We start from the raw sequence: 144,179 nt of genomic DNA on the forward strand, positions 1-144,179 counted from the left end.
AAATATCTACACTGCCATCTGTATAAATGTGCAAATATCTACACAGAAATCTGTATAAACATGGAAATATCTACACTGCTTTCTGTATAAATATGGAAATATCTACACAGCCATCTCTATAAACATGGAAATATCTACACGCCATCTGCATAAACTTCTAAATATTTACACCGCCATCTGTATAAACATGGAAAAATCTACACCGCTATATGTATAAATATGGAAATAACTACACCGCTATCTCTATAAACATGGAAATATCTACACCGATATCTGTATAAACAGGGAAATAACTACACCGCTATATCTATAAACATGGAAATATCTACACTGCCATCTGTATACACATGACAATGTCCACAGAGCCAACAGTATAAACGTGGAATATCTACACCGCTATCTCTATAAACATGGAAAAACCTACACCGCTATCTGTATAAACATGGAAATACCTACACCGCTATCTGTATAAACATGGAAATATCTACACCGCTATTTTTATAAACATGGAAATATCTACACCGCTATCTGTATAAACATGGAAATATTCACAACGCTATCTGTGTAAACATGGAAATAACTACAGAGTTATTTGTGAAAACATGGAAATATCTACACCTGTATCTGTTTAAAGATGGAAATTTCTATACCGCAATCTGTGCAAAGATGGAAATATCTACACCGCCATCTGTGTATACATGGAAATATCTACAATGCTATCTGTATAAACATGGATATATATACACAGTCATCTGTATAAACATGGAAATATCTACACTAACATGTCTATAAACATGGAAACATCTACACTACCATCTGTATACAGATGGAAATATCTACACAGCCATCAGTATAAACGTGGAAAGATCTACACCGCTATCTCTATACACAAGGAAATACCTACACCGCTATCTGTATAAACATGGAAATATCTACACCGCATTCTCTATAAACATGGAAACACCTTCACCACCATCTCTATAAACTTGTTAATACCTACACACTTATCTGTGTAAACATGGAAATGTCTACACCACTATCTATGTAAAGATGGAAATATCTACACTGCAATCTTTGCAAAGATCGAAATATCTACACCGCTATCTCTGTAAACATGGAAATATCTACACCGCTATCTGTATAAACATGGAAATATCTACACCGCTATCTGAACAAACATGGAAATATCTACACCGCGATCTGTATAAACATGGAAATATCTACATCGCCATCTCAATGAACATGGAAATATATACACCGCTATCTGTATGAATATCAAAATATCTACACCGCTATCTCTATAAACATGGAAATATCTACACTGCTATCTGTGTAAACATGGAAATATCTACAACGATATCTCTATAAACATGGAAATATCTACACCGTCATCTGTATAAACATGGAAATATCTATACAGTCATCTGTATAAACATGGAAATATCTACATCACCATCTCTATAAACATGGAAATATCTACAATGCCATCTGTATACACATGGAAATATCTTCACAGCCATCTGTATAAACATGGAAATATCTACATCGCTATCTCTATAAACATGGAAATATCTACACCGCCATCTCTATAAACATGAAAATATCTACACTGCCATCTCCATAAACATGGAAATATCTACACCGACATCGGTATAAACATGGAAATATCTACACGGCTATCCTTATAAACATGGAAATATCTACACTGCCATCTGTATAAAGATGGAAATATCTACAGCACGATCTGAATAAACATGAAAATATCTACAACACTATCTATATAAAAATGGAAATACCAACACCGCTATCTGTATAAACATGGAAATACCAACAACGCTATCTGTATAAACATGGAAATATATACACCGCCATCTGTATAAACATGATAATAAATACACCACCATGTCTATAAACATGGAAATACCTACACTGCCATCTCTATAAACATGGAAATATCTACACCGCTATCTCTATAAACATAGAAATATCTACACCGCCATCTCTATAAATATGGAAATTTCTACAACGCCATCTGCGTAAACATGGAAATATCTACACCGCCATCTTTATAAACATGGAAATATATACATTGCCATCTGTAGAAAGATGGAAATAACTACACCGCGATCTGTATAAACATGGAAATTTCTACAACGCTACCTGTATATACAAGGAAATATCTACACCGCTATCTGTATAAACACGGAAATATCTACACCACGATCTTTAAAAACATGGAAATATCTACACCATTATCTGTATAAACATGGAAATATCTTCACCGCTATCACTATAAACATAGAAATATCTACCCCGCTATCTGTATAAATATGGAAATATCTACACCGCTATCTCTACAAACATGGAAATGTCTACAACGCTATCTGTGTAAACATGGAAATATCTACACAGCTATCTGTGTAAACATGGAAATATCTACACCGCTATCTGTGTAAAGATGGAAATATCTACACCACAATCTGTGCAAAGATGGAAATATCAACACCGCCACTTGTGTAAACATGGAAATATGTACACCGCTATCTGTGTAAACATGGAAATATCTACACTGCCATCTGAATAAAGATGTAAATATCTGCATCGCAAGCTTTATAAACATGGAAATATCTGCACCGTTATCTGTATAAACATGGAAATACCAACACTGCTATCTGTATAAACATGGAAATAACTACAACGCTATCTGTAAAAGCATGGAAATATCTACACCACTATATCCATAAACATGTAAATACCTACACCTCCATCTCCTTAAACATGGAATTATCTACACCGCTATCTCTATAAACATAGAAATATCTACACTGCCATCGCAATAAACATGGAAATATCTACAACGCCATCTGCATAAACATGGAAATATCTACACCGCCATCTGTATAAACATGGAAATATCTACACCGCCATCTGTATAAACATAGAAATATCTACACTGCCATCTGTAAAAAGATGGAAATATCTACACCGCGATCTGTATAAACATGGAAATATCTACACCGCTACCTGTATAATCATGGAAATAACTACACCACGATCTGTATAAACATGGAAATATCTACACCTCTATCTGTATACACATGGAAATATCTACACCACTATCTCTATAAACATGGAAATATCTACACTGCTATCTGTATAAATATGGAAATATCTACCCCATTATCTCTATAAACATGGAAATGTCTACTCTGCTATCTGTATAAACATGGAAATACCTACATGGCTATCTCTATAAACATGGAAATATCTACACCGCCATCTGTATAAACTTGGAAATACCTACAAAGTCATCTGTATAAACATGGAAATATCTACACCACCATCTGTATAAACATGTAAATATCTACACTGCCATCTGTATAAACATGGAAATATCTACACCGATATCTGTGCAAAGATGGAAATATATATACTGCTATCTCTGTAAACATGGAAATATCTACACCGCTATCTGTATAAACATGGAAATAGCTACACTGCCATCTGTATAAATATGGAAATATCTGCACCGCTATCTCTATAAACATGGAAATATCTACACCGCTATCTGTATAAACATGGAAATATCTACAACGCTATCTCTACAAACATGGAAATATCTACATCGCCATCGGTATAACCATGGAAATATCTACACAGCCATCTGTATAAACATGGAAATATCTACACCGCCATCTCTATAAACATGAAAATAACTACACTGCCATCTCCATAAACATGGAACACTCTACACCGCCATCTGTATAAACATGGGAATATCTACACCGCTATCTCTATAAACACGGAAATATCTACACCACCATCTCTATAAATATGCAAACATCTACACTGCCATCTCTACAAACATGAAAATATATACACCGCCATCTCCATAAACATGCAACCATCTACACCGCTTTGTGTAAACACGGAAATATCTACACCGCTATATGTATAAACATGGAGACTTCTACCCTGCCATCTGTATAAAGATGGAAATATCTACATCACGAGCTGTATAAACATGGAAATATCTACACTGCTATCAGTAGAAACATGGAAATACCAACACCGCTATCTGCATAAACATGGAAATTCCTACACAGCTATCTGTAGAAACATGAAAATATCTACACCACTATCTCCATAAACATGGAAATACATACACCGCCATCTCTATAAACATGGAATTATCTACACCGCAATCTCTAAAAACATAGAAATATATACAATGCCATCCCTATAAACATGTCAATATCTACAATGCCATCTGCATAAACATGGAAATATCTACACCACCATCTGTATAAACATTGAAATATCTACACCGCCATCTCTATAAACATAGAAATATGTACACTGGCATCTGTAAAAAGATGGAAATATCTACACCGTGATCTGTATAAACTTGGAAATATGTACACCGCTACCTGTATTAACATGGAAATATCTACATCCTTATCTGTATAAACATGGAAATATCTACACCACAATCTGTATAAACATGGAAATATCTGCACAGATATCTGTATAAACATGGATATATCTACATGGCTATTTCCATAAACATGGAAATATCTACACCGCCATCTGTATAAACTTGGAAATACCTTCACAGTCATCTGTATAAACATGGAAATATCTACAGCACCATCTGTATAAACATGTAAATATCTACACTTCCATCTGTATAAACATGGAAGTATCTACACAGCCATCTCTATAAACATGGAAATATCTACACCGCTATCTGTATAAACATGGAAATAGCCACACCGTTATCTGTATAAACATGGAACTATCTACACCGCCATCTGTAAAAACATGGAAATATCTACATAGACATACGTATAAACATGAAAATATCATCACCTCCATCTGTATAAACATGGAAATATCTACACTGACATCTGCATACACATGGAAATATCTACACAGCCATCTGTATAAACATGGAAATACCTACACCGCTATCTGTATAAACATGGAAATATCTATACCGCTATCTGAATAAACATGGAAATATCTCCACCGCTATCTGTATAAACATGGAAATATCTACACTGATATCTGTGTAAACATGGAAATACCTACACCGCTATCTGTATAAACATGGAAATATCTACACCGCCATATGTATAAACATGGAAATAACTAGAACGCTATCTCTATAAACATGGAAATATCTACACCGCTATCTTTATAAACATAGAAATAACTACACCGCTATCTCTATAAACATAGAAATATCTACACCGCCATCTGTATAAACGTGGAAATATCTACACTGTAATCTGTATAGACATGGAAATATCTACACCGCTTTCTGGATAAATATGGAAATTTATACACAGCTATCTCTATAAACATGGAAATATCTACACCGCATTCTTTATAAACATGGAAATACCTACACGGCCATCTCTATAAACTTGGAAATATCTACACAGCTATCTGTGTAAACATGGAAATATCTACACCGCTATCTGTGTAAAGAGGGAAATATCTACACTGCAATCTTTGCAAAGATCGAAATATCTACACCGCTATCTCTGTAAACATGGAAATATCTTCACCGCTATGTGTATAAACATGGAAATATCTACGTCACCATCTGAATGAACATGGAAAAATCTACACTGCTATGTGTATAAACATGGAAATATCTACACCGCTATCTCTATAAACGTGGAAACATCTACACTGCTGTCTGTATAAACATGGAAATATCTACACCGCTATCTCTATAAACATGGAAATATCTACACCGCCATCTTTATAAACATGGAAATATCTACACAGCCATCTGTATAAACATGGAATTATCTACATCGTTATCTCTATAAACATGGAAGTATCTACAACAGCATCTCTATAAACAAGAAAATATCTACACTGCCATCTCCATAAACATGGAACTATCTACACCGACATCGGTATAAACATGGAAATATCTACACCGCTAACTGTATAAACATGGAAATATGTACACGGCCATCTGTATAAAGATGGAAATATCTACAGCGCGAGCTGTATAAACATGGAAATATATACACCACTATCTATATAAAGATGGAAATACCAACACCGCCATCTGTGTAAACATGGAAATACCAACACCTCTATCTGTATAAACATGGAAATATCTACACCGCCATCTGTATAAACGTGGTAATACCTACACCACCATCTCTATAAACCTGGAAATTCCTACACCGGAATCTCTTTAAACATGGAAATATCTACACCGCTATCTCTATAAACATAGAAATATCTACACCGCCAACTCTATAAACATGGAAATATGTACACCGCCATCTGCATAAACATGGAAATATCTACACCGCCGTCTGTATAAACATGGAAATATCTGCACCGCCATCTGTATAAACATGGAAATATCTACACTGCCATCTGTAGAAAGATGGAAATATCTACAATGCTATCTGTATAAACACGGAAATATCTGCACCGCCATCTCTATAAACATGGAAATATCTACGCCGCCATCTGTATAAACATGGAAATATGTTCACCGCTATCTGTATAAATATGGAAATACCTACACCACTAACTGTATAAACATGGAAATATTTACACCGCTATCTCTATTAACATGGAAATATCTACACCGCCATCTGTATAAACATGGAAATATCTACACAGTCATCTCAATAAACATGGAAATATCTACCCCGCCATCTCTATAAACATGAAAATATCTACACCACCATCTCCATAAACATGGAACTATCTACACCGCCATCTGTATAAACATGGAAAAATCTACACCGCTCTCATTATAAACATGGAGATATCTACACAGTCATCTCTAGAAACATGGAAATATCTACACTGCTACCTCTATAAACATGGAAATAGCCAAACCGCTATCTGTATAAACACGGAAATATCTACACCGCCCTCTGTAAAAACATGGAATTATCTACACAGTCAACTGTGCAACCATGAAATATCTACACTGCCTTCTGTATACACATGGAAATATCTGCACAGCCATGTGACTAAACATGGAAACATGTACACCGCTATCTCTATAAACATGGAAATACCTACACCTCTATCTGTATAAAAATGGAAATATCTACACTGCTATCTGTAGAAACAGGAAAATATCTACACCGGTATCTGTGCAAAGATGGAAATATCTACACCGCTATCTGTATAAACATTTAAATATGTACACGGATATCTGTATAAACATGGAAATAATTTCACTGCTATCTGTGTAAACCTGGAAATATCTACACCGCCATCTCTATAAACATGGAAACATCTACATCGCCATCTGTACAAACATGGAAATATCTACACCGCTATCTGGGTATATATGGAAAAATCTACACCGCTATCTTTATAAATATGAAAATATCTACACCGCTATGTGTATAAACATGGGAATATCTACACCGCTACGTGTATAAACATGGAAATATTAACACCGCCATCTGTATAAACATGGAAATATCTACACAGTCATCTCTGTAAACATGAAAATATCTACACTGCCATCTGTATACACATGGAAATATCTACACAGCCATCTGTATAAACATGGAAATATCTACACCGGTTTCTCTAGAAACGTGTAAGTACCTACACCACTATCTCTATAAACGTGGAAATATCTACACCGCAGTCTCTATAAACATGGAAATATCTACACCGCCATCTCTATAAACATGAAAATATCTACACCGCCATCTCCATAAACATTGACCTATCTACACCGCTATCCGTATAAACATGGAAATACCTACACGGCTATCTGTATTAACATGGAAATACCTACACCGCCATCTGTATGAACATGGAAATATCTATAATGACATCTGTGGAAAGATGGAAATATCTACACTGTGATCTGTATAAACATGGAAATATCTACACCGCTAACTGTATAAACGTGGAAATATCTACACCGCTGTCTCTATAAACAAGGAAATATCTCCACCGCCATCTGTGTAAACATGGAAATACCTACGCAGTCATCTGTATCAACATAGAAATACCTACACCGCCATCTGTATAAACATGGAAATAACTACACAGCCGTCTGTATAAACCTGGAAATATCTACACAGCCATCTTTATAAACATGGAAATATGTACACCACTATCTGTGTAAACATGGAAATATCCACACCGCTATCTGTACAAACATGGAAATATCTACACTGCCATCTGAAAAAACATGGAAAAATCCACACAGTCATCTGTAGAAACATGGAGATATCTAAACTGCCATCTGTACACACATGGAAATATCTACACAGCCATCTGTAAAAACATGGAAATATGTACACAGATATCTCCATAAACATGTAAATACTTACAACGCTATCTGTATAACATGGAAATATCTACAACGCTATCTGTATAAACATGGAAATCTGTACACCGCTATCTGTACAAACATGGAAATATCTATAATACTATCTGTGTATACATGGAAATATCTACACAGCCATCTGTGTAAACATGAAATATGTACACCGCTATCTGTGTAAAGATGGAAATATCTACACCGCAATCAGAGCAAATTTGGAAATAACTACATCGCTATCTCTGTAAACATGGAAATATCTACACTGCTATCTGTGTAAACATGGAAATATCTACACCACTATCTGTATAAACATGGAAATATCTACACCACGATCTGTATAAACATGGAAATATCTACAACGCTATCTGTATAATCATGGAAATATCTACACCGCAATCTGTATAAACTTGGAAATATCTACAACGCTATCTGTATAAACTTGGAAATATCCACACCGCCATCTGTATAAACATGGAAAATCTCCACCGCTATCTGTATAAACATGGAAATATCTCCAACGATATCAGTACAAACATGGAAATATCTACACCGCTATCTGTTTAAACATGGAAATATCTGTACCGCTCTCAGTATAAACATGGAAATATCTACACCGCTATCTGTATAAACATTGAAATATCTGCATCGTTATCTGTATAAACAAGGAAATATGTACATCACTATCTCTATAAACATGGAAATATCTACACCGCTATCTTTATAAACTTGAAAATACCAACACCGTTATCTGAATAAACATGGAAATATCTACAACACTATCTGTGTAAAGATGGAATTATCTACACAGCTATCTGTGTAAACATGGAAATATATAAACCGCTATCTGTGTAAAGATGCAAATATCTACACCGCAATCTGTGCAAATATGGAAATATCTACACCACTATCTCTGTAAACATGGAAATATCTACACCGCTATCTGTATAAGCATGGAAATATCTACACCGCTATCTGTATAAACATGGAAATATCTACAGCACGATCTGCATAACCATGGAAATATCTACACCGCTATCTGTATAAACATGGAAATATCTACACCGCTATCTGTATAAACATGGAAATATCTACACCGCTATCTGAATAAATATGGAAATATCTACACCGCTATCTTTATAAACATGGAAATGTCTACACCCCTATCTGTGTAAACACGGAAATATCTACATGGCTATCTCTATAAACAAGGAAACATCTACACCGTCATCTGTATAAACATGGAAATATCTCCACCGCTATCTGTATAATCATGGAAATATCTCCAACGATATCTGTATAAACATGGAAATATCTACACCGCTATCTGTTTAAACATGGAAATATCTACACCGCTATCTGTATAAACATGGAAATATCTACTCGGCTATCTGTATAAACCTGGATATATCTACATCGTTATCTGTATAAACATGGAAATATCTCCATCACTATCTCTATAAATATGGAAATATCTACACCGCTATCTTTATGAACATGGAAATACCTATACCGCTATCTGTATAAACATGGAAATATCTATAACACTATCTGTGTAAACATGGAAATATCTAGACAGCTATCTGTGTAAACATGAAATATGTACACCGCTATGTGTTTAAAGATGGAAATATCTACACCGCAATCAGAGCAAATATGGAAATATCTACACCGCTATCTCTGTAAACATGGAAATATCTACACAGCTATCTGTATAAACATGGAGATATCTACACCGCTATCTGTAGAAATACGGAAATATCTACACCGCTATCTCTATAAAGCTAGAAATATCTACACCGCTATCTTTATAAACATGGAAATATCTACACCGCTATCTGTAAACATGGAAATATCTACACCGCTATCTGTATAAACTTGAAAATATCTACACCGATATCTGTATAAACCTGGAAATATCTGCTTCGCTATCTGTATGAACATGGAAAAATCTACACCTCCTCTCTGTAATCATGGAAATATCTACACTGCCATCTGTTTTAACATGGAAATATCTCCACCGCTATCTCTATAAACATGGAAATATGTACACCGCTATCTGTATAAGCATGGAAATATCTACACCGCAATCTGTATAAACATGGAATTATCTACACCGCTATCTGTATAAACTTGGAAATATCTACACCGCAATCTGTATAAACATGGAAATATTTCCACCGCTATCTGTATAAACATGGAAAAATCTCCACCACTATCTGTATAAACATGGAAATATGTACACCGCTATCTGTATAAACATGGAAATATCTACTCAGTAATCTGTATAAACATGGAAATATCTCCACCTCCATGTGTATACACATGGAAATATCTACACTGCCATGTGTATACACATGGAAATATATTCACAGCCATCTGTATAAACATGGAATTATCTACACCGCTATCCGTATAAACATGGAAATATCTGCATCGATGTATGTATAAACATGGAAATATCTACACCGCAATCTCTATAAACATGGAAATATCTACACCTCTATCTTTATAAACATGGAAATATCTACACCGCTATCTGTATAAACATGAAAATATCTACAACACTATCTGTGTAATCATGGAAATATCTACACAGCTATCTGTGTAAAAATGGAAATATGTTCACCGCTATCAGTGTAAAGATGGAAATATCTACACCGCAATGACACACACACACACACACAAACACACACACACACACACACACACACTCCTTCATTCTGCGGGTCAGGAAATTAGTAGGGGTCTCTGGGAGCTGCAGTTTTCCTAATCATGTCTGCACCTAAGAGCACTAGGGTCTTGTCTGGCTCTTCTTATGAACGTTCCCCCAGCCCGGACTCCCCAAGATCCATGCTAGCCTCACCCAGCTTCTCCCTGTCCCCTCTCAGAAACTCAGTCTTAAGAGGAAGCTCCTCACCAGGGATCCGGAGCTACCATTCACCGTCCCCTAGGGCTTCACCACACTCACCTCTGTCATCACCAGTATCCCACAATCTCCCATTTCCCTGTCCTCTCCGTGATGGGCAATCAATGAAGCCAATGGGCTCTCCCGTGTCCTCCTCTGAGGATTCTTCAGAGTCACCACGTTCATCAGTAATATACCACACGTTCCTACTGCCATCACCCAGCAGCTCACCCCCAGCTCTCGGGGAGTCTCCTGGGTCTCCCAGCTACTCTCCAAACAACCCCAGATTTCAGCTGGAGTCAGCCCCCCACACCCAGGAATCACCTACAAACTCACGAGCCTCACGGTGCTCCTCCAGTATAAACATATAAACATCTATACTGATATCTGTATAAATATATCAATATTTATAAAGTTATCTTTATAAACATATAAATATTTAGACAGATATCTGTATAAACATGTAAATATTAATTATAGAGATATCTGTATAAACATAAATATTATTTATACAGATATCTGTATGAACGTATCAATATTATTTATACAGATATCTGTATAAACATATAAATATTTATACAGTTATCTGTATAAACATATACATATTTCTACAGATATCTGTTTAATCAAATACATACTTATACAGATATCTGCATGAACATATAAATATTTATACAGATATCTGTATAAACATATAAATATTTATACAGGTATCTGTACAAGCATTTAAAAATATATACATATATCTGTATAAACATACAAATATTATTTGTACAGATATCTGTATAAAAGTATAGATAGTATTTATACAGATACCTGTATAAACATATAAATATTATTGATACAGATATCTGTATAAATATATAAATATTATTTGTACACATATCGGTATAAACATATAAATATTATTTGTACAGATATGTGTATAAACGTATAAATATTTATACAGATATGTGTATAAACATATAAATATTTATACAGATATCTGTATAAACATGTAAATATTTATAAAGTTATCTGTATAAACATATAAATATTTATACAGATATCTGACCCAATATGTAAAAATTGATAGAGATATCATTCAGATATCTGTATACACATGTAAATGTTATTCATACAGATATCTATAAAATTATTTATATGTTTATACAGATATTTGTATAAACATATAAATATTGTTTATGCAGATATCTGTATAAACATATAAATATTGTTTAAGCAGATATATGTATAAACATATATATATTATTTATACAGATATCTGTGTAAACATATAAATATTATTTATGCCGATATCTGTTTAAACTTATAAATATTATATATACACATAACTGTATAAACTTATAAATATTATTCATACAGATATAATACAAATATTGTTTATACAGATATCTGTATAAACACATAACTAATATTTATACAGATATCTGCATAAACATATAAATATTATTTGTACAGATACCGGTACAAACATATAAATATTATTTATACACATATCTTTGTAAACATATAAGTATTATTTATTCAGTTAACTGTATAAACATATAAATATTATTTATACAGATATCTGTATAAACAAATAAATGTTATTTATACTGATATCTGTAAAAACATATAAACATTATTTATAAAGACATGTGTATAAACATATAAATATTTATACAGATATGTGCATAATAATATATATATTTATACAGATATCTGTATAAACATATAAATATTGATACAGATATCAGTATAATCATATAAATATTTACACAGATGTCTGAATAAACATGTAAATATTTACAGAGTTGTCTGTATAAACGAAAATATTTACACAGATGTCTGTATAAACATGTAAATATTTACAAAGATGTCTGTATAAACATGTAAATATTTACGCAGATGTCTGTATAAACATGAAAATATTTACACCGATGTCTGTATAAACATGTACATATTTACACAGATGTCTTAATAAACATGTAAATATTTACACAGATGTCTGAATAAACATGCAAATATTTACACAGATGTCTGTATAAACATGTAAATATTTACACAGATGTCTGTATAAACATCTAAATATTTATACAGATGTCTGTATAAACATGAAAATATAAAGATGTCTGTATAAACATTTAAATATTTATACAGATATCTGTATAAACAAACGTAAATATTTATACAGATATCTGTATAAAGATGTAAATATTGATACAGATATCTGTATAAACACGTAAATATTTATACATATATCTATATAAACACATAAATATTATTTATACTGATATCGGTATAAACATATTAATATTATTTATACGGATATCTGTATAAATCTATAAGTATTATTTACACAGTTATCTGTATGAACATGTAAATTTTATTTATACAGATATCTGTATGAACATATAAATATTTATACAGACATCTCTATAACATATAAATATTATTTATACAGATATTTGTATAAACATATTAATATTATTTATACATATAACTGTATAACCATATTAATATTATTAATACAGATATCTGTACAAACATAGAAATATTACTTATACAGATATCTGTACAATCATATAAATATTATTTATACCGATAACTGTATAAACATATAAATTTTATTTACAGTTATCTGTATAAACATGAAAATATTATTTATACAGATATCGGTATAAACATGTAAATAATGTTTATACAGATATCTGTATAAACATGTAAATATTTATACAGATATCTGTATAAACATGTAAATATATATAAAGTTATCTGTATAAACATGAAAATATTTATACAGATATCTGAATCAATATGTAAATATTGATATAGGTATCCGTATACACAAGTAAATATTATTTATACCGATATCTATATAATTATTTATGTGTTTATACAGATATCTGTATAAACATATAAATATTATTTATGCAGATATCTGTGTAAACATATAAATATTAATTATAAAGATAACTGTATAAACATATAAATATTATTTATACAGATATGTGAATAAACATGTAAATATTTATACAGATATGTGCATAAACATATGTATATTCATACAGATATCTGTATAAACATATAAATATTTATACAGATATCTGTATAAATATATAAGTATTTATACAGATGTCTGCATAAACATATAAATATTTACACAGATGTCTGTATAAACGTAAATATTTACAGAGATGTCTGTGTAAATGAAAATATTTACACAGATGTCTGTAACAACATGTAAATATTTACACAGTTGTCTGTACAAACATGTAAATATTTACACAGTTATCTGTATAAACATGTAAATATTTACACAGATGTCTGTATAAACATGTAAATATTTTCACAGATGTCTGTATAAACATGTAAATATTTATACAGATGTCTGTATAGACATGTAAATCGTTATACATATATCTGTATAAACAATCATGCAAATATTTATAAAGTTATTTGTATTAAGATGTAAATATTTATGGAGATATCTGTATAAACATGTAAATTTTTATGCAGATATCTGTATAAACATGTAAATATTGATACAGATATCTGTATAAACATGTAAATATTATTTATACAGATATCTGTATGAACATGTATTATTTATACAGATATCTGTTTAAACTGATAAATATTATTTATACAGATAACTGTATAAACTTATAATTTATACAGATACCATACAAATATTAATTATGCAGATATCTCTATAAGCATATAACTAATATTTATACAGATATCTGCATAAACATATAAATATTATTTGTACAGATACCTGTATAAACAAACATGCAGTTATTTACACAGATATCTGTATAAGCATGTAAATATTTATCCAGATATGTCTATAATCATGGAAATATTTATAGATATCTGTATAAACATGTAAATATTTACACAGGTATGTGTATAAACATTTAAATATTTATACACGTATCTGTATAAACATGTAAATATTTACAAAGGAGTCTGTATAAACATGTAAATATGTACAAAGATGTCTGTATTAACATGTAAATATTTACACAGATGTCTGTATAATCATGTAAATATTTACACAGATGTCTGTATAAACCTGTAAATATTTCCACAGATGTGTGTATAAACATGTAAATGTTTATACAGATGTCTGTATAAACGTGTAAATATTTATACAGATATCTTTATAAACAAACATGTAAATATTTATACAGATATCTGTGTAAAGATGTAAATATATATACAGATATCTCTGTAAACACATAAATATTTATACAGATATCTGTATAAACACATAAATATTATTTATTCAGATATCTCTATAAACATTTAAATATTATTTATACAGACATCTGGATTAACATATAAATATTATTTATACGGATATTTGCATAAACCTATAAATACTATTTACACAGATATCTGTATGAAATATAAATTTTATTTATACAGATATCGGTATGAACATATAAATATTATTTATACAGACAACTGTATAAACATTTAAATATTATTTACAGATATCTGTATACACATGTAAATAATCTTTATACAGATATCTGTATGAACCTGTAAATATTATTTATACAGATATCTGTATAAACAGGAAAATAATATTTATATAGATATCTGTACAAACATATAAATATTATTTATACACATATCTGTATAAACATATAAATATTATTTACACAGATATCTGTATGAACATATAAATATTATTTATACAGATATCTGTTTAAGCATATAAATATTATTCATACAGATATCTGTATAAATACATAAATATTATGTATACAGATATCTGTATAAACATATAAATATTATGTATACAGATATCTGGATAAACATATAAATATTATGTATACAGATATCTCTATAAATATATAAATATTATGTATACAGATATCTGTATAAACATATAAATATTATTTATACAGATATCTGTATAAACTTAAATATTATATAGGCTGATACCTTTATAAACATAGAAATATTATTTATACATATATCTGTATAAACATATAAATATTTGTGCAGATATCTGTATAAACATATAAATATTTTTTATACAGTTATCTGTATAAACATGTAAATATTCTTTATACAGATATCTTTATAAACCTGTAAATATTATTTATACACATACCTGTATAAACCTATAAATAGTATTTATACAGCTATCTGTATAAACAAATAAATATTATTTATACAGATAGCTGTATAAACACATAAATATTATTTATACAGATATCTGTCTAAACATAAATATTATATATACAGATATCTGTATAAATATAAAAATATTATTTATATATATCTGTATAAACATATAAATATGTATGCAGACATCTGCATAAATATATAAATATTTATACAGATATCTCTATTAATATATAAATATTTTAAGAGATATCTGTATAAACACATAAATATTTATACAGATATCTGTATAAACACATAAATATTATTTATACAGATGTCTGTAGAAACTTATTAATATTATTTATACAGATATCTGCATAAACATATAAATATTAGTAATACAGATATCTGTATAAACACTTAAATATTATTTATACAGATATCTGTATAAACGTATAAATATTATTTATACAGATATCTGCATAAATGTATAAATATTATTTAGACAGATATCTGTATATACATACAAATATTTATAAATATACCTGTATATACAAACATGTAAATATTTACACAGATTTATGTATATACATGTAAATATTGATACAGATATCTGTATAAACGTAAATATTTATACAGATATCAGTATCAACATGTATATATTTATACAGATAATTGTATAAACATGTAAATATTTATAAAATATCTGTATAAACAGGTAAATATTCATACAGATATCTGAATCAATTTGTAAATATTGATAGAGTTATCTCTATCCACATGTAAATATTATTTATACTGATATCTATATAATTATTTATGTGTTTATACAGATAAATTTATAAACATATAAATATTATTTATGCAGATATCTGTATAAACATATCAATATTATTTATACAGATATCTGATTAAACTTATAAATATTATTTATACAGATATCTGTATAAACTTATAAATATTATTTATACAGATACCATGCAAATATTATTTATACAGATATCTGTATAAACATATAACTATTATTTGTAGAGATATCTGTATAAACATATAAATATTATTTATACAGATACCTCTACAAACATATATATATTATCTACACAGACATCATTATAAACACATAAATATTATTTATACAGATAACTGTATACACATATAAATATTATTTACACAGATATCTGTATAAACATTTGAATGTTATTTATACTGATAACTGTAGAAACACATAAATATTATTTATACACATATGTGTAAAAACATAAATATTTATACAGATATGTGCATAAACGTATAAGTATTTATACAGATATCTGTAAACATATAAATATTTATGCTGATATCTGTATAAACATATGAATATTTACACAGATGTCTGTATAAACAAGTAAATATTTACACAGATGTCTGTATAAACGAAAATATTTACACAGATGTCTGTATAAACATGTAAATATTTACAAAGATGTCTGTATAAACCTGTAAATATTTACGCGGACGTCTGTATAAACGTGCAAATATTTACGTAGATGTCTGTATAAACGTGTAAATATTTTCCCAGATGTCTGTATAAACATGTAAATATTTACAATGGTGTCTGTATAATCATGGAAATATCTACGTAGATGTCTGTGTAATCATGTAAATATCTGCACACATGTCTGTATAAACATGTAAATATTTACACAGATGTCTGTATAAACCTGTAAATATCTACACAGATGTGTGTATAAATATGTAAATATTTACAAAGATGTCTGTATAAACATGTAAATATTTACACAGATGTGTGTATAAACATGTAAATATTTACACAGATGTCTGTATAAACATGTAAATATTTACACAATTGTCTGTATAAACATGTAAATATTTACACAATTGTCTGTATAAACATGTAAATATCTATACAGATATCTGTATAAACATGTAAATATTTATAAAGATTTCTGTGTTTATACAGATATCTCTGTAAATAATATTTATAGGTTTATACAGATATCTGTATAAATAATTATATGTTTATACAGATATCTGTATAAATATTTATATGTTTATACAGATATCTGTATAAATATTTATATGTTTATACAGATATCTCTTTAAGTAATATTTATATGTTCGTAAAGATATCTCCATAAATAAAATTTATATGTTTATACAGATATCTGTATAAATAATTATATGTTTATACAGATATCTGTATAAATAATTATATGTTTATACAGATATCTGTATAAATAATTATATATTTATACAGATACCTCTATATTTATATGTTTATAAAGATATCTGTAAAAATATTTATATGTTTACACAGATATCTGTATAAACAATATTTTTATGTTTATACAAATAACTGTAAATAATATTTATAGGTTTATACACATATCTGAATAAATAGTATTTATATGTTTATACAGATATCTGTATATATAATATTTATATGTTTATACAGATATCTGTACAAATAATTATATGTTTATACTGATATCTATATAAATAATTATATGCTTATACAGATATCTGCATAAATATTTATATGTTTATACAGATATCTCTATAAATAATATTTATATGTTTATAAAGATATCTGTATAAATAATATTTGTATGTTCATACACATGGCTGTATACATAATATTTATAAGTTAACACAGATGTCTGTATAAATAATATTTATATGTTTATACAGATATCTGTATAAATAATATTTATATGTTTATACAGTTACCTGTATAAATAATCTTTATATGTTTATACAGATATCTGTATAAATAATATTTATGTGTTTATACAGATATCTGAATAGAGAATATTTATGTGTATATACTGATATCTGTATAAATATTATTTATAGGTTTATATTGATATCTGTATAAATAATATTTATAGGTTTATACTGATATCTGTAAAAATTATATTTACATGTTTATAAAGATATCTGTATAAATAATACGTACCTGTTTATACAGATATCTGTATAAATAATATTTAGATGTTTATACAGATATCTGTATCAATATTAACATTTTTATACAGATATCTGCATAAACATTACACAAATATATATTATATACTGACTTAAAATATCAAAGTACACCAAATATATATTATATACTGTACATAAAATATCAAAGATCTCAAAATGAATATTATATACTGTTCATAATATGTCAAAGTACACCTAATATATAGTATACATTTTACATAAAATATAAAAGTACACCAAATATTTATTATGTACTGTATAGAATCTTTCAAAGTACACCAAATGCATATTTTATACTGTACATAAAATATCAATGTAAATCAAATATATATTATATACTGTACATAAAATATCAACCTACATCAAATATATATTGTATAATGTATGTAAAATATCAAAGTACACCAAATGTATATTATATACTGTATATAAAAAATCAAAGTACCCCAAATATATATTATATACTCTACATAAAATATCAAAGTAAACCAGATATATATTACATACTCCACATAAAATATCAAAGTCCACTAAATATATATTATGTACTGTACATAAAATATCAATATACTCAAAATATATGTTTTCTACTATTCATAAAATATGAAAGTACACAAAATATATATGATATACTGTACATAAAATATCAAAGTACACCATATATATTGTATACCGTACACAAAATATCAAAGTACACCAAATATATATTATATACTGTACATAAAATATCAAAGTACACCAAATATTTATTATATACTATACATAAAATATCAAAGTACACCTACTGAATATTATATACTGTACATAAAATAACAAAGTACACCAAAAATATATTTCATACTCTACATAAAATATCAAAGAATGCCAAATATATATTATATACTGTACATAAAATATCAAAGCACACCATATATATTATATACAGTACATAAAATATCAAACTACACCAAATATATATTATATACTGTACATAAAATATCAAAGTACACCAAAAATATAATATATACTGTACATAAAATATCAAAGTATAGCTAATATATATTATATACTGTACATAAAGTATCAAAGTACACAAAATATATATTATATAATGTACCTAAGATATCAAAGTTCACCAAATATATGTTATATATTGTACATTTAATATCCAAGTACACCAAATATATAATATACTATATATCAAATATCAAAGTACAACAAATATATATTATATACTGTGCATAAAATATCAAAGTACACCAAATATATACTATATACTTTAGATAAATTATCAAAGTACACAAAATATATATTATATACTGTAAATAAAATATCTAAGTATACCTAATATACATTATTTTCTCTACATGAAATATCAAATTACACCAAATATATATTATATACTGCACCTAAAATATCAAAGTACACGAAATATATATTATATACTGTACATAAAATTTCAAAATACACCATATTCATATTATATACTGTACATAACATATCAAAGTACAGCAAATATACGTTGTATACTGTACATAAAATATCAAGGTACATCAAATATATATTATATTCTGTACATAAAATATCAAAGTACACCAAATATATATTATGTACTGTACAAAAAATATAAAAGTACACCACATATTTAATATATACTGTACAAAAAATATCAAAGTACACCAAATATATATTATGAACTTTACAAAAAAATCAAAGTACACCAAATATATATTGTACATTGTACATTAAATACCAAAGTACACCAGATATATAATATATTCTGTACATAAAATATCAAAGTGCACCAAAACTATATTATATACTGTACATAACATATCAAATAACACCAAAAATATGATAAATTCTGTACATGTAGTATCAAATTATACCTAATATATAATATATAGTACATAAAGTATCAAAGTACACCAAATACATATTACATACTGTACCTAAAATATCAAACTACAGCAAATATATATTATATTCTGTACATAAAATGCCAATATACACCAAATGTATACTATCTAATGTAAAAAATATATCAAAGTACAGCAAATATACATTATATACTCTACATAAAACATCAAATACACCAAATATATATTATATATTGTACATAAAATATCAAAATACACCAAAAATACAATATATACTGTACATTAAATATCAAAGACTATATAATATATATTATATACTGTACATAAAGTATCAAAGTACACCAAATGTATATTATATACTGTACCTAAAATATCAAATTACACCAAATATATATTATACACTGTACATAAAATATCAAATTACACCAAATATATATTATATACTTTAATAAATTATCAAAGTAGACAAAATATGTATTATTTGCTGTACATAAAGTATCAATATACACCAAATATATATTATGTACTCTAAATAAAATATCAAAGTACACCAAATATATATTATACACTTTACATAAAATATCAATTACACCAAATATATACTATATACTGTACATATAATATCAAAGTACACCAAATATATATTATATACTGTATATACAATATCAATGTATACCTAATATATATTATTTACTGTACTTAAAATATCAAAGTACAACAAATATTTGTTAGTGTACATAAAGTATCAAATTACACATAATATATATTATATACCTTACATAATATATCAAAGTACAGCAAATATATATTATAGACTGTTGATAAAATATTAAAAAACACCAAATATGTATTTTATACTGTACCTAAAATATCAAACTAAACAAAATCTATGTTATATACTGTATATAAAATATCAAACTACACCATATATATTATATACTGTACATAAAATATTAAAGTACACCAAATATATATTATGTACTGTACATAAAATATCAAAGCACACCAAATATACATTATATACTGTACAAAAAATATCAAAATACACCAAATATATATTATATACTGTACATAATATATTAAAGTACACCAAATATATATTACATACTGTACATAAAATATCAAAGTACACCAAGTATTTATTATATACTGTATATTAAATATCAAAGTACACCAAATATATGTTATATACTAAACATAAAATATCAAAGTACACCAAATATATATTATATAATGTACATAACATATCAAAGTACACCAAATATATATTATATACTGTAAATAAAATATCAAATTACACCAAATATATATTATATACTGTACATAAAATATCAAAGTACACCAAATATATATTATATACTGTACATAAAATATCAAAGCACAAAAAATATATCTTATTTACTTTACAAAAAATCATAGAATACCAAATATATATTATATAGTGTACATAAATAATCAAATTACACATAGTATATATTATATACAGTACATAAAATATTAAACTTCAGCAATATATATTATATAGTGTACAGAAAATATCAAAGTACACCAAATATATATTATATACTCTTCATAAAATATTAAAATACAGGAAATATATATTATATATTGTACATTAAATATCAAAGTGCAAAAAATATATATTATATACTGTATATAAAATATCAAAGTACACCATATATTACATATTGTACATGAAATATCAAGGGACACCAAAAACATATCACATACTGTACATAAAATATCAAAATATACCTAATATATATTATATACTGAATCTAAATTATCAAAGTACCCCAAATATATATTATATACTCTACCTAAAATATCAAATTTCACAAAATATATATTATATACTGTACATAAAATATCAAAATACACCAAATGTGTATTACATACTGTACATAATATACCAAAGTACACCAGATATATATTATATACTGTACATAAAATATCAAATTACACCAAATGTATATTATATACTGTACATAACATATCAAAGTAAACCAAAAATATATACTGTACATAAAATATCAAAGTGTACCTAATATATAATATACAGTACATAAAGTATCAAAGTACCCCAAATATATATTATATAATATACCTAAAATATGAAAGTACACCAAATATATGTTATATACTCTTCATTAAATATCATAGTACACCAAATATATATTATATACTGTATATAAAATATCAAAGTACACCACATATAATACACTGTACATAAAATATCATATTACACCAAATATATATAATGTACTGTAAAAAAAAATCAAAGTACACCAAATATATATTATATACTGTATATAAAATATCAAAGTACCCAAAATATGTATTATATACTGTACATAAAATATCAATGTACACAAAATATATATTATAAAGTGTATATAAAATATCAAACTACAACATATATATTATATACTGTACATAGAATATCAAAGTACAACAAATATACATTATGTACTGTACAAAAAATATCAAAGTACACCAAATATATATTATGTACTGTACAAAAAGTATCAAAGTACACCAAATATATATTATGTACTGTACAAAAAGTATCAAAGTACACCAAATATATATTACATACTTTAGATAAATTTTCAAAGTACACAAAATGTACATTTTATACAGTACATTAAATATCAAAGTACAGCAAATATATATTATACATCATACATAAAATATCAATGTATGCCAAATATATATTATATACTGTACATAACATATCAAAGTACACCATATATATTATGTAAAGTACATAAAATATCAAAGTACACCAATTATATATTATATACTGTACCTAAAATATGAAATACAGCAAATATATGTTATAAACTGTACATAAAATATCAAAGTACAGAAAATATATAATGTATACTGTACATAAAATATCAAAGTACACCAAATATATATTATATAATGTACATAAGATGTCAAAGCACACCACATTTATATTATATACAGTACATAAAATATCAAAGTACACCAAATATATATTACATACTCTACATAAAATATCAAAGTACACCAAATATATATTATATACTGTACATAAAATAACAAAGTATACCTAATATATGTTATTTACTTTTCATAAAATATCAAAGTACACCAAATATATATTATATAGTGTACATATTATCAAATTACACATAATATATTTTATATACTCTACATATCAAAGTACAGCAAATATATATTATGTAGTGTTCAGAAAATATCAAAGTACACCAAATATATAGTATATACTGTTCATAAAATATTAAAATACGCCTATAATATATTATATATTGTACATAAAATATCAAAGTACACAAAATATATATTATATACTGTACAGAAAATATCAAAGTACACCTCATATATTATATATTGTACAAAAAATATCAAAGTACACCAAATATATGTTATGTACTGCACAAAAAATATCAAAATACACCAAATATATATTATATACTGTAGATAAAATATCAAAGTACCGAAAATATATATTATATACTGTATATAAAATATCAAAGTACACAAAATATACATTATATACTGCACATAAAATATGAAAGTACACCAAATGTATATTACATACTGTACATAAAATATCAAAGTACACCAAATATATATTATATACTGTACATAAAATATCAAAGTGCACCAAATATATACTATAGTGTATATAAAGTATAAAAGTACACCAAATATATATTATATACTTTACATAAAGTATAAAAGCACAGCAAATATATATTATATACTGTATATAAAATATCAAATTACACCATATATATTATATACTGTATATAAAATATCAAAGTACAGCAAATATGTATTATAGAGTGTACAGAAAATATCAAAATACACCAAATATATATTATATACTGCTGACAAAATATTATAATACACGAAATATATATTATATACTGTACATAAAATATCAAAGTACAAGTATATATTATATACTGTATATAAAATATCAAAGTACACCATATATATTATATAGTGTACATAAAATATCAAAGTACACCAAATAAATATTATATACTGTACATAAATTATCAAAGTACACCAAATATATATTATATACTGTACATAAAATATCAAACTACACCAAATGTATATTATATACTCTACATAAAATATCAAAGTACACCAAAAATATAATACATACTGAACATAAAATATCAAAGTATACCTAATATATATTATATACAGTACCTAAAGTATCAAATACACCAAATATATATTATGTACCTTACCTAAAATATCAATGTACAACACATATATATTATATAATGTTCCTAAAGTAACAAAATACACCAAATGGATATCATATACTGTACATAAAATATCAAAGTACACAAATGTATAATATATACTGTGCATACAAGGTCAAAGTACACCAAAAGTATATTATACACTGTAGATAAAATATCAATGAACATCTAATATATATTATATACTCTACATAAAATATCAAAGTACAGCAAATATATATTATATAGTGTACAGAAAATATCAAAGTACACCAAATACATATTATGTACTATACAAAAAATATCAAAGCACACCAAATATATATTATGTACTGTACATAAAATGTCAATCTACACCAAATATATATTATATATTCTACATAAAATATGAAACTACACCAAATATATATTATATAGTGTACATAAAAAATTAAGCACACAATATATGTATTATATACTTTACATAAAATGTCAGAGCACACAAAATATATATTATATACTGTACATAAAATATGAAATTACACTAAATATATATTATATACTGTACATAAAATATCAAAGTACACCCAATATATATTATATACTGTAGATAAATTATCAAAGTACACAAAATATATATTATATACTGTACATAAAATATCAAAGTACACTAAATATGTATTATATACTCGTCATAAAATATCAAATACAGCAAATATATATTATATATTGTACATCAAATATCAAAGAACACCAAATATATATTATATACTGTACATAAAATAACAAAGTACAGCAAATATATATTATATAGTGCACATAAAATATGAAAGTATACCTAATATATTATTCACTGCACATAAAATATCAAAGTACAGCAAATACATATTATATAGAGTACATAAAGTATCAAAATATACATAATATATAATATATACTAATCACAAAATATTAAAGTACACGAAATATATATTACATAGCGTACATAAAATACCAAAGTACACCAAATATATATTATATATTGTATATTAAATATCAAAGTCCACCATATATATAATGTACTGTACATAAAATATCAAAGTACCCAAAATATATATTATGTACTGTACAAAAAATATGAAAGTACTCAAACTACATATTACATACTTTAGATAAATTATCAAAGTAAAATATATATATAATATACTGCATATAAAATATCATAGTACACCAAATATATATTATAAACTGTACATAAAATATCAAAGTACACCAAATATATATTATATAATTTAGAAAAATTATCAAAGTAAAAAAATATTTATTGTATACTGTACATAAGATATCAAACTACACCAAATATATATTATATAGTGTACATTAAATATCAAAGCACACCAAATATATATTATGTACTATACATAAAATATCAAAGTACACAAAATATATATTACATACTGTATATAAAATATAAAAGTACACCAAATATATATTATATAATTTAGATAAATTTTCAAAGTACACAAAATGTATATTATATACTGTACATAAAATATCAAAGTACACCAATTATATATTATAAACTGAACATAAAATATCAAAGTACACCAAATATATATTATATAGGGCACATAAAATATCAAACTACAGCAAATATATATTAAATACTGTACATAAAATATCAAAGTACAACCTATATATTATATACAGTACATAAAATATCAAAGTACACCATATATATTATATACTGTACATAAAATACCAAAGTACATGAACTAAATATTATATAGTGTACATAAAATATCAAAATACACCAAATGAATATTATATACTGTACATAAAATATTAAAGTACACCAAATATATATTATATTCTGTACATAAAATATCACTGTACAGCAAATATATTTTATATACAGCACATAAAATATCAAAGTACACCAAATATATATTATACAGTGCACATAAAATATCAAAGTACACCAAATATATATTACATACTGTAAATAAAGTATCAAAGTACAACAAATTTATATTTTATACCGTGTATAAAATATCAAAGTACACCAAATATATATTATATACTGTACATTAAGATATCAAACTACACCAAATATTTATAATATACTTTACATAAAATACAAAAGTACACCAAATATATATTATATACTGCACATAAAATATCAAAGTACACCAAATATATGTTATATGCTGTACATAAAATATCAAATTACACCAAATGTATCTTATATACTGTACATAAAATATCAAATTACACCAAATATATATTATATACTGTACATAAAATGCCAAAGTACACCAAATATATATTACTTACTGTACATAAAGTATCAAAGTACACCAAATATGTATTATATACTCTACATAAAATATCAAACTACACAAAATATATGTTATATACTGTACATAAAATATCAAAGTACACCAAATATATATTACATACTTTACCTAAACTATCAAAGCACACCAAATATATATTACATACTGTACATAAAATAACAAAGTACACCAAATGTATATTATACACTGTATATAGTATATCAAAGTATAGCAAATATGTATTATATACTGTACATAAAATATCAAAGTACACCAAATATATATTATATTCTGTATATGAAATACCAAAGTACACCAAATGTATATTATATACTGTACATAATATATCCAAGTACTCTAAATATATATTATATACTGTACATAAAATATCAAAGTACACCAAACATGTATTATATAGTGTACATAAAATATCAAACTACACAATCTATATATTATATACTGTACATAAAATATTAAAGTACACCAATATATATTATATACTGTACATAATATATCAAAGTACACCAAATGTATATTATATACTGTACATAAAATACCAAAGTACAACAAATATATATTATATGCTGTACATAAAATATCAAAGTACACCATATATATATTATGTACTTTACATAAAATGTCAAAGTACACCAATTGTATATTATATACTGTACGTGAAATATCAATGTGAAATGTCAACTAAATCTGGGAGTGGTGGCAACGTGATTTATAGCCAGTTGCTGAGAAGCACAGGTAAAACAACGTAGGGCCTCCCATTCTTTTTAGTGTGGGAGGCCTCTCTGGCGGGACTCAGCCCTTTGGAATCTAATGCTATATCTCGGTAGATAGCGTCACCATTGAATTAGAAGACACACATATGTTGAGAATAATCTTTCTGGTCATTTGCTGCATGTCTTATTTACAATATGTAATCAAATTCTTTATCCTGACCTTATGGCACCTGGGTTGAGAACCATGTTTTGAACCAAACATTGGTCTGTCACGTTCTGAGTTTGAAACTTTATTTTCCCTTTAGCGTTTTGCTATTGCTTTTTCGTTTTCTTTCGTTTCGTTTCGTTTCTAAGTTCTGGGGTATATGTGCAGGATGTGCAGATTTGTTACTAAGGTAAACGTGTGCCATGGTGGTTTGCTGCACCTGTCAAACCATCACCTAGGTATTCAGGCCAGCACGCAGTAGCTGTTTTTCTTAACGCTCTGCCTCCCGAAAGGCCCCAGTGTGTGTTGTTCCCCTTCCTGTGTCCATGTGATCTCATTTTTCAGCTCCCATTATAAGTGAGAATGTGGCGTTTGGTTTTCTTTCCCTGGATTAGTTTGCTGAGGATAATGACCACACATCACCACTGTTTTTGTTTTTTAGTATAAAGGGTAGTATTTTATTGAATAAGATTTGCTCACAGAAAAATAAGCTTAAATCTACAATGAATGCCAGACTCTACAGCAGAAAGCAATTTTCTCACTTTTCCACACACAATGGTGCCTACTAATTGAAAAATGCCATAAAATTTCATTCACAAATGTACTACTCTGTCTCAAAACATCTCACATAATCATGCACTCGACTAAAGCCATTAGATCAGTTCTTCAGTCAGGTTAAAGAAGTAGCCCTCTAATGACTGACTTTTATAATGCTATCAATATCCACTCCCAATCAGTCTGCCATTGTTAATGGTGTACAGCATTACTGAATAAATTGGAATTGATGCGCCCATATCCACGGAAAAACTGTGACTTATGATGGTTTGATTTATGATTTTTCAACGTTATGACGGGTTTATTGGAATATTAGATGCGTTTCTGAGTTACACTGGGTTTATGAGTATGCGACCCTATACTCCAGAAACAGCTGTATAAGGAAAAACAGGTGTACCTAATAAAAATATGCTTAGTGACTTGGGATAAACCAATAGATGTTCACAACTGATGGAGAGCCGTGAAAGAGAGATAGCGGTAAATAGTTACAATAACACAATTTTCCTGCACCTGTCGAGGATTTCCCCAAAGAAACGCAGAATGGGGGATGCACCTAAGGCATATGAAAGAGAGAGGGCAGAAGGAGTAAGAGAGAAATAGGAGGAAGGAAGGAGGAAGGAAAGAAGGACGAAAGGAAGGAGAAAACACCGGTGTTACTAAAACCCCCCAAAAAAATGGTTTCCCCCTGTGGGTAAGCCTACAATGTGGATGAATCTTGAAAATATTGTGCTACGTGTTATGTCAGTCCTAACAGCTCACCTATTGTGCAATTCCGTTTATAGGAAATGTCCACAATATGGAAATCTATGCATATGGGATTGATCGCACTAGGTAGTTGCTACCTAGGGCTGAGGGTCAGGGAGAGGGTTTGAGACAGAATGAGGAGTGACTGTCTATAGGGTTTTTCTCTGGTCGGGGGTGATAAGACGTTCTACAATGGATTGCGAATTAAAATTGAATATGCACAACCACAGGTATACTAAAAGCCATTCAATTCATGACTTTTAATGGCGGAATCTTATGTGGCGCACTCTCATGGAGACCACGACAGACATAGTGAGAGAGAAAACGGTGAGTAAATATCTGAAACGCAGGCAGAAACAGAGAGAACGAAAAGCCCTGTGAATGGAAGGGAGAGCGAAAAGGGAAAATGGTCCTATTTACAAATGACAGATGTGAAACTGGGGTTCACATCAACAGTGTCACTGCCAGGAAGGAGGGTCATGCTAGCCATGTCACCGGTAGCGTGGCCCGCAGGGACGCCGACCTGCTGGAGCGTCGTGCCAGCATGGGCTCTGGCAGCCACGTGGGCCAGCAGGAGGGTCCCTCTGCACAGCTATGGGGTGAGGATAGACTGGGTGGTGATATCGGCCATTACAGGGGCCTCTTCTGCTGGCAAGAGTGTGACAGTAGCAAGTAGATGGACAGGCCTGCGTGTGAGGACGGAATGCAGGAGGGGCTCTTGTGCGGCTGGGTGTGGGGCCCTCACGGGAACCGTGGAGAAATGGCCAGGTAACTGTGTCATGTTGGCTAGTAGATTGGCCAGGGCTTCGAACTGAAGGACAATAACGGGGAGTAGCTGTCAGGCCCTGGGAGTGTCTGAGTGTAAGTGGAGATGGGTTTGGGGTCACTGAGGGATGCGTGGGAGCCATCGCTGTGTAGGTACAGGTCATAGGGAGATAGTCTCGTGAGGCCTGTGAGTGTCTAGGGTTGTCCTGGGTGCCTGGGGCTGACTGTGGCAGAAATCTGGGGAAGGCTGGAGAGAAGCTGGGAGACACAGGAGAGTCCCTGAAGGCAGGGGGCGAAGAGGTGAAAGAAATGGGGGAGGGTGGCAGTAAGGTCCGTGAGTTTGTAGGTGATTCCTGGGTGCGGGAAGCTGACTCCAGGTGAAATCTGGAGATGGTCGGAGAGTAGCTGAGAGAGACAGAAGAGTCCCTGAGGGCTGGGGGTGAGAACATGAGGGAGACTGGGGAGTAAGTCAGTGAAATTCGTGAGTTCGGTGGTGTGTCGTGGGTGCCTGGAACTGAGTCCAGCTGGAATCTAGAGAAGTTTTGAGAGTAGCTGAAAGAGACACAAGAGTCCCTGTGGGCTGAGGGCAAAGACCTGAGAGAGACCAGGGAGGACCTCAGTGAAGTCTGTGAGTCTGTAGGTGATTCCGGAGTGTGGGAGGCTGACTCCCGCTGAAATCTGGGCGTGGTGGGAGAGTAGCTGGGACAGACAGGAGAGTCCCAGGGGGCTGGGGGTGAAGACATGAGAGAGACTGGGGAGTAACTCAGCGAAACTGCTGAGTTTGGTGGTGATACCTGGGTGCCTGGAACTGACTCCGGCTGAAATCTGGCATGGTTGGAGAGTAGCTGGGACACACAGGAGAGTCCCTGAGGGCTGGGGGTGAAGACAGGAGAGAGACCGGGGCCCACAGCGGGCTCTGGAGAGTCAGGCAGCCTGTTTTTTCTTAGCTCTCTTCCAAGAACCCCCATCCTTGGTGGTCACCAGGACCTAAATCCTGCTCAAGGACTGGGGACTCAGAGGTGGTAAAGGCCACGCTGAGGCCCTAGAGTCAGAGCCCTGCCTGCCAGGCCAGGACTCTTGGGGACCTCCCGGGCGGTCAATGCTCCCCAGACCACCTCCTGCCTCCATCCTTCCCACAGCTCCTCCTGCTCAGTCATGGGGTTTGCAACACCCTGCGATCATACCCAGTGTCACCAGGTTTTACATAGGTTTTCGGAGAGGTGACACTTGCTTCTGGGGTCCTTCGGGGTAAGTGGGACAGAGGAGAAAGGTGTTGAGGGCCCATGCCAGGTGATGAGAGGGGGCACAGTGGTGGGCAGGAGCGGGAGCCGTCTTCGGGGTTGAGGGTGCCCCATTTTGTGCAGGTGGTTCTGCAGCTTGTGCCGCGCATCCTCCAGCTCCTCACAGCGGCGCCCGAAGGCCAGGTTCACGGCGTCACACTGGAGTCCCATGTCCTCGGAGGTGTCGCGAAGGCTGCAGTCCACCAGCACCCACAGGTTGGCCGAGTCCAGGCGCTCGCGCTGGGCGCGGCACAGATTGTCCTGAGTGAACTTGGTCCAGGTCTCCGGGGTGGAAGCGCTGCGGGGTGGGAGACAGCCAGGGGAGGGTCGGGGAGTCTCTGCCAAAGGCTGGGGGCCCTGCCACGCCCCCATTCCCTGTCTGTGCCCCAAGCTCCTGGAGGAACTGCATGGACTCCAATGCACCCCGTGCAGACCCACGAAGCCCAGTCCCCCAAGCTCCCTGCCTCCGAGTGCCCCCCTCCCACAACTCCCCTGAGTCCTCCCACACCCTACCCACCCCGGGCACTTAGTCCCCTCCTGCCCCCGCAACCCCGTTCCCAGCACCACTGCCCCCGAGGCCCCCTCTGCAGCACCTCCGTCCCCCGCAGCCCCCCTTCCCTAGTACCCAGCGCCCGCGTCCGCTTCTCGCACCCAGGAGTTTGCCATGCTCAAGTGGGCGGTGGTCGCGCTCCCTCTGCTGGCCTTGGGTGGAAATGCAATCCTGCCGGCGCCTGGGGCTGACCCCACCCCACCCTGTCCTGTCTACGGGCAACCAGGCTGTGCACGCGCTGGGCACTTGAGGAGGTCTTGCTCGCTTACTCATGCCAGGGGCAGACAGTTGCCCAAGTGCCCTCGGGGGCGAGGGCCTCCGGGCCAGGCTAGGGGAAGCAGCGCCGCTGGGGCCCCCAGGCAGAGGGAGGCGAGACCACAGCCAGGGCAAGCACGGGGGCAGAGCTGGGGCCCCCCTCTCTTGGAAGGTGGTGGAGTGCCAGATGAGCCTGCACCTCGGTGCTCTGGCTGTGGTGGCGCCCGCAGGTCTCGTCGAGGTTGTAGGCCTCCACCTTGTCCGACCAGTCCATCTTGCAGATCTCCGTGTGCTCCCGGTTCAGTCTGGGGCGGGGTGGGGCAGGGCTTTGGTGTGTGGCCAGGGAGGGCCCCGCTGGGGACCCTCCATGCTGCAGGCTAGGCCTTCATGCCCGCTTCAGGAGGGAGCTCTGGGCCGGCTGTCCTCGTGCTCAGCAGTGACCAAGGGCTGCCGCCCATGCTGGGAGGCTGCAGATCAGTTGTGCCACTGGGCTTTGGCCACTCAAACTCAGGCTGGGCCGGAACCTCCCCCACCCAGCCCTGTGCTCCCACTGTGACCTGGGGCATCCCCTGCCGGCTCTGAGCTTCAGGGTTCTGTCGTTCAATGCCTTGCCCCAAGACCAGCTGTGGGTGGGGTCAGGAGTCATCCCTTGGGCAGCCCTCGACCCACCGGATCTGGCTCACTGCTTGCACTATGGCTCTCTTCAGCAGCTGCTGAATGTTCCGGATGAGCTCAGCTTACTGAGGGAGGAGACGCCCTGAGCACCAGAGCCTGTCCTTGGTGAGGATCCCAGGAGGCCCAGCTGCTGCAGGCCTTGGTCAACACCTGAGCAACCAGAAGGAGTTGAATGCCGGGCCTGAGCTCTGACTGTGCAAGTTCTGCTCTCTCACTGGGTTTATCTTGGGCTTTTGGGCATTCTCCTTGGTGCGTTGTAAGTGGGGTGTTTTCCTCCAGGGCCTTCTATGGGCTGCTGGGAAGGTCCCTCAGTGGCAGTTCCCACGCCCCAGGCTTCAAGAGTCATCACTGCTGCTCACTCAGTGCACCCAGGAACGTTGGCCTGCCCCTGGCCTCTGGACAGCCCCTGAGGACCCAAACTCTGGGGGCCCAGATGCCCGCCCAGGCTGCCCCTCAGGGCTCTGTGTTGGGAAAGGCCATCCTCACACCAAGAACAGGAGGAAGACCCTGTGTTTCTTCTTACTGCCTGGCCCGTTTAATTTTCTGTGTGTAGGAACAAGCCTTTTTTCCATGTGATTGGGGTCTTTGCCTCGACCACCAGCTACCTCCTTGTGTGCCAGGGCCCGAGTCCTGCACCCCTCTGTCCCTGGGTTTGCCTCTTCCTGCACTGTCAGTGTCTCCATCACTTGGCAGGCACCCTTGTTGCGGGCAGAGGGTTTGCGAGAGCTGCAGCAGTTCTTGAGGCACTGAGAGGGTGCAGGGGGTTGGGCCTGCAGAAGGGGAAGGGAGGGAGGAGGGAAAGCATGAGGGGAGGGAGGGACTCAAGTTTTCTTGCCTGAGCTTGGGGGTATGGCAGACCAGCTGCTCCCACCCCACATCTTTCACAAATGTCTACAGGCCTGTAGTGGTTCTCACGGAGGTCCCAGGCTCTGAGAGCTCAGGGAATTCTCCAGAGCCAGCATCAGGGCCAGGACTGAGTTACTCTCTCACCCTATGGGGTTGCCCCATAGACAAGCTGGGCTGGATTGGGGAGTTACAGGCGACATGGAAAAGGGGACCTGTGGGTGCAGATCTTCGTGTCCCTGGCTCTGTATAGGATGAATGGGAGCAGTGGCTCCCAGCCCACCCCACCCTACCTGTCCACACCCGCAGTGCTGGCCCAGACCTGGGTTTCCACCTCGGGAGCAACTGTCCCAACCAGGGAGGGTCTCTGGGGAGCCCAGGGTCAGGATGACTGTGCCAGGACTCAAAGGGATTGGAGGAGGAGAGGAGAAACAGCTGCTTAGAAGTCAGGGGCCTTCTGGGGCAAAACTGCCTCCTGTCACTAAGGGGCCAGATTTCGGGACTCAGGGGTCTCACGCACAGAGGGCTGGTCTCCCGTGTGCTTGCAGCAGCCACGTGGCTTGTCCACATGAACTGCCGGGGGCTCCTCCTCTCTGCGCCCACAAGTCCTGGCCACCCAAGTCTGCTGGCACCTTCAGCAGCTCTGTCTCCACATGGTCGCGCATGAGGTTGGCATGCTGGCGGCCCTGGCTGCACTGCAGGTTGTCAGTGGTGATGGAGAAGGGCGCCTCCGTGGCATCCAGGGCGTGCTCCAGGCGTTGCTTCTGGGCCAGCAGCAGATCGGTCTCCGCAGCCAGCGCCTCCACCTCGCGCTGCAGCTCTGACTTCCAGCTGTGCGTGTCCTGCAGTCGCTCGCCCACACTGCGCGTGGAGACTTGCTGCGTCCGCTGCGCCAGCGCCTGGGTCTCCGCGGCCAGCTGCTGGCTCTCGTGCCCCTGCAGCTCCCGCTCCGACTGGTTGCAGTCGGCGAAGGCCTGGCGGTAGCGAGCATAGCAGTTCTGGAACCCCACCTCCAGCTGGCGGTGGCCAGGCCGGAGGACGTGTAGGCGCCCGTTTTGCGGACCACATCGTACTCTTTGCAGGGCAGCTCGCAGGGCGGCACTGTCTGCGGGGCCGGCTCTGGTAGGAGCACATCCGTCTGCACCATGGTGTCTGCCGCCCACCAGGGCCAGGGGAGTGAGGAGTGTGTGTGGTCAGCTTGCTGCGGTCAGCCCAGTGCAGTCAGCGGGGCAGCTCCAAGGGCTCAGTCCCAGAGCAGGACGCGGCTCCCAGTCGCTTGGGTGACACAGTAAACCAAGAGCTTCCTGTTGCCAAGAAACGGGGTCTCTTCTCCAGTGGCTAGGGGAGGGGGCATTCAGGGCGGCGGGCAGAATTGCCCTCTTAAAGGGCCAGGCAGCCCCAGCCCCACCTCAGGGCAATCAACAGTGGCCAAGGGTTCCTGTCACTTAGAGGATCCCAGGGCCAGCCCATCTCCAGCCTCTGTGTCCCACCCTTAGGGTTCAGGGTGTGGGTGGGGACCTCCTGCCCTGGCCCCTTCGTTGATTCATCCATTTGTTCCTGGTTTGCTCTCTGATCCTGTCCTGTGCGGAGCTCCACGCTCAGGGTGAACAAGACAGAGGAGGCTCTGCCCACCTGTCCCCTCAGGGCAGAGGGCTGTGGCTGTTGTGTGGGTGTTGGGTGTGCTGAGTGATAGTGTTACTTGATGCCGTACAGGTGGCTGCTCTCCCTGCCCTCCTGGCCCCAACAGCAGCCTGGTAGCACAGGGAGGGTCCCAGGCCAGGCCCCCTCAGGGGCAGTCTGAGGCAGTTCCTGCAGGGACTCCACTCCATTTTCTCCTGGACCTAGTGTCTGAGAGCCACGCCCTGGCCTCTGGCCTTCTCCTCCCAAGTCCCATCCAGGGTTCCCTCAGGCTGGGCACAGCGGGGAGGGAGGGAGTCTGAGTGTGCTTTTCCCTGGGGAGTTGAATTCAGCCTCTGGGTAAGTGTCCAGAGTCAGATGCCCAAATCTGCCCCACAGGGCGGAGGCAGGTCCTGTGCTGTGGAGGCTGCCCTGAAAGGCACCCAGGGCCATGCTGCCTGGCGGAGGCTGGATGGGCAGTAAGCGCCCCAGGACACATCGGCATCCCCCACACCTGGGGCCAGGGGAGCCCCAGCCTAGGCGCGATTCCCCACGCAGCCAGTGGAGGGCGGCTTTGGTCTGGCGGTGAGAAGCCTGCGGCTCCTGACTCGGCCTCCCCTCCGCCTGCCTGGCGCATGCACTCATGGGGACCCCAGCCCCTCCAGCCTCCTCTTCCCTGAGAACCCCGCACCAGAAAGTCCTCGCTAGGAAGTCCATGCCCTTCCTACAGCACAGGCCACTGGGCCCCTGTTCCTTCCACCTTCACCTCCTCTCCCACCACAGCCCGCGCCCTCACTCCAGCCAAAGGAGCCGGGGCTCCTCCTGGGCCATTCCCACCACCCCGCCCAGGTCTCTCCAGCACCACCATTTGCCGGCCAGTGCCCTCCTCCTGGACCTGACCTCCCCTGGTCCTGACCTCTCCCATGGCCAGAACCCTCAGTCCATGCTGCTGTCACCACGGTGTGCCTGGTCTGACACAGCCTCCTGATGGGGCTTTGAGGACAGCAGCCGGGAGACTTACCCCAACCCAGGCCGAGCCAGAACCTATTGCAGGTGGCCTGGGAACCTCTTCTCACTGTCCGTCAAGATTGGGAGGTCAGGGGACCTTCAGGGACTGGTGTGGTCTGAGAAACATCCTTGAGCCTCGCCATGACTCAGTTTCCCCAGATGGCAGCAGGCTGGAGCCCACGCAGGGCAGGATGCCAGGCTCCACCTTTTGTCTGGAACCTGCATTCACTGGGCACCTCTCTGTAGGCATAGCAGAGCAGAGCTGCCTGTTTCTGTCCCTGATCTGCAGCCCCAGGAGCCCGAGAGACCACCTAAGCCAAGGAGAAGGCCTCTGGGCCAGAGCCCAGCTCTGCGAAGTGGGAGACCTCTCAGCCTCCACTTCCAGGTGCCCTGAAGTCGTTGGCAGGGGGTGCTGCCTACTTGGGGCTCCCAGACTAAGGGAACACATTCACCTGGTGACCGCAATAGGCCCTGCAGGCTGAGGCACAGGATTTGACCAAGGACACATCAGAGTTAGGGGACTGGGCCCTGACTCCTGCCAGCTGCAAACTCCCAAAGCCCCCAGCCCTCTCATGGGGTGAAGACACCCTGAAGGACACTCCAGTGTGCTCCCACCTCTGGGTTCTGCCAGCCAGAGAGTGGGACTCTCAGGCCACATGTGTCTTGCTGGATCTCAGCTTCAGGGACCCAGGGTGCTGGCAGCTCTCTGAGACCTGGGTCGGGGGTGTCCATTAGAGCACCTTGGTCAGGACCCAGAGATGGGGAGGGCAGGGCTAAGAGCACCCCAGGCAGTTGGCATCTCCAGAAAGCAGGAGGTAGGGCATGGCTCTGTGACAGATGTCCCGTGACAGGGAGGATTGGAGGGAGAGAGGGACGTGCTCAGGGGCTGAGGGGCAGAAGAGACCACCAAAGGGCACCTTGGACACTGGATGGCCCCAGGAAGGCCCCTGAACCCCATCCTGATTGATCCAGGGCCAGTGACCTTGGCCCAGACTGCAGGCCTGGGGACTCAGATTCCTTTAATTTCTCAAGAAACTACTATACTCCTTTTTGGCATAGCTGTACGATTTTACATTCCCACCAGTCATGTGTGAAAGCTCCAGTTTTTACTCATGCTTCCCAGCGTTTGATGATTTATTTTTATTTTAGCTATTCTGATATATATGTGTTAGTCATTGTGGTCTTAATTTGCAAATTTGTAATGACTAATGATATTTAACATCTTTTCCTGTTCATAATTAAATACCATCTGTATTCCTTTTCATATATCATTAGCACAAATGTGAAAAATCAGAACAAAATTTTTCACACAACTTCAAAATTTTTAGAACAATACTCAAGGGAAAAAGGTGTTTATTTAGAACAATGAAAACAATGAGACATTAACTTCCAGCTTAAATAAAGTTGATTGTGTGCATAAAAATGGTAAAAATATTGGACTTTCTTGGCAAAAGAAGAAAGGGGAAGACTTTATATTTTCTGACATAATATTCATCATTTGTCTTTGGTTTGTGTATTATGTGTATGATTTTGAAAAACTGCATCAAAGATATAACTTTCTGGTGTTTGGTTTGATATTATCCTTGCAAACAGAAAAGTTGGCACATGTTTCTATATAAAACTGGTCAAAGTTGCCCTAGGAATGATCTTACATTGTACTTTCACTTTACATCATACTGTAAGAGTTTAATAATAGCTAAGGCATCAGCATTGATGTGGATTTATTATCCCTATTCAAGAGGTGGTGTGAGGTTTAGGAGAGTTATGTGCCCTTTATCATAAAACAAATCTATGAAGCATTTATATAAAAACCCAGTATTTCTGGTTTCAAATTCAGTACTGTGCCGTCTGCTTGATAGATTTGTTCGCAGGTTAGAGACATTTTATTGCATAACTTCCATGAAATATCACAGTTGTACTCTTGACTATGTTTGAATCACAAAAAGACTTTAATCTGCACTCAGTTCTTGCAACTAAAATCTTCAGTTTGAATATGAATTTCACTTAAAGAACATCCCTAGAAATTTCAGAGAGAAAAAGACTTTACTTGCAGAATACAATCTGCATTTGCTTTGACAACTAGTTAGTTCACATATGTAAAATAAGTCTACCTGTCTGTATGCATAATTTAGATGTAACAGTAGTGTGGTAATGACTTGTTAAAGCAATTAGAATGGCAGTGGATCATGGCACAATTAACCTTAAAAGCCATGAGCAGAATACATCACAAGCTATGATACAATAAATAGTCATTACGTTTAAAGTAGTATCCACATATAAGAACACAAAGCATATTTTAGCCCTTTAAATGAAAGCTTCATTCAGTCAATATTGGTCTTCCTGTAGATGCATTTATGAAACAAAACCACAAAACATACAGCTTACCCGCTTCTCAAAACTCATTGCACAATAGGTTGAGGGACTTCTCTACACCAGGACCTATTATTAAAACCAGTAAGTCCTCAGTGAAAATCATTTATTTGCCTGGAGTGTCATCTGATGTGTCTGTTGTAGGCAGCTGTGGCAGTGGTGGGTGGTTTAGTGACACGGACCCTGCCCACATCTGTCCATCCATCAGTGGGCTAGTGTCTCTCTGGCTGCACATGAGAAGGGTCTATAGGAGTTAACGGCATTAGCATGGGATTGAAAAGAAATCATCTTGGATTCAAACTTCCATTTCAGTATTCATTTCCAGCTAAGTTTGTGTAGCATGCTTAACGTTTCTGAAGCTCAATTTTAGTAATGGTAAAGTATATCTGCCTAAAAGACAGGGACACATCCCAGTTTTGTGTTTTTTTATTTTTATTTTATTGTATTTTTCTTGAGACGGAGTTTTGCTCTTGTGGCCCAGGCTGGAGTGCAATGGTGCAATCTCGGCTCACCACAACCTCTGCCTCCTGGGTTCAAGGGACTCTCCTGTTTCAGCATTGTGAGTAACTGGAATTAATTACAGGTGCCCACCACCACGCCCAGCTAATTTTTTGTATTTTTAATAGAGACGGGTTTCACCATGTTGGCCAGGCTGGTCTTGAACCCCTGACCTCAGATGATCCACCCACCTCAGATGATAATCCCGCCAAGTGCTGGGATTACAGGTGTGAGCCACCATGACTGGCCTTATCCTCAAAAAAGAACTTATCAAAATTGTATGTGTGTGTGTGTGTGTGTGTTTTAAGTAGAGTAACACTATATTAAAATGCCACTATATATGTTCTAACAAAAAATCTCAATTTAACAAATGTATGTGGGGAGAGGCAGAGAGAGAGGGAGAGAGGGAGGGAGAGAGAAGGAGGGAGGCAGAGAGAGAGAGAAGAGAGAGAGAGAGAGAGATATCTCTGGTGTCTCTTCCTTTTTGGATGATGACCCCAGTCCTAACAGATTAGGGCCTTACCCTTTTGCCCCTATTTAACTTTACCTTCTTAAAAGCTCCTTCTCCAAATACACTCACACTGGGAGATAGGGCTTCAGGTTAGGAGTTCTGGGGGGACATAATTCTCTCCAGAACAGACACTAATATCATGAGTGCTCAGATTGCTAGTGAATATGTTCTTGTTACAATTATTTTTACTTTGCAGTTTTAGATAATGAATACTTGGATAATAAATACCCACTGTATTCTAATTTTTTCAACACTTCTTACTTGCATGGATTCTAAACAGAAGCCCAATGTAATTCTTATGTCTGTTTCTCTGTAGACAATGTGTTTCTTCCTCTGCCTTATTTTAATCTTTTATCTTTGTTACAGGTTTTCTACAGTTTGAATATGATAATCCTAGGTATATTTTTAAAATATTCATCCTGCTTGGTGTTCTCTGAGCTTTTTGGATTTATAATTTGGTGTCTGTCATTAATTTGTGTTTTTTCCTAGTTAAAAAAATGAACTTTATAGATTTTACATTCTCAACTTTCACTTATTTTCAAAATGAGAGACAAGACACCTAAACTCCAAGATTTCAGTCCTGAATGCAATAGTACCAGATTTTCAAGTTGCGTAAGTGAACTGCATAAACACCACTAGTTTCAAGTGTACCCTATAAGAAACACATGGACATACTTGCGTTGTTTAACCACACGGTGTCATATCAATAAACATCAAAGTATCTGACATGTATTTGTCCATTAAAGGTAAACACAACTCTGAGTATCAAATTAAATTAATCATTTGCCTTTTATAATCTAAATCAGAAACTGGAAAACAAGAAGAATGTAGAGGTAAGTGGCTGAAAATGCTCCGCTTACTGCACACAAGCATATCATGACAAAGAATGCTAGAAGTAGCTTTCCTCAGAAGTAATAATTGAACATTTAAAATATTATTTTATCAGAAAAGTTAAAGCTTTTAGTGTAAAAAGCATGGTAAATGACATTTTAACTTAATAGTTAACTATATAGCAAATTATAGATTTCAAGCAATTAGTTACCCACATTTCACCAGAACATTCAGTGAAAGTGTCTACTCTCAACATTGACCAGAACCTTCCTGTTCTGAAGTGTCTACTCTTTAGACTTGCTTCAGCTTTACATATCTGTAAAACCTAAGATTACTCAATGAGAAGTTACAGCTTATTCTGTACTAGATACACATAATATATATAGATTTAGAACAAATGGAGGTTTTTCAACTTCAAAAAAAGTATTTTAATTTACACAATGTTAGACTGTTTTTCACCCATGTGTATACATAACACTGTTTCCCAAATTCACAGGGTCCACTTCCATAATTCTAAAGCAAAAATAGAGGCACATAAATGGATAATAATTCATAGTTTTATGCCTTTTTTAACCTATCTTTAAAGAAATTCAATTGCCATTTAGACAAAGAGGTGATGAACCTGTAACAAATTTCTATGACTTGGAAAATTAAAGGTTTAAAAATCCTAAATGTTGTAGCTCTGGGCAGTTTGCAATCTGTGCATGGGTTCACTCACCCTATGGTCCGTGAACTCCCTTATCCTGCAAGCTGTAGGTACTTTCAGCAAATATGAGACTCAATAAGACTAAGGAAGGGCTTGTTTAAATTAGTTCCCCTCACAGTTGATTCTAATCTTGCAATGAACAGATTTAATGTACTAGTGAGTTAAATTTTAAAGTAATTATAAAGCCATTTACTCTATCATAAATGAATGAAATGTAAGAATCACACTTAAAACAAGTCTTTCATTTTAATGAATGGTATCTTTCATTTATTTACAAAGGAATTCACTTGCCAGCAGCATTTAAATATAGAAATAGTCTCGTCTTTTCTCTAGTGCCTTTTATAAAGCAGTGCCATTTCTAACTAGGTGTATTTGTTTCCCAGCTATTCAGTAAATACACTATAGGTATCTAATAGATTCAAGAAAAGATTGGAAAATTGAGAAGATTTAGCATTTTAAACATTTGAAAAATGTTGCTACAAAGCATAGATTATGAATGCATTAGTAAAATAAATTGACACCTTATGTGAGAATCATTAAGTTGGTTTAATTATATCACAGAAGTATGGGCTCACTAATATTTATACCAATTTATGCTAATTAAACCAGAAAGTTTCTGTAGGTAATTCAGCTCTGAGCAACCATTTAATAGGGTTATGAAAAACAGAACCAATGGTTATATAATACCCAGAATATAAACCTCAGCAAATTCAAACTTTTGGAATGGCAACACAAATGAGAATGAGAGGCAATATTTCATTTCAAAGTACCATAGGCTGCTAAGAGTGTTCTTTTCTTTTAAAAATTTGTGTGGTTGTTAGTAATGTACCTTAACACTGGTCCTCCTTGACAGCGGTGTTAGAGATGGTTAGGTAGAACCTATATTACGGAAGTCAGCGTTGCCCATTTCTTTAGTTCAGTGATTAAAATTGAATCGCTTTTACAAAACAATTGAACTGCTGCTTACAATATAAATAGAATACCAACAGGATTCCTGTTGTATTCACATTATTCTCTAATTAGTATTTTTGCATTTCCACTCTGACCTGACCTTCAGTAGTTCCTTTATTTTTATTTTCAAGCATTTTTGTGAGTATATAATAGGCACATATATTTATGGGGTGCATGAGATGTTTTGATACAGGCATGCAGCATGAACTAATCACATCATGGAGAGTGGGTATCCATCCCTTTAAGCATGTATCCTTTGTGTTACAATCCAATTAGATTCTTTTAGTTATTTTTAAATGTACAATTATTGACTAGAGTTCCCCTGTTGTGCTATCAAATAGTATGTCTTATTCATTCCTTCTCCCTATTTTTGTACCCATTACCCGTGCCCTGTCTCCCCCCACCCAGCCCCCTTGTACTTACTATGTCCATGGGTTCAATTGTTTTGATTTTTAGATCCCACAAATAAGTGAGAACATGCAATGTCTGCCTTTCCATGCTTGGCTTATTTCCCTTAACATAATGATATCCAGTTCCTTCCATGTTGTTGCAAATGACTGAATCTCATTCTTTTTAGGGCTGAATAATACTCCACTGTGTGTATCTACCACATTTTCTTTAATACATTAATCTGTTGATGGACACTTAGGTTGCTTCCAAATCTTAGGTATTGTCAACAGTGGTGCAACCAACATGGGAGTGCAGATAATTTCTTCGATATACTCATTTCTTATTTTGGGGGTATATATCCAACAGTGGGATTGCTGGATCATGTGGCACCTCTATTTTCAGTGTTTAGAGGAACATCCAAACAGTTCTCCACCGTGGCTGTACCAGTAGTACCTTAAAATGCAAATGCAATTGGTAAAAGAATAAGGCAGCATGTAGTACTTGCACTTACAAATACTACCAGTTTTGTAACAATTTGCATTTTTTTGTCCTTGAAAGAGTAACCACTTAATAAAACAGATATTTAAAAACGCAGTATTCCTTCCTTTGCATGGCATGCAGGAATGGTGAAAGCAAAGAAACAGTCATCCCTTCTCTTCCCCCCACTTCTGGTCTCCCGAAATAGGAATGCCAGGTCAGACAGGTGGAGGAGGGAAATGGGGCACAGGTCAAGGTATGATGAATCTCTTAAAAAGAAATCCGGCCAGGTGCAGTGGCTCACGCCTCTAATCCCAGCACTTTGGGAGGCCGAGGTGGGCGGATCACGAGGTCAGGAATCGAGACCATCCTGGAGAACACGGTGAAACCCCGTCTCTACTAAAAATAATACAAAAAAATTAGCCGTATGTGGTGGCGGACGCCTGTAGTCCCAGCTACTGGGAGGCTGGGGCTGGAGAATGGCATAAACCCGTAGGGCGGAGCTTGCAGTGAGCGGAGATGGCGCCACTGCATTCCAGCCTGGGCGACAGAGCGAGACTCCTTCCCCCCACCGCCAAAAAAAAAAAAAAAAAAAAACACTTTCCCCAGAATGCTAGCCCGATGGGAACTCCACCCCATCCATTCCAACCTAGTAAGGATAGTTTAGTTTGTCTTTTCTGGTCTCACTTCTTTACATCTAGTGTTGTTTTTTTGTTTCTGTTATTAAATTTCAGAAGACAAACCTTGGCATTTTCTAAAAGAAATTATTTTTTACCTAAATACATTGGACTTTGGTCTTAATTTGAAGGAATAGGATAAGTGGACTTTAAGAGAGCGTTCCTACTCCTCCTCTTCCAGTGGCTGCTCTGGGTCCCTGAAAGAGGGTGTGATGTGAACCATCTGGGTTGTGAAGTGGATTTTGTTGAGCCTGTGTTTTTTAAGTCCATTAGTCCTGCCTGAGGCTGTACACCCTGGAATCCTTGGCTTCACCTCTGGACCACCTTCAGCCAAGTGGTGATGGTGGAGAGGGTCCCCCCATCTTCCAGGACATGTGACAGTTTGTAGGTGGTGAGATGGAGGGGGCAGCTTTTAAATCTTCCAGTATCCATCCCCGCTGCTGGCGGTGCTCTCCCCATCGTCCTTGTCCAGGACTCCCATCAGGGTCTCAATCTCTTCTGTGATGCTCTGACTCACATGCTGGGAGGCCCTTTTCCCAATGTAGTCCCTGATGTCCACATTGGCGTCCTATGTCCCCACTAGCAGCTTCACCATCTCCAAGGTACATGGCTGCCAAGTGCAGGGCGGTGTAGCTCTGGCCTTGCTGTTCCCAGGCAGCAGAGGCTCGTTGGGGAAGTTGACCAGCATGGCCAGAAGCTCCAGCCTGCAGTGCTAGGTGCCTGCGCAGGCAGGTGAGGCTGTGATGAAGCCCAGAGTGGCCAGCAGGCCGGCTGGCACGGGGACAACCCCCTAAGCTGTCCACTCCCCATCGGAGGCCGAAAGCAGCCAGCCGTCCTCCCTGGTCCAGCTCATCCAGCCCCGCAGCTCTCCTCCTCCGCGGACGGGAAAGCCAGCGCTGCGCCGCCAGAGTCACTCGCCTCTGCGGTGTCCTCGGAGGAGGAGATCCCAGGCTGCTGCCTCTAGGACACAGGTTCCTCTTCAAGGGCGGGGCGCTGCCCCTTCCCAGATCGCTCAAGTTCTGGCGTAACGGCCTCGGGGCGGTAGCCCCCCAGGAGCTGCCCGTGTCCGCCTCCTGGCAGCCATGGGGCGGGGGCTCCAGGCCCTCTCTGGTCCCGGGTCCCGCGTCTGGGGTAGGGGCTGGTGGAGCCGGCGAGCTCTTCCTGCGTCCCCGCCGCTCAGGGCGGCCCGTGCAGGGTCTGGGCTCCCCGTCGCCCAGCTCGGCCCTGCCTGTGGAGCACCTCGGGGACCGCTGTTTCAGGGAGGGGATGGTGAATGCTGCGCTCCGCGTTCACGTGGACGGGGGACAGGTCCCAGGGGCGCGGCCTCAGGCGGAGGACCCGCCAGAACCTCTTCCTGAGACGCCATCAGCGGGGTCCGTGCAGTGGCCACAGCGTTCACCCGGAGATACATTTAAACAGTTTTATTCTCCTGTTTTTTTTTTTTTTTCATTCCAGAAACCATTACTACTATGCAACAAAGTAAAAAATCTAGTTTAAATAATAATTTGATACGGTCAGGTGGGGATGAGTGCACACGTGTGTGTACACACACACGCAGGCTCTAAATGGGATATTTTGGTGGAGCAGAGGGATAAGGCTTTTATTTCGTTGGTGTGTTGAGTTAGAATCGCCCTTCTCACAAATAATTTAAATCAAGAGTTTTGTTAAAGCTAATTTGTACACCTAGGCAACATCTTTTCTCCATATATTTATACACATATACACGTCTCTAATATTTGCATTTATTACTTCATCTAAAAGAGCTTGGAAAAAGGGTCCTAAGTCTTGGCTAGTTAAGGTAAAAATCTATATTTTAAGGTAATAAAAACTTTTGCTATGGACAGAGACATCTGTGGGTGAAGCTGATTGATGTTCCATTGAAGGAAATGATATGGGGTTTTCTAAGGGAAAGCCCAGCATGCTGCAAGGAGAGAGGAGGTCCCGGGAGGGAATTGGAGTCAGCATTAGGATCTAAGTGTCACAGGGGAGTGTGCTCCCAAAAAAGACTGTGACTGTTTCTGTGTCCATCCTGAACTGGTTACCATGAGTGTGTGTGTGTGTGTGTGTGTGTGTGTGTGTGTGTGTGTGTGTGAATTAAAAGAGGAGTTACATGCTGGGGCATTTCTGGTATCTCAACTGGCATCTCAGCTGCTGGTGATGATGGCTATACATTTTCCTCAGTATTCAATGGTGCGTATTTCGAGTTAACAATCCACCCACTGGCTGAGGCAGGTGGATCATCTGAGGTGAAGAGTTCGAGACCAGCCTGGCCAATATGTGAAACTCTGTCTCTACTAAACATACAAAAATTAGCCAGGCATGGTTGCAGCACCTGTAATCCCAACTACTCGGGAGGCCAAGACAGGAGAATTGCTTGAATCCAGGAGACAGAAGTTGCAGTGAGCTGAGAAGGGCCACTGCACTCCAGCTTGGGCAGCAGAGTGAGACTTGGTCTCAAAAAAAAAAAGTTATTGTGACATGCTGTACACATGCTGTGCACATTCACAAATTCAGTGTCTCCCAGAAGTCTGAGATTCTTTTTTTCTTTCTTTCTTTCTTTTTTTTTTTTTGAGACAGAATTTCACTCTTGTTGCCCAGGCTGGAGTGCAATGGTGTGATCTCGGCTAACTACAACCCCCACTTCGTGGGTTCAAGCGATTCTCCTGCCTCAGCCCAAGTAGCTCCTGCCTCCCAAGTAGCAGGGATTACAGGCATGTGCCACAATGTGCAGCTAATTTTTCATTTTTAGTAGAGTTGGGGTTTCTCCACGTTGGTCAGGCTGGTCTCGAACTCCTGACCTCAGGTGATCCACCTGCCTCGGCCTCTCGAAGTGCTGGGATTACAGCCATGAGCCACCATGTCCAGCCAGAAAGTTTTAAGGCTATGATTATTAGACCATCATACAAACAAAAAGTACTTAAAAAGTCTCAGGAATGCAGTCCCTCATTGGCCTGGTATGACTAAGATAAAAAGAAGTTGGTCGTGAAAATTTCTGAATGTGGTTTAGGACAAGGAACCCCAGTAAGATTCAGAGACAACCTAGAAAATTGAAAGACAATTTTACTACCCAAATCACCCTTCTATAAAAAATAATAGAAGATGTAAAATATGAAAATAAAACTGTCCTCTGGGCCCTCAATTTTCTATGTTATTGGGAAGGCAGGCAGCTACTCAGCAGTTATATCCCATAAGAATGGATAACACTAAAACAACTGACAGCATCAAGTGTTGGTTAGAAAGTGGAACTAATTCTCTCAAACATTTTCATTGTAGCTTAAGATGGCACAACCACTTAGGAAAATGTCTCCCCATTTCATACAATGCCAAATATATACTTATTTTATAACCCAGAAAATCCACTCTTACGTACTTAAACTCAAGAAAAGTGAAAATATTATTACAGAAAAACGTGTATATCTGATTTGTTCATAGCAGGTTTATTCATGATAGCCTCAAATCAGAAACTGCTTTTGTGTCTATCGATAGTGGAATGGATTATAAACAAAACAAGCAAAGGCCTCAAACCTGTGGTATAGTCATAAAATTGAGTATTACAAAATAAAATTAATGAATAATCAATAGGAGCAAAATGATGTGTCACAAGCATGTTTAGTGAATGAACATAAAAATTATATAATTTATAGTTTCACTTACGTAAATGGTGAAAACAGACAAAACTATCCTTTTGTGGAAAGAATCAAAACCATGGAAGCCTCTGTGTTCAAATACTGACTGGAAAAGGGCATGAGAAAACGTGTTTCTGCCAGATCTTCTATATGCCTGATGTACATTCACTCGATGTATTTTGCATATACTATTTTTGCAAATAAAACTGAGACGCAAAATAACTCAAGAGAAAATAGCTAGAAATAGGTAGAGTTGGGATAGAAGCCTTGGAAGCTCCCCCCTACCTTGCTCACATGGCACAGGCCAAGGAAGCCCTGGGACAATGCTGTCAGCGATCTGAAGGCCTTCCAGGGGAGCCCGCCAGCCCATGCCGGTGCCCGAGCTGCCCGCCGCCATCTGAATATGTTGCAAAGACAGTGCTGGCCTGGCAACCGGTGACGCTCCATGCCCCACCCCGACCCCCAATTCTACCCAACTAGCGGCAACCCTAGAGACAGATGTCTGGGCAGCAGCGGCTAAGTCTGGCAGTTGGCCAGGCGGCCAAAGGACGGGAACTGGCCGTTCACCCCATCCCGGTTTCCACGGAGCACTCAACCACCATGGACCCTGAGCGGACCCTCAGGCCTGGTGGGCTGTGCTCTGTGCCTGCAAACCTGACGCCATCCAGGGGAGCTCCACCTTTCCGTGCCAGCGTCTCAGCTGCTGCAGAAAACTGCAAAACTGCAAGTTGCACACAGGCAGAGATGACGGAGCAACCCCTGACCCTCCATGCCACTCACCCTACCCGCACGCAGACCTGCCACGCGGACCCTGAGGCCGGTGCCTGGGCGCCCAAGTCAGGCAGTCCGCACAGCAGTGGCACCAGGGTGAAAACCTGCTGCTCAATACCATCCCAGTTACCACGAGGAGCCAGCCCCGGCAGCCCCTGAGTTCTTGGAGGAGGCCAAGTCACAGCAACCCCTCAAGTGGGCAGGCGATGCACTTGACCCTGAGGACATCAGGTACCAGGCCCGCCAGCTCACGCCGGCATCGGAGCCGCAGCTGCAGTCTAGACGTGGTGCACCGGCAGTAAGTGACTGGACACCCCAGACCAGGCCTGCCCCCCAGTAGAGTGGATCCTGAGGCCAGACCCCCAGGCGGCAAAATCAGGCGACGGGCTCCGCCAGCAGCCGCTCAGTTTCATCCGTGTGGATACAGAGTGACCAGCGCCAGGGCCCAGGATCCAGAGAGATGCCCAAGAGGAGCGGAACTTGAGGCCAGGTGGGCTGTGTGCTCTGCGACCCTGAGGCCATCCAAGGGAAGTTCCGGCATCCCACGTCAGTGCCAGATGTGCAGCTGCAAACCGCGCGTGGGGCACTGGCAGCAGTGAGGGCTGGTGGGGGAAGGAGCAGCCCCTGACTCTCCCTCCATGCCTCTCCAGCTACCTGACCCTAGCCACACAGACTCCAGGGCCAGAGCCTCAGCCTGAAGCCGGGCCATCTGCGAAGCCACCCAGGTGGCCGCGGAGTCCACTTGCCAGCACGCTATCTCCCTTCCGAGGAGGAGCGGGGCGGGCTGCAAGGCCACACAGGCTCTCCTTCTCAGGCCGGGCTGGCGGCGCTCCTGCGATCCTGGGGCCGCCCGGGCGATCCCAAGAGGACCTGCGAGCCCATCGGCGCCCGCCCAGAGCTGCAGCCCCACCTGCCGGCGCGCGCCGCCAGGGAGCGGCTTCCGGGAGCCGGGCAGCAACCGCAGTGCAGGCGCGCGCCCAACGGCTTTTCGAGGCTCACTCGGCCTGAGAGGTCGGAGGCTGCGAGTGTCGCTGCTGAAGGCTGTGGTGGACCCGGCTGGATCGTGGACTGTGGAGTAGATCACAGATTTGGGATCGCGGATTGGGGGTTGAATCGCGGATTTGGGGCTAGATCAGGGATTTGGGGTTGGATAGGGGATTTGGGGCTGGGTCGGCGGGGTCGGGGGAGGGGGTTGGTGAAAAGGTGACAGGGAGGTCGGCCGGGGTCGGGGGAGGGGGGTGGTGAAAAGTGACGGGGAGCTGCCCCCGCTCAAGAGCCAGAGGTTGGGGTCCTGAGAAGTCACCACTATAAAGTTATTCGGCTTCGGGAGCCACAGGGGCCAGACAGCCCAGGGCTCCATAGAACATGTCTACACGGGTTCCGGATACCGAATCCGGGACTCCGAACTGCAGAAGATCCACAGGGCAGCTGTCAAGGGCGACGCCGCGGGGGTGGAGCGCTGCCTGGCGCGCAGGAGCGGAGACCTGGACGCCCTGGACAAGCAGCACAGGTAGCGGGGGCTCAGCCTGGGGTGGGAGGGGGTGCCCAGGCCCGGCTTCCGCGCAGCCCCTGGGACGGGGCCTTTCAGGGCTCCGGGCACCCTCAGAGCTGTTTTCCATCCCTCATAATTCCCTGGCTGGAGCAGTTGGAGAATTTGAGTGATTTAATTCACAAAGTTAAGCATACACAGTGTTGTTATTTTTAACATAAACGTTTAAAACATGGTTTATGTACATTATAGGAGGTGCCTAATGAGAGAACTCATTCTCCTATCAAAAATACCGTGAGTTATTTCAGTAGGTGAAAAGTTCTCAGATAAGAGAGCTTACTTGAAAAATATTTACTATACTATATATATATATTTTCAGATGAAAAGTATGTTTTTATTTTATAGGGAATTCATTATATTCTTTTTTTTTTTTTTTTTTTTGAGTCGGAGTCTCGCTTCTTTGCCCAGGCTGGTGTCCAATGGCAAAATCTTGGCTCACTGCAACCTCTGCCTGCTGGGTTCAAGCAATTCTCCTACCTCAGCCTCCCAAGTAGCTGGGATTACAGGCAGGTGCCAGTGTGCCTGGCTAACTTTTGTATATTTAGTAGAGAGGGGGTTTCACCACGTTGGCCACTCTCGTCTCGAACTCCTGACCTCAAGTGATCTGCCCGCCTCCGCCTCCCAAAGTGCTGGGATTACAGGTGTGAGCCACCGCGCCCAGCCTATGTTGTTTATTATATATCATAAGAGAGATATATATATATATTACTGATACGTATACATATATACCAGATATAATATGTCATATATATCAGATATATATACACATTAGATGAAAAGTACATTTTCATTTGACAGGGAATTCTTTCAAATCAAATCATCAAACACTCTAAAATTGGGCAAAGTACTTTTTTCCAGATCTGCAAGTTACTTGTGTACATAGGAAAAAGTCCTTCGCATTTCTGGTATAAGAATTTAAATTAAAAGAGGAATGAAACAGTTTTCTATCCACAATATTTGTGAGGATGTTTTATACTCCTGCTTAAAGTTTAAGTTGCTGATTACTTTTCAAATAGATAATTTGGTGGTAAGTACTACATTTAAAAAATATGTATGCCCTTTACCCATCAATTCCATTATACTAAAACATCCTTAGGAAATATAGATACATGCACTTTATTTTTCACAGCACTTATTTTAAAAAGAACCCAAAGAATGGATCCTATGAATAAATTTCAGTTGCATCCACAGGATGGAATAATATGTGACCACTGAAGGTGGCAATAGATACAGAAGTATATTGATGTGCGAAGATGTATTTTGTTATAGCTAGTGAGAAAAAAATCAATTAAGTTATACATACAAACATACTATGGTCTTGTTTTATCAAAAAATATGTACAAAATATAAAATTTGTAATTTCTGAGCATTTGTATTTTAAGTAAAGTTCTTTTCCTTTTTCTTATCTGTGATTGCTGCAGTGAGCATGTACAAAACTTCTAGTAAAGTTTATTAATAAAGGAATAATCCTTGGGAAGACAGGAATATGAATCTTACAATATTAAAAATAATTTCTCACTTTCTATTTTTTATCATTATTGAGTGTATTGTTATCATCTTTGAACTTTTAGCCTCTTCAGAAGTAAAAAGGGAATATTTTTATCTGTTTCCAGATTTTATTATCTATATATTTTATTATGTACATATGTTTTTCTTATGTACTCATTCAATTTATGCAAACAATGATAGATTAATCATTTCATTTTAATTGTATTCCTAAATAAAAATAACATATAAATATTACTATTGCAAAAATATTGCTTTATAGGAGTTTACTTAAAAATATTGAACTCCCCAACTGTATTTATCCATTCTTTCATTCCATTTATTCATCAAACATAACCTGAGTACCTGTTATGTAGCAGACATATTCTGCTATCTCTCAGGATCCTTCTATCCTTAAAAACTTCATATTTACCTGCCCTGCCTGCACAAGCTGAGAGATTTAAAATAGGAATATTGGGACTTAATCTCTTTGAAACTTTGTCACCCAACTTTCAAACAAAAGCATTTCTGAAGTTAGAAAATAGTAGAAGATAAGCTTTAACTGCCCACTCAAAAGTTTATCAGTCTTAAATACTAATATTAATCATGGGAATGTCTTATTTGCATATATTCTGTAAGCATAAATATTGAATAAAATGAGCCATATGTATTCATTTGAATCATGAGTTTCCTTTGTCTTCAATTTGTTTGAAAATTGAGGAATTAATTTGTTTGAAAAATGCATTATTATTATTTCAGTGTTCTATCCCCATAGTACCTTTAAGCAGGCGGACAAGCCAGCAACCTCACCCACTCAAGGAAGCCCAGATGGCCAGGTTCCAACAGCATGAGTAGCTGCCACCTGATGGCTGATGGAGCAGAGTCCTGAGGAAAAGCAGATGGCACTGGGGCCCTAACTCTAGGGCAGAAGAACTGATGTATTGTGACTGGCAGCATGTGAGGTTGGTGATTGGCCCACCTGTTCCTGGCACACCCTTGCAGAGGTGGCTGGTTGCTCTTTGAGCCAGCTTGGGCTTGCCTGGCATGCACAAGCCTCGGTGCAACAACTGTGCTACAAATGGAGCCATATATAGGAAAGGAGCAGGAGGCTCAGGAGCAGGGTGTGCACTGCCTTTGGGGATCCAGTGCATGCCTCAGGGCTCCTATGGCACTGCAGGCTTCTTTGTTGCCAAGAGGCAGACCACAGGCCGTCTTGAGGAAGACTTTATGTACAAGTGCAGAAAGCAGCCAGGATTACCACCCAGGGGACTCGGCCTTCTGTGGCCCTGGCCTGAGAGAATTTAGCCCAAGGCAGGACAAGGTCACTCAGAGCAGTGTGTCAGTAGGTGGGGCCTGTGCATGCGAGGCAAGGCCAAGCTGGCTCAAAGAGCAAGCAGCCACCTCTGCAAGGGTGTGCCTGGAGCAGGTGGACCAGCCACCAACCTCACCCACAGAAGGAAGCCAGGATGGCCAGGTTTCCACAGCCTGAGTGGCTGCCTCCTGATGGCTGATGGAGCAGAGGCCTGAGGAAAAGCAGGTGGCATATTTAACTCTTTAATCCATCTTAAGTTAATTTTTGTATAAAGCAGATGGCACCAGTCCATGCCTCAGGGCTCATATGGCACTGTGGGCCACAGAAGGGTGAGTCCCCAGGGTGGTAATCCTGCCTGCTTTCTGCACTTGAACATAAAGTCCTCCTCAAGACGGCCTGTGGTCTGCCTCTTGGCCCCACCTTTAGGGTAGAAGAACTGATGTACCACATCTGGCAGTGAGTGAGGTTGGCAGCTGGTCCATTTGCTCCTGGCACACCCTTGCAGAGGTGGCTGCTTGCTCTTTGAGCCAGCTTGGCCTTGCCTGGCATACACAAGCCTCGCTGCAACAAGTGTGCTACAAATGGAGCCATATAGAGGAAATGATCAGCAGGCTCAGGAACGGGCCGTGCACTGCCTTTGTGGCTCCAGTCCATGCCTCAGGGCTCGTATGACACTGTAGGTTTCTTGGTCGCCAACAGGCAGACCACAGGCTTTCTTGAGGAGGACTTTATGATCAAGTGCAGAAAGCAGCCAAGATTAGCACCCAGGGGACTGGGCCTTCTGTGGCCCTGGCCAGACTTAGAATTTGACCCAAGGCAGGACAAGTTGACTCGGAGCAGAGTGTCAGTACCTGGGGCCTATGCATGCCAGGCAAGGCCAAGCTGGCTCAGAGCAACTAGCCACATCTGCAAGGCTGCACCTGTAGCAGGCAGACAAGCCAGCAACCTCAGCTACTCAAGGAAGGAGGGATGGCCAGGTTCCCACAGCCTGAGTGGTTGCCACCTGATGACTGATAGAGCAGAGGCCTGAGGAAAAGCACATGGCACTGGGGCCCTACCTCTAGGGTAGAAGAACTGATGTAACCTGACCGGCAGCAAGTGAGGTTGGTGGCCGGTCCACCGGCTCCTGGCAAAACCTTGCAGAGGTGGCCGGTTTCTTTTTGAGCCAGCTTGGCCTTGCCTGGCATGCACAAGTCTGTGCAACAACTGTGACACAAATGGAGCCACACAGAGAAAATGGGCAGCAGGCTCAGGAGCAGGGTGTGTGCTTCCTCAGGGGCTCCAGTCCATGCCTAAGGGTTCATATGGCACTGTGGGCTTCTTGGTTGCAAAGAGGTAGATCACAGGCCATCTTCAGGAGGTCTTTATGTGGAAGTGCAGAAAGCAGCCAGGATTACCACCCGTGGGACTCAGCCTTTTGTGGCCCTGGCCTGAGAGAATTTGGCCCAAGGCAGGACAAGCTCACTCGGAGCAACATGTCGGAACCTGGGGCCTGTGCATGCCAGGCAAGGCCAAGCTGGCTTAAAGAGCACCCAGAGCATCCATTCTGGTGGATGAGCCAACCACATGGCCAGCTTCTGGGTGTGGGCCCAGTGCCACATCTTCCATCGCTTTCTGACATATCCCACCAACACTGAAGAGACAGCCTGGACAGAGTGCAAGAGGAAGGCTGAGAAGGATGAGATAGTGAGTGCTGGCTTCTTTCTGACCCTCAGCACACCCCCAGGTGGTGACCATCAACCTTTAGGGGTGGGAGAGCAAGACTGATGGCTTCAAATGCTTCCCCAAGAAGATGGACACAGGCCACTCAGCTCATCCTCACAGCCAATGAGTTGACAAGCAAGCAGATGACAGTGACAGGCTTTTAGAAAGAGCATCAGAAGGTGGCCAGTTTTTCTTCAGCCTCAGCCAGGCCTTGGAACTTGACTAGGCCATCCACTTCACCAGAGATGCCTTCAAGAACATCAGTAAGCTCCTTGCCAATAAGTCCAGGAAGGACGTGGACCCAGCCATGGACCTGTTAGTGCTGTCTCAGGGACACCAGACCAACATCCTGGACATCATCCTCATACACAAGGAAGCTCTTACCAAAGTCACGGAGAACAGGCAACATGTGGCAGAAGGGAAGACAGAGGTGCAGAGGCTGATGGCGTCATTATCACAGGAACAGGATTTCTTTGGCCACTTTGGCTGAAATTCACCACTTCCATCCAATTCACTCAAGCGAGAGACTTGAAATCACAGATGGACCATTTCCTGCAACAAGAGATACTATTTTTTCAAAAAGTCACCTAAAATTTGATAGTGTTGAATGACTAGCTATTCTATTGTGGACTTTTTCCTGTTCACGGGTACTTTCTACAGCAGAATGATAACAGTATCAAAGAGCTAGTGCCAGCTATTGGTGGTAGTACAAGGATGACTTTGTGCTCAACTGAAACCCAGATGAATATAGAATTGTGTAGGAAAGTGTTAATATGGTGATAGAATAGAAACAGTAGCAAATGAACTAAATCATACTATGAATGCCTACACTACCATTATAACTTTTTGAGGAATGATAATACCACTTACTTTATTGCCTTTTCAAGTAGGAATATTTTAGTGGATATGCTATAGACCTGAAACCCTATAAAGAATCCCAAAGAAGCTGGCTGGATAAAGCCTGCTATGGATGTCTTTATACTCAAAGACTGATGAGGCAATTCGAATATGTGTCCCCACCAAATCTCATGTTGAGTTATGCTTCCTAATGTTGGAGGTGGATCCTGGTATAAGGTGATTGAATCATGAAGGCAAATTTCTCATGAGTGGTTCAGCACTATCCCCTTGGTACTGTCCTCACAATCATGAGTGAATTCTCGTGAGATCTGGCCACTGAAAACTCTATGTCACTCCCTACTCTCCATGATTTCCTCTTGCCATATGAGACAATTCACTCTTTCATTACCTTGCACAATGATTGAAAGATTTCTGAGGCCCCCCAGAAGCAGAAGCACTAAGCTTCCTTTCCACTCTGCAGAACCATGAGCCAATTAAACCTCTTTTTCAAAATAAACCTTACCAAAAATGGCAAATGAGGACTGGAGCATTGCTATAAAGATACCTGAAAATGTGGAAGCAACTTCGGAACTGGGTAATGGGTAGAGGTTGAAAGGGTTTGGAGGGCTCCAAAGAAGACAGACAGATGAGAACATTTTTGGACCATCTTAGAGACTGGTTAAATGGCTGTGACAAGAATGCTGACAAAAACATGGACAGTGAAGGCCAGGCTGAGGGGGCCTCAGATAAAAATAAGGTTTCTGGAAAATGTCTCCCTTTTGGATATGGAAAGCTTACACGATGCCTGTACCATCACTGTACCTTAGACGCAGTGAACTTGCCTTTTATTTCAGAGACTCGTAGGCAAAAGAGAATGTAGCCTTGACCCAGATGAGACTTTGGACTTTGTAATTTTGAGTTAATGCTGAAATGAGTTAAGACTTTGGGAGACTGCTGGCAAGGCATGAGTGTATTTTACAATGTGAGAAGGACATGAGATTCGTGGGGTCAGGGACAGAATAATACGGTTTTTCTCTATGCCCCTTCCAAAACTCATGTGAAAGTACACTCCCTAATGTTAGAGTCGGGGCCTAGGTGGAAAAAGCTTTAATCATAAAGGGGTTGGAGTGGATCCTTCACAAATGGCAAAGCACCAAGCCCTTAATGCCATCCTCCTGAGAGTGAGTGAGTTCTCATGAGATCTAGTAGTTTAAAAGGCTGTGGAACCTCTTTCCTCTCTCTGTCTTGTTCCAACTTCTGGCATATGAAACATGTCATTGCTGCTTGGATTTCCGGTGTGGTTAGGAGGGGCCTGATCAGTGTGGGCCTGGTCAGTGGACCTAGGTCAGTGAGGACTATTTAGTGGGATCGTGGTCAGCAGGGGTCTGCTTAGAGAGGGTCTCATTAGTGGGGTCTAGTAGTGGGGGTTTTGGTGAGTGGGGACCTATTGGCTGCCAGTTGTTTGGTGTCTGGTCAGTGCAAACCTGGGCTGTGGGGCTTGATCAGTGGAGACCTGGTCAGCTGGGGCTTAGTGCTGGCCTGGTCAGCATGGGCTGGGGCACTGGTGACCAGGTCAAGGGGTGCTATTCAGTGGATGACTGGGCACATGGGACCTAGTCAGCAGACCCTGGTGGGCGTGTCCTCATCAGTGAGGCCCTTGTCAGTGGGGCCCTGGTCAGGGCAGCCTTGTCAGCAGGACCTAATCTGTAGTGTCCTGGTCAGAGAGGACTTGGTCAGTGGTGACTTTTGTAGCACTGGTCTACAGGGTGACCTGGTCAGCGGGGATCTCAGCATTTGGTGCCAGTTCAGTGGGGTCTACTCACTAGGGTCCCAGTCAGGGGCATCTGGTGACCTTAGGCCTGGTTATTAGGGGCCTGATTAGTGTCAACCTGTTCCCTGGAGGCCTGGTCAGTGGGCCTCATCTTGGGGGCAAGGGAATGAGGTCATGATCAGTGGAACCTGATCAGTGAGGCCTTGTCAATAATGACCTAGTCAGTGAGGACTTGTCAGTAAGGACTTGGTCCATGAGGCCTTGTCAGTGAGGCCTTGTCAGTAAGGTCCTGGTCAGTGGAGTCCTTGTCATTGTGTGCCTGGCAGTGGGGGTCTTGTTAGTGGGGCCTGGTCATGAGGGTCTAATCAGTGAGGGTGTCATCAGGGAGGACCTGATGTGTGGGGTCTGGTCAGCAGGGACCTGGTCAATGTGGGCTGCTGAGCACTGCTTGGATAAGCCAGGTGCAATGTGCATTATTGAAGGCCCTGTGGACAGCTGGGATAGCCCAGTGATGCCCAAGGGCCTAGTCAAAAGTGGACAAAGCACGTGTTTGGATGGACCTGGGAGATCCTGCTCAGAGATTCTGACAGGACAAAGGTAAAAGAAGGGCCAGAGTGGCTGCAGAGATGGTCACAGTCTATGGGCTGCACAGGATGAAGGAGGCCAGGGAATAGGAAGGGTGGGCAGTTGGGGTTCAGGGAGAGGCAGGTGCATGCTGGGAGGTCAGACCCTGTGAGGGCTTTGGGGGCGTCAGGTTGGGTAGGCTCCAGGCACTCTCCCTCACATAGGATTCCAGAACACTGCTGCCATTGTCTGAATGTTTGTCCCCCACATAGGATTCCAGAAGCCTGCTGCTGGGGTCTGAATGTTTGTCCTCCATCTAGGATTCCAGAACACTGCTGCGAGGGTCTGAATGTCTGTCCCTCACATATGATTCTAGAACATTGATGCTAGGGTCTGTATGTTTGCCCTTAACATATGATTTCAAAACACTGCTCCTGGATTCTGAATGTTTGTCCTTCACATAGGAATACAGAACACTGCTGCTGGAGTCTGAAAGTTTGTCACTCACATAGAATTCCAGAACACTGCTGTGAGGATCTGAATGTTTGACCCTCACATGGGATTCCAGAACACTGCTGCGAGGGTCTAAATGTCTGTCCCTCACATAGGTTTCCCGAACAATGTTACGAGGTTCTGAATGTTTGTCCCTAACAGAGGATTCCAGAGCACTCCTGCTGTGCTCTGAATGCTTCTCCCTCACATAGGATTCCAGAACACTGCTACAAGGGTCTGAATGCTTATCCCTCATATAGGATTCCAGAACACTCCTGCTGTGTTCTGAATGTTTGTTCCTCACATAGGATTCCAGAATACTCCTGCCGTGGTCTGAATGTTTGTCCCTCACCTAGGATTCCAGAACATTCATGCTGGGGTCTCAATGTTTCCCTTAATATAGGATTTCAGAACACTGCTCTTGGGGTCTGAATGTTTGTCACTCACATAGGATTACAGAACACTGCTGCTGGAGTCTGAATGTTTGTCAGTCACATAGAATTCCAGAACACTGCTACGAGGGTGTGAATATTTTTCCCTCACATAGTATTCCAGAACACTGTTGCAAGGGTCTGAATGTTGGTCCGTCATATAGGATTCCAGAACACTGCTGCTGTGGTCTGAATGTTTGTCCCTCACATAGGATTCCCGAACACTGCTACTAGGTTCTGAATGTTTTTCCCACACCTAGGATTCCAGAACACTTCTGCTGGTGTCTGAATGGTTGTTCCTCACATATGATTCCAGGACACTGCTACGAGAGTCTTAATGTTTGTCCTTCACATAGGATTCTAGAACACTGCTCCCGTGGTCTGAATGTTTGTCCTTCACATAGCATTCCGGAACACTGCTGCTGGGGTCTGAATGTCTGCCCCTCAAATCAGATTCCAGAACACTGCTGCTGGGGTTTGAATGTCTTTCCCTCACATAGAATTCCAGAACATGGCTGGGAGGGTCTGAATGTTTGTCCCTCACATGGGATACCAGAACACTGCTGCGAGGGTCTAAATGTCTCTCCCTCACATAAGATTTCAGGACACTGCTACGAGGTTCTGAATGTTTGTCCCTCACATAGGATTCCAGAGCACTCCTGCTGTGGTCTGAATATTTGTCCCTCACATAGGATTCCAGAACACTGCCAGATGGGTCTGAATGTTTGCCCTCACATAGGATTCCAGAACACTACTGCTGGGGTCTGAATGTTTGACCCTCACATAGGATTCCAGAACACTCCTGCTGTGGTCTGAATGTTTGACCCTCACATAGGATTCCAGAACACTCCTGCTGTGGTCTGAAAGTTTGTTCATCACATAGGACTCCAGAACACTGCTAAGAGGGTCTGAACATCCCTCACATTGTATTCCAGAACACTGCTTCTGTGGTCTGAATGTTTGTTCCTCACATAGGATTCGAGAACACTCCTGCTGTGGTCTGAATGTTTGTCCCTTACCTAGGATTCGAGAACATTCATGCTGGGATGTAAATGCTTGCCCTTAACATAGGATTTCAGAACACTGCTCCTGGGGTCTGAAAGTTTGTCCCTCACATAGGATTCCAGAACTCCCCTGCTGTGGTCTGAAAGTTTGTACTGCACATAGGATTCCAGAACACTGCTGCTGTGGTCGGAATGTTTTTCTGTCACATAGGATTCCAGAACACTGCAGCTGGGTTCTGAATGTTTGTCCCTCACATAGGATTTCAGAACACTGCTACGAGGGTCTGATTGTTGGTCCCTCACATAGGATTCCTGAACACTGCTGCTGGGCTCTGAATGTTTGTCCCTCACATTGGATTGCAGAACAGTACTGCTATGGTCTGAACGTTTGTCCGTCACATAGGATTCCAGAACGCTCCTGCTGTGGTCTGAATGTTTGTCTGTCACATAGGATTCCAGAACACTGCGGCTGGGGTCTGAATGTCCCTGACATAGGATTCCAGAACATTGCTATGAGAGTCTGAATGGTTGTCTTTCACATAGCATTCCAGAACACTGCTACGAGGGTCTGAATGTTGGTCCCTCACACAGGATTCCAGAACCCTCCTGCTGGGGTCTGAATGTTTGTCCCTCACATAGGATTCCAGAACACTGCTATGAGGGTCTGAAAATTTGTCCCTCACATAGGATTCCAGAACACTCCTGCTGTGGTCTGAATGGTTGTCCCTCACAAAGGATTCCAGAACACTCCTGCTATGATCTGAATGGTTGTCCCTCACATAAGATTCTGGAACACTTCTGCTGTGGTACGAATGTTTGTGTCTCACGTAGGATTCCAGAACACTGCTACGAGGGTCTTAATGTTTGTCCCTCACATAAGATTCCAGAACACTGCTGCTGGGGTCTGAATGCTTGCCCCTCACATACGATTACAGAACACTGTTGCTGGGGTGTGAATGTTTGTCCCTCACATGGGATTCCAGACCACTGCTGCTGGGGTCTCAATGTCTGTCTCTCAAAAAAGGATTCCAGAACACTGTTACGAGGGTCTGAATTTTTGTTCCTCACTTAAGACTGCAGAACACTGCTTCAAGGGTCTAAATGTCCATCCTTCACATAGGATTCCAGAACACTGCTACGAGGGTCTGAATGTTTGTCCTTCACATAGCATTTCAGAACTGCCATGGTCTGAATGGTTGTCCCTCACATAGGATTCCAGAACACTGCTATGAGGGTCTGAATGTTTGTACCTCACATAGGATTCCAGAACACTGCTATGAGTGTCTGAAAGTTTGTCCCTCACATAGGATTCCAGAACTCTCCTGCTGTGGTCTGAAAGTTTGTCCTTCACGTAGGATTCCAGAACACTGCTGCTGTGGTTTGAATGTTTGTCCCTCACATAAGATTCCAGAACACTGCTACGAGGGTCTGAATGTTTGTCCCTCACATAGGATTCCTGAGCATTGTTGCCGTGGTCTGAATGTTTGTCACTCACATGGGATTCCAGAACAGTGCTACGAGGGTCTGAATGTTTGTCCCTCACATAGGATTCCAGAACATTTCTGCTGGTGTCTGAATGTTTGTACCTCACATAGGATTCCAGAACACTGCTGCTGGGGTCTGAACGTCTGTCCCTCACATAGGATTCTAGAACACTGCTGTTGGGGTTTGAATGTCTGTCCCTCACATAGAATTCCAGAACACTGCTGCGAGTGTCTGAATGTTTGTCCCGCAGATGGGACTCTAGAACGCTGTTGAGAGGGCCTAAATGTCTGTCCCTGACATAACATTCCAGCACACTGCTACGAGGTTTTGAAATGTTTGTCCCTCACATAGGATTACAGAGCACTCCTGCTGTGGTCTGAATGTTTGTCCCTCACATAGGATTCCAGAACACTCCTGCTGTGGTCTGAATGTTTGCCCCTCACATAGGATTCCAGAACATTCCTGCTGTGGTCTGATTGTTCCTCACATAGGATTCCAGAACACTGCTACGAGGTTCTGAATTTTTGTCCCTCACATAGGATTGCAGAACACTGCTACAAGGGTTTGAAAGTTTTTCCCTCACATAGGATTCCACAACACTACTGCTGGGGTCTGAATGTTTGTCCCTCACATAGGATTCCCGAGCACTCCTGCTGTGGTCTGAATGTTTTTCCCTCACATATGATTCCTGAAGACTGCTGCTGTCACTATAGTCGTTGCGAGTGTCTGAATGGTTGACCTTCACCAAACACTAAATATCCTGCCCCTTTAGTCTTGGACTTTCCAGCCTCCAGATCTGTGAGCAATAATCTCTGTTGTTTATGAATTACTCAGTCTAAAGTATTTTGTTATAGTAGCCTAAAGATACTAAGAGAGCATCACCTGCCCTGTCACCTCATCACCGCATTACTAAATCTATACTAACAGCAGTCACCTTTAGTGGGTGCTTCATGCATGAGAATAAAGGGAAAAAATTGCAAGGCATACTAAAATCCAAAAAAAAAAAAATACAATTTGTGTCAACAGAGCAAGCTTCAGAAGCAGACAAAGATATGATTTTGGAATTTTTTTTAAACCTCTGGAGAATATGCTAAGGGCCTAATGAATGAAGTAGACAGCATTCAAGTGTAGATGGGTAATGTAATCAGAAAGACAGACATCGTAAGAACCTTCAACATAATGTAGTGGTAAAAAATGTGGTAAATAACTGAAGAATACCTCTGATGGCTTATTAGTAGACTGGACTCAGCTGAGTAAAGAATCTCTGAGCTTGAGGATTTATCATCAGAAACTTCAAAAACTAAAGAAAAGAAACACTGAAAATAACAGAAGATGATATCCAAGGCTGTAGGACAACTACAAAAGGTGAAACAGAGTAATGAGAATACCAGGAGGAGAAGAAATAGAAGAAAGTTCTACAACAACCATGTCTGAGAACTTCCAGTATTAATGTCAGACACCAAACCAAAGATCTAGGAAGCTCCGAGAACACCAGGCAGAATAAATGCCAAAAACCTACACTTGGACATATAATTTTCAAACTATATGAAATAAAAGATAAAGGAAAACTCTGAAAGAAACCAGAGGTGGGGTAGAAAACACATTACCTACAGAGACACAAAGATAAGAACTGCATTCAACATTGCAGAAACTGTGAAAGCAAGAAGACAGTGAAATGAAAAATTCAAAATGTTGACAGAAAAAAACCCACCAACCTAAGTTTCTGTACCCACTGAAAACACCCTTCAAAAGTGAAGGAGAATTAAGGCCTTCCTCAGAAAAATAAAAATTCAAGAAACTTGTTGCCAGGAGACCTGTCTTGCAAGAAATGTTAAATGAAATTCTTTAGAGGGAAACAAAAGATATATAACTGAAACCTGGATCAACATTTTTTTAAAAAGAGCATTAAAGAATTGTGGTACAATAAAAACCTATGTATTTATTCTTAATTGATCTGACCAAGAAGTTCATAGACAATAACAAATACACAGATAGATTATGTATGCTTATACACAAGTGAAATGAGTAACACTAATACAAGGAATGGAATGGAAGGATGGGAGGGAGGAATCAGGTGTTTTCTTTGTTAAGCAGGTAGTCACCCGTGAAGTGGGATAGTGTTATCTGAAAGTGGACTTGAATTGGTTGTAAATGTATATTGAGGAATTAGGTGTGTTCTTTGTTAAGCAGGTAGTCTTATTTGTGGGATAGTGGGATAGTGTTATTTGAAAGTGGACTTGAATTTGTTGTAAATGTTACTGAGGAATTAGGTGTTTTGTTTGTTAAGCAGGTAGTCTTATTTGTGGGATAGTGGGATAGTGTTATTTGAAAGTGGACTTGAATTGGTTGTAAATGTATATTGCAAATTCTGTGGCAACTAGTTAAAAAAAAGTTTTAAAAAGAGAAGCACATGCTAAGAAATACAGGGAAAATGTAGTCATCTAAAATCATCAATGAAAACTGCAAAAGGCAGAAAAAGAGTGGTAGACAAAAGAATGGAGACTGAGGAGAATGAATAGAAAACAGTAACAAATATAGTAGATATTAATCCAATGATATCAATAATCACTTTGAATGCTAATGGTATGAATGTACCAATTCAAAGATAGAGATTGTCAGAGTCTATCAAAAGACAGACACATCTTGTTTCACTGCACTTTGCTTTATTGTGTTTTGTGACCATGTGTTTTACATATTGAAGGTTTGTGGCCAACCTGCAATAAGCAGGTCTCACTGGCACCATTGTTCCTACAGCACGTGCTCACTTCACGTCTCTGTGTCACATTTCGGTCATTCTCACAGTATTTTAAGCTTTTTATTATTGAATCTGTTATAGTGATCTGTAATCAGTGATCTTTAATGCTACTGTTGTCATTGTTTTGGGAACCACAAATCACACCAGGATAAGACAGCAAACAATTGACAAATGCGTTTGTTCCGACTGCCCCACCAATGGGCCATTTCTCTTTCTCTCTCTTTTTCTCAGGCTTCTTTTTATTAATATTAAAATGTGGCCAATTAATAACCCTACAATAGCCTCTATATGTTCAAGTGAAAGAAGAGTTGCATGTCTGTCACTTTAAACCAAAAGGAAGAAATAATTAAGCTTAGTGAGGAAGGCATGCTGTAAGCAAGACAGGCCAGTAGCTAGACCTCATGCAACAAACACTTAGCCAAGTTGTGAATGCAAAGGAAGTGTTCTGGAAAGAAACTTAAAGTACTGCTCCAGTGAATACATGAATGATAAAAAGCTAAACAATCTTGCTGCTGTTATGAAGAAAGTTTAATTGGTCTAGATAGAAGATAAAAAAAAAAATTCCATTAAGCCTAAGCCTAACTCTCTTTTTCCTTTTTTTTCTTTGTTTTTGAGACAGAGTTTCATTCTTCTTGCCCAAGCTGGAGTACAATGGTGTGATCTTGGCTCATCGCAACCTCTGCCTCCCAAGTTCAAGCCATTCTCCTGCCTCAGCATCCCGAGTAGCTGGGATTACAGGCATGCACCACCACGCCTGGCTAATTTTTTGTATTTTTAGTAGAGACGGGGTTTCTCCACGTTGGTCAGACTGGTGTCGAACTCCCGACCTCAGGTGATCTGCCCGCCTTGGCCCCCCAAAGTGCTAGGATTACAGGTGTGACAGCCACCGCACCCGGCCTCCCTTCAATTCTATGAAGACTTAGAGAGATGAGGCAGCTGCAGAAGAAAAGTCTGAAGCTAGAAGAGCTTGTTTCTTGAGGTTTAAGGAAAGAAGTCATCTCCATAACATAAAAGCGCAAGATAAAGCAGCAAGTACTGATGGAAAAGCTGCAGAAAGCTATGTAGAAGATAATTGATTAACATGGCTACACTAAACAGATTTGCAATGGAGACAAAACAGCCTTCTACTAGAAGGAGATGCCATCCAGGATGTTCCCAGCTAGAGAGGAGTTGATGCCTGGCTTTAAGGCTTCAAAGGACATGCTGACTCTTCTGTTAAGGCCTAATGCAGTTGGTGATGTTAACTTGAAACCAATGATGATTTACTATTCTGAAAATCCAAGGGCCCTGAAGAATTATGATAAAACACAGCTCTGCCTGTACTCTACAAATGGGAACAAAGCCTGGATGACAGACTATCGGTTTACAAATATGGTTTACTGAATATCTTAAGCCCACTGTCGACAACTACTGCTCAAGAAATAAGATTCCTTTCAAAGTATTACCACTCACTGACAATGCCGCTGGTACTCAAGGGCTTTTACAGGATGTATAAAGAGCTGAATATTGTTTTCATGCCTACTAACCCAACATTCATTCTGGTGCCCTTGGATCAAAGAATAATTTCAACTTTCAAGTCTTATCACTTAAAAAATATATTTCATAAAGCTATAGCTTCTCTAGAAAGTGATTCCTTTGATGGATCTGGGCAAAATAATTGAAAACCTACTGGAAAGGATTCACCATTCTAGATGCCATTGAGAACATTCATGATTTTAAAAAGAAGATCAAAATAGCAACATTAGGAGAAGTTGGGACCGGGCTTGGTGGCTCACGCCTGTAATCCCAGCACTTTGGGAGGCCAAGGCACGTGGATCACGAGGTCAGGAATTTGAGACCAGCCTGGCCAACATAGTGAAATCCTGTCTGTACTAAAAACACACAAAAAATTAGCTGGGCCTGGTCGGGGGTGACTGTAATCCCAAACACTTGGGAGGCTGAGGCAGGAGAATTGCTTGAACACGGGAGGTGGAGGTTGCAGTGAGCTGAGATCGCATCACTGCACTCCAGCCCAGGCAAGACTTCATCTCAAAAAAAAAAAAAAAGAGAGAGAGAAGTTGGGAAGATTATTCCAACCCTCACAGATGACACAGGGGTTCACGACTTCTGTGGAGGAAGTAACTGCAGATATGGTGGAAATAACAAGAGCACTAGAATCAGAGAAAGGGCCTGAAGATCTGGCGAGACAGCAGCAGTCTCTGGAGAAAACGTGAGAGGATGAGTTGCTCCCACGGATGAGCAAAGAAAGTGGTTTCTTGAGATGAAATCTACTCGTGGTGAAGACAGTGTAAACAATGTTGAGATGACAACAGATTTAGAATAAACCTGGTACAGCAGAAGGAAGGCTTGACAGGATTGAACCCAATGATTTACAATAATATATAAACTTTGTTGGTACAGCAGTACGAAGGTTTGACAGGATTGAATCCAATTTTGAAAGTTCTACTGTGGGTAAAAAGCTATCATCGTATGCTACAGTTAATTCTTTTGTGAAAGGGAGAGTCAATTGACACAGCAAACTTCAATGTTGTCTTATTTTAAGAAATTGCCACAGCCACCCCAACGCTCAGCAACTACCACCTTACATTAAAGTAAGACCCTCCATCAGCAAGAAGACTGAAACTTGGCCAGGTGCAGTGGCTCACACCTGTCATCCCAACAACTTGGGAGGCCAAGGTGGGTGGATTGCTTGAGCCCAGGACGTCAAGGCAACATGGCAAAACCCCATCTCTACAAAAAAAAAAAAAATACAAAAATTAGCTGGACACGGTGGCATGCACCTGTAGTCCCAGCTAGTCAGGAGTCTGAGGTGGGGGTTTGATTGAGCATGAGGTTGAGGCTGCAATTACTCCAGCCTGAGCCACAGAGTAAAACCCTGTCACACACACACAAAAAGATTGCAGCTTTCTGAAGGCTCAGATGACTGTTAGCAGTGGTTAACAATAAAGTATTTGTAAATTAAAGTGTGCATACTTTGTAGACATATGCTATTGCACACTTTATACAGCACAGTATAAACATACTTTTACATGCACTGGGAAACCAAAAGAAATTGTATAACACTTTATTGCAGTGGTCTGGAACCAAACCCACATATATCTCTGATGCATGGCCGTCCTGTATTGTACACTTAAAAAAATATTTAAGAGGGTATATTTTAGGTGAAATGGTCATCTCATTTTTTTTTTTTTTTTTTTGAGACGGAGTCACACTCTGTTGCCCAGGCTGGAGTACAGTGGCACGATCTCGGCTCACTGCAAGCTCTGCCTCCCGAGTTCACACCATTATCCTGCCTCAGTCTCCCGAGTAGCTGGGACTACAGGTGCCCGCCATCACGCCTGGCTAATTTTCTGTATTTTTAGTAGAAACGGGGTTTCACTGTGTTAGCCAGGATGGTCTTGATCTCCTGACCTCGTGATCCACCTGCCTTGGCCTCCCAAAGTGCTGGGATTACAGGCGTGAGCCACCACTCCCGGTCTCATTTTTTAAAAAGGGTGAGAATGAGAAATATATGGGGGGTGATGGTCAAGTTTACGGCATTATTTGTTGTGATGAGTCCTGGGGCGAATATTTATCTCTATACTCATTAAGATGTATATATTCGGTGTCACACGCCTGTAATCCCAGCACTTTGGGAGGCCGAGGCAGGTGGATCATCTGAGGTCAGGCGTTCGAGACCAGCCTGGCCAACATGGTGAAACCCTGTCTCTACTAAAAAAATACAAAAATTAGCCGGGCGTGGGGGCGCACGCCTGTGATCCCAGCTACTCAGGAGGCTGAGGCAGGAGAATTGCTTGAACCTGGGAGGCGGAGGTTGCAGTTAGCTGAGATCGTGTCACTGCACTCCAGCCTGGGCAACAAGAGTAAAACCTCCATAACACACACACACACACACACACACACACACACACACACGGTATATATTAAATATGTGTAATTTTTGTATGTCAACCACACCTTAGTTTTATTTTATTTTATTTTTTTGAGACAGAGTCTCACTCTGTCACCCAGGCTGGAGTCCAGTGGTGCAATCTTGGCTCACTGCAACCTCTGCCTCCCATGTTCAAGCAATTCTCCTGCCTCAGTCTCCCGAGTAGCTGGGACTACAGATGCATGCTATCACGCCTGGCTAATTTTTTGATTTTTAATAGAGATGAGGTTTCACCATGTTGGCCAGGCTGGTCTCAAACTCCTGACCTCATGTGATCTGCCCACCTCAGCCTCCCAAAGTGCTGGGATTACAGGTGTAAGCCACTGCACCTGGCAATTCTTAAATATATATAATTAAAAATTAATAAAAAACAGGTATTTGCAAGTTTCCGTTTTGTTATATGCTTATTATTCTTTATCTTTATGTCAGGTTGCTGTGTCAATACACTTAGGAGATCATAGTTTCTAAATTGAAATACAAATAAATATGTCTGAAATTTTTACTTTTTTCTTTTTTTTTGAGATGGACTCTCATTCTGTCACCCAGGCTGGAGTGCAGTGGTGCAATCTCAGCTCACTGCAACCTCCGCCTCCCAGATTCAAGTGATTCTCCTGCCTCAGCCTCCAGAGTAGCTGGGATTACAGGCCACCGCCATGACACCCAGCTAACTTTTATATATTTTTTTCTATTTTTATTAAAGACAGGGTTTCACCATGTTGGCCAGGGTGGTCTCCAACTCCTGACCTCAGATGATCCTCCTGCCTCGGCCTCCTCAAGTGCTGGGATTACAGGTGTGAGCCACTGTGCCTGGCCTGGAATTTTTTTCTAAAATTTACATTTCTTAGTTAAGAATGCTTAAAATATTATAAAAACAGAAGCACAATTCATTATGTGTTTCATTAATTACCTTTATTAAAAACAACACAATTATATTACAATAGGACAAAAAATGTTTAAGCAAATGAAAACGAAACCATGACATACCCAAACTCAGGAGGAGGCAACAAAGGCAGTGCTAAAGGGAAGCTTACAGCTGCAGATGCTTAAATTAAAAAGAAGAAAGATCTCAAACCCTTGCTAAAGGGAAGCTTATAGCTGCAGGTGCTTAAATTAAAAAGAAGAAAGATCTCAAATCAATAACCTAACATTACACCTAAAGGGGGAAAAAAAAACTAATGACAAACCAAGCAAAAGGAAGAAAATAACAGATTAGAGCAGAGATAAGCAGAATAAGACCAGAAAAAAAGGAAAAAAAAACTGAGTTTGTTTTTTTAAAGATCAATAAAAATTTTAAAACTCACAGCTATATTAAGAAAAAAAGAGAAATCTCAAATACTAAAATCATAAATAAAAGAGGTGACAGTACAACAGATGCCACAGAAATGAAAAAGATTACAAGAGACTAATGTGAGCAAGCATATGCCACAAAACTGTGCAACCTAGAATAAATTTATAAATTCCTAGAAACACAAAACACCATACTGCATCATGGAGAAATAAAAAATCCAAAGAGACCTGTAACTAGTAAGAAGATTCAACCAGTAATCAAAAACCCCACCAAAAAGAAAATTCCAGGTCCACATAACTTCACTGGAAAATTTTACCAAACATTTCAAGAAGAATTAATGCCAATCCTCTGCAAAATATTCCAAAAGTGTTCAAAAACCGGAAGGGGACATTCCAATCCATTCTATCAGGTCAACATTTATCTGGTTCCAGAGCCAGATGAACACCTTTTGTAATAAAAACACTCAAAGAATTAGTAATATATGGAAACTCCTCAGTAAATAAAGATTATACATGAAGAGCTCACAGCTAACATCATACTCAATGGTGAAAAACTAAAATCTTTTCCTCTAGGATCAGGACTAAGATAGCAACATCTCTTCCTGCCACTTCTATTCATCACAGTACTGGAATTTCTACTCAGAATAATTAGTCAAGAGAAAGTAATAAAAAGGATGCAAATTGGAAAGGAAAAAGTACAAAATTTTGTTCACAGACAACAGGATGTAATGGGTAAAAATCCTGAAATTCCCAAAATACTGGTAAAATAATGAAATTCAACAAAGTTTCAGGATACAGTCACACACACAAGTCAGTTGCATTTCCATAAACTAACAATGAACAATCTGCAAATAAAATTTTAAAAAGAGAGGCCAGGTGCAGTGGCTCACACTTATAATCCCAGCACTTTGGGAGGCCAAGGCGGGTAGACCACCTGAGGTCAGGAGTTCGTGACCAGCTGGACCAAACCCATCTCTAAATAAATAGTAAAACTCTGTCTCTATTAAAAATACAAAAATTAGCTGGGCATAGTGGCAGACACCTGTAGTCCCAGCTACTTGGGAGGCTGAGGCAGGAGAATTGCTTGAACTTGGAAGGTGGAGGTTGCAGTCAGCTGAGATTGTGCCACTGCGCTCCAGCTTAGGTAACTGAGTGAGATGCCATCTCAAAGAAAAGAAAGAAAGGAAAGAAAGAGAGAGAAAGAAAAGAAAGATAAAACAAAAGAAAAGAAATTTTTAAAAAGAATGACATTTGGCCGGGTGCGGTGGTTCATGCCTGCAATCCCAGCAGTTTGGGAGGCCGAGGCGGGCAGATCACCTGAGGTCACAAGTTCAAGACTTGCCTGGTCAACATGGAGACACCCTGTCTCTACTAAAAATACCAAAAAATTAGCTGGGCGTGCTGGCGCGCACCTGTGATCCCAGGTAGTTGAGAGGCTGAGGTTGGAGAATTGCTTGAATAAAGAAGGCGCAGGTTGCAGTGAGCTGAGATAGTGCCACTGCACTCCAGCCTGGGAGACAGAGCAAGACTCCATCTCAAAAAAAAAAAAAAAAAAAGTATTACATTTACAACAGCATTATAAAAATTAAAAATAAGCTTAACCAAAAGGGCAAAAGATTTGAACACAGAAAACTACAAAACACTGTTGAAAGAAATTAAACACAAATAAATGAAAAGAAAGGCTGGGTTTGCAGATTAGCTGATTTCATCTTGGAATGATGTCAACACTACTCGAAGTGACCTAGATTCAATACAATCCTTATAAAGATTCCAATGACATTTTTGATAAACAGAAAAACCTATCCTAAAATTCATATGGAATCTCCAGGGCCCATGAATAGGCAAATCAATCTTGAAACAGAACAAAATTAAAGGTCTCAAAACAATTACAAAACTGCAATAAGCCAAAAAAAAAAAATGTGGTCATGGCATAAAGACATACTGACACACTTATGGACCAACACAACAGAGACCTCAGAAACCAACCCTGGCATATATGGTCCGATGATCTTCCACAAGGATGCCAAGACCACTCAATGGCAAAGGACAGTTTCTTCAACAAATGGTGTTGGGAAAATTGTATATCCACATGCAAAACAATGAAGTTGGACTCTTACCTTACACCACGTTAAAATTAATTCAAAGTGAATTATAAACCTAAATGTAAAACTAGAACTATCAAACTCCTAGGGAAAACAAATTTGGAAAATGCTTTATGACAATGAATTTGTCAATAATTTTTAGGATATGACATTAAAAGCTCAGGCAGTAAAAGCAAAAATATATCAAACCTAAAAACTTCTGTACCACAAAGGTCACAACCAACAGCGTAAAAGGCAAACTGTAGAATAAAAGAAAATACCAGTTGAGTGTCCCTTATTTGAAATGCTTGGGATGTGTTTCAGATTTTGTAATATTTGCATTATTCTTACTGGTTGAGCATCTCGAATTCAAACACCTGAGTCTGCGATGCTCCAATAAGCATTTCCTTTGAGTGTCATGTTGGCACTCAAAAAGTTTCAGACTTTGGAGCATTTGGGATTTCAGATTTTTGGATCAGAGACATTCAACCTATAGTTGCACATCATGTATCTCATAAGAAGTGAACATTCAGAATACGTAAAGTACTCCTACAGAGAGACTACCAGAAGCAGAGAGGAGCAAACACATTTTCACACAAGCGTACCTCCTATCTCTCCCGGATTCCAATTAGGGCAGAGTAAGTGCTAGTTCTCTGCCAACCCAGGATTAGGCCCTGCAGCTGCAGTGAAAATAATCACAGAAGAAAACTAAGAAATAAAAAATGGAGAAAGTGAGACATCAAACTAAAATTACTAGAAACCCCCAGGAAGAAGGAAAAAGAAACCAAGAAAACAGAAAAACAATTAAACCAGTTAATTAAACCTTGGCATGACCAGAAGATCAGAGTTTCCTAAAGGAGTGGAAATTTATTGATTTGAAGAGGATTTATTGATTACTGATTTGAAGAGGAAGAAAAACCATGAATGGTCTAAAGCAAAAGCCTAGTGTCTGAAGAAGTCAGTAGGGTGAAAACAAGAGCTGGCCAGAATATCCACAGATGGTGACAAATTGGCAAAGCCTTTACTAGACTACTCGTGAGGCTAACTAGAGGCCAAGGAGCCAACACTGACCCTGTCCTTACAGAGAGATCCTACACAGGATTCCCAGATATACATGGAAGGACAACATCTTATCAGGTCCTCTCTGTGCAGATGTGGTTATCATTCCAAATAATGAGCTCCAGCCCCAAGACTGTTCCATCCTCAATTGCTTTGAGTGGGCAATGTAGGCTTTCCATACACGAGCTACATGTATGTTCCTTGGGTACCCAGATGGGAGCCATGAAACACAAACCCTCCATGGTCAGGTCTGTATTTGTTTCCTGCCTTTTTCCCAGCAATCCCCAGGCCCCAGCAGCGGTGGTCTACCTCTGCTGATTCTCATTCAGAATCTAAACTTAGAAACAATTATAACCTAGACCCCAATTCTACCTGAAAGTAACAGAATAACATAATCTATACCCTGCAGCATGACTGTTTGCCCAACGTAATGAGGATGAACTGAGAGATAATGAATCATCATGACCCTGGCCCAAGTAATGAGAATGAACTGTTTGATAAATGAATGATCATGACAAAAAACCCCGCTACAACCCAACAACAAAATAAAGTGATTAAAAAATGGACAAAGAACATTTATCCAAAGATGCAAAGATGATATACAAATAGCCAACAGATACATGAGATATATGAGAAGATGTGTAACATCACTAGTCATTAGAGAAATGCAAAAAGAAACCACAATGGGACATCACATCAAACCCAACAGAAAGTAACAAGCGCCGGTAAAACTGAAACCCTTGAACACTGTTGGTGGAAATATGAACTGGCTCCTCAAAAAAAATAAAATAAAATGACCATATGATCCAGCCATCCAACTACTACAGAGACAGAATAACTAGTAGCAGGACCTCAAACAGATATGTGCACCCCTATGTTCACAGCAGCATTACACAGCCACAGGGTGGAAGAAACCAAAACGTCCTTCCAGGAATAGGTGGATAAACAAAAGCATATATATATATGATATATATTATATATATATATATCATATATATAATATATATAATGTATGTATATAATATATATGTAATATATATAATATATATGAAGAAATATTATTCAGCCATAGAAAGGAAGAAAATCGTGACACATCTGACACACAACATGGAACCTACTTACAAAACAACAAATATTATATAACCCTAGGTATATAAGCCAAATTTTTAGAAACACAAAGTAGAATAGTACTTGCCAGGAGGTGGAAGGAGGGGGAAATTAATAGTTGTTGAATGGGTATAGAGTTTTCCAAGATAAAAAAAAAATCTAGAAATCTGCTACACAACACCGTAAATATTCTTAACTCTACAAAACTGTATACTTACAACTGGTTATGACGGTAAATTTTAAGGTATGTGTTTGTTACCAAAATTCTAAATAATAAATTATTTATAAAAAATGATCTTTTTTGACACAGGGTCTTATTCTGTTGCCCTGGCAGGAGTGCAATGGCATGATCACAGCTCATTGCAGCCTCAACCTCCCAGGCTCAAGCAACCCTCCCACCTCAGCCTCCTGAATAGTTGGGACTACAGGTGCACACCAAGATGTCAGGCTAAATTTTGGTTTGGTTTTTTTGTAGAGAGGGTTTTGCCATGATGCCCAGGCTGGTCTCAACCTCCTGGGCTCAAGCAATCCACCTCCCTTGGCCTCCCACAGAGCTGAGATTACAAGCATAAGCCACCATGCCCAGCCTATAAAAAATTATTTCAAAAAGCCAAAATATTCATCAAACTGGAATATTTAGAAATATTTAACCCAAAAGAACTTAGGAAAGAATATATAGAAGATCAAAACACAGACGAAGGCCAGACATGGTGGCTCATGCCTGTAATCCGAACACTTTGAGAGTCCAAGGTGGGTAGATTGCTTGAGCTCAGGAGTTCAAGACCAGCCTGTGCAACATGGCAAAACCCTATCTCTACAAAAAATATAAAAATTAGCCAAGTGTGTTTCCATGCGCCTGTAGTCCCAGCTACTCAGTGGGATCCAGTGAGGATTGGTTGGGCCTGGGAGGCAGAGGTTGCAGTGAGCCAACATTGCACCATTGCACTACAGTCTCGGTGACAGAGCAAGACCCTGTCTTAAAAAAAAATAAACAAACAAATAGAAAATAAGTAGAAAAATGGCAGACCTAAATCCAACCTTAGCAATTATTAGTTACAATGTAAGTGGACAAATACTCTACTTAAGACAGAGACTGCCAGACCTGAGAGGAAAGCAAGACCCAACAATATGGCATCCACAGAGACACAATTTAAATACAAAGACACAAAGTATGAGAAAAAATATGCTATGCAGACACTAATCATAAAAATATGCTATCCAGACACTAATCATAAAAAGCTTCAACGGAGATGTTAACACTAGATGAAAGAGGCTCCAGAACAAAATATAACAACAGAAATAAACAAGGTAATTTCATAAAAATAAAATCAGAGAGGATGATGTTACAATTATAAATTGTGCCTCAAAGTGCACACAAAGTACACACACACACAGAGCCTCAAATTATGTGAATCAAAAACAACAGAACAAAAGAAGGAAATTGACAATCCAAAATTATAGCTGGTGAATTAATACTGCTCTCTCAGTAACTGACGGAACAACCAGATAAAAATACAGGAAAAATACGGATCTAAATGACAAAATCTTGACCCAAATGGTACTTGGCAGTGCCAAGATAGACTGTATGTCGATCAATTGAGAAAATGTTCAAGCATGAAATAGTATACAAAGTATGTTGCCCGAACACCTGAAATTAAATTAGAAACCAACAACAAATTGATATCCAGAAAAGCCTCAAATGTCTGAAAACCAAGTAATAAACTTTGAAATACCCTGTGAGTCAAAAAAGTATTCACAAGGGGAACTGGAATGTATTTGGAACAAACTTGTTATAAAAATCATATTTCTGGTAGACTAAAGGTGACAACTTCTTTCCTGCTCCTCTCTCTGTGAGAACCAATTCCCCTTAAACCTTGCCCAGACTACTGACTTGTTTGGCCAACAGAAGGTGACAAAGGTGGTATTTGGGGACTTCAGAAGCCAGGCTGAGAAAACAGAACACTTATCCAGGAGAAAGCCAGTCACCAGGCAGGAAATCCCACTCCCCTGAGACCCCATGATGGAAACCACACGGCCAGTCCATGACTAGCTACACGCGTTGACATCCCCCACTGACCCTCCAGCAGCACCGACTCCCAACCACTAGTGAGCCTTCAGCAACATCCACTCCCAACCACTAGTGAGCCACCCTGCACACCACCCCGCTGTGCTTTCACACAATCCAGCTTGGCTGCAACTGTGAGTGAGATGAGCTGGCCACTAAGACTCTCTAAGCCAAAAAACAAGTAATAATGAGTTGTTTTAAGCTGCCAAGTTTTGGGGATGGTTTCTTCAGAATAGATAACTGGAACAGAATATGGTAGCTGGAAATGAGCTGCCGTGGTAATCAGAAGCTACAATATGTGCCACGACTGTGAGGCTGACCTGTAACTGGGCCTCAAGGAGACCATTCATGCAACCTGGAAGGGCATCAAGACTCTTGGTCAGGGCCTGAAAGACGGTGAGAAAATGTCATTGGAAACTGGGGAAAAGGCCTGAGAGTTATGTGCTGAGGGACTGTGAGAAAACTACGGCCACAACATGGAAACTGAAAGGGCACTGCACCATCTCAGAGATCTGCCTAAGGAGACATCTGGGAAGAACATGGAAAGTGCTACCAGCCTACCCTAACTGTCACTGAATAAATATGACAGGAGAGGGACATGATCTAAAGAAGGAAGTTCAGTTTTCAAACAAAATTTAGAGAAAATATAAAGAAATAATTTCTTGTCTCAAAAGGCCAAAGAAAAAAATAAAGAAAAGGAAAAAAAATTAAAAAGAAGCCATTGAATACCCTATTGACCATAAGAAAAAGGCAGAGAAAGTTGGTCAACGGCAACCCAGGCACTGAAGGAAAAAGAACATGGAGAATGACAAAAGCCCAGAGGGAGGAGTAAAAGGACACGAAAGCCGTTCTCAGGGACTAGGATGGGCGCCGTGCTCAGGGACCCGGACTGGGCACTAATCACAGAACTGTAACAGGCACCCTATGGGAATGACCAACTGTTAGACGGGGCCTGCAGGGCAGCACCTCCCTCCTGCCTCCCACCAACAGCTTCTAAAGGGAAATGCCGACTGTTTTCACACCAGTCCCCTCACTGCGGCTGAGTGTGTGGGCACAGATGATAGGTCACAACAACCTGATTCAGTCCTCACTGTGGCTGAGTGCGTCAGGGGCAGACGACAGGCCACCACAACCTGATTCAGTCCTCACTGTGGCTGTGTGTGGGGGGGCAGATGACAGGCCACCACAACTTGATTCAGTCCTCACTGCGGCTGAGTGTATGTGGGTGCAGGTGACAGGCCACCACAACCTGATTCAGGATTCAGTTGGGCTACCAGCCAGTGCCATAAGGAAAACCATTCTGGGACTCTTGAGAGGGGCAAAGCATAATTTGCATGTGGGAGAAACGTTAATAGTTTGTGGCCAGAGGACAAACAGTGGTGTATTAAAGACTGCTGCAGGTTCCTACTATGCTTCTCATCAAGAGGTGGAATCTAATCACCTTCCCCCCTTGAATCATGGCTGGTCTCAGTGATGAGTACGACTGGACAGTGTGGCAGGAGAGATGCTCTGGAACTTCTGAGGGGCGATCATGAGAGGCCTTACAGCTTCTGCCTGGGCCTCTTGGACACACACCCTGGGAGAAGCCAGACAAACCTGACTACCTGACACTGCCAGACTGGGAGGAAGTCCGTGCTGGCCACAAAGAGAGGACTCGGTGCCCGCTCCATGTCCCCAGCCACTAGAGTCCTTCGGGGTGCCTGCTTCACGTCCCCAGCCACTAGAGTCCTTCCAGATGAGACCAGGGACATCATGAAGCAGCCAACCCACACTGCCCTGTCCAGTGTCTTGACTCAGAAAATTGTGACATGTAAAAAGAATAAATTCCTGGTTTAAGCCAGTAAGGTTACTGGTACATTGTTACATTGCAGATAATTAAAACCTTGAAAAACTCATGAGAGATCACAAGTAAAACCTTGATCTGAAACATGGCATGTGGCGATTTATATTGAGTATTAGGTTAAAAATGCAAGAATGGAGCATAGTTAATATTTTACGTTAAAGCTAAAACTATAATTGCCCACTTAAAATTTTCAGTTAATTAGGTTGTCACTTTTTGTTCTTAACCAAGAAATCAACTAGTTTTAGTCCATAAACAGTTGAAACTGATGCACACATCCGTTTTTCCTTACTTATTTTAAGCAGCTATCTGAAATAGGAAGCGTAATATAATCTTTAAAGAATCTGAAAATATGAAAGAAATGTTTAAACTATAAACATATATTGTAAATGTTAGCATATTGTATACATTGCATATTAACATAAGCTAAAATCATTGACATAAATTTATATAAACAAAAGGTAGAAAATATGACAGTGTCCTTCTTGTTTTTTGTCTTTGCATATTTCTTTATTGGCCCTTGTCAAACGTGACCCACTAACTCCTGAATGCTTTCTCTCTCCCCATGGATTCCTAAGGATGTCACCACAGTGCTGGCCAGATGCACAGGTCACAGGTGACTGAACCTCATCACCCCACAAACACACCCTTCAGTTTTGCCAAGAATGACACTGTAAATATAACAAAGCTTCTGTGCTTGTTAGTGAACACCAACTCAGCTTCTCTCCTGTATTCGGAAATCAGGATGAGATGAAAACAACAAGCAGGCCAGGCACGGTGGCTCATGCCTGTAATCCCAGCACTTTGGGAGGGCGAGGCACGTGGATCACCTGAGGTCGGGAGTTCGAGACCACCCTGATCAAAACAGAGAAACCCCATCTCTACTAAAAATACAAAATTAGCCAGGCGTGGTGGCACATGCCTGTAATACCAGCTACTCAGGAGCTGAGGCAGGAGAATTGCTTGAACCCAGGAGGTGGAGGCTGCACTGAGCTGAGATCACACCACTGCACTCTAGCCTGGGCAACAAGAGCGAAACTCTGTCTCAAAAGAAAAAAAATAAAAATAAAAGAACACGGAAACAAAAGTAACAAGGCTTGACACCAGATGAGCCTGAATCTAAGCAAGAAAAGCCCAGAAGAAATCCCATTTTGGGTCACTGGCTGCATGGTAGTAATGCCATACACATAAGGGAAGAGAAGAGGATGTGGCTTTCACTTCGAATTTTTTGAGCTTAAGGTAAATTTGGATAGCTACAAAGAAGCATTCAACAGAGAGTTAAACCTCTGATGGAAAGACTGAAGGGGTCCAAGCTGTAGAGAAACAGGACTGCAAACCACAAAGGGCTGAATCAGTCAAGGAGAACTGCAGGGCAAGATGAACAGGGACCAGTGGAACATTTGGATAAGCTGTTGAGAAGAAAGGAGAATTCAGAGAAAAAGAACTGTCAGTGAGGTCATAATAGGAACTGTTACAGTGAACTAAATATGGCCTGGGAAGGACTCTGTACTTCTAGATTTGAGTCCCTGTGGACAAACTGCAACCTAACTTAATAGGTAGAAAGACTGATAACCTAACTTAGGAGTATGTGCCTAAAGCAGTAGCTGAGTCCTGGCCAATCCCAACAGCCAAACTTCTGCCACTCACACACTGCTGAGTGTTCAGCTGTGTTCAAATAAGGCAAATGCTGAGCGCTGTAACCAGTCCAGTTGTTTCTGGACCTCACTGCTGAGAACTGTAATGGACCCAGTTGCTTCTAGACGTCACTCCTCACTTCAGATTTCTGTACATCATGTTCCCTTTATTGTCTATAAATCTTCCACCATGTGTCTGTGCTGGAGTCTCACTGAATCTGCTGTGATTCTGGGGGCTGCCTGATTCGTGAATCATTCATTGCTCAATTAAGTTCCTTTAAATTTAATTCAGCTGAGATTTTCTTTTAATAGATGGTGTCAGAAGTGGGATCTGTGGGAGCAGGACTGCTAGAGCCTCTGGAGCTATACTGTGGTGAGCAGTGTTGCTAAGGCTTCTAATGATCCCCAGAGTGCTGAGGTACAAGGAAGGAACCTGAAAGGACCCGTTTGTGATGGCAGCAGTGGCCCACGTGGAGCAGTTGCTATGGAGACACTGGCTGCAGTGGGGAGGAGTGGCTGGGACTGTGCGCTCCTCAAAGCTGGTGGGAGCCAGGAATGGGTGGGAGACCTGCCCCTTCTAAATTATCAGGCAGGAGCCCCACCCTCCCAGGCACAGCTGCAGCCATCCAGCCATGACTGCAAACCCGGGCATCTCCGCTCTCTCAGAGGCCCAGCAAGCCCCCCTGCCCCGCAGGCTCAGTTGTACCTGGTCCTGCCACCTGGCGTCTCTCTGCTTCCAGAGCCCACTCCAAATTCGGATCCAAGTTGAGGCCAAACCCGGGCACAGTCACAACCCGGCCCGGTTTGTGCAAGCTCTGGGCAGTGCTGACATGCCAGCCCCCTGCCACCTCGGCCCCCTCCAGACTTTGGGCACTGGCAAGCACAGGAGGGAGGCTGAGGTGGGGCTAAGAGTGGCTCAGCAGTGGCCGGAAGGCCCTCCTCAGCTCGAACGGCCTGGGCACTATGGACACAGCTACCCACCGTGCGTCTCCTCTCAGCTGCTGAGAGCTGAACAGACGTTGGGATGACCTGCCTGCAGAAAGGAGCTACCCACTGCAGATCTCCTCTGAGCTGTTCTGTGGCTCAATAAAGCACCTCTTCACCTTGCTCACCTTCTACCTGTCCACATACCTCATTTTTCCTGGACTCAGGACAAGAACTCGGGACCTGCCAACTAGCAGGGCTGAAAGAGGTGTAACATAAACAGGGCTGAAACGCGCTCCTTGCTTGCCAAATTGCAGGCAAGAAGAAGAGAAGAGAGAAGGAGAGAAGAGCTGTGTCCCTTCAGGGAACACAGACCTAGGAGCTCCCCCAGCCAGGGCGGTGACACCTTCTTTGGGGCTCTGCAGGTCCTGCATCTCCAAGCTTCTGGGTGCCACTGCATTCCCTGATACCCACAGTGGAAGCTGTTTGCAGTCGGCCTGGTCCAGCTGCAGCCTCACAGGGAGCTGGCACCTGTGCCTGGAGCTGCCCACCCCACTGCAGCTGGCATGCTTGGCTGTGTGCAGTGGCCAGATCCCATGCTCGCTTGCTCACACACCCCTCACTGCTCTGTACCCAGCTCGCCCTTGGCAGGTGTGGGATCCAGACCACTAGCATGAGCTGAGTGGACAGAACTAACCCAGTGGGCCCGAGCAAAACACAGGTAAACGCTCCACCAGCCAGAGGTTTCAGGCAGAAAAGTGACACCTCAGGATTCTGTAACACTAGTGTCCTTTGATTTCTCGGAGCAGCTGGGGATCACGGTAAATTTTCTCTCGGATTTCAGAGCTCCATGGATTTGTGTTTTGAGCTCTGAGTTTCTTTGAGCAGATTTCTGTTCCAAACTGCTATCCAGCCATGACTGGCTGGATGTTTTAGAAGTTATGACAGAAAAGGGACCGGGTCCACGATGAGATTTGATCCAGTAGTTAACTGGCTTGAATCCAGTTCCAGTTAGAGGCCTCCTACATCTGACTGGGTCAGAAGGAAAGTGGTAGTAAATGATAATATTGGAAGGTTGTAACATTTGGCTTTTGAAAATTCACTGGGATTTGTGTGTTCTACCCCTTTGTTTCATTTTTCTCACACGCTTAGGCAGGAAAAAAAAATCATTGGCTAAGTTAATGAAGGGAACCTGGGAGTAAAGCCAATATTTTAGGTAAAAATAGGATCCTTAATTTCTGGAAAACTAAGCTCCTTCTGGCTAATACACTAGGCCTGGGAAGCAGCAAAGTCTTACAGAAATGGCAAAATCTTATTAAGATAACTTACAGTGGAACATTCCAAATGAATAATGCCCTGAAGTGCATTTAAAAATGAGGGCTCCCAAATTAGTCTCATCTAGGGATGCCTATTAATATGCAGAAGCTTCTAAAAAGATTTAGAGATGGCACGGCCCATCTGGGAGCAAGTTTGAGTCTTACCAGTTTGATACTGGGTGCTGAGCAAAGTGGCACGTGTCTATGTTTTGTCACATGTATTTTGCTCTGGGCAGAATGAAAAATGTTAATTTGGTTACTCCAAGCAACCCCTTGGGCAGCATCTTGCAAAGCTGAGTGGATTCTTCCTGTGATTCCATGATTTTCCATTGTGATGCAGCTTGGCCCCCAGAGCTATAATGTGGTGAGGAGGGTGACAGAGCAAGATGCAATCTTTAAAAAAAAAATGGCCAGGTGCAGTGGCTCATGCCTGTAATCCCAACACTTGGGGAGGCTGAGGCAGGTGGATCACCTGAGGTCAGGAGTTCAGGGCCAGCCTGACCAACAAGGAAAAACCGCGTCTCTACTAAAAACACAAAATTAGCTGGGCATGGTGGCACATGCCTCTAATCCCAGCTACTCAGGAGGCTGGTGCAGGAGAATCGCTTGAACCCGGGAGGCAGGGGGTTGCAGTGAACCGAGATCACACCATTGCACTCCAGCCTGGGCAACAAGAGGGAAAATCCATCTCAAAAAAAAAAAGAAAGAATAATAGGTTTGTCGATAAGGTTTTATGAAAAAGTGGGTGACATTTGGCTTTCTCTCTTTAAAGAAGATGTTCAGGTAATATTAAAAAATAATGAAAAATTTGTTTGCCTTTTAAATAAACTACCAAAAAAAAAAAAAAGGAAAAACAAGAGGCAGATCTTTTGTGGAGATAAGTCTTCCCTCTATCAATGAGTAAAGATTTTTGCCCTTTAAAACTTTTTTAAGTCATGATTTTAAGTAAATGAATGACTTATGGTGACCTGGAATTCTATTTCATAACATCAAGTGTTTAAACTTTTAATATATTTAATAGGCTTCCCAAAATCAAATTTCAACTTCAAAATTGTCTTTTCTGACCTCTAACTTTGGGATACTACAGAGGCCCTTGAAGCACCCAAAAGAGAGGTAAACAGGACTATTTAACATGTTAAGTCACATGGGTAGCACTGTCAAAATAAAACATAATGTTGAACCTTCTTCAGGTTATATTTAGTTTATGTCATCAACCCGTTCTAAAATTGTATAGGATTTCTAAAATTCTTTTTTTTTTTTCCCCCGAGACGGAGTCTTGCTCTGTCACCCAGGCTGGAGTACAGTGGCACAATCTCGGCTCACTGCAACCTCCGCCTCCTGGGTTCATGCCATTCTCCTGCTTCAGCCTCCCGAGTAGCTGGGACTACAGGCATCCACCGCCATGCCAAGCTAATTTTTGTATTTTTAGTAGAGATGGGGTTTCACCATGTTAGCCAGGATGTTCTCATCTCCTGACCTCGTGATCCTTCCACCTCGGCCTCCCAAAGTGCTGGGATTACAGGTGTGAGCCACTGCACCTGGCCAGGATTCTAAAATTCTAATATGCCTATATACTAGCTATCATAATTACCTGTTTTGTTTGTTTTGAGACAGAGTTTCGCTCTTGTCACCTAGGCTGGAGTGCAATGGTGTGATCTAGGCTCACTGAAGCCTCCACCTCCTGGGTTCAAGCGATTCTCCTGCCCCAGCCTCCCAAGTAGCTGGGATTACAGACAACTGCCACCACATCCGGCTAATTTTTTTATTTTTAGTAGAGACAGGGTTTTACCATCTTGGCCAGGCTGGTCTCAAACTCCTGACCTCAGGTGATCCACCTAACTTGGCCTCTCAAAGAGCTGGGATTACAGGAATGAGCCACCACATCCACCCTAATTATGGTTATTAAGCTATTGTAGACCACAGAAATAACCAAATTTCCTTATCAGTTGTCTTTAACTATAACTATTTAAAGTCATTTCCACAGTTAATTGCTTAATGGTGATGCAGTTTCTAAAAACTTCACAAGCATGCAAAATTCTAGAATAGAAGATTCATGAAAGAATGAAAAGGACCATGAAAAACACTCGGGAACACAGGTTTCTAATAACTTTAATATCATGGGTAAAAATTGCCTATAAGTTCCCCGATCCCCCAATAATTGGACTGGTTAAGAATTCTCAAAAGTTAGGCTGGGTGCAGTGGCTCATGTTGGCAATCCCAGCACTTTGGGAGGCTGAGGCCGGTGGATCACTTGAGGTCAGGAGTTTGAGACCAGCCTGGCCAATGGTGAAACCCCGCCTCTACTAAAACTATAAAAATTAGCCCGGTGTGGTGGTATGCATCTGTAATCCCAGCTACTCGGGAGGCTGAGGCAGGAGAATCACTTGAACCCAGGAGGCGGAGGCTGCAGTGAGCCAAGATTGTGCCACTGCACTCCAATCTAGGTAACAGAGTGAGACTCTGTCTCAAAAAAAAAAAAATCCTAAAGTTTAATAAGAAGACCAACTGGTTTATAAAACTGCTAACCCAAGTAAAACAAAAATTGAATATCAAGGAAATATTTTGCCAGATTTGCATGCTAAATCACCAATATTGAAATTGTTTAGATATATAATTTAAATAAACTCCATGGTCTAAGCCAAATTACCTATAACTCATCAGTTACCAGTGCCATGCACCTAATTTGAAGAAACAGCTGGTATTCAAGAGGATGTAAGTCTAATGTTAATTAAGCACAGACTTATGAAGAACCAGGATGGCCACCTTGTCCGTCTTAAGTCCTTAAAACTTTTGTTATTAAAAGTTCTGCATTCCATAACTCATCATGGAAAGAGAAAATGATCCAAATTAAATATATTGCTGTGGTGATCTCTAAATTGCTAAAATAGTTTATAATCAATGTTTGGTTTGTCAAACCTATATTCCTAGGAAAACAATCAAAACTTCAGGTACATTTGGTTACCTGATGGGCCATTTAAACATTTTATAAAGGGATTTCATTCAGTTGTCATTTTCAGTGCATGTTTTCTGATTGTATAAAAGCTCTTCCACGCAAGAGGGTTGATGTTAAAACAGTAGATTATTATGCTGAAGTGTATTTTCACCAGCTAAAGAAAGCCTTTTATAGTTCACAGAGGACAGCCAACCCCTTCACAATCTAGAATCTGATGACTGGATCTTCTGAGAACATCAGAGGACTGCCCTTGCCATTCACATGACAGCAAAACTTTAAAACCTTAAACTTTGGGTTCATAGTCTTACAACTCAGAAGGGTCCCTCCACACTCGGAACCATACACCCCTTGGAACCCTTAAGGTAAAGCTAACAAGGACAGTTCCCCCCCAGAAGAAGATGGCATCCTTAATGTGAACAGCTTTTCCCAAGATCACAGATCAAGACTTCTCTACTATCATGAGACTCTTATCTTAAGTATCTGTGCAGCTGCTAACATGGCATATGGAGAAAACATTGGGTATTATAAAGATTTGATTGTAGGGAATTAACAAAAAAACCCACTTAGTTAAGCAAGTAAATTCTTTATCTAATTCATTCTTTAATCTATTTGATTTTAGGTGGTTTGATTTATGGGGACCCTGAGTAAGGAGCATATACCAAATTCTTGGTGTTATCCCAATAGTCATAAGAGTCTCCCTGGTGCACTGAACTTACTCAAATGCTTTAAGAGTTTGCATGCAGCCATCTCTAAAATGTCAAATGGTATCTCTTCAACTGGAATGACAACAGATTTTTAAAAATGTGCAACCATAAGGACACCGTAACCTATGAGTGACATGCTAAACCGGAAACCCAAAACAATGGGAGTGACATGCTAAACCAGAAACCCAAAACAATGGGACTGATGTACTAAAACCAGAACCCAAAACAATGGGAGTGACGTGCTAACCAGAAACCCAAAACAATGGGAGTAACATCCTGAAACCAGAACCCAAAACAATGGGAGTGACGTGCTAAAACCATTACCCAAAACAATGGGAGTGATGTGCTAAACCGAAAACCCAAAACAATGGTAACTAACAGTGAGGCTAAGGCCCTACATTTTGGTCACACTCTCAACTAAGTGAGAACTTGACTGAAAAGGAGGATTTTTTTTTTTTTTCTGAGACAGAGTCTTGCTCTGTCCCCCAGAGTGGAGTGCAGTGGCATGATCTCAGCTCACTGCAAGCTCTGGCTCCCGGGTTCAGGCCATTCTCCTGCCTCAGCCTCCTGAGTAGCTGGGACTACAGGCACCCGCCAGCATGCTTGGCTATTTTTTTGTGTATTTAGTAGAGATGAGGTTTCACCGTATTAGAAAGGATGGTCTCAATCTTCTGATCTCGTGATCTGCCCACTTTGGCCTCCCAAAGTGCTGGGATTACAGGCATGAGCCACCATGCCCAGCCAAAAGGAGGAATTTTTTAAGCAAAATTATGGGAGGCCATTGTTTTGAACTAAGCTCATGCAATGGGTCCCAACAGAACAAACCAAACCAAAATGGAGTCACTCATACTAAATGGAACATAATCAAACTAAGACTTTAAGGAAACACATAAATCCTAGAACAAACCAGGTTTTGTTTTTCTCCTGTAAACAGGATGTTCCAGCATAAGACACCTTCTACTTAAGTCCTTGTTCCACCTTTTCAAATCTCACTGTTCTATTTCCCAGTGGGTTTCTAAACCAAATAAGTACATTTGCAACGGTAATAGTGACACCAGTGACTGAAGTTTTGGCCAATCTCTCAAAATTGAGAAAATAACCAAAGGGAAGGCATTGTTAAAGTGAACTAAGTATGTCCTGAGAAGGACTCCGTAATTATATATATGAGTCCTTGTGGATGACCTGCAACCTACCTTAATAGGTAAACAAGAATGAAAACCTAACTTGAGTGTATGCACCTCAAACAACAGCTACATCTTGGCCAATCCCAGTGGCCAAACTTCAACCACTCAGGCACTGCCAAATGTTCAAACTGTGCTCAAACAAGGCAAACGCTGAGTTGTTTCTGTACCTCACTTCCGATTTTGGTATGCCGCTTGCCTTTTGTCTATAAATCTTCTTCCACCACATGACTGTGCTGGAGTCTCTGTGAATCTGCTGTGATTCTGGGGACTTTCCAATATGTGAATCGTTTATTGCTCAATTAAACTCCTTTAAAGTTTTTCTTTTAACAGAACTAACACAGAAGAATTTCCAGATCATGAACAGACGTTTTGTAATACCCAACGTTGTATTAACATGAATAGACTCTTCCTTAGATAGCTAACCTTGTTTTTAATGTGAATAGACTCTCCCTTAGCTGAGAAAACCAGACAAACTCCATTTGGCTCCTTCATTTACAAGACATCAAGGGCTCCTTACCCATCCCCTTTCCTCAAGGACTTTAACTTGTGCAAGCTGATTTTCAACATATCAAAGAGTGCAATTAACTGATAAAGTGCTGAGGCAAGTGATGTCCGCAGTTCCCAGCAAATTACTCAGAGATAATATCATAAAGCCCCCACATTTGTCTGGCAGATAATGCCCAGAGCCCCCTCACTCATCACTTTGTGGTGAATTTAAAGCCTCTGCACCTGGAACAGTTTGTTTTCCTGTAACCATCTGTCTTTTTAAGTTTTTTGTCTGTTTTTTCTTCTGTAAGTTTATTGCAGCTGGAATCCCCCCTCCCCTCTCTAAACCAATGTATAAAAGAAAATCTAGCCGTTCTTTAGGGCCGAGAGTATTTCCTGTGTTAGCCATCTCTCAGTCACCAGCTAATAAAGGACTCCTGAATTCGTCTCAAAGTGTGGCATTTCTCTATAACTCGCTTGGGTACAACAGTTTCAACTATGGTAGAAGACTCGAGTAAGACAAATACAGCCCCCCTAAATTTGACTATTATTTAGGTTAATGGTGAGTTTAGAAGAAATAAGTTAAGACTACACAGAGTGGGCTAAATTGCAAATAAACACTGAAAATATTTCCCAGAAAATATGACTTTGAACAGGCTGCTGCACACCCTGCATGTAGAGATAAACTAAGAAAAAGGTGTGGAGAGTTATTTAAGGACCTATGGTTAACTCAGTCCTCAAGATGTTCCAGGTTTCATCCATGAATCAAGGAGGACCTCCCAAAAGCTGTTTGGGACCACACTCTTTGAGCAAGGAGGATACCTTACGATGGAAGCTGTGCTTTAGCGGAAGATGACCATTTCCACTGCACCACACGCCATGCCTTAGCGGAAGATGACTGTTTCCACTGCACAACACTACAAGTGCTTACTGCCAGACCAGTGTGAAATATGTTCCAGCACATAATCTATGTCACCAATGAAGGTGGTGGTTAAGACTTGGTGCACACAAGCTTTCCTGTCCCACAAGAACACAGCATGCTCTCTTTTCGGGTTCCATTCCAATCACGTAACAAACATGACTGCCTTTTTTGTTTCGGCATCAGAAAGATCAGAGGAAACTTTGCACTCAACTTAGACAACTCTAAGCTTTTATAACCTGCCTATATCTACAGGTCAGCTTTATCTTATTTATGTATATATCCTTCAACCTGAGTTTTACTTATTTCTACTTTTCCTTTTTAAATCACAGACACCCATAAACTCAGAAAATACAGTGTAAAACAAAGTGAAGAACAAATAAACAACTCACCAGAGATTTATTCGTTTCTTGTTGCTCTTGGAAACACCCAGAGGACACTGGAAACATAGCTGGAAGAGAAGGCAACTGACGTCGATTAAGGAGAGAACTGGTGAGGTGTGGTCCCAGATTCTTCTGCCCAACACTCTAGACACATTACCTGGAAAAGCCCTCCTCCCTCCTGAAAAAGAAAAACTTCCCCATGGGAGAAGAGTCCTTCACACCTCATTAGGGGCAGCAAAGACTCAAGTTAAGATAAGATACATCTGCAAGTACATTAATTGGTAGACATTAGATGCACAATTTATTTTTGAATAAAAATATGTATTACCTACTAATTTAGTAACAATATTATCTAAAGATATAATCTAATAATTTAATACAAAGAAACATTATAAGTTCACTAAAATAAATGTTATAGAAATATACTGGGCTGTATTAACTATTTTCCTATTAATATGTGGATTCCACAAATAACTTCATATGAGTATTCCCATGACAGTACATCTTGCTTTTCTATACCTGAACATCATGGAAAGTGCATCTTGCAACCCAGCAATTTTGGCCTACGTTTTTTAAAATGTACATAATATGTATTTCCTGCAGTACACCATTCTACTCATGTTTCCCAATAACACATTTCCCTGTATCCAAGCCCTCATATTATGCTCTGACAATAAATTGGGCTTTTCCATCTGACTTGTCCAGTGAATGGACAATGGAAAATGTCATGCAAATATCCATTGGTTCTTGCCTTTTTGGACACAGTCATATTGTGAAGAGGTCTGGAACTACCCTGTTGGAGACACAGGGCCTAGCCAAGAGTCACCACAAACCGCCAGATTGTGAAGGAAACCATCTTAAACCAACCAGGCTCAGTCAAGGCACCAGGTGACTAAGGCCTGTTTTGTGATCCAGGCAACACAAACATATCAACTACCCAGCTGAACCCACCACACCAAAATGCAGATCCACAGAACTTCAAACAAATAAAATGGTGGTTGTTTTTTATAAGCCAGTAAGGTTTAATTAGTTCCTTAAACAGCAAACATTAACTGTTACACCTAAGTGAATAGAATTCAATATGTTTTTAACGAAATTATGTAGGGGGAGAAAGTCTTAAATTACAAATGAAATGCAATCAATAGAACTTCACAATCTATCCTAAATTTGGTGATGGACTAGGTTTAATATATCTCAGACACTGGAAACAACAAGCTAAGGTTGAAGGAAATGGACTGTATTTGGAGAGTATTTCAATCTTTTCAAGTATGACAGGTCACTCCTGCACCCCAGGCCACACTTTCAGGCCCCTTCAAATAAGGAATATTTCCTAGGTCCTTGCCTGTTCTTCTCAGCCGAATGCACCTCAACCTTCTGAAAGTTCTTCCAAATCTTCCACTATCACCTAGTCTTTGCAAATCTTGTGCATTCTAGGGAGTAGAATTAATATTTCCTGAGCGAGGAAAACTGGGATCTTCACCTGTGACCTTTTATCCTCCTCTGAAGCACCAGTGAGAGGTTAGACCAGAGGGCTGTTCTTTCAAGTGCGCTTCTTATTCATAGGGAACCCTCCCTTTCAAACTTTATAACACACAGTTAAGACTGAAGTACCCTTAAGGCTTAAGACCATCATCCAGTACCCCATCTCCCTCGCGGAAGCAGTGAGTTCCTCCATGGAAACTAGGTCTTGTATAAACTTCCATAAATGCAATCCAGGAGGACTAGGCAGGTCACACAGTGAAGGAGGGAACCAGAAACTTCACTTGCTAAATAGACACCGGGAAACTCAACTAATACAAACGCCCAGCTTAAGACTAGAGGCACACGCGTTTCGCACTACTCCTCTGGGAATGGGGAACGTCTCCCGAGAACTGTGTGTTAGCACCGGGACACACGGGCAAACTGAGCTACATGAGGGTTGGTAACCGGGTCCCTCAGCGGCAGGACAGGAGCGCGGCCTGCAGACTCCGGGCCCAGGGCCACCAGCCTCGCCTACCCACTCCTGCGCCTCTGGAACCCGCTTCACTGCCGGGACCCCACGCCTGTCCTCCCAGCCCCCGCCAGGGTCCACGGCCCGCAAATGCACGTCAGGCCCCTCCTGCCCGCGATGCGCCCACGCGTCTGCCCCCACAAATGGGGAACACTGGTCTGGCCCCCTGGGATCCCCCGAGGCCCACAGGTTCCTCTTCGCCCTCGCACCTACCCACAGGGACATAGAACCAAGCCCCAGGCCTGCTCAGCTACAGGACCGCCGCTGGGATCCGCACTTCCGGAGGAAAATGGCGAAGTGGGCGGGGCGGCGCATGCGCAGAGAGAAAAGCTGGTTCCCAAGGTCCTTGATGGTAACATCATTGGAAGGTGACACTACATTTCCTATGAGGCTCTGCTGTCCCCTGTTAGGAACGCACGCCGGACATTCTGTTTTGCCCAGCAGTGAGTCCAGTTACCTGGAGACCCGGACTTAATGGACCAGGACTGGTCCCTACCCACGTGACACAGATGTGGCATTCTGGTTCGTTATTAAATCCTGGTTTCACAGCCTGGGACATTGTGAAAATAATGGAGAAATTCCAATAGAAACCAATTGGTCTATGCTGTTAATGAGTAACTTTTTTTTTTTGAGATGGAGTCTCGCTCTGTCACCCAGGCTGGAATGCAATGGTGCGATCTTGGCTCACTGCAAACTCTGCCTCCCAGGTTCAAGAGATTCTCCTGCCTCAGCCTCCTGAGTATCTGGGATTACAGGCGGGCGCCACCACACTCGCCTAATTTTTGTATTTTTAGTAGAGACGGGTTTTCTCCATGTTGGTCAGGCTGGTCTCGAACTCCTGACCTCGTGATCTGCCCTCCTCGGCCTCCCAAAGTGCTGGGATTACAGGCGTGAGCCACCTTACCCAGCCCTCAAGTCTATTTTTTATAGATGCATTTGAAAGCATGAAAAAACTCATGTCTCTATTTTACTTTAAATTTTTAAAAACACAACTAATGAATATGGTAATTCTCTTCCAATCTGTTATCTTTTCTCTCACTAAACTAATTTGTGAGCTTTCAATTTACACAGTTAGAAAAAAATGCTCTAGTGTATATACTAGGATAAAATAACAGGGTCATAAGACAAGTGCACTCCATAATCTTTGTGACAACTTACACTTCCAGTGTCTGATGAACATTTGCCCATAAACTCCCACGTTTCATCCATCCATCCATCAATCAAATCTACCTATCTTTATTTATTGTGCGAAATACCTGAACTTTGCCTTTCCTTCCCTGACTTCTGCCACAAACTAGGCAAGGAGTTCTGCCTAGGGGTTTTTCAGAGCTCCGGCTACCACCGAGGTTCCTAACCGGGAAATTGCCAGCTTGAATGCTTGGGATTGATGTGGGAGTGTGTGTGAAACGGGTGTGGGGTGAAAGGGCAGTGAACTTTGTAGGTGGGTAGATGGGGGTGTGAAGGGCTTTCAGGTAAGAGGCACAGAGGAAACTGGGAGAGGCAGCGAAAGCACTTCATGCCTCAGATCACCAGAAGATGCTCCCACCAGAGCCGTGACAGTTTGCCAGTGCCATGGCAGCACAGGAAGTCCCCACCCCTTGCCATGGAAACAGCTGGAAGTTACTGCCCATTTCTAGCTATTTCTGAGTAACCCGCCCCTTAATTAGCATGTCATTAAAAGTGAATTATAAAAATGACTACAAGCCACCCCTAGGCTGCTACTCTGGGAGCACAACCCACGGAGAGCTCCCTGCCCTACCGGAGGGGACGCAGGGCTGTAACACCGCCAATGCCTCCATAGAGCTGCTTTATTCCACCACAGGCTTGCTTTTGGATTCCATCCTGAGCGACGCCAAGAACCTGCCCTTCCTCAGTGTGACTCTTGCTTAAAACCTATCCCTGGTTTTCTCTTTTCCTAAGCATGCCCTGACTTGTTCTTTCATCTCCTCTGAACTTGCAATTGCTCCTCAGTGACTCTATTCTGCAGATCCAGAAAACACAACCTTAATCTTCCCAGCGCCCTGTTGTCTCCAATATTGGAATCTCTAGCCTTGCTTTCTCAGACGCCTAGATTACAGGCCTCTCTCTTGAACACCTATTGGTAAGGTATCTGGGGATCCTTTAAATACACGATGATTGGCAGGGGTTACATAGGGGAAATCAGTGCCTGACAATTCGCCTTCCAGGATATGGATTGTCATTCCCTCTCTTTGTCGGCCCCAGTCTCCTATACATAAAAGTAGAGATTGTAATACTCATTTGACTTGCAGATACCTCACCCCGAACCCACCTACTATAAAGTAAAAGCCAAGAATGCAAACCCTTTCCTCACCCCGTGAAGGTAAAGTCCTCAGAGCCAAGGAGAGAAGGCTCAGGGATGGTACCTGGGTGTTTCCAACACTAACCATGTATTGTAGTTTTTAGTGTTCAAGTTTAAGCTTCTTATGTTAAAGTTACCCCAGCTTTAATTCTATTGTAACAAGATTTATTTCTGTAATTCCATTTTTGGATTCTTGATTTCTTGGTAAAGAAATACAGTTATTTTTGTATACCAATCTTATATAGTGTTACATTCCTAAATTTGTTCATGAGTCCTAACACTTTTTAGTAAATTTCTTATGATTTTCTAAATGCAAGATCATGTCATCTGTACATAAAGATAAATGTACTTCTTCCTTTCCAATCTAGATGCCGTTTATTTATTTACGTTGCCAAGTTGTCCCAGCCACCACTGTTATCAAGTAAAAGGGTCTCACTGCCCAAAGCACTAGAAGCCAGTACCATGACACTGAGTTTTTGAGAAGAGAAAAACTTTAAAGTCAAACCAAAACCTATGGGATACAGGCCAGGCGCAGTGGCTCATGCCTGTAATCCCAGCACTTTGGGAGGCCGAGTCGGGTGGATCACGAGGTCAGGAGATCGAGACCATCCTGGCTAACACGGTGAAACCCCGTCTCTACTAAAAATACAAAAAACAAAAATTAGCCGGGCATGGTGGCGGGCACCTGTAGTCCCAGCTACTCGGCTGAGGCGGGAGAATGGCATGAACCCAGAAGGCAGAGCTTGTAGTAAGCCAAGATTGCACCACTGCACTCCAGCCTGGGCAACAGAGAGAGACTCCGTCTCCAAAAAAAAACAAAAACAAAAAAACAAAAAACAAACCTATGGGATACAGTAAAAACAGTACTAAGGAGTAAGTTTATAGCAAAAAGCACCTACATCAAAAAAAGTAGAAAAACTTCAAATAAACAACCTAATAATGCATCTTAAATAGTTAGAAAAGCAAGAGCAAACCAAAACCAAAATTAGTAGAAGGAAACATAACATATATCAGAGCAGAAATAAATGAAATTGAAATTTAAAAATATAAAATGTCAATGAAATGAAAAGTTAATATTTTTTTAAAAGATCAACAAATCAACAAACATTTAGCCAGACTAAGAGAAAAGAGAGAAGACTCAAATACATAAAACCAGAGATTAAAAAGGAGACACTGCAACTGATACTGCAGAAATTCAAGTAATCATTAGAAACTATTATGACCAACTATATTCCAATAAATTGAAAAACCTGCAAGTAATGGCCAGGCACCGTGGCTCATGCCTGTAATCCCAACACTTTGGGAAGCCAAAGCAGGTGATCACCTGAGATCAGGAGTTCAAGAACAGCCTGGCCAACATGGTGAAACCCAATCTCTACTAAAAATACAAAAATTAGCCAGGCATGGTGGTGTGCACCTGTACTCCCAGCTACTCCAGAGGCTGAGGCAGGAGAATCGCTTGAACCTGGGAGGCAGAAGTTGCAGTGAGCTTAGATTGTACCAAGCTCCATCCTGGGTGACAGAACAAGACTCCATCTCAAAAAAAAAAAAAAAAAAAAACAAAAAAACAAAAACAAAAAAAACAAAAAAACGCAACCAAACCACAAACCTAGAAGAACTGGATAAATGAGATTGAACCCATAATAAAACATCTCCTAGCAAAGAAAAGCCTGGATCCAATGGCTTCACTGATTAATTTTACCAAACATTGAAGGAAGAATTACTATCAATCCTACTCAAACTATTCCAAAACACAGAGAAGTCTGTAGTATTTCCAAAATCATTCTATGAAAAAGACCATTCATCATGTCTAAGTGGGATTCATCCCAAGGATGCCAACATGGTTCAACATATGCAAATCAATCAATGTGACACATCATATCAACAGAATGAAGGACAAAAACCATATGGTAATTTCAATTGATGCTGAAAAGCATTTAATAAAATCCAACATCCCTGTGATAAAAAGAAACCCCAAAAAAAAACTAGATTTAGAAGGAACATACCACAACACAATAAAAACCATACACAACAGACCCTCAGCCAGTATCATCCTGAACAGAGATAACCTGAAATCCTTTCTTCTAAGATCTGGAACAAGGCAAGAATGTCCACTTCCAACAATCTTACTCAACATAGTACTGGAAGTCCTAGCTAGAGCAATCAAGAAAATTGAAAAACAGTAAAGGGCATCCAAATTGAAAGAAGTAAAATTATTATTGTTTTCTTGTTTGCAGGTGATTTGATCTTATATTTGGAAAAACCTAAGAACTCCACCAAAAAACTATCAGAATTGATCAACAAATTCAGAGTCACACGATACAAAATCAAAATACAAAAATCAGTAACATTTCTAAATGCCAAAACTGAACAATCTAAAGAAGAAAATCAAGAACGTAATCCCATTTACAATAGCTACAAATAAAATAAAATATCTAGGAATAAATGTAACAAAAGAAGTGAAAGATCTCTACGATGAAAACTATAGAACACAAATGCAAAAAAATTAAAGAAGACACCAAAAAAATGGAAAGATAGTCCATGTTCATTGATTGGAAGAGTAAATATTGTTAAAATACACATACTTCACAAAGCAACCTACAGATCCAATGCAATCCCTATTGAAATACTAATAACATTCTTCCCAGAAACAGAAAAAAAATCCTAAAATTTATATGAAATCATAAAAGACCCAGAATACCCAAAGCCATCCATAGCAAAAAGAACAAAACTGGAAGAATCACATCACCTGACGTTAAATTATACTACAGAGCAATTGTAAGCTAAACAGCATGGTACTGGCATAAAACAGACACATAGACCAATGGAACAGAATAGAGAACCCAGAAATAAATCCTTACATTTACAACTAACTCATTTTCAATGAAGGTGCCAAGAATATACATGGGGGAGAGGACAGTCTCTTCACCAAATTGTGCTGGGAAAACTAGATATTCATTGGCAGAATTTTTTTTTTTTTTTTTTTGAGATGGAGTCTAGCTCTGTTGCTCAGGCTGCAGTGCAGTGGCGCGATCTGGGCTCACTGCAAGCTCCACCTTCCGGATTCACACCATTCTCCTCCTCAGCCTCCCAAGTAGCTGGGAGTACAAGTGCCCCCACCACGCCCAGCTATTTTTTTTTTTTTTTTTTGCATTTTTAGTAGAGACGGAGTTTCACCGTGTTAGCCAGGATGTTCTTTATATCCTGCCCTCATGATCTGCCCACCTCAGCCTCCCAAAGTCATTGGCAGAATAATTAAACTAGAACCCTCTCTTGTGCTATATACAAAAATCAAATCCAAATGGGTTAAAGACTCAAATCAAGGACAAGAAACTACTGAAAGAAAACATTAGGGAAACTCTCCAGGAAATTGTCGTGGGCACAGATTTCTTCAGTAATACTCCAAAAGCTCAGGCAAACAAAGCTAAAATGAACAAATGGTATCACATGAAGTTCAAAAGTTTCTGCATAGTAAAGAAAACAATGGACAAAGTGAAAAGACAATCCACAGAATGGAAGAAAATATTTGCAAACTATATATCTGACAAGGGATTAACAACCAGAATATATAAGCAGTTCAAACAACTCTATAAGAAAAAAACTAATAATCCAATTATTTAAATGGGCAAAAAATCTGAACAGACATTTCTCAAAAGAAGGCACGCAGGTCAGGCGCAGTGGCTCACACCTGTAATTCCAGCATTTTGGGGAGCCAAGACAGTTGGACCACTTGAGCCCAGGAGTTCAAGACCAACCTGAAAAACATAGCAAATAATTTTAAAACCTACCTGGGCATGGTGATGCATGCCTGTGGTCCCAGCTACTCAGGAGGCTGAGGTGGGGGGACTGCTTGAACCCTGGTAGTCATAACTACAGTAAGCCATCATTATACCACTGCACTCCAGCCTGGGTGACAGAGTGAGACCCTGTCTCAAAAAATGAGCAAAAACAAAAAAGAAGATATATAAATGTCAAATAGGTATATGAAAAGATGCTCAATATCACAGATCATCAGAGAAATTCAAATCAAAACTTCAATAAGATATCATCTTACCCCCATTAAAATGGCTTTTATGCAAAGACAGGCAATAACAAATGCTTGCAAGAATGTAGGGAAAAGAGAACCCTCTTACTCTGTTGGTGGGAATGTAAATTAGTACATTCACTATGGAGAACAATATGGAGGTCCCTCAAAAAATTAAAAATAGAACTATCATATGATCCAGCAATCCCACTGCTGGGTATATACCCAAGGGAGGGAAAATTAGTATATGAAAGAGATATCTGCATTCCCATATTTATTTCAGCACTATTCATAATAGCCAAGATTTGGAAGCAACCTAAGTGTGCATCAACAGATGAAGGGATAAAGAAAATGTGGTACATGTACACAATGGAGTACTCTTCGGCCATGAAAAAGAATAAGATTCTGTCACTTGCAACAACGTGGATGGAACTAGGGAACATTATGTTAAGTACAATGAGCCAGGCACAGAAAGACTTTGCATGTTCTCACACATTTGTGGGAGCTAAAAATTAAAACAATTGAACTCATCAAGATGGAGGGTAGACTGAGAGTTTCCAGAGGCTGGGAAGAGTAGCGGTGTTACGGGATCTTTGGAGTGTCACTTTTCTGGACAGAAACCTCTATGGCTGGTGGCACCTTTACCTGAGTTTTGCTTGGGCCCCGCCCACTCAGTCTGGCAGGCTGTGCTCAGCTCATGCTACCAGGTTGGATCCCATGTTTGCCAAGGGAGACTGCGCGGAGTGGCAAGGGGTGTGTGAGCGAGCTTGGGGTCTGGTCACTGTGCAGTCAGACTTCCTGGCTGCTGCAGTGGGGCAGGTAGCTCCAGGTGCCAACATGGGTGCCAGCTCTCCACAAGTCTGTGGCTGGACCACGGGCACCGCAAGCAGCTTCCACAGCTGGCACACTGGGAACACAGTGGCACCCGGAAGCTTGGAGATACCAGGAACCACAGGGCCCCAAAGAGGGAATCACAGCCCTGGCTCGGGGAGCTCCCAGGTCTGGGCTTCCCAAAGGGTCACAGCTCTTGTTTCCTTCTCTTTGCCCACAATGTGGCAAGCAAGGGGCATGACTCAGCCCTGTTTGTGTTACAGCTCTTTCAGCCTCTTCCCTGGGATTTGTCATAATTAATTCTCATATTGTCTTATTTTTTTACATTTGTTTCAACTTCAGAAGATGCATGGATCTAAACACAACATAATGTGTTAGCTAGCTGCCATATGAATTTCTCCGTGTTTCACCACTGTGCAGCCTAAAGTTATTCCGTCATCCATGACTATCCTGGCTAAAGAGTCTAAAGATCTTTGTTTGGTAGCTATGGCTTCAGCTAGTTCATTCGCTAATTTACCTAGAGTGGTTGACAGATTTCTAATTATACGTTCATGAGAGGTTACTCCCCACCATTGCCAGTGACTTCTGCCAAACATTGGCCAAAATTCACATCCTTGGTTTGCAGGTATGGTTTGTCTAATCCTGGAAAGTAATTTCCATGAACTACTTCAGTGTTCAGAAACATTGGAGTTATAAATAGAAAGAGGAAGAGTCACATAACCTAATAGACAATTACTTCTCATATGTCAGCGGTCAACACATTCATAAGCCTATGGGTGGTTGATCCAGGGACCACACAGGGTCCCTGACAGACTCTGAAAATTAAGGCTTTGGTTTACTGGTAACAGAGACAGGTTAAAGTACATGTCTTCAGTCTTGAGTAGAGTGTAATCCGTCTCATTTTTTTTTTTAATGAGACAAACATCAGGTAAAGACCTTGACAAGAAGGAAGAGAAATCCCAAGATTCTATAATCATAATAATCGAATTGTAATTGCTAGTTTAAGTAGTCCTTCAAAAATACATCTCATTCCTGACAGGATAAAACAAGTTTTTAAAAATATATTATATTCAGATTCACTAGGGAACACTTGGAGCCAGGAAATAATTCAGGATTCAGCCCAAATTATAGACAAATAATAAAAACTCTAAAACAATGATCAGGGTTGGAATCTAATAGCATATGTCATAGTTTTCTTTTGGAACATAAATTTTCTCTCTAGTCCATCATTTTATCAAAGACAAATCATAGTAGGACCAATTTTGTATGCAAAATAAGTTTTAGTCTTATCATACCGGGCCTGATTATTTCCATAAAGGGCAGCAAGAATATTTATTGGCAATATAGGCTTCTTAAAATTGGCTTTGTTGGAAATTTTTAATAAGGAATCTTAGACTTTTAAGAGCCTTGAAGCTAGCCAAGTCAAAGATTTGCATCAGACTGTGTCTGTAATACTTTTTTAACCTACTTTTTAAAATTATACTTTAAGTTCTGGGGTACATGTGCAGAAAGTGCAGGTTTGTTACATAGGTATATATATTCTGTGGTGGTTTGCTGCACCCATCAACCCATTACGTATATCAGGCATTTCTCCTAATGCTATTCCTCCCCCTTCCCCCACCCCCCAACAGGCCCCAGTGTGTGATGTTCCCCTCCCTGTGTCCATGTGTTCTCATTGTTCAACTCCCACTTATGAGTGAGAACATGTGGTGTTTGGTTTTCTGTTCTTGTGTTAGTTTGCCGAGAATGATGGTTTCCAGCTTCTTCCATGTCCCTGCAAAGGACATGAACTCATCCTTTTTTATGGCTGCATAGTATTCCATGGTGTATATGTACCACATTTTCTTTATTCAGTCTATCATTGATGGGCATTTGGGTTGGTTCCAAGTCTTTGTTATTGTGAACAGTCCTGCAATAAACATACATGTGCATGTGTCTTTATAGTAGAATGATTTATAATCCTTTGGGTATATACCCAGTAATGGGATTGCTGGACCAAATGGTATTTCTAGTTCTAGATCCTTGAGGAATAGCCACACTGTCTTCCACAATGGTTGAACTAATTTACACTCCCACCAACAGTGTAAAAGCATTCCTATTTCTCCACACCCTCTCCAGTATTTGTTGTTTCCTGTCTCTTTAATGATCGCCATTCTAACTGGCATGAGATGGTATCTCATTGTGGTTTTGATTTGCATTTCTCTAATGACTAGTAATGATGAGCTTTTTTTTCATAAGTTTGTTGGTTGCATAATTGTCCTCTTTTGAGAAGTGTCTGTTCACATCCTTCGCCCACTTTTCAATGGGGTTGTTTTATCTTGTAAATTTAAGTTCTTTGTAGATTCTGGATATTAGCCCTTTTTCAGATGGATAGATAGATTGCAAAAGTTTTCTCCCATTTTGTAGGTTGCCCGTTCACTCTGATAGTTTCTTTTTCTGTCCAGAAGCTCTTTAGTTTAATTAGGTCCCATTTGTCAATTTTGGCTTTTGTTGCCTTTGTTTTTGGTGTTTTAGTCATGAAGTCTTTGCCCATGCCTATGTCCGGAATGGTATTGCCTAGGTTTTCCTCTATGGTTTTTATGGCTTTAGGTCTTATGTTTAAGTCTTTAACCCATCTTGAGTTAATTTTTGTATATGGTGTAATGAAGGGATCCAGTTTCAGCTTTCTGCCTATGGCTAGCCAGTTTTCCCAACACCATTTATTAAATAGGGAATCCTTTCCCCAGTGATTGTTTTTCTGAGGTTTGTCAAAGATCAGATGGTTGTAGATGTGTGGTGTTATTTCTGAGGCCTCTGTTCTGTTCCTTTGATCTATATATTTGTTTTGGTACCAGTACCATGCTGTTTTGGTTACCATAGCTTGTAGTATACTTTGAAGTCAGGTACCATGATGCTTCCAGCTTTGTTCTTTTTGGTTAGGATTGTCTTGGCTATTCGGGCTCTTTTTTGATTCCATATGAAATTTAAAGTATATTTTTCCAATTCCGTGGAGAAAGTCATTGGCAGTTTAATGGGGATAGCAGTGAATCTATAAATTACTTTGGGCAGTATGGCCACTTTCACGATACTGATTCTTCCTATCTATGAGCATGGAATGATTTTCCATTTGTTTGTGTCCTCTCTTATTTCCTTGAGGAGTGGTTTGCAGTTCTCCTTGAAGAGGTCCTTCACATCCTTGTAAGTTGTATTCCTAGGTATTTCATTCTTTTTTTAGCAATGGTGAATGGGAGTTCACTCACAGTTTGGCTCTCTGTTTGTCTGTTATTGCTGTATAGGAATGCTTGTGATTTTTGCACATTGATTTTGTATCCTGAAACTTTGCTGAAGTTGCTTATCAGCTTAAGGAGATTTTGGGCTGAGATGATGGGGTTTTCTAAATATACAATCATGTCATCTGCAAACAGAGACCATTTGACTTCCTCTTTTCCTAATTGAATACCCTTTATTTCTTTCTCTTGCCTGATTGTCCTGGCCAGAACTTCCAATACTATGTTGAATAGGAGTAGTGAGAGAGGGTATCCTTGTCTTGTGCTGATTTTCAAAGGGAATGCTTCCAGTTTTTGCACATTCAGTATGTTATTGGCTGTGGGCTTGTCATAAATAGCACTTACTATTTTGAGATATGTTCCATCAATACCAGTTTATTGAGAGTTTTTAGCATGAAGGGCTGTTGAATTTTGTCAAAGGCCCTTTCTGCATCTATTGAGCTAATCATGCAGTTTTTGTCATTGGTTCCCTTTATGTGATGGATTACATTTATTGATTTGCATATGTTGAACCATCCTTGCATCCCAGGGGTGAAGCCGACTTGATCATGGTGGACAAGCTTTTTGATGTGCTGCTGGATTCAGTTTTCCAGTATTTTATCCAGGATTTCTGCATCGATGTTCATCAGGGATATTGGCCTAAAATTTTCTTTTTTTGTTGTGTCCCTGTGAGGTTTTGGTATCAAGGTGATGCTGACCTCATAAAATGAGTTAGGGAGAATTCTCTCTTTTTCTATTGTTTGGAATAGTTTCAGAAGGAATGGTACCAGCTCCTCTTTGTACCTCTCGTAGAATTCGGCTGTGAATCCGTCTGGTCCTGGACATTTTTTGGTTGGTAGGCTCTAATTAATGCCTCAATTTCAGAACTTGTTATTGGTCTATTCAGGAATTTCACTTCTTCCTGGTTTAGTCTTGGTAGTATTCTCTGATGATAATTTGTATTTCTGTAGGATCAGTTGTGATATCCCCTTAATCATGTTTTATTGCATCTATTTGATTCTTCTCTCTTTTCTTCTTTATTAGTCTGGCTAGTGGTCTGTTTTGTTGATCTTTTCAAAAAACTAGCTCCTGGATTCATTGATTTTTTGAAGGGTTTTTCGTGTCTCTATCTCCTTCAATTCTGCTCTGATCTTATTTGTGTCTTGTCTCCTGTTAGCTTTTGAATTTGTTTGTTCTTGCTTCTCTAGTTCTTTTAATTTTGATGTTAAGGTGTCAATTTTAGATCTTTCCTGCTTTCTCTTGTGGACATTTAGTGCTATAAATTTCCCTCTACACACTGCTTTAAATGTGTCCCAGAGATTCTGGGACGTTGTGTCTTTGTTTTCATTGGTTTTGAAGAACATCTTTATTTCTGCCTTCATTTCGTTATTTACCCAGTAGTCATTCAGGAGCAGGTCACCCAGTTTCCATGTAGTTGTGAGGTTTTGAGTGAGTTTCTTAATCCTGCATACTAATTTGAATGCATTGTGGTCTGAGAGACTGTTTGTTATGATTTCATTTCTTTTGCATTTCCTGAGGAGAGTTTTACTTCCAATTAGGTGGTCAATTTTAGAATAAGTGCAATGTGGTGCTGAGAATAAGGTATATTCTGTTGATTTGGGGTGGAGAGCTCTGTAGATATCTTTTAGGTCCACTTGGTCCAGAACTGAGTTCAAGTCCTGGATATTATTGTTAATTTTCTGTCTCATTGATCTAATATTGACAGTGGAGTGTTAAAGTCTCCCACTATTATTGTGTGGGAGTCTAAGTCTCTTTGTAGGTTTTTAAGAACTGGCTTTATGAATCTGAGTGCTCCTGTATTAGGTGCATATATGTCTAGGATAGTTAGCTCTTCTTGTTGCATTGATCCCTTTACCATTATGTAATGCCCTTCTTTGTCTCTTTTGATCTTTGCTGGCTTAAGATCTGTTTTATCAGAAGCTAGGATTGCAACCCCTGCCTTTTGTTGCTTTCCACTTGCTTGGTAAATGTTCCTCCATCCCTTTATTTTAAGCCTATGTGTATGAGATGGGTCTCCTGAGTACAGCACATTGATGGGTCTTGACTCTTTATCCAATTTGCCAGTCTGTGTCTTTCAATTGGGGGCATTTAGCTCATTTACATTTAAGGTTTATATTGTTATGTATGAATTTGATCCTGTCATTATGATACTAGCTGGTTATTTTGCTCATTAGTTGATGCAATTTTTTCATAGTGTCAATGGTCTTTATAATTTGGTATGTTTTTGCAGTGGCTGTTACCAGTTGTTCCTTTCCGTGTTTAGTGCTTCCTTCAGAAGCTCTTGTAAGGCAGGCCTGGTGGTGACAATATCTCTCAGCATTTGCTTGTAAAGGATTTTATCTCTCCTTCAATTATGAAGCTTAGTTTGGCTGGATATGAAATTCTGGCTTGAAAATTCTTTTCTTTAGGAATGTTGTATATTGGCTCCCACTGTCTTCTGGCTTGTAGGCTTTCTGCGAAGAGATCCACTGTTAGTCTGATGGGCTTCCCTTTGTGGGTAACTCAACCTTTCTCTCTGGCTGCCCTTTATATTTTTTTCCTTCATTTCAACCTTGCTGAATCTTATGATTTTGTGTCTTGGGGTTGCTCTTCTTGAGGAGTATCTTAGTGGTGTTCTCTGTATTTCCTGAATTTGAATGTTGGCCTGTCTTGCTAGGTTGGGGAAGTTCTCCTGGATAATATACTTGAGAGTGTTTTCCAACTTGGTTCCATTCTCTCTGTCACTTTCAGGTACACGAATCAAACATAGATTCAATCTTTTAACATAGTCCTCTATTTCTTGGAGGCTTTGTTCATTTCTTTCACTCTTTTTCCTCTAATCTTGTCTTCTTGCTTTATTTCATTGAGTTGATCTTCAATCTCTGATATCCTTTCTCCTGCTTGATTGATTCAGCTATTGATACTTGGGTATGCTTCATGAAGTTCTTGTGCTGGGTTTTTCAGCTCCATCAGGTCATTTATATTCTCCTCTAAACCGGTTATTCTAGTTAACAATTCGTCCTACCTTTTTTTTCAGGCTCTTAGCTTCCTTGCATTGGGTTAGAACATGCTCCTTTAGCTCGGAGGAGTTTGTTATTACCCGCCTTCTGAAGCCTACTTCTGTCAATTCATCAAACTCATTGTCTGTCCAGTTTTGTTCCCTTGCTGGTGGGGAGTTGTGATCTTCTGGAGGAGAAGAGGCATTCTGGGTTTTGGAGTTTTCAGCCTTTTTGCACTGGTTTCTCCCCATCTTTGTGGATTTATCTACCTTTGCTCTTTGATGTTGGTGATGTTGATACTATTCCTTTCTGTATGTTAGTTTTCCTTCTAACAGTCAGGTCCCTCTGCTGCAGGTTTGCTCGAGTTTGCTGGAGGTCCCCTCCAGACCCTGTTTGCATGGGTATCACCAGTGGCAGCTGTTGGAAATGCATGAACCACCTGCCTTCTGTGTTGATCTCATTGGGTGCTGCAGGCCGGAGCTCTTCCTATTCAGACATCTTGCCAGCTCTCCTGTAATACTTTTATGAATGGGTGTAGTCCTCTCTTCTCAAGGTCCCCAAATAACTTGAGGTTCCTGGGCCCATCAGAAAGTGACATTCTTTGCTTCTTACCACAAGGACAGCAACTTTCTAAAGGACCCTTGTAGACAGGACACCAAGCCAGTCATTCTAAGGGGCTTTGTATTGGTGCTATAAAGTCAACCTCAATTCCTTAAAGTGGTCTGGTTGTATCTGCCGTTCGAGTTAAAGCCTTCATAAAACAAACAGTGTCTCCAATTGAATCCTGTTACCAAAAATAGATTCTTATTGAAATTATGCAAATAATTATATTGCCATAATTTAGGAATGCTCACGAATGGCTTCTGAATTCTGGAGAAATCAGTTAGAGAGACAGATAAATGGCTCAAATTTTTGTTCACAATGTAGTTTATCTAATGTGTGGTAAGTTAAAAATAGCTGAAAAGAAAAAAAATTCTTGACTTTGGAAAACAAAACATAAAGAGAATCAACAATGTTTCCAATGGAAGGGCCATGAATAAAATCTTTTCCTTCTTTTATAAGTTCAGTCCCATGTAACTAAATCTTGTTCTGCTTGATTTCAAATAGCAATTCTCATTCAGTTTTTTGTGTTTTGCTTGATTTCAATTGGAAATTCTCATTCAGCTTTTTAGAGTCCTGGAAGATTTTCCTAGTCCAACAGTATGATCCCCAAAGTTATCTGAAACCATATTTAAGAGAACTTGTCAGAGTCCTTTCCATTAAAAGTAATTTAGATGATAGCTGATTGTAAAGGCTTTTTTTTTTTTTTGAGACATTGTCTGGCTCTATCACTCAGGATGGAGTGCAGTGGCATGATCTTGGCTCACCGCAATCTCTCCTTCCTAAACTCAAGCCATCCTCCTACCTCAGCCTCCAAAGTAGCTGGGACCATAGGCATGCACCATCATGCTGGCTAATTTCTGTATTTTTGTAGAGACAGGGTTTTACCATGTTGCCCAGGATGCTTTCAAACTTCTGAGTTCAAGCAATTCACCCACCTCGGCCTTGCAAAGTGCTGGGATTTTTACACGCGTGAGCCACCATGCCCTGCACCATGCCCAGCACCGTACCCTGCACAGCCTCCAGCAGCGTGCCCGGCCTGTAAAGGGTTTTAGAGAAGAACTTTAAACAATCACCGTGGATGACAAAAACTTAGAATATCCTTTGGTTAAAATCCAGTGGAAGTTCTCAACTGGAGAGAAAATTTAGTTATTTCTATTATATGTAGCATTTTAAGATAACAGCCAGAATCATGACTGACGGCAACACATCAGATCCATCAGACTTCCACAAATTTTATATAATCTTTAGAATATTTATATTAATAATATATCTATACATATACAACTTTAGAGAATATTTAACATCATCAAAATTATGACTGATACCATATTAGATTTTTATAATTTATATAACATTTAAAATATTTATATTAATAATATACCTATAAATGTAACCAAAAGTAGATTTAGACCAGGCACAGTGGCTCATGCCTGTAATCCCAACACTTTGGGGGGCCAAGTTCGACAGATCTTCAGAGGTCAGGACTTCGACACCAGCCTGGCCAACATGGAGAAATCTTGTCTCTACTAAAAATACAAAATTAGCTGGGCGTGGTGGCATGTGTCTGTAGTCCCAGCTACTTGGGAGGTTGAGGCAGGAGAATCGCTTGAACCTTGGGGCAGAGGTTCCAGTGAACCTAGATCACGCCACTGCACTCCAGCCTGGGTGACAAAGCAAGATTCTGTCTCAGAGAAAAAAAAAAAGAAGATTTAGACTTATCTTTTGGCAATGCTTCCCATACAATGTTATCAACTAAGTTTTAGCAAAGATGTAAAAAAATTGAAAACATTTGACCAAAACAGAATGACAGTTTATTGTTTTTTATTTTATTATTTTTTTGAGACAGGGTCTCACCCTGTTGCCCAGGCTGGAGTGCAGTGGTGAAATCATGGCTCAATGCAGCCTCAACCTCCCAGGCTCAGGTGATCCTCCACCTTAGTCTCCCAAGTAGCCAGGACTATGAGCACGTGCTACCACACCTAGCTAGCTTTTGTATTTTTAGTAGAGATGGGGTTTTGCCATTTTGCCCAGGCTGGACTTGAACTCCTGGGCTCAAGTGATCCACCCACCTTGGCCTCCCAAAGGGCTGGAATTACAGACATGAGCCGCTGCACACAGCCACATGTCATTTTTAAGTAACACTCATTCATTTAATTAGCATGACAACCAAAAGACATCAAAAGCAACATAGAAGGTTACATGGACGTGAAAACTGAAAACCCTCAGTTTTCCCAAGTAATTAAAAAAAAATAAAGGCAACACATGGATTATCTTGATAAAACCTAAAATCTTTATTACAGGCCAGTCATTTAAAGGGTAAAACTCCTGTGGCATAACTGTGTCTTCTTACAGGGAGCTAATTTAAATCACTTGGAAGTCAATTCCGATGATAAGGAGACTTGAATTTAATTAGACATAGAAAGAGTGTGTCCAGGGTCATGAGTGAGCATAATATTACAAAGGAATGTAAACAGGAAAACCAGAGCATAGAGCAGTGGGGATCCATAGCTCACAATGACAGCATGGAAGTTTCCTGGTTACATGAAGTAATTAAGACATATTTAAAAGCCAAGAGTACAAAATTAGACCTGATGAAAAACCTGAAGGAGTTATCATCGCAGCCAAGCAGGAAACCGAAGCCTTTTATTCCTTCTTAAGAAGGAACAGGAGACAATGACGTGATCTGTGAGTCATGTGTAACATGAAAGTACAGGAAAAGTTGAACTTCTGATATACAAATCTGAAAAGTTTTTATAGTAACAGATTTCAGGATTAAAAGTCAATATTTTTTACCTCTTATTATGAGCAAATAAATACCTTAAGAAAATCTTGTTGTTTTAACCAAAATTTTTAGTTTTTTATCACTATGTTTTTAATATTACAGCTAATTTAAATAAACTTTATAAACAATCTATCTGATCTCAATCAGTTTTGACCTCGATGTAAGATTTACATAAACTTTTAATAACCTTGTATAATTTTTTCATCTTTCCCAACTTTTTATACACATTTAGTTTTATCTATCTTTTTTATTCCTTCAATTTAAAATAATCCTTAAAAATCTCTAAGCGAATTTACTTTTTCTGAAACAAAAACCGGTATATATTTTGCATACAGAATTGTTTCTCTTGTATCTAGTAGTCTTAATCACATATATCTACCAAGATATTAACACTTAGTAACCCTTATTTTAATAAAAAACCTAGGAAGCAAGAAATCTTGAATTGTCATATAGCAGTATCTTACATATGAGAATAATTTTATAATTTAGAATTATGTGTTCCTAAAACATATTTTTTAAGATGGATTTTCACTCTTGTTGCCCAGGCTGGAGTGCAATGGTGTGATCTCATCTCACTGCAACCTCCATCCCCCAGGTTCAGGCAATTCTCCTGCCTCCGCCTCCCAAGTAGCTGGGATTACAGGAACCCATCACTACACCTGGCTAATTTTTTGTATTTTTTAGTAGAGATGGGGTTTCACTATTGAGCTCCTGACCTCGGGTGAGCCGCCCGCCTTGGCCTCCCAAAGTGCAGGGATTACAGGCATGAGCCACAGTGCCTGGGCTAAAACATAAGTTTTAAATTGGAAATAACCCAGATATTTAATGAATACCTATTATTTAATTTAACATAACTAAAATTTCAAAAATAGGCTGGGCATGGTGGCTCATACCTGTAATCCCAACACTTTAGGAGGCCAAGGCAGGAGTATCATGAGACCAGCCTGAGCAAAATAGTGAGATGCTGACTCTACAAAAAAAAAATAAAAGTTAGCTGACCATGGTGGTGCATACCTGTAATTAACAGCTACTTGGGAGGCTGAGGTGGGAGGATCCCTTGAGTGCAGGAGTTCAAGGTTGCAGTGAGCTGTGATCATGCCACTGCACTTCAGCCTGGGTGACAGACAGAGACACTGTCTCAAAAAAGTTTCAAAAATACATTAAGATGTCTTGTATAGACATTTATCCATTTACATTTACTTATTTTTGACAGTTTATCTAGAGTATTTGTGAGAACTGAGGTATTAGACAAAGCTAGTCATCATTTCTAGGTTTTCTTCTTGTTAACCATGTTATAGCCTGTGAATATCAGGTGTTCACGTAAGTGAGGACTTCAAAGTTAAATACATGGGTATTTTACCAATAACACAGAAAATTCCATTATTTTTGTTCAACAAACCGTATTAAATTGGTCTTATGTATTTAAAAAATCACATAAACAAATATTCTTTTTTTCCTGTGCTTATAGTTTTATAACCTTCATGCCAAACCCTAGCACCTTAAAATATCTAGCAAATGTAAATATAAAACACAGTCAAAAATGTATGCTGACAATTCTGAAGACATTTCTATTTTTATTTTATCAATACTTTTTAAATTATTTGTATTTATAAAAGAACTCTCTTTTATCTGGGCACAGTGGTTCATGCCTGTATCCCAGCACTTTGAGAGGCTGAGGCAAGAGGATCACTTGAGCTCAGGAGTTTGAGACCAGCCTGGGCAACATAGTGAGACCCAATCTCTACTAAGAATAAGATAAAAAATTGCCAGGCATGGTAGTGCATGCCTATTGTCCCAGCTACTAGAGAGGATGAAGCAGGAGGATTGCTTGAGCCTGGGAGGTTGAGATAACAGTGAGCTATGATCCCACTACTGCACTCCAGTCTGGGGAACAGAGTGAGACCTTAGAGTGAGACCTTGTCTCAAAAAGAGAAAAAAAATAAAGAATTGTTTCATTCTTTTGTTTTTCTTCAGACAAGTAACCTTGAATTGGTAACACCACAGACAGTAAGCCTTATCTCAACACCAGTAGACAAATCAGCAGATTCAAAGTAGGCAGGGAAAAAAAATAGATAGGCAAAAGAACTGAGAATTTTTCGTTTTAGGGTTTTTAAAAATAGTAACTATTTGAGTTCTGAATTTTCTTTCATGTAATTTGGCCATCAGGTTTAAAGTGTGCGTGTAATCCCAACACTATGGGAGGCTGAGGCAGGTGGATCACTTGAGGCCAGGAGTTTGAGACCAGCCTGGCCAACGTGACAAAACCCCATCTCTACTGAAAATACAAAAATTAACTGGGTGTGGTGGTGTGCACCTGCAGTCCCAACTATTCAGGAGGCTGAGGCAGGATAATCGCTCAAACCTGGGAGGCGGAGGTTGCAGTGAGCCACGATTGTACCACCACACTCCATCCTGGGCAACAGAGCAAGACACTGTGTCAAAAAGAAAAAGAAAAAAAGTATATATATATATATATATATATATATGTGTGTGTGTGTGTGTGTGTGTGTGTGTGTGTGTATAGGCTGGGAAGAGTGGCTCATGCCTGTAATCCCAGCACTTTAGGAGACCAAGGCCAGTGGATCACTTGAGATCAGGAGTTTGAGACCAGCCTGGCCAACATGGTGAAACCTCATCTCTACTAAAACCACAAAAATTAGCCAGGTATGGTGGCGCACACCTGCAATCGCAGCTACTCAGGAGGCTGAGACAGGAGAATTGCTCGAACCTGGGAAGTGGAAGTTGCAGTGAGCCAAGATCACACCACTGCACTCCAGCATGGGCAACAGAGCAAGACTCTGTCTCAAAAAAGTGTGTGTGTGTGTGTGTGTGTGTGTGTGTGTGTGTGTGTCTAGAATGGTCCATAATATATAGTCAGCTTGAGTCCCAGAAAACCTAGCAAGCTTAAGGTTAAAGCTTCTCATTTTGGCCTTTTCAAGATGAAATCTCCTTTAGTAGGCCCTTCCCCTCTAGGGAGGTACTTGCCGGAGCGCTGCCTGAAGTTGGTTTTCTGATGCCTTGTTGTTTCTGTTGTGAATGGTTTATTTCTCATTATAAGAGCTCAGCAAAGCAGGCAGAGTTAAAAAGCAGAGACATGAAGGCTTTAAAATCATGGACTTCACTCCTACACTGAATCTCAGGTCCCCAGAAAGACAGAAACACCAAGGGACCACAGCAAAGGCAGAAGGAGGAGTGAGAGAGGGAGGTGGACAGAACAAGAAACAGGAGTTGGCTCTCATTTTTTCACGCGTGCCATTTTCTTTAGGTTTTTCTAGTTTATGGAGTCTCTTTGTTCCAGTTGAGCACACAGATAAACTAGAGATCTCACAAGGCTTTTGCTGAGAACATCAAAGCCTTTAACCTCTGTTGGGCCAAATATTTAGACCAAAAATACAGACAGACACACAAAAGCCAGAACCAGACCAGATTGAGTAGCTCAGTGGCTACAGCCTTTATTCCCTTTATTCTTTAGGATATGAACTCAAACCAGATTCAGGGTTCTAACCCCAACCAGGACCCCCCTGGGGTGAAACTGAAACCCCACAGTCTAGACAAGGTTGGGGGTCATTTTTTATTTTTTATTTTTTTTTTTTTGAGATGGGGTTTCACTCTTGTTGCCCAGGCTGGAGTGCAGTGGTGCAATATTGCCTCACCACAACCTCCGCCTCTCAGGTTTAAGCACTTATCCTGCCTCAGCCTTCCAAGTTGGGATTACAGGCTTGTGCCACCACGCCCAGCTCATTTTGCACTTTTAGTAGAGACGGGGTTTCTCCATGTTGGTCAGGCTGCTCTTGAACTCCCAACCTCGGGTGATCCGCACACCTAAGCCTCTCAAAGTGTTGGCATTACAGTCATGAGCCACTGCGCCCGGCCTGCTTGTTCTTTTCATTTCATCCTGATCTTCGAATACAGGAGGGTAGCTGATTTGGTGTTCACTAACAAGCACAGAAGCTTTGTTACATTTACAGTGTCATTCTTGGCAAAACCTGAAGTTTTGCCTCCCCGGTTCACGCCATTCTCCTGCCTCAGCCTCCTGAGTAGCTGGGACTATAGGCGCCCGCCACCTCACCCAGCTAATTTTTTGTATTTTTAGTAGAGACGGGGTTTCACCGTGTTAGCCAGGATGGTCTCGATCTCCTGACCTTGTGATGCGCCCACCTCGGCATCCCAGAGTGCTGGGATTACAGGCGTGAGCCACCGCGCCCAGCCAGAAGCTCTAATTTCAATGATGGTTGTGCTTTTTATCTCTTCCTCAGCATCTGGCTCATGATAAAATTTCAGGTGTCTTGATGGTATCTAAATCAGTTGTTGATTCGGTCCTGGAGAAACACAAGCATAACCTCTATGCCAAGTTATAATTTTACCTATTTCCCAAGTTTTTGTTATTGGATCTCTCCACCAAACCAGTTGTTCTGCTTCTGTCTTTGCAGCTGGTTTCTGTAGATGCTGTTCAGCTGCTGGTAACATCTGGCCTTTGGGCAGGCTCAAAAATTTGAAAGTTAATAATGCAAGATTCAATTGTGTATGGGCTATCCCGTAATCCCTGTTTCTCCCCCTTTTTTGTTTTTATTATCAGTTGTTCATCTGTATGAAATCTTAACTGAGCATTTTCAATTAACTGTGTGGAATGACCCATGTATGAAGAATCAGAAATCACATTAACAGGCATATCAAAAGCAGTCAACACCTCAGTTACAGCTACAAGCTCCGTTTTTTGAGCTGAAGTATAGGGTGTCTGGAAAACTTTACCTTTTGATCCAGAATAAGAAGCTTTACCATTACTAGACCCATCTGTGAAACAATGAAAACGCTTAGCAGGCTGCAGGTTGTTTACTGCAGGAATTGTAAATGCAAACCGTTCACAGTCTTGTTCAGCTAAAAGGGTAGTAAAGAAACAGTCTTTTAAATCTGTGACTATTAAAGGCCAATTTTTTGGAATTATAGTAGGAGAAGGCAATCCTGGCTGTTATATTTCCATTGGTTGTATAACTGAATTGATGGCTCTTAAGTCAGTTAACATTCTCCATTTACCTGATTTTTTCTTAATTATGAAAACTGGAGAATTCCAAGGGGAAAATCTTGGAGCTATGTGCCCATTTTCTAATTGTTCAGTAACTAATTTCTCTAAAGCATTCAGTTTCTCTTTGCTTAACAGCCATTATTCTATCCAAATTGGCTTATCTGTTAACCATTTTAAAGGTATATGTTCTGGAGGCTTAACTATGGCCACCATCAAAAATGGTATCCTTATCTTTGGCAGGAACTTTGTCTTTCCGTTTGAAGCAGTTCTTTCAAATCTTGCAATTTTTTTTCTACTCCTATACCAGGGACATGCCCCATTTCGTGCATCATATGTTGACTTTGAGGGCTGTATAATTGTTGTGGAATTAGAACTTGTGCGCCCCATTGTCATAATAAATCTCTCCCCCATAAATTTATAGGTACAGAAGTTGCAATTGGTTGAAGAGTCCCAGGTTGTCCATCGGGCCCTTCACAATGCAAAGTATAGCTACTTTGATACACTTCTGGAGCTTTAGCAGTTTCCACCGTGTTAAATTGAGTGAGCTGAATTGGCCACATGGACGGCCAGTGCTGTAGAGAAATAATTGAAATGTCCACTCCTACCAAAAAAAAAAAAAAATAATATCTACCAAACCTTTAAAGTTCTTTCCCTGGATAGTTATTTCACAGGTAGGATGTTTATCAGTAATTTGATTTACCCAATAAGCTGCCTTGCCTTTTTTATTTGTGCTTCCAAATCCTCCAGTTCATTTAATTTCACTTTTTCCCGTTCCCACATACGGCTCACTCAGGAGCTGTGCTATGCGCACTCCTGGCTGTGCTTTCCAGGGAACGGAACTAAATATCACAATTTGAATTTCCTCATTGTAATCTGAATCAATGACTCCAGTGTGTATTTGTACCCCTTTTAAACTTAAACTAGACGTTCCTAAAAGTAATCCCATTGTCCCTGCTGGCAACGGTCCACAGACTCCTGTTGGGACCTTTTGCGGGGGTTCCCCAGGCAGAAGGCTCACAGCTTTTGTGCAGCATAAATCTACTGCAGCACTATGGGCTGTGGTGGGGGACAGATAACGTATGGGGGTGAGGGAATGGCCTGAGCTGGAAATGCCCTGGTTTAGAACAGGGCCTGGGATGGGCCCCTCAGGGAGTTTCCCAAAATCGGGTTCCCTTCTTTATCAAACTTAGAGTGACACTGATTAGCCCAAAGTTTTCCTTTTTTACATTTGGGACATATTTCAGGATCAGCAGTTTTGTTTTTTCCCCTATCTGGTGGCCTGACTCGGTGATTTTTTTTTTTTACATTCTTTTTAGTATGACCATGTTTCCCACAGTTAAAACAAGCTCCAGGAAATAGAGTATTTCCTTTATCCACTCTCAGTCCTGCCATCGCCAGTACCAACAAAGTAGCTTTATGTAGATTATCTCTGATATCATCACAGGCCTTGTTATAATCAACTAAATGTGCTTTCCCTCTGATAGGTCGCAGAGCAGCCTGGCAATAAGGATTAGCATTGTCAAAACCAATAACTGCAACACTATATCCTAAGCAGCCAAATCTGCAATCATCTTTTTAAGAGACTCCTGTAACCAAGCTATAAAATCCACATATGGTTCTCTTGGTCCCTGTTTTATAGCACTAAAGGAAGGGTATTGTTCTCCACATGAAGTGATTTTTTCCAAGCTCTAATGCACACTCCTCTAAGCTGCTCTATGGCATCATCCTGCATGACCACTTGTGCATGTAAACCAGCCCAGCCACCAACCCCCAAAAGTTGGTCTGCAGTTATATTAATTTGAGGTTGGGCCCAGGCATTGCGAGCAGCCTGAATGGAAGCTTCATCTGCCTACTAAGTTTTAAATTGTAAGAACTGAGCAGGAGTTAGACAAGCTAGAGTAAAAGTGTCCCAGTCAGTAGGAATCATCCGACTGGAAACAGCAACATTCTTTAACAGTCCCATTTCAAAAGAAGAACCTGGTCCATACTGATTTATAGCTTGTTTAATTTTTTTGAGTAATTTAAAAGAAAAAGGCTCAAATGTAGCTATCATATTTCCCTGTTGATCTGGGGGGTGTATTCAAGCAGGGAACTGCCAAGCCTCTAAATCCCACTTTTGTCTAGCTTGCTGTATTCCTGCCTGAATTGAACTAAGAGCAGTCGCTCAAGGCGCTGCTCGAACAGTCACCAGGGCAACTACTTTTCACCCAGTGTCCTCCAGAAAAGAAAGATCTGGAGGGTCATTTTCTTCAAAATAATAATGAGGGTGTGCAGAAGGATAGGGATGAACCTCTCCCTCCTTTTCTGCTTTAGCTTTAGGTGACAAATAAACCTGGTCTGTAACCTCTACTGTTACTTTGTTATACTCTGCTTCCTCCTCATCATCAGTGTGGAAAAGTTCCAAGGTAGAACGAACCACAGCCCACACTTGTCCTATTGCTACCCTGATGCTTCCGAGCTCCCCTTCTTACTCAACACGGGGATTGCTTTAAGAGTACTCGGGTGTCCTCCAGCTAGTTCCACATTCTCCAATCGTTGCTCCAGCGATCCTTTGACCTGTATTCGAGCCCCCATGAATGGGCACCACTTGCTGAGACCAGGTCGGTGGGAGAGACCCTAACCCAGCAGCACTAGAGGAATTAAAGACACACACACAGAAATATAGAGGTGTGAAGTGGGAAATCGGGGGGGGGGGGGGCGTCTTACAGCCTTCAGAGCAGAGCCCTGAACAGAGATTTACCCACGTATTTATTAACAGCAAGCCAGTCATTAGCATTGTTTCTATAGATATTAGATTAACTAAAAGTATCCCTTATTCTTAAGGCACAGATCACTCATGCTATTGTTTGTGGCTTAAGAATGACTTTAAGTGGTTTTCCACCCTGGACGGGCCAGGTATTCCTTGTCCTCATTCCAGTAAACCCACAATCTTCCAGCGTGGGTGTTATGGCCATCATGAACATGTCACAGTGCTGCAGAGATTTTGTTTATGGCCAGTTTGGGGGCCAATTTATGGCCGGATTTGGGGAGGCTTGTTCCCAACAGTTCCTCAGGGTAAGGGTGCCCTAACTCCTGTGGGGACCTTCTTTGGTGGCTCCCCAGGAAGTAAGGAGATGGGAATTGTGCTGTAGAGGTCTACAGCAGCACTGCTTGCTGAGGCAGGGGACAATTGCTGTACATTTGTAAGGGCAGTGGCTGTGCTGGGTATGCCTCAGTTTGTTGAGGGGCTTGAGGCGGGTCCCTCTTCCTATTTCCTGAAAGAGGTTGTCCATCTTTGCTAAATTTAGAATGACACGGACTTGCCTAGTGATTGCCCTTCTTACACCAGGGACGTACATTGGGACTTTTCTGTTGATTGATGGTAGTAGTTTTCGTCTTTTGAATTCCTTTCTACATTCCTTTCTTGTGTCCAATTTGCCCACAATTAAGGCAAGAGCCTGAGAAATGAAGCATATTTTTTTCTTACTCTTAATCTAGCCACAGCCTGAGCTAAAAGAATAACCTTATGTAAGTTATCTCCAATGCCATCGCAAGCCTTAATATATTTAGTTAAATGGGCCCTCTCTGTCTGGGATCTAATAGCAGTTTGACACTCTGCATTAGCATTATTGTATGCAAGAAGCTGTATTACAACATCCTGAGCTGTTTTGATCATTTACAGCTTTATACACAGCCTCTTGGAGCTGAGCAATAAAATTAATATATGATTCTTTAGGTCCTTGTCAGACAGAACTGAAATAAGGATACTTTTCCCCTGTAACATTTATCCTTTTCTATGCATGTAAGCACATGAAGCACAGCTGAACAATGGCAACATCTTCCATTAGTGCTTGATTCTCTAATCAACCCCAGTTAGGGCCAACTCATATTAACTGATCAAAGAAAACAGGCACAGGTGGCTGCACTTGTGTGTTTTCTTTTGCCTGAGTTTGAGCTTCACCAACCTATCAAGTTTTATACTGCAAGGACTGAGATGGAGTGAGAACAGGTTTTGTCAAAGTATCCTAATTATATGTATTAATCTATTATCAAGAGCCATATTTTTAAATAAAGTTTGCACAAAAAGAGAGTTCAGTCCATATTGACTAATGGCTTGCTTAAATTCTTTAGTAACTTAAAAGAGAAAGCAGCCTAATTAGCTATATTCTGTCCTACTTGCTGGATTATAGTAACGGGAAATTGCCATGCTTCAGGGTCTCCCTTGGCTTTAGCTTTTTGAATAGAATTTTGTCTACCACCACCAATTGCTCCAGGTTTTAATGTTGTAACTACAGGAGCAGTAAGTTTTTCAGCTAATTTATTTTTTCGCCCATTTAGAGGAGAGAGAGGAGGTGGCCATTCACTTAATTCAGCAGGTGGAGCCAACGGGCTAGTAAAACATACTTTTTAAAGTTTTTCTTTCTTTTCTTTAATCTCCTCTGGTAGCTGCTCCCCACACTCAGAATTTGAAGTTAGTTTTTTACACTCATCCTCCTCTTCCTCATCTGAGTCTGCCTCATCATCTGTTTGAAATGGCTCAAGGGCTGCCTTTATTAGTGCCCACACTGACCATATAGAGACTGGAATTTCTGCTCCATCTTTATATGCCTTTTAAAAAATCTCTTCCAATTCTCTCCCATTCATCCAACTTCATAGTCCTTTGTTCTGGAAACCATGGACAAAACTGCTTTACTGTACTAAAGAGTGATAATAAATTCTAAGTACTAAATTTCATTCCCCATCTTTGTATGTCCTCGGGTGTCTTTTGATGTTGTGTCCTCTGCTTTCACACGCTCCAGCCTTCCTTCACCGGGTCTTTGTCACCCCATGTTGGGCGCCAGGAATGTTGGGGTGATCAGACCCAACACTAGGTCATGGGGGTGATGAAGTCCGGCAGAGTCAAAGGAATGAGAAAAAGACAGTTTGAGAGAGAAAGTGGGACCAGGAGACCATCACGAGTGTGGAGTCTGCAAAGTCCCCAAGCTCTGGGAGCCCACGCTATTTGTTGGTGCTCAAACAAACAGGTGGTGAGGATTTAGAGGTTGAAAGGAAACGGTGTATCAAGTGAATGAGAAACATATGGCCCTGACTCAGCTTCTCTTACAACACTCAGCTTTTCTCCCAACACATTCCCCTTATGAACAGGAATAAAATAGGGATGCCTGTTACCACTCCTGTTTAACAAGTCCTAGCCAGAGGAATCAGGCAAGAGAAAGCGATAAAAGGCATCCAAATAGGAAATGAAGTCAAATTATCTCTCTTCACTGATGATATGATTCTACACCTAGAAATCCCTAAAGACTGTGCCAAAAGGCTCCTAGAACTGATAAAAAAAAGACTTCAGCAAACTTTCAGGATAAAAAAATCAACATATAGAAAGAAGTAGCATTTCTGTACACCAAAAATGTTTAAACTGAGAGGTAAATCAGGAGTGCAATCCTGTTTACAACAGCAACCCCCAAAATAAAATAAAAGAAAATAAGAATATGTCTAAGCAAGGAGGTAAAGATACCTAAAAGGAGAACTACAAAACACTGCAGAAGGAAATCATAGATGACAAAGCAAATGGAAAACTATTCCATGCTCATGGATTAGAAAGATCAATATTGTTAAAATGGCTATACTGCCAAAAGCAGTCTACACATTCAACACTATTCCTATGAAACAACCAATGTCGTTTTTCACAGAATTAGAAAAAAAAAATATTCTAAATTTCATATGGATTTTTAAAGAGCCCAGACAACCAAAGGAAACCTAAGCAAGAAGAACAAAGCTGGAGACATCACATTACTTGACTTCATACTATACCCTAAGGCCACAATAGACAAAATAGCATGGTAGCGATATGAAAACAGACACAAAGGCCAATGAAACAGAATAGAGAACCCCAAAATAAACATGCACCTACAGCCATCAGCTTTCCCAGGATAACACAAAGAGAGCCAAGTGGTACCTGCACATTACACTGTGGAAGAAAAACTCAAGCTCAAGAAACCCCAACTTGTATTATGGGAAGTTCACTTGGCTGCACCCTTCCCAAGAGGGAGAAATTATCTGCATTATACTAGACAGTAAATAAACTTTTCCTTTGTTCCAGAAGGAGGTACTGGTTTTCTATTCCAAGGCTGTTTTCTATACAAACATGCTTGAAAACAATCATTTGGAACAAGAAAGTCAGCGTCCATACTTGCAAAATGTGCGGAAATTAAAGAGACCCAAAAACTGTTTCTCTACCAATTTCTATTTTTTAGAAATCACATTTTGCCCATATAATATGCTTTTAATATGTGATAATATTCTGAAATTGTCTTAGCATTTACCCCCATTTCTGAGTCCAGAAGGATACCATAAATTTAATTTAATTTAGTAACACTTCGAATAGTAGTGATTGTAATAGCAGAGCTAGTTTGTAGCATAAAGAAAAAATAATAATATTATTAGGTAACACAAATAATGCTAGCCACCATTTCTAAGTGTCATGGTAAGTACAGTGATTATTTTCTTTTTTTCTGACTCTTTTTTATTTTATTTTTTATTTTTTTCCCATAGGTTATTGGGGTACGGTGGTATGTGGTTCCATGAATAACTTCTTTACTGGTTATTTGTGAGATTTGGGTGCACCCATCACCCGAACAGTGTACACTGCACCTTATTTGTTATCTTTTATCCCTCGCCCCCCTCCCTATTAAATAATAGACAAAAAATAATGGGTTTAGAATAAATGAGTTCAAATGAATTGTCAAATGTATGTGGGAAAAGTGGAATCAGTTTGTGAGAAAAAGCAAAAAACTCAACAGAAATGCTAATAAAGCATCATCCCTTCATGGCTAGAGCTGCTAGGACACCAGAACACCAAAATCAGCTAGGGCAATTTTGTAGAAGTCCCAGATGTACTAAATGTTCTGTGAATACACAGAGATATAATTATAACTGTTACCTGCATGTAGAGTAAAGATGAGAAGGCATTGGTCATGGTGGCAGCTACCTCAGGAGTTACAAAGCAGACGTGGTTCCAGGACAGTGTATGTCAGGGCAAAGCTGTCCTAGGAGGCTATTAGGAGCTGGTTACGGCACAGACATTGTAAGTCAGATGGTCTCATTACTTTCAATGACAAAACCAAAATTACTTTTGTATCAGCCTAATACAACGGCCTGGCAAGAGCACAGAAAAAGTCCCTGTGCTGTTAGGTGGGGACCTCTGATGCAGCACAATTCCTTCATCCCCTTCTCCAAAACCCCCCTCTTCCAATTCCACTGAAGAGAAAATCTGATGGAAGTGCTGTGTAAGTAGGCTCAGATATATCTACCACTATAGATAGTAGAGGTGATTCATAAATCCAAGCCTATCAAATACATCATTAAAAAGTTACACGTTTAATTTTTTTTGAAATTAGGGATCATGATATAAAAGTTATCAGAATCAAAACTGTCACTAATGTTTAAAAAGAAAAGAAAAAACCTGGACAAATAGATTCAGAGAAGGCCTTGAAGAGAGGGTTCTCATGCTTCTAGGCCTGATACAAACTATCACAAAATACCACAAAATCCACAACCTTGCACAAAGGCCATAGCAACCTTACACAAAATACACTTCTGTGAGGACATCTATCCAGCAACCACCTGCCCAAACTTCAACTGACATCGACCTTGTTGTTGATCTTTATACTCAAAGATAACTATAACAAAACAATTATATAAGCCTCTTCATTTTTCCTTTATTTATTTTTTTCTACTCCCCCATACTTCCAGGTTGATCGCTTTTCTTTTAAAGACCTTGTCTTCCTTTACCATTTGAATCTACACAGTTTGCTTTGTCATGCATATTCGCATTGCAGTGCCCTCCTCCCTAAGATGTGTCTTTTTCCTTTAGAGAGCCTTTCTCTGTTTGTTATTGAGGTTTACAATGAGAAGGCGTGTAAAGTATTTTTACTGTCTTCCTAGGAAAAAATCACTGACTTACAGTATTTATATTTATTTATTTACATTCCTGGGGATGAGGAATTAAAGATTTCACAAATTTTCTTATTGAGAAGATCAAAGTTTTCATGTGAGGAAAACTGAATATGTAAATTGATATGTAAATTATGCTGCAGATAATATGGTCAAATGTTTACTGGTATTTAATTTGTTACACATGAATATTGCATATGTAAGATAATATACTAAGAAATTATCACATTTAATGAAATGTTTTAATCAAATTCCTGATTGAATTTTTGATATCAATATCTTTTTCCTTGTTTAATCCATCTTTAGAGTGAACAGGGCTGTCTAGGCCAAAGTCCTCACATCTATCTAAATTGTCTGAGTTACAGAAACTTTTGAATTTATTATGTTGTCACAGGAAGTTTCTTATTGCTTGTTTAAAGGAGTCTCTCTCAATATGATGCAGAATCCAAAAGCACTGAAGGGCATATATCCTGAGTTTCTGTTACTGAAGCCAAAGGTTGCCAATTTCTTGTAGATCCTGCTAGAGTTAAACTTCATTTAAGTAATCATTAAAAGCTGCATTTATTCCCTCACTTGAACTTTTGATTTCACACTATTAGGACTAATCCTCTAAGTCTTTGCTAAGTTATGTTCCTCCTTTTCTTGTGGCTTGACTCTGATGATCTCTATATGCAATATCAATTCACATAAAGTACATTCAGGGCAAGAGGGTTTCTTTAAATGTTACTCTGTTATTCAAAATAATCACAAAAGCACTCATCGTAGGAAAACTTGTGAGGACTCAAATATAGGGAAATTCTTTTTCTTTCTAAGGCACAATTCTGTAAAGAAGTTCACCTTAATCTGAATATACATGGGAAAATATCCTTGTTCACTAATAGTCTATATTCACTCTGTTTTCTTCCCTCATAGACCAGCCGGTTCACTATTATTCTCCAAATGATGTGTGCCTCTCTAGAGTCCAGGATACCTGCATATCTAATTTTTCCCACAAATTACTGCTTTGAGTTGCACTGAATTCAATTCAAGGGGATGTCATTTATAAACAGTGCAAATATATACTGCACGAGGGATCTTAGAAATCATATGCATGGTTTGATCCATAAGCTCATATGAGCGTGCAATGTCAACTTTTTTCATGTTTTTTTAAATCCACTTAAATTCTATTTTAAGCCATCATCTGTCTGTGCAGTTAGGGCAGTTAGCCTTCAATCATTTTAAGATCTCCCCTCTAAGTATTGTGATAGTGATAGAGAAGTCACCAGTCAGGTGTCCTAGGAAGCCGACTCCGAGTTGGAGATTTGCATGCAAGGAGGTTGAAATGATATTCCCAACACCTGTGGAAGAGTGAAAGCAATAGGATTGGGAGGAGCAGGAAGTCGGCTGGAATGCAATCACTATCATGGCCGCAGTGCACTCTACAGGGATCTTGGTGAGTTTACCTAATGACCTCGAATTGGAGCAAGAAAACCAGGCCATTATATTTCTGTACCAAGCAGTTCTCGGATGTGGGATGCCTTGAGAAGGGACATGAACTTGGATGAAGGAACTTTACTGTGCTGTGAGTATTGTTGCCAGGAGTCAGCTGTCAACACTCCCAGGAGACGGGGAATTATGCTTTAGTCACTGAGGCGGCATCTAGTGTCAGACCACAGCCTTGTTAAACAGAGCCAGAATTTGGAGGATGGTTGGTGGGTTTTACATTTGGGGCTTGACATCTTGTCCCCACAAGCTGCTGCTGGCCTCTTCCTTGTCCATTTCTGTGTGGCCTGTTTAGGCCCCCCAGCTTCCTGCTTCTTCTTTACCATATTTGGAATGCAAAAATCTACACGTAATTTGGCCCGTGGACCCTTCTGCTTAGACATATCCTTGTAGCTATTTTTTTTTAAAGATGACTATGCCTTCTAGAATATTTCTAAGAAACTGCCTAAGTCACCACTGCTCACCAAGAGGCCTTTGTTTTTTCCTCTTCTTAACCATGGGAAAGGAATGTAGGAGGGTAGGGAGTGGATATTTTCTAACCTGGAAAAAACTCATTTTACCCTATATAATTTTTGTTAGCAAATTCCTTCTTTGCACTTACTCCACAATCTTTCCAAATTCTCCCAAATGCTCAAGCTTTTAAAAAACAAAAGACAGAAAGATAGCAGGTTATTAGGTTTTCCACCAAACCTTTTCTTTCTATTCCTTTACATCAGTGAGCTTAGAATAACTCTGCTCCTGGAACTGGGAAAGGGACTTGGGAAAAGAAAGAAAAAAACAGGCTCCCAAAGTTTAACATCACAAAACATTATAGTCACTGCTATTTTATTATTTATTTATTTACTTTTGATTTGGAGTCTTGTTCTGCCACCAGGCTGGAGTGCAGTGGTGCGATCTCGGCTCACTGCAACCTCCGCGTCCTGGGTTCAAGTGATTCTCCTGCCTCAGCCTACTGAGTAGCTGGGACTACAGGCGTGGGCCACCACACCCAGCTAATTTTTGTATTTTTAGTAGAGATGGGGTTTCACCGTGTTAGCCAGGATGATCTTGATCTCCTGAATCTGTGATCCGCCCTCCTTGGCCTCCCAAAGTGCTGGGATTACAGGCATGAGCCACCGTGAGTGACCCTGCTTTGTAATTTTTACATCGTATATCCCCTGTGTTAGACCAAGAGCTTGTAAAAGCCAGAAGACATACACCATTTATAGTTCAATTAGAGATGTTCACTGATAAAACTGATTCTTCCATCTGAGGGTGGTATTTGTAGTTACAGTAATGTAGATGACAATCTAAGTTATGTTCTATAAACTGTGTCACTGACATCTCAATCTACAGCTAACTTTAATTTTTTAAAAGCAGAGGAGTGGGTTGTATAGGTTTAGAAATACATCCATCAAGCTAGTTAAGTGAGATGGATTCAAACCTTCAACTCACTGGAATATTTACCAAATTGACTATTCATTAGCTAAAGGAGCCATATAAACAAGGTACTTTTTAAAATTCAAAATTATGTGAGGTTTTATTTCCTTTTTATGTTGTTATGAATTGGATTGTAGAGGTTATAAGGTAAAATAAGATGACTTTTACAGTAAAACATACAACACATTGTCACAAGAGGGCAGCCTTTGAACATGAATTGCTTCTCAGGCATTCCTTGAAATTTTGAGACAGTTACTTTAATTAACACAACAAAATAATAAAACACTACAGAGGATCTAAGAAGATACTTTGACTTATGCATATTGTTACTTTTTTATTACTGCTAGTGGAAGATGTAATCGACAAGGAAGGTAAGGGCTGAATTTGTTTTATGTAAATAGACAAATTTCTTTGGGTTTTAGCTTTCAAACATCAAGATAGTAGGTCAATGTCTAAATGAGTGTATCAAAGTTCTCACAATGGCACATGTAAATCCACCTCTTGTCTACCCAAAACTCTAACCAAGCAAAGGCAAGTTGGAAGAATCAGACAAATGTAAGTGCCTAGGATACATAAATGCCACTGGATTTTATGTTTTTAACTTTCAACCTCCTAAGTTTCACTAAGAGACATGTTATTTGGAGAGGTTGCTAAAGTGTATTTGTATGATGTCTCTGTTTACGGTAGGTCTGTACCTCTTTCTGTCCAGTGGTTGCCCTCAACTGATGAGAGACACCTCTCTAAAGATCATGCTTACGTCCCTGGAGCAGTCCACAGCACTGTTAATGTCTGACGTCCACCTTTTTCCAATTAATATTTCTGTACTTACTGAATTGGAAAACATACAGGTGTTTTTTGCCTGGTCACTTGTGGTTTTACAACACTCCCCCCACTTCCCCACCACTGCCCCAGGTGATTTTGACGCCAGCCAAAGTGTGAGAACTACTGGCAGCTGCTGGCAGACAGCAGCAAAGGGCCAAATCCTCTGTGTGATTTCAAGACCCCTATCTGGTTTTCAGCCATATTTCCTTCTCCTTCTCACAGCTGAGCCCACTCCTCCTCCCTCACCACCTGTAGGCTATGCTTTCCAGCCTGTGTCCAGGATTAGTCCTGATATAAGGCACGTGGGGTTTAAGGATCTCTCTCTTCAGTCTTATTTCTGCACCATCTCTGACAGATATATGCCAGTTGTAATCATGGGGCTACCTCCTCTTTTTTCCAGTCCCATGCTCATTTTCTCTATCACATTCTACCTTGTAATAACCTAAATCTTCTGGTGGGCAAGCTTCTTCCTCAATCAAATTTGTGTTTATGATTGTGTTGGGGATTGGCATAGTAATCCAGGTACTGCTACTGCCTTGAAAGCGGAGACTGCATCCTTCTGTCTGGATATCTTGAGTTTCTGGATTGTAAACCTTATTAGGGTCCATTTTTCCTAGAATTGGAGCCTCTAGTTTGTTCTTGCTACTTTAGTTCACCCAGAAAGCACGATCTCTGCCTGAATTTCAAAGTGTTGGCTAGTTTAAATACCCTTTTGTGAGACTTTTGTCTTCCTGCGGGGTGATTTTTTCATCTTACATATCATTGCTAATCTTTTTACCTTGAATGTAATTGAAATAGTTTTAATCTGTGTTACCAGCAACAAGAACCCCTTTTATGAGATGAATAGGCCAGGTCAGTCTCATAACGTGTGTCCCCCTCCGTGTGTTGAGTTTATGTCAGAGCCAGGTTCTTTCCTATTTGATGTTTCTCACCAAATTCCAGTGTTTATGTCCTAGGAGGTGCCCAATAAATTCTAGAGTTGATACAAGCTGTAATTTTAGAGAAATTAAATTAGCAAGTAGAATTAGATTATATACAACCTAATCAACTTTTTTTTTTTTTTTCTGAGGATGACCAAGATTTGGGCTTCAGTGACAATAGTTGTCCCCTAAATATTTATACTCAAAATCTAGGATCACCAGTACAATGTTGAATAGAGGTGATGAACACACACATCCCTTTCTTGTCCTAATCTATGTGGTTTAAACATTTACGCTTTCACCATTAAATATAGTATTGTTTATATGTTTTGTTGTGGATGCTTTCTATCACTTCGAGAAAATTTCTTTTTCTAGCTTGCTGAGAGTTTTTTTTTTAAATCAGCAGTAGATATTTCTCCAAAGAAAATATCCAAATGACCAACAGATACATGAAAAAAATGCTCAGCATCACTAATCAGGGAAATGCAAATCAAAACCACAAAGAGATACTGCCTCAAGCCCGTTAGAATGGTCTTATTAAAAGAAAAAGATAACGAGTGTTAACAATGGGGAGAAATTGGAACACTTCTACAGTGTTTCTGGGAAAGTAAAACTGTGCAGCCTCTATGGAAAACAGTATGGTGGTTCCTCAAAAAAATTAAGAAAGTAGAACTACCATATGATCTAGTAGTCTCACTTCAGGTTATTTATCTGAAAGAATTGAGATTGGGATGATTCTCAGGCTCATTGCAGCATTATTTACATTAATCAAAATGTGGAAATAAGGTTAATGTCTATTGGCAGATGAATAGATAAAGAAAATGTGGTATATTCATACAACGGAATATTATTCAGCTTTAAAACAAGAAAGCCCATCAATATGCAACATGGATGAACCTAGAGGACATTAAAGCTAAGTAAAGTAAATCAGTCACAGAAGGACAAACTGTATGATTCCACTTGTATAAAATATCTAAGATAGCCAAATTCATTAGAATCACAGATTAAAATGGTGATAGCACTTCAAGTTGAAGTCAATTTTGCATTCCTAGGTTTTGTAATTTTGGTATCAGGATTCTGACTCATAAAACAAGTTTGGAATTTCCCCCTTCTTTATTTCTGAAATAATTCAAAAAATTTATTTTTTAAAAACGTTTGAAAGAATTCACCAGTGAAATTCTTTGGATCTGGGGTTTGCTTATTTTTTTATTTCTTTAATTTTATGTTTTTATGTGCAGGTATTTTACAATTAATTTAATTACTTTAATAAATGTCAATTACTTCATATGTTCCATTTAATCTTGTGAATTTTTTAATAAGTTTTTTCAAGGAATTCACCCTTTCATCCAAGTAATGAAAATTTGTATAAAATGTTTCACAATATTCCATTATCTTGTTAATGTCTCTTGTGTCTACAACTGTACAATCTCATTAATCCCTGATATTTATAATTTGCGTTTTCTTTCTTTCTCACAGAACTAACTTTTGGCCATGTTGATTTTCTCCTGTTTCTGTTTTCTGTCTCATTGATTTCTAATTTCTGTTTTATTTCCTTTCTTCTACTTGTTTGGACTTAATTTGCTCTCTTGTTTTAGATTTTCTTTTTAAGGTAGAAAATTAGTTCACTTGTTTTGAACTTCTCTTTTCTAGAATAAGCATTTATACAAAAAAATTTACTCTGGGTCTGCTTAACTTTATCCCATACATTTTGATATAGTATATTTTTATTTGTATTCAGTTCAATGTATTTAAAGGTGTTTCTTATGATTTCTTCATTGAGCTAAAGGGCATTTTAAGGTGTATTTAAAACTTCCAATAGTGTAGACTTTCCTGGGTAGCTTGTTTTTACCCATTTCAATTCATTTTCATTATGGTCAGAAAGCATACTTTCTATGATTACAGTGTTTTGAAACTTCTTGAGAGATATTTTGTGTTCTATAGCCTATTGATAAATGTTTCATGTGTAGCATAATAGAACATATATTCTATTGTCTTGGTCAATATCGATTAGGTCAAGCTGTTGTCAAAATTATTTTATCTTAATTTTCTTTAGTTTTTCTGTCAGCAATACAGCATTATGTCTTCATAATTACTTGACATTTTATCATTGTGAAATAGCTTTCTGTTGTAATATTGCTTGTTTGGAGGTCTACTTTTTCTTATATTAATATAGCCGCATAAGATTTCTTGTGCTTGTTGTTTCCTTGGTATACTTGGAAATTATTTTACTCTCAACTTATCTATACCATAATATTTGGCATGCATCTCTTATAGGTACTTTTATTATCCAGCTGGACAATCTGTGTTTTATTTGGAGTATTTAAATTATATTTGAAATAATTATTGAAAAGTTTGGATTTAAGCCTACTATTTTTGCTTTTTTTTTTTTTTTTTTTTGAGACAGAGTCTGGTCCTGTCACCCAGGCTGGAGTGCAGTGGCGGGATCTCGGCTCACTGCAAGCTCCGCCTCCCGGATTCACGCCATTTTCCTGCCTCAGCATCCGGAGTAGCTGGGACTACAGGCGCCCGCCGCCACGCCCGGCTAATTTTTGTATTTTTAGTAGAGACGGCGTTTCACCGTGTTAGCCAGGATGGTCTCGATCTCCTGACCTCGTGATCCACCCGCCTCGGCCTCCCAAAGTGCTGGGATTACAGGCTGAGCCACTGTGCCCAGCCTATTTTGCTCTTATGTTCTATTTGTTCCATCATTTTTTGCTCCTCTGTTCTTTCTTTCATGCCTTTTTATATTAACTGAACAATATTCAGCGTTCCATTTTAATTCCTTTATTGACATTTTAGAAGAATATCTTCATATAATGTGATGGTTCTCTAGGGATTATAATAAACATCCTGGGCTTATCGCAGTCCACTTAGTGTTAACAGTCAGCGTTTTCATGTAACATAAAGAAAAGTTGCGGCAAAATTGTTGCGTTTAGTCTCCTGTCAGAGCTATTAATTTAGAATATTTTACACACATTATCAATAGTACACTTAATTTTTTATTCAAAGCATCAGTTGTTTGTTATAAAACTAAAAAAAAAAAGCCTTAGTTTTTCACGTTTATGCACATGCCATTCCTAGAGCTTCTCCTTGCTTCCTGTAGGTCAGAATTTCCATCTGTTATTATCTTTCTTTAGCCTAAAAAATTTCCGTTTGCATTTCTTGTATCTAGGTCTGCTAATGACAATTGTTTGAAGCTTTCTTTTATCTGAATAAATCTTTCTTTTCTCAAGAATTACTTTATCTAGTTATAGAATTTGGAGTTGACAGTTTTCTTTTATTTTGAAGATGTAGTTTCATTGCTTTTTAAAGTGTCATTTCTGATGACAGGTCATCTGTCTATTTGTTTCCACATATGTAAATTATTTTCTCCCTCCCTTTAGCTACTTTCAAGATTTACTCTATTTTTTTGCCCAGTGGTTTGACTATGGTATGTCTACATTTGGTTCTCTTTATTTTTATTCTGTTCTTTGAGTTTCTTAAACGTGTAAGTTGATATATGCTGACAATTAGGAAAACTTTTGGTCTTTACTTTTTCAAATAGCTTTTTCTGTCTCATGTACTTCTCTACTCTTTCTAGGACTCCAATTATATTAGTGCTAGACTGGCCCTATTTTTATTATTTTTCTTCGTTTGTATTAACTGTATTGGGAAATTGTTCTTGATCTGTTTTTAAGTGCACTGATAATTTTTTCTGCCATCTTTAATTTACTGGTATGTGCATAAAATGACATTTTTATACAAGATATTCTGTCTCTCAGTTCTAAAATTTGTCCTATTATCTCTTTATCGTTTTTACTTCTCTGTTGAGATTCTCCATATATTCCCTCTTATGACCATCTATTTCTTAAATCCTTGAATATGCTTATAATAGCTTATTTTAAATTTCTTATATTCTAATTCCAGCATGTGGGCCATTTCAATGTCTTAATCCATTGTTTACTTTTTTTGTTATGTGTCATATTTTCCTGGTTCTATGTCTAGGCAGGTTAAATTATATGTTAGATTATGTGTATGATATTTTGTAGAGATAGGTTCGTTTATTTTCCTTTGAAGAATGACTCTTTTCTAACATTAGTCTTCTTTCCGTAGTCAAACACCAAACTTTCACTCCTGAGCTATATGCAATGGTTGAAATCTCTGCTCTGTACTAGCAATTTAGCTGTTGTTTTCTGCTGGATTCTATGGAGTCTCCTTTTATGAATGTGAAATGTAGCAGCCATCATATATCTGAATGAAGTTGAAGTGCTGATTTTAGATTTTTACTCTGTGATATTCTCCTCTGTGACTTTCAGTTGTGTGAGATTTCCGCCCATGTCATTCAAATTTCCCAGTTGCTCTTTTCTGTCAGCCTGGAACTCTGTGCTCTTATTCCTCAAGCTAGTAAAACTCACCGCTTTACTCGTAGACATCTAATTTTGCACAGACTGGGAAGCGTCATCAGGTGTGAAGTTGCATTGATGCAAATTTAAATCATTGCAATTTTCTTTATTCAATGGTCAAATACTTCATCATTAGTGGAGTATTCTACTATTTCTGCCTGTTTTCTGTTTCTCATTACCATCAAATGTGTATTTAATTTTTTTAGAGTTAATAGATTTTTCCCTGCATTTGATTTAGACCTGAGCTACTACCATATTTTGTAATTCAAACTTTTTGTCTAACAATGTTTTAGAAAACTCTTTATTTGGAGGGAATTCTCAAATTTCTAAATACTCTACAAACATTAGGATCAGGGCTCATATTCCCAGTTTCCCTTGTAGCCAGATGTACATATGGAACATGGCCTCAGCTAATGAAGCATACCCACATATTTGAAAGTAAGAAAAGTGTTAAGAGGAACTGTAGATATCATTTTAGTTGATGCAAGGATGGAAAAAAATGACCAACTTTCACTGGTGAACTTTGTCTCCAATCATTGTTTTCCCGTGGGTAAGTGGCTAATTTTCTGGCCTAGAGGTGGCATTGGTGTGTTGGTAACAATTGATTTGATGATAACCTGCTTTTGTCTTTTTAAAAATTGCTAATCCACCATTGTTTCTGGTACTGTTTTATATTTATGCAGTGTATAATGTCTCATGCAAAATTTAGTTCTTTCTTTCTCAGCTTAAACTGGATTTTGATGAGCAGTTTTCACCTTCAAATAAAAGAAATGGCTTTGGTTGATGTCAGACAAAAATAACAAGAAAGAATTAAATATGTTTGTCCTCTTGTAACATTAAATAAATGAAACTGAAAATTCAATAATTCTGCTTCATAAAAAAATAGAAAGTTTCTACTGGTTTCATTATTTTTGAAGCTGTATCATTAAATGAAATTTCTGCCTTATGGAAGGTTTTTAGAACTATGTAATAATACCATACAGACCATTAGGAGAGAAATGAATAAAGACTGAAAGAAGTAAGCACTGTGTGGTAACATAGATGGCGCACAGTTGTGTGCGTGGAGCCCTAATACATTTGACTATGGAATTTATACAATAAATGTTAGTTTCCTGTGAACCTGCTAATTAATATGACTTTTGCAGACATTTCCTTAACCTAAACAGTTTGGGTTTCCTGTATATAGACTGCATGTATTCTCACCTTTAACCTTTCCATAATCTTCCCTAATTACAGATGTCATTGGTTCTTAACAGCAAAAGAACAGCAGTAGCTTATAAAGTTATATTATTTGTTTTTTACTAATATGTGAAGTGATTTTGTCTTTCATTTCACCTCTAGAGCTAATTATGTCTTCTAGGTTAACAAAAATTCCAGATCATACCATCATTAGTTTAAACTTTACAATGAAATCATTATTTCCATTTATTACTAGCCTGCATTATAGCAATATTTAGCTAATGAATTCTCAAAATATTTCTTGAAAGGTGAAAGAGTACCTCAAGTAAATGGTGTAATTAATTTATTTATCAGAATTTTAAATTAATTGTTCTGTTTAATCTCAAAGGGGTACCAATGAAGTCAGGGCATAAGGACTCCGTGGTTAATAAAATGGCAAGAATTAAAAAGGATTATTACATTTTTTCCTTATACTATGATGGCTATAATTTTTTAAAACAGTAGAAAAGTTTAATTTTTAAAGGCTACTAGTGTCTATTTCATTCAAAGATGTGAGCTCTTCAGTTCAACTTGTTGTTTGAAATTTGAACAGCTTTTTCTTGCTCTTGTTCAATACAGTTATTTAACAGTCCAGGCAGGCCTCCGGAGTTACATATATGTATGTGGCTATGCGTGTATATATACATAGAAGTACAAATAGCATATAAACAATTTACATAAGACTTTTGCTTTTGATGAAAATTCTTCTAAAAGTGAATATAAATTAATAGCATATGGAGCCTACAAAAATTGTCTAATAGGGAACTAGGAAAAGATAATTTGTGAAGAAAGAGTTCACTAAAACAGACTTTTTATTTTTACATGTAATAAGTTTATATTGAAGGGTTTCCAGAAATATAAAATGTTATAGGGCATTTATCCTGAGACACACGAAGGAGACAAGGGATAGAGCTAGGATGGAAGTGAAAATAAAGGACAAATAGAGATAGATACTTAAGTGGAAATGAAACACTGCATGTTCTCACTCATAGGTGGGAATTGAAAAATGAGAACACATGCACACAGGAAGGGGAACATCACACACCAGGGCCTGTTGTGGGGTGGGGGTAGGTGGTAGGGATAGCATTAGGAGATATACCTAATGCTAAATGACAAGTTAATGGGTGCAGCACACCAACATGGCACATGTATACATATGTAACTAAACTGCACGTTGTGCACATGTGCCCTAAAACTTAAAGTATAAAAAAAAAATCATCAAACAGGTGGTAATTTCAAAACATGGCTTTTCCAGGCAGCAAATTTTCTGAATGTATCGCAAAAGAAGATAAATTGCATGTCTATGTAGTTCATGTCAATGAAATAAACAATAAAGTTACTTATTGGAATATTGAAAGTGGTTAATAAATAAATTATTTATATTTATGGTAAAAGCAATAAACTTGATTTTTAGGGGGTTCAATGACTTCCTGAATATATCCTCTCACAGATTTTCTCAGAGTGTCTAGTTGGCAAAAGCACAGCTCCAAATAGCTATTTCTGTCAACGTCTAGAGAACATTTACAGTTTGATTTCCAAAAGTTTCAATTTCTACTGACCTTACAAATTTGTAAAGTGAATGCCCACCAGGATAAAATATTAAGTGATAAAATTAATTGGATCCTACAAGTGAAAATCTAGGCAAGGAAAATCTTCTTCCTTCTTAATGAATGATTTTTATGTCTCTTCATTGTTGTCCTTCTAGGTAGAGCAACACTCTGGAGACCTCCTCTTGAGGCATTTCACCACCAGAGTAAGTGTGATGTGTGAGTAATTAGTCCACCCACAGGGAGCTGGTGAAATTAAATGGGAAGTTATTTCCTAACTGGCATATCTTGGAGTAAAATTAATCTAATAACAGCTTTCATAAGAGAGCATAAGCTTAAAAGACAACATTTTTCATTCAACTTTACCAAACAAAGTGCAAATTTAGGTGTCCAGTTGTGAAGTTTTGTTGTGTGTGGATTGTACAGTGAAGGTACCAGTGGACAACAGTTGCTCATCAAGCAAGTTTATACAAAAGATTTTGGACAAATCCAACTCTAGATAAAATTCGAAAGTATTTCATGCTTGTGTTCAGAGTTTCTTTTTCTCTCTCCAAGGTAACCCACATATCAAAAGACATATGGGTTGTGGGTAGAACTTCCTAAAATTGCTGGTGAGAAGTGTGCCATGCATAAGCATACTTCACTAGCTGGAATTTTCTGTTAGTCTCACAGGCAACAATTACAATCCTGTATGTTTTTCTATCTCCACACACTCCTGAACATAAAAAGACCAAGTAACATCTCTGGTTAAGATGTGTACAGGTTACAAGACATGTCTAAATATATTCACCAAGAGGTTTATTATTTTCACAGTGGCATTCACTAAATCAGCTGTCAGTGTAGCATTACTCAAGGAATAAGCAGGGTCTTTAATTTATCAAAGTTTGGAGTCCACCCCAAGTTGGATCACTGAAGCACATAACTATAGATAAGGTCACTCAAAAGCACAAATCCAGGTAATAAATATTCAGTAGTAGTTTATATGCATTTAGCAATTTGAATGCTGGGAAGTGTAGCCCAGAAAATCAATCAACATGGAGCTATTAAAGAGGCATTCATGGCACCTGCACTTTGAATCTCTTCAGACTCAGGTTAAACAGGAGACACGGTAGCTCATGTATACTGCAAAAACCCTTCCTCTTTCCCTTTTTATCTATGAACCTGCCCTTTTCAATGTTATCTAGATGCCTGAATGTATGAATACCCTTGATCTTGGTAAAAAATGGTACCACCCATCAGCAAAATCTCACTGATCAGTGTCTGTTACCTCACTGAGTTAGCCTTTTGTGTTGTTGTGGCCCAGAATGACAATGTTGACACAATCCAAACCAGTAGTTGGAAAGTTAATGTTGGATGCGTCTTTGACAATCGATGGAATGACCTGAAATCAAATGTGAGGCAGTGGAGACACAAGAATGCTATTCAGGAAGTTAGTGATCTGTGGAGGTACTAAATGAAATATCTGGAAGGAATTGTAATCTTGCAACCATGCTTTTATGTGTTTTTTGACATAAACCGTTTCTATTTATGGTGGAGCTAGAGTGTCCATTTCCCAAGAAGTTCCCATAGTGTTAATTAATAGAGTCATGTGTCACTTAATGACAGGGGTGTGTCTGAGAAATGCATTGCTGGACAATTTTATTATTGTATGAACATCACAGTTTACTTACACAAACCTAGATGCTATAGCTGATTACATATCTAGGTTAGGTGGTATAGCCTATTCCTCCTAGGCTACAAACCTGTGCAGCATGTTACTGTACTGAATACTGTAGGCAATTGTAACACAACAGGTAAGTATATCTATACTTACTTATATCTATACAGTAAGTGTATCTATACATGTCTAAACATACAAGAGGTACAGTACAAATACAGTGTTATGATTTTATTGCACCACTGTCATACAAGTGCACTATCCTTGACCAAAATGTTGTTATGTGATGCATGATTGTAACAAAAGAATTAATTAAATATAATATCGAAGTGCCTATTGAGATTTCAATGAAGAAAGGAATATTTGTAAATTCTGATTACCTTAAGCGGGAATTGACTTTCTTCCTGTTTCCATGGCTGTTCTTGTGAAAGAGCATAGCTTTCCAAAGACCTGAAATCTCTGACAAATCTTGCAATTCTCTATAGCCTGCATTATGAAGGTCACCTGGTATCAAAAGGGGCAAAATGGTAGATTATAAAGACCTGTACTTTCTTGTCAGTTCCTAAACATAGCAAGCATTTGTCTATCTTGAACATTTCTGCAGTTATAAATGAGCCTTGGGTCATGATTTTCTGCCTTTTTATCATAGACAAGATTTAATTTAGGAGATGTCCTTTTAATGTGTAATGTGAATAGTAAGTGACACTTATGAAGCCTATTTTCTTCCAACCATTTTAATTGTCAAATCTGTCCAGTCAAGATGCAATGTTAGAGGCTTCACTGACAACACCGTCTGTGTGTGTGTGTGTGTGTGTGTGTGTGTGTATACATACATATGATTGAGCAGGATTTATTGTAAGTCAAAACAGTCTCAAATTTCTTAGGACAATACAGCTTCCTTGGCCATTCCCTTGGAGCTCTGAGTTGAGGAGCTGGTGATGTGTATTTCTTTTGCATGTTCTCCACATTATCCCTATGCAGGCCTTCCATGGGCTTGGTTTTGGAACCAGTGATGAGGAAGATCATTAGAATTGTTGTTCTCAAAAAGATTCCTCCATTCTTCTGTATAAGCAATGGCAATTTTCCCAGACCAATATTTCTTCTTTTGAAATGGTAAATTTTGAATATTAACTGGTTAGTATAATCCCATAAAATAACAAAGTTTGAGCCCTATGATCTGTGTTTTAGGCTAAAGTTGTGTTTTATGCTAAATCATCATTTACTCCTTGTATGATCTTTTTTTTTTTTTTGAGACAGAGTCTCCCACTGTCACTCAGGCTGGAGTGCAGTGGCACAATTTTGGCTTACGGCAAGCTCCGCCTCCCAGGTGCACACCATCCTTCTGCTTCAGCCTCCTGAGTAGCTGGGACTAGAGGTGCCCGCCACCACACCCGGCTAATTGTTTTTTAAGATTAAGGGCGAAATAAAAGCTGCTCCCCTATATTACATTCATAAATCAGAATCATTAAAGCAAGCTATTTATTTATTAGAAACACATACTCCAAATTTAGCATCTAAGACATGACAGCCTTTCAAGAAACATCAATTTACATTTTATGGTCTATAGCTATATTTGTATTCATGTTATTGGTGCCCATAATATTTCATTAGATGTTCTGGGTAAATTGATAAATGAAAATAATATATGTGATAAGGAGAACAACCTAGGCCTCCTGGGGGGCCCCTTACAACTCAGCTGGTGTTAGCAGAAATGCCTGGGTGTAACAGTGAGAAACAACCTTTCAAAAGTGTTGAGCAATTTTTCAGGCAGAGGAATATGTATACCAATCCAGGCAGCAAGATAAGTGGAGGTCAGTTAAAAGATCAGGGTGTTATTACATTTTTTTTTTTTAGGTTTCTACTGAGAGGAAATATAACACTGAGTTATTATTTTCTCCGCATATCTCTGGTTATTTTGTCACAACCTTTTATGTAAGCTACTACCAAACACTGGGTTATCCAAGATCTATGGGTTGTATTCAATATTTGCTTTTCCCTCAACTACTAACACATTTGATTCCCTTTGTAACTTTCTCCCCTATTTCTCCTTTCAACCTGTTTTCTCCAACCACACTGAGTTAATAAGCCTCCTATATACTCTCATAACCTGTTTTATCTAAAGAGATTTCCTTTTTCTACTATTATACCCATCTCATTCCCTAATTTATTTATTCTTATTTCTCACTCTATTTTTTATTCTTTTAGGCACAGCTCACGTCTCATGACTTTCAAAAAGTTTTTCTTCTGATATTCCCAGCTCGAATTAGGTACATCCCAATCAGTTTCCTTAGACTTACAATTCTTCATATTATTGGCTTGCAATCTGTCTTAGGCTGGGAATTAGCTCCTTGTTGGCAGGGGCTAGAATTTATTTACTCTTATGTCCATAATGCCTGACACAGGAACTATTCTCATATACAAATTGTAGGGCCATAATTCCTGAGAACATATGTACATTGTAATGACTCATAAAGGCTTGAAATAAATTTTTAAAATGATTAATTGGGAAGTCCATGAACTTGACATCTTGATGTAGAAGAAAAGCAAGGGCAGATGAAGAAGTTATACAGGATACTTGAAATACCAGAAGAATATAATCAGAGAGCAATAAATTAATCCTAGATTTTTAGATGTGAAGAAGTTCTGAGAAATATTTGAAGACATGGCTCTAGGGATGAGTACATAACAGAGACCAGTAGCCAGAGTCAGAGCTTTTCAGAGTGAAGAAATTGTATTGCAGGGGGAAGGACTCTTGTATACTAAATAGAAATTGTCATTAAATGGAGACTAAGCAAGAGGCGGATGATCTGTGGATGACAGACGCAGAAAGGTGTGGAGATAGAGGTCAATGCCATAATCTACAAAGAAGATATTTTTGTGCCAGAAAGAAATAATAGGTCTAGAACGTAATAAAAGATAAATAGTTAACTACATTGCAATGTGGTCTGAGAACTCACTGAAGGCATAGCCATTGATATTAACTTCCACTTCGCTTCCAGACAAAAGATTTTAAATATCTTAAAAATTCCATTTGATATTGTATGATTCATCAAGACAGAAAGTAAAACGGTAGTTGCCCTGGGAGGGCGGGGAATGGGGAGTCACTTTTTAATGGGTACAGGATTTCAATTTTACAAGACAAAAAGAATTATGGAGATGGGTGGTGGCGATGCTTGCACAACATTGTGAATACATTTAATGACACTGAATTGTATACTTAACAGTGGTTAAGATGCAAATTGTTGAGTGTGTTTTGCCACAGTTAAAAAACGGAAAACAATAGTATTTGAAGATATAGCCCATTTCATCTGGTAGCTAGCTGTATGTGTCTGCTCAGCTGTGGATAGATATTTATGCTGTTTCTGAACTGGAGGTTACTGGTATTCTCTAAGGTATAGGAAAATTGATCTTATGTGGCTAACTGAGGTGGATATAGTTGTATCAGTCAGACAGTAATGATATAATCATGATAGTTTACATTTAACACAACTTACATGTGTTATACTTTAGAAAGCACTTCATTCATATTATTACTTCATACCATTTTCCCCTTACCATATTTGTCTCTCCTTTTTCTGCTGACTTCAGAAAATGTCTCTTCCACACTACTCAATTCATCTCCTAATTTTGTCAAAATTTTAAGTCTCAGAGTCTCCAAAAAAAATTCCAGACAAGTCTCATCAGCTTTCGGTCATTGATTAATCGATATCCTTAGAGGCTTTCCCTTCCCCTTCTCAATTTAACATAGCTTCCAAATACACTTGCCAGTAAAACAAAGTTGTTTATATGTTTTTTTATTTCTTCCTGCTGAATTATGAACATTTTTTCATATTGACATTGATTTCCATCTGGCCATGAAATACTCAAGGTGAAGAAAATGAAACAAAATTGTTAATATTTATCAAGAGCCAGGTACTGTTTTCAGTGTCCTAGAAGCATAAACTAGTGTAATGCTCACCAGCTCATATGAGAGGCAAAAATGGATGAAACTATAAAATCAAGACACAGAGAGTTAAGGGAAATTTCCCAAGATCACACAGTCACTGAGGATATGAACTAGATTTTGACTTCAGGCTATTTACCCCAGAACTTGTGCTTTCAACCATCATTTGTACTGCTTCCCTAAATTACTCTTGAGTACACTGTGACATCATATTTCACCTATGACACTGATTATCTGGGGAACTTTGCAACTTATTCTGAATGTGATTCAGTTTTCTTTTCTGTGCAGAGATAAAGTCAGTATATACTCCATAGATTCGTTATAAGGATTATATGAAATGACACATGAGAAGGCTTTAAAAGGACTTGGAAAGCAATAAGCTTTTTTGTTTTCAATCATTTTTCAATAGGTTATCAGTGTTGTGAATGGTTCATGAAAAATGACTCTGGGCTCAGTGAGTAACTGAAATGTTGTTGCTTAATAGTGTGTTTAATATTAATATAATAGTAACAAATGTTGTTATTGTTGAGTAATACTTATTTGGCTTTTCACTGCTTTTCTTTTCTAGTGTTTTAGTCAGAGACTTCTTAAGTCTCCTCAAGTGTGTACACATTTCTTAAATTTGTTGGAAAGTACCAAATTTAAGATATCTTGCATTTTTTTTCTTCCTTAGTAAACACTAAATTCCATCGCACAGCAGAAAAAGGGCTCTGTTATTGTTGGTACAATGGTTTAATATTCACTTTTATTCCCTGTATCGTAGTTCTGATTTAATTGCTATTTAGAATAAAACTTGTTCCTTATTATATGCATTCATAATTATAAAATTTGTGTTTTAATGCCTTCTACACATATACTGTGCTTTTCTTTATTTCCTTATATCTTTTACTGTTGCATGATCCTGGTATTTGAAATCTCATTAAGTGTTGTTTGGGGATTTGCTGGGAATGTCATCTACATAGTAATGTCTCAAGTTTGTAGCATCTTTAAAACATAATAGGAGATGGAATTCACAGCCGAGTAATAACCCTCCCGCTTTAGGCAATGTATTTGTGATTGGTATGACTTTGTTCCCAGAGGGCAGTTAGCAACACAATATTAAGGCTATGTGTACAAGGAAAACAAATTTTAAAAATCTCCTTTAAAAAAAACAGTTCCCGATCCTAACCAGTATCATGCAGAGAATCCGTTTCCACCTCTTCATATGGAAGCAGCTCTGGGTGGACATCTAGAAAGTTGGATAACTATTTATCACATGTGATCTGTAAAGGGAGAGATTTACAAGAAAGTGTTAAATTTAATCCATAGGAAAGCAAAATCAAAAATCAACGAATTTTCCATTTGTAGTTTTCCCTAGGGGCTCCACTCTCTAGATGGCTTAAATGCATTAGAATTAAATGACTAGGCACAATTGTTTGTTAGTGACATAAAAGCAAGGTAAGTATTTCTGCTTTATGAGTCCAAGCACAGGGAAACTTGGTTTTCTTTGGAAGGATATCATAAAGGCAATGTTTATGAGTAATCCCTCATTGTCTTTCCTTCTGTAGCATTCAATGGTATGTACTATAATTTAGAAATGAAAACTACTTAAAGACCACTTGCTAAGTTTCATGTATTTCAAATTCTCAAATCCTGAGTGTTTAAATATGCCTATATTTCTTCATGAAAAAAGCATAATCTTTGCCAAGTTAGAAAAAGAAAGTCATATTCCCATTTTTAACTAAATGTAATCAGAAGTTTGGACAGTTTTTAGCCTTCAATACATTATGTAATTTGGGTAACAGGCTGAATAAATTAAGGAACTTCAGTTAAATTCAGAGAGAAGCTAGTAATTATTTCTAAGACTCAAATGTATAGAACAGATCTCTGATATTAAGGGTAAGACCCTCAAAGGTGACCCAAAATGGGTAATTGTGGGATTATTTTGGGAGGAATCATCATAGATTCTTACTGCTATAAATACAGTCAAATGTCAGATAAATATGCTCCACTGAAATGTTTTCTAGGAATGATGTTGGAACCAATATTGGTAATTTTGAAAGTCATGGAGAGGATTTCAGATGATAGAAGTCGGGCAACTATCCCAGGTTTAACAAATAAGCAAATGGTGAGTTCCAAAATTGCTGTATCAATGAGCCTCATATTGATCCTGAGTACAATTTCAGGAAGGTCCATTAAATGGGTCTTTGGAGAGCACTTAGGATAAAAGGCTGGCAGCAGGGATTCACTAAGAGCAATGGTGCCAAGCTTGCCTCTTTGACATTGTTATCTGACTGATAAAGGTAGGCTATAGCGGTACACAATACAGATATTTCCAGGGTAGAGCTGTTGAGCTGCTGTAATTTTCCTTGCCTCTTCACTATCTTCTCCTATAGTTGACTCCCAAGGAAAAGATAGTTGACTTTTAATCTAGAAATGTATGTTAATTGGCAAAAACAAACAAATGAAACCATAAACTATCCTTTAGGCTTGTCTCTGCTCAGTTATTAGATCATATGACTGTGCCCTTAGGAAACACAGAAGGCCCACACTATTATAGAGACAAGTTTCTTACATTCTCTGCTGTTTAATGCTCTTCAAAAGACTTACCATACTTCGCTAATTTGATTACCAACTACTTGAACACAGGGACCAATGTGCTTATTAAAAATTTTGCATATTATGAGGGCATTAACTTTTAAGTATTCAATTGTTAAGACAATGCATATTATTATAAACCATAGAAGGCACACTTATTACCTCCTTAAGAACCAGTCTCTATTTCTCTGGTTCATAGAACTCCAAGGTCATAGAGGGATTGGACATTTGTGTCTTCAATTGGCCCTCTTCAGCCCTAGGATAAATAGTGATTAATCTAAGCCAATGGTTTTCGGCTCTGTCTGACCCAATGCCTCTACTTCATAAGAAATTCTTCAAAGACCCCTTCACTATTCTAAACTATTAGTGAGAACACAATGTATGCATTCAAGTTGTTGAAAATATTAATGTTATGCTGAAGCTAACAAAGGAGAAATAATTTACTGTCAATATATGATCCAAAATGTATATAATTGTGCCAAAACATTTACATATCAAATACAATAGAACATAATGAAATTTTCATCTCTTCGCCCATACCTTGAAACATTGTAAATAAAAAGCTACAAATATAGTTTCATTGAATAATCAAATGCCAAAACTGCCATTTCTGTTTTTGACATGATTGATCTGCATTGGTAAATGTAATAGATACTTTCTGTTTGGCCCTTGTCCCCTGTTATACTCCCCTATTTACTGGCTTTTGTCCAAGTGGAATGGTCCATATTGAATATCTCAATCTGTTCCCTTGCTCATTGCCTTCTATGCATGTTCATGAGATTAAAGGGAAGGAGGAAATGGGATTGGGGGTTATTGCCTAAACTCCCTCTCTGCTAGGTCTCCTTGACCAATCTTTTTCATAAGAAAATTAGTGTTTCCTTATGTGATCAGGGCAGTTTACTCCCCAGAACTCTGCCTGCTGCTACTAACCCAGAGTTATTGTGGGGTGTGATTTCTGTGATTCCTTCACCCTTCTCCCCTGACATTTTCGTAAGTAGTCTCTTTGGAAATAAACCCATGTTAAATTATCTTAGTTTGTGTGTGTTCTGTTTTTCCTATTGAGACTCTGAAATGAGTATCTAAATGAAAAAATCTACCATCTTTTCTCATATACATAGTAGTTTCATTCTTGCAAAATTCATGGCATATTAAAACCATGCAAAAGTACTTGGCACTTAGGCAGTTACATTTGGGATTGTATAATTAAACAAAGCAGGTTATTCACCTTCATTACATTAGAAAGTCATTCAGGACATACAGCAATCCTTAATTAGGAACGGCTATCCCATGTTACTGGACATATGGCATCCCTGTTTTCCAATCCTTAAAGTTTTTCCTTAAAGTTCCAAAATGCCGTCACTTATTACTTCCTGCTATTGGATTTTGTCACATGAAGTTGTAAGGCTGGGAATGCCATAGCCATTTGAAAACATAGGTAGAAAGATAAGAGAATCACAAAGAAGTGGATCATGTTGAATTAACTAAGCATTGATACCATCTATTTGTTGTGCGATTTGGTAAAAGTTGCTCCTTGTTTTTTTCTTCAATTAGTTGACTATTCTGTTACTTGAAGCTAAAAACTTTTTTTCTTTTCTTTCCTTCTTTTTTTTTTTTTTACGGAATCTTACTCTGTTGCCCAGGCTGGAGTGCAGTGGCATGATCTTGGCTCACTGCAACCTCTGCTTGCCTAGTTCAAGCAATTCTCACACCTCAGCCTCCCTAGTAGCTGGGATTACAGGCACATGCCACCACACTCAGATGATTTTTGTATTTTTAGTAGAGACGGGGTTTCACCCTGTTTGCAGGCTGGTCTCAAACTCCTGACCTCAAGCGATCTGCCCACCTCAGCCTACCAAAGTGCTGGGATTACAGGTGTAAGCCACTGACCCTGCCCAAAAACATTTTAACCAATAGCAAAGCACATTATTTCATTACATTTTTTCAAAAGTTGCCAGTAATTTCAATTAAAAATATTATATAACATGTTTAATGCAATACAAATGCTTTTCAATGTACAATGGGGTTAAGTCTTGATAAGCTGATTTTAAATTGAAAATACAGTAAGTTAAAAATGTATTTAATACCTAACTTACTGAATATCACAGCTTATCCAGGCATACCTTTAATGTGCTCAGAACACTTACATCAGCTGACAATTGGGCAAAATCATTGAATACAAAACCCACTTTATAATAAAGTATTGGATATTTTATGTAATTTGTTGAATATTGTACTGAAAGTGAAAAGCAGAATGGTTATATTCTATTCAAAGCTATCACTTTTACTTCATCATAAAGTAAAAAAAATCATAAATTGAACCATTATAAGTTGTTGACCATCTGTGTATATGTATGTGTGTGTGTACCTATATAAACATGTATGTTTATATATATATTTGTGTGCGTATATATCCTCGGTGTGTGTGTATGTGTGTTTGAAAGACTGTGTGTGTGTGTCTGTATGAAATTGTAGGAAAGTCAAATTTCTTATCTTATAGATATAGCATGTTAACATGTTGGTACCTATCCTCCTGAGATGTAAAATTTTACATGGATAGATGTGTACATTTACTGTTGTACACAAAGAGAAACATATTCTGTAGGCTCTTTGTTTTTCTGTAGTTTCATTCAACACTATCTGCTTTATATGGATGATTACATATATAATGCTAAGATGAAGGTTCTTCTCTATAACTTTGAAACTTCCTTGATTATCAACCCTTGGTATATTCTTAGAATAGGATTTTATTTTAGAATTAAGATCCTTGTTTCAGGACTCTAGACTGTTAACACACCGAGCCAATAATTATTCAGAATTGTTGGGTTAGTTCACATTCCCACAGATGAGACATCAAATGTCCAGGCTGCACAGCCTCATTAACACTAGATTTTCTGGACATTTTATATAGTATTTCATCTGATATAAAAAGTAGAATTCTAATTTAATTATGGTTGTTAATTTATTTTTATCTTTTTAGTCATTATGAAAATGTTTAACTATATGAAAAGCTAGGAAAGAGTTTTATTTTTTAAGATAGTACTTCAGAAATATTTGCGATACTTAATTTTTAAAAATTAACTCTAAAAAATCTTGAAATGTCTGTTTAATGAAATAGGACATAAATACTGGTCACATTAGTGAAAAATATTTGTTTAAAATTAAAATATCTGCAGCAATCCTGTAGATATTAATAATTTCTAAAGAATGACATCTTTAAAATATAAATGTTCTAAACTTATAATCAGTTAAATATGTCTCTATTAATACATATAGATACATACATCTAAATAAATTTGAAGATTTCAAATTCCAGGCACAATATAATTCTTTTCTATCCTGTGATTTGTCGTTCAGTATTTTGTAATTTGAACAGAAATATTTTGCCCTAACCACATGTCTGTATTTTCTCTTACCTAGAAATGTTATTTTATGCAAAATTGTTTTAAAGGTCAGTTTGCATGTTTGAAAGCATCTTGTAGAATGTTACATAATATATTGCATATTTGGTTACATTGTTTTAACTGTGTAAATATGGTTTAAATCTATGATGCTCTTTAGTGCTGATCACGATGCAAAGCAAATTTATCTGTATAAAAGTCTCCTGTTAATTTATTTTTTATTATTATATTTTAAGTTTTAGGGTACATGTGCACAACGTGCAGGTTTGTTAGATATGTATACATGGGCCATGTTGGTGTGCTGCACCCATTAACTCGTCATTTAACATTAGGTATATCTCCTAATGCTATCCTTCCCCCGTCCCCCCACCCCACAGCTGTCCCCAGTGTGTGATGTTCCCCTTCCTGCATCCATATTTTCTCATTGTTCAATTCCCACCTATGAGTGAGAACATGTGGTGTTTGGTTTTTTTCCTTGCAATAGTTTGCTGAGAATGATGGTTTCTGGCTTCATCCATGTCCCTACATAGGACATGAACTCAACATTTTTTATGGCTGCATGGTATTCCATGGTGTATATGTGCCACGTTTTCTTCATCCAGTCTATCATTGTTAGACATTTGTGTTGGCTCCAAGTCTTTGCTATTGTGAATAGTGCCACGATAAACATACATGTGCTTGTGTCTTTATAGCAGCATGATTTATAATCCTTTGGGTATATACCCAGCATTGGGATGGCTGGGTCAAATGGTATTTCTAGTTCTAGATCCCTGAGGAATCAACACACCGAGTTCCACAATGGTTGAACTAGTTTACAGTCCCACCAACAGTGTAAAAGTGTTCCTATTTCTCCACATCCTCTCCAGCACCTGTTGTTTCCTGACTTTTTAATGATTGCCATTCTAACTGGTGTGAGATGGTATCTCATTGTGGTTTTGATATGCATTTCTCTGATGGCCAGTGATGATGAGCATTTTTTCATGTGTCTTTTGGCTGCAAAATG

The 144,179-nt window shown here is 39.0% G+C and overlaps 1 protein-coding gene, 1 long non-coding RNA gene and 1 pseudogene across 2 annotated transcripts; all 3 read right to left on the minus strand.

Annotated features, from left to right (window-relative positions):
- Positions 1-34,012: 34,012 nt before the first annotated feature.
- LOC134808434 (tektin-4-like) lies at positions 34,013-38,251 on the minus strand (annotated as a pseudogene).
- An 83-nt stretch (positions 38,252-38,334) lies between these two features.
- LOC129137201 (ankyrin repeat domain-containing protein SOWAHC-like) lies at positions 38,335-48,432 on the minus strand. Its single transcript, XM_054667346.1, has 2 exons — positions 48,321-48,432; positions 38,335-45,700 (listed from the first exon to the last, which is right to left on the minus strand). The coding sequence occupies exons 1-2, from the start codon at positions 48,430-48,432 to the stop codon at positions 44,898-44,900; spliced, it is 915 nt and encodes a 304-aa protein (XP_054523321.1). The 3' UTR covers positions 38,335-44,897.
- A 3,018-nt stretch (positions 48,433-51,450) lies between these two features.
- LOC107966602 (uncharacterized) lies at positions 51,451-90,380 on the minus strand. The gene is made up of 3 exons (XR_010151342.1): positions 90,272-90,380; positions 88,078-88,136; positions 51,451-55,408 (listed from the first exon to the last, which is right to left on the minus strand). It is a non-coding gene; the product is annotated as an uncharacterized LOC107966602 (long non-coding RNA).
- Positions 90,381-144,179: the final 53,799 nt, after the last annotated feature.

The sequence above is a fragment of the Pan troglodytes genome, chromosome 16, assembly GCF_028858775.2.
Source record: "Pan troglodytes isolate AG18354 chromosome 16, NHGRI_mPanTro3-v2.0_pri, whole genome shotgun sequence".
Classification (NCBI taxonomy): domain Eukaryota; kingdom Metazoa; phylum Chordata; class Mammalia; order Primates; family Hominidae; genus Pan; species Pan troglodytes.

Coding starts and splice junctions, on each gene's coding strand:
- LOC129137201 (XM_054667346.1), bottom strand. CDS start 48,432: ATGGCGGCGGGCAGCTCGGGCACCGGCATGGGCTGGCGGGCTCCCCTG. Junction 45,701..48,320: donor GCCTGTGCCATGTGAGCAAG/GTAGGGGGGAGC, acceptor CCCCGTCCACGT/GAACGCGGAGCGCAGCATTC.